At 41.9% G+C, this 121,896-nt stretch overlaps 2 protein-coding genes and 2 long non-coding RNA genes across 9 annotated transcripts; 2 read left to right on the forward strand and 2 right to left on the reverse strand.

Annotated features, from left to right (window-relative positions):
• Positions 1-23,758: 23,758 nt before the first annotated feature.
• CDC23 (cell division cycle 23) lies at positions 23,759-33,583 on the forward strand. Its single transcript, XM_052816503.1, has 16 exons — positions 23,759-23,924; positions 24,040-24,112; positions 25,125-25,262; positions 25,530-25,572; positions 25,933-26,038; positions 26,133-26,265; positions 27,497-27,674; positions 27,770-27,867; positions 28,093-28,174; positions 28,769-28,922; positions 29,075-29,194; positions 29,538-29,613; positions 29,940-30,001; positions 30,879-30,957; positions 31,060-31,179; positions 32,058-33,583. The coding sequence occupies exons 1-16, from the start codon at positions 23,797-23,799 to the stop codon at positions 32,226-32,228; spliced, it is 1,761 nt and encodes a 586-aa protein (XP_052672463.1). The 5' UTR covers positions 23,759-23,796; the 3' UTR covers positions 32,229-33,583.
• Positions 33,584-34,200: 617 nt separating this feature from the next.
• LOC128155037 (uncharacterized) lies at positions 34,201-43,120 on the reverse strand. Its single transcript, XR_008239508.1, has 3 exons — positions 42,507-43,120; positions 36,049-36,191; positions 34,201-34,303 (listed from the first exon to the last, which is right to left on the reverse strand). It is a non-coding gene; the product is annotated as an uncharacterized LOC128155037 (long non-coding RNA).
• Positions 43,121-43,262: 142 nt separating this feature from the next.
• Positions 43,263-117,616, forward strand: JAKMIP2 (janus kinase and microtubule interacting protein 2). 5 transcript variants are annotated; one of them, XM_052816670.1, is made up of 23 exons: positions 43,424-43,514; positions 75,820-75,955; positions 76,800-77,069; positions 82,266-82,763; positions 84,764-84,973; positions 85,889-85,987; positions 87,938-88,084; positions 89,872-90,012; positions 90,955-91,011; positions 92,869-92,988; positions 93,459-93,587; positions 94,582-94,665; positions 94,968-95,030; positions 97,202-97,300; positions 99,949-100,047; positions 100,384-100,437; positions 101,294-101,359; positions 102,216-102,284; positions 103,362-103,439; positions 104,321-104,524; positions 106,160-106,225; positions 107,826-107,898; positions 113,402-117,616. In XM_052816670.1, the coding sequence occupies exons 3-22, from the start codon at positions 76,941-76,943 to the stop codon at positions 107,874-107,876; spliced, it is 2,463 nt and encodes an 820-aa protein (XP_052672630.1). In that variant the 5' UTR covers positions 43,424-43,514; positions 75,820-75,955; positions 76,800-76,940; the 3' UTR covers positions 107,877-107,898; positions 113,402-117,616. The 5 variants fall into 5 exon arrangements, with proteins under 5 accessions (XP_052672627.1, XP_052672628.1, XP_052672629.1 ...); XM_052816671.1 differs by lacking the exon at positions 75,820-75,955 and having other exon boundaries at positions 43,398-43,514; XM_052816667.1 differs by lacking the exons at positions 75,820-75,955; positions 76,800-77,069 and having other exon boundaries at positions 43,263-43,514.
• LOC128155114 (uncharacterized) lies at positions 104,531-114,796 on the reverse strand. 2 transcript variants are annotated; one of them, XR_008239537.1, is made up of 3 exons: positions 114,589-114,796; positions 113,848-113,958; positions 104,531-105,342 (listed from the first exon to the last, which is right to left on the reverse strand). It is a non-coding gene; the product is annotated as an uncharacterized LOC128155114 (long non-coding RNA). The 2 variants fall into 2 exon arrangements; XR_008239536.1 differs by lacking the exon at positions 104,531-105,342 and adding an exon at positions 108,928-109,722.
• Positions 117,617-121,896: the final 4,280 nt, after the last annotated feature.

The following is a 121,896-nucleotide window of genomic DNA, read 5'->3' on the forward strand; positions in this document are numbered from 1 at the left end:
TACAGAAAGGGTGATTCACCCCCGGATTTCTTTTAAAACATCTAGCACTCAACAGTTGTAAGCAGAACATAATAAAATGTGTTTTCTCCTAAGAAAAGGACACTATTAAAACCAAGCTGACTTCAAACCTGCATGCCAGTTTAGAATCCCACATCAGAGATTTCACCATGGGCTCTTCAAAAAAGCACCAAGGACTTTCAAGAACTGTGGGGCATCACTTATAATTCAGTGCTTCCTTTTACCTAGGACTGCAGGAAAATGGCACATGAGTCAGAATAATGGCAAATGTTTCTTCATAATGGGGCATGTTAATATTCCAGATCATGCATGCCAGATAATTCTGTTCTCTGTGCACCTGTTATTGCTGTAGTCTCTTATGTGCTTGCAGATTCACGCACAACTCACTCAAGGAATGTTTTAATAACACGAGCAAAGTGCCACTGTACTCTTCTCCCTTCCACTTTTTTCCCACCAGTCCAGCACTTAAATTACTTTTCCTTCTATTTAAGTTTGCCCATTAGATCCTGTCATTATAGGTCACTGAGCCCCACTGCAAGGAACTGAAATTTCTTTAACCATCTACACACAGTTACTTGTTCTGCAGCTTTCCAGACCAGCACCTTCTTTTTTTTTTCCCTCTCCCTAAAGAATCTTTTGATTAACTGAAGTCAATTTTGCTAAGTGCTAGTGGCTCTCAGAAGCTTGTTGTGTCAGTGATCCCCTGGGCTCCATTATGTTTGCAGGGCTATAAAACAGGAATTGCTCAGTCTTTTTGTAGAAATGTGAGGTTAGCAGCTAATTCTTCCAGCCTCAAGCTCTCTGGATTTCACTCCCAAAATTTCAAATCAAAGCACGTGCATCTTTTATGACAGTTCTAGCAGAAATTAGTTAAGAGATTTCCCATCTTTTTTCTTAATTTCAATCCAGCCTTGTGCAAAATTTTTAATGCACAAGTAGTCCGGGTCCTCAAATACACTATACAACTGATTGCTATTCTACATCCAACTTGGAGTTGCAGTGGTATCACATCAGAAGCACATTTGTATGTAAATGGAACTGCAAATCACAGTGCAAATGCAAGTTTTATATATATTTTCAACACAGAAAGGCCCTTAGGCAGAGAGAGATTATGACTTATGAAGGAGTTTACCAAAAAGTTGGGAGTAAAATCTCCTCGGCTTCAGGATTCAGTACACTGGTCTGCCCAGTATCAGCCAGGAACACAAAGACGGAAACCCCAACTCAGACACTTTCTCTGGCCTGTTCCATTTGCTATTTAATACTGATGTCTGATTTGCTTTTTCTTTTCACCCCCAAATAGAACAGTTAATAAGGGAAAGGCAAAGCAGACTTAGTGAGGCTTTGCTATTTGGAGACCCCAGAGCTGGGACCACCAGAATAACGTTCAAACCCAAAATCTTAAGATGGGTATTTCTCTTCTAACCACTACTATTGCTCACTGAGCAGAAGTCTCTATTGTCTTGGCCACAGTGATACCTGGATCTTTTAAAGTGGTTATAAGCAATATAGAGCCCCATAAGCATGAGTATTCCAATCGTTCCTTCTTGTATGTATCCTCTACCATCTGCCAACACCAAAGTTCATCTGTAATCAAGTTGCCTACTCCTTTAGCTTCATTAGATCCCTTTGATGACCATGGATCTCAAGCACCCTATCTAGTTTTGGGTATTGCTCATGTCCTTGCCCATTACCTTTCTTTTAAAATCGCTGATTGAGTCCCAAAAGGTGGGTTTCTCACGTTAACCTTTTGCCACACTGAAAAATTGTTTACTATTCCTCTATTTTCTGGGTTGTGTTATTTCCTCATTCCTCTGTTTGCTGCTCACAGCTACTGGCTGGAAAGAAACCAGATCATGCAAAAGCAATGCCATGCCCTAGCAGAATATATCATCATTGCTACTACCACGTGTACAGACTTTCTATTAACAGAAGGTGGCAGCACTAATGACACATGCAAGTCTCTGGCAAATCAAAAGTGATGGATCAAGAATTCAGTCAGGACTCGTTGCATTGCTTCAAGTAAAATTAATTACTCAATATATGCCTAAGAGCATAACTAGGAATCAATAGGACTTAAAAAAGAGGTGTAGGCCAGGTGTTAAACACACTTTCCTGAGTTCTACTTGCCAGTGAAATAGAACCATCAGTCTAGGAAATTCACTTCTGCCCTCTCTCTTTCACCAATACTTAGGCACATATTTCATTATTAGTATAATTTAAAAGCTGTCCTAGTTAACCCCTGCACACTGAATAACAACCAGAAATTTCATTGTGTATTTGTTTGTCAGCACTGAAGCAATGTTCCATTAATGCCTCAAGGGAAAAAAAAGTGCCTCCTCTTGGAAAAGAAAATGCCTGCTTTCTAATCAAAGAATTCCAGTTCTCAGACAAGATGGTGACCTTCAGATCCTCAGGAAGTACAAGCCACTCAACTTCTGTTGAGATTTTTCTGGCAGACAAGAAAAACTTCCAGCACTGAAGTTGGAATGCGGTGTTGTTACATCCAGTAATTCTCAGTCTGTGTAAAGTGAAAATACAATAGCAAGACTGATGCATTACATCCTACTTAACCTGAATTTTCTTGGGTTTACATTATCAGTGTACTGAACTTCAGGTACTGATTGTACTTTTGCTCTAGTAACTTTTGTGAAAGGCTATGCGTTGCATGCAGTAAGGTAGTTAATTAAAAAAGAGGAAGTAAAGAGCAAGGAGGGGAGAAGCTTAGAATCTGTAGAGTACTGAGAGAGAGAAAAATTATTACTTTCATCATCTCGTTACCTCTCTAAGTATGTCCTGAGATACACGCTAGGGAAATAATATAAAAATGATTTTGTTAGTTCTTATCAAATACGCTACAATAAGGAAAAAATAAATTCTGTTGCTGAGAATAAATACTTAAATTACCGAAAGCTGTACATTTTCATAGCAGAAACTGGAATGAGAACATAATTTTAGTATAACTAAACCAGCACTAGAATTATTTTGTTACAGATTAGAGTAAGAAATTTTTTTTTAATCATTATATGACTAGAATAACATGGGAAACAACTTGCTCCCTAAGCAAAAGAACTAATGAAACCTGGTTTCACAGATCTATTGTCATCTTCGAAGTAACAGTATATATACTGTTACACACACCCCACAATAAGCCTGTATTCCTAACAATATCCCCATCAGGCAAGAAATGGAAAATGCTGTAAACCCATTCAGGATTATATACATGCTGACCATTAAGTGACATAAGCACCTGCTGACTGAAGAAGCTGGTAACTGCTAGGTGAGTTCTGTCAGAGTTTTCCCTCTCAGCACTAATTTTCATCTCTCCTCATAGCTACTAGCTTCAGAAGTACAGACACAGAAATCTTGAAACAGTTACTAGCTTTCAAATTTGGCTGAACAGCCTCCAAATGAACACTGGAAATGCAATCACACATACTTTTATTTCTTAGGAGATGGTCTAACCCCACAAACAACACAGAAAAACAAGTGGCTCAAACAGTATTGATCGGGAAAAAAAAAAAAAACCAGCAACATTTTATACACAGAACAAGAGAAAACAGCTTACTGCAGTGCCTATCACTGAGTATGAAGCTTCTACAGAGGTAAAAATGTAATAGAATCCTGACTTCACATCATCTTTATTAAATGAGACTCACAACCTTCTCCCAAAGCAAAGGTGTAAACACACACATTGCAACAGCACACATAACAAAACAAAATAGCTGCTTGTGATGAACTTCTGCAAACTAGTGGCTTTAACTAATTAACTGCTGTAAAAACAATTTTGCACTAAAAACATGCATTTTATTTTTCAGACGCTGAAATCAGAATTTCCCAATCTGAGAACTGGCAGTTTGTAGATTTGGTAATGTGGTTTCATAAGCAGATTACCCCTTCCAATCTAGCAATGTTTTTATTTTGATTTAGTCATTTACAGCTGATGGTTGCTTCATGACCTAAGACATACAAAAGGACCCATTTATCCTCAGGTCTTCATATCCCATCTTTACCTAAATTTACACCTTTCTTGGCAGCCTCAAATCAGTCAAAGGGGCAAATAATCCATTGATAAGGACTAGAAAAGCATCCAGTCAGTGAACCAGCTCTGGCCAGGCTCACCAGCAACATAAGCCGTGGACACACAGGCAGGAGTGTAGACAGCAGAAAGACAAACTTGCTTTACAAGATATTTAAAAGAAAAGTCAATCCTTTAGATGATCTACTCTGCACAGACTGAGCTAATCTGGACAAAATCTAACAGAAAAGGAGGACACATTTCATAACACAAACAAGTGGACAGCTTCAAGCAAGGGGCTCTTGTTCAGCCTAATGCAGATGTCAGTTAATTAGAGTAGAAAGTTATATCATTAGCAGCCAAATCGATATAAAAGGAATTAAGAGCTCGGCCAGCAAGCTCCCCTGCTTTCCAGCACAGCACCCGGGGCTGTATTTAGCTAAAATTCAATACACATTAGCGGACAATCAATGTAGTCTTGTATGGGGATGTCTTCTTGAAATACTTTAATTGGACTCTCTAGTGTTATCAGTGCTAAACAAGATGTCAGATTAACGTAGAAGCCTTCCCAAATGGGACTGGCAGCCCACAGTCTGAAGAAGCCGCATTTACTTCTATTAAAACCTCACTGGCTTTCCAACATGTATTAATAGCACTATTTTCACAGTTACCTTAAGAAGGAGTGGCTGAAAAGCATCTTTACATACAGATGCTCCATCCTGTAAGACACAGCCACCTCCATACCGGCAACAGCAGATCCACCCCTTTTTGCAATTTCAGTCCTAGGCTTCATTAATCAAGCACCTGTCAGTCACACTAGACTGACAGTTTTTACCCTGAATTTATAACCTCTGCAGAGAATACAAATCAATATTGAAATCAGCAAGTGTAAAATACTCAGTTGACAACTCCCATAACTGGTATGAAATTTAACATGGCGATCTTTTATGTAGCGGCGACATTTTATGTAGCGGCGACATTTTATGTAGCGGCGACATTTTACGTAGCGGCATACACTTTTCATAACAAAAATTTAAAACACTTTCCATTCTGTATATTCCCTAAGTAAAACTGCAATATCATCCTATCACCTAACCAGGAAGCTATTTTTACTGTATTGAATTTTACCTTTGTTTTAAAGGTAGCACACAACAGCTACATTACAAATTTCCTGCTCAACAGACTGGATGCTACAAAACAAAGCCAAATCTTTCCTCTGAAATGTTTTATCTAACAAGGTCAGAAAAAAGTAGATCTATAAGAGGACAATAGTAAAAGAAACAAGGATCATGTTCACATTACACAGATGTGTACAACCTAGGGCTTTGACATTTCAAACAGAATAGAAGCAAACATTAACTTTATCCAAAATGATGAAGAATATTTAGTTTAAATATTTTCTGACAGAAATTTAAATTCCATAACCGACTAGGAACAGGCAGTACTGTGGCTAGTACTGACTGGCACTATAATCTGACAAGAGTGATTACAACATCCACAATGTGCTAAGGGAGACTAGTATCTGTAAGGCAGAAAACAGCAGTAACGTGGAATTTTCATTACTCCTGTTTAGATGGGTAAGCATGACAGCATGGAACATTATAGCAGACTGAGAAACACGTTATCAGAGATATTACAGAATCCAAAACCCAGAAAATAAAAGTGAACTCAGGAATTTTAACTACACACGAGAAATAGCAAGTGCATTCAAAGCAGAAGTACCCAATGTCCCGCTCAACTTCCAATCATCTCAGAAGCAGACATTCCTTCAGAAAGAAGGGAGTCCTGATAGGTGCCCCTTTCACTATAAAGGGTAAACCTGTTTTGACGCTATGGCTTCTCCAACCCAATTCTAAAAGTTCTGGGGGAGACAAAGACATGAACACAGTTCTGGCGCCCTTCTGTCCATGACACTGCACAACAAGAGGGCAGCTTAGAGTACACTGCTTTGTCTCAGTCATTTGGATACTGCGGGTCTGATTGTAAGAGATTCCAGTGGGGCAGCCCACCCACACACTACCATTTTGTCAAAAGAAGTGATCAAAAAACTTTCTCATGCTCTAGAACTAAATAATAATCTGTCCCCTGACTGAAATTTTCCTTCTGTCTGGATGAAAGTTTCTTTGCTCCATTTTGTGTACCTTGAGAAGCTCAAGTGTCACAAAGGAAATGGATTCTTGACAGCAGACAGTCCTGCAAAGGACTTAAGAATAAATGTAAGCAAACATGACAAATGATTTGAACATGATGTCTTTTGTACAAATACTGCATGTCACAGTATTAAAAAAAGACAGCCTGAATTAATTAAAAGTCTTCATATCCTCCCCTTCGAAACACCCTCCTTCTAAGAACTCTCTAAAGCTTAATGCTTTAACTTTTTATTGTTTAAAGGTTGTTTCAAGACCAATATTCTTAAAATATATGCCTCTTCTTACTTCTCCTACAAACCCCCCATTCCCAGGAGTTTATTGTAGGACCGTATTATATATTTTCTCACATTTCACTTAAGCATAAAAAGGAGGATGATAATTGACATCAATGGATGCATCTGCAAGAAGTTCAACTCTCCCTCCCCTTTTCTCATACTAAGTCTACATTCTTTCGTGCCTAAAATAGGACACAAAGTGTGCCTCTATTTTTCAGTGTCTTCAACCAAAAGCCTTCTTGAAACTGGTATCTGCTTGTGCAAAAGTATTCACACTACAGCACAGGTAAGTATCTGCACGTGGTAAGTTTTAACTTTGGATTACAACTACTATGACACACTTTCAGTTGGTTTAATATACTGCACTCAAAATTTTTGGATACTGCAGTCTATCCAAACTTTACCAAAATCTGTCCTATTGCCCCACCCCTATACAGTTCTTAATAACTTTATTTGTAAAAGACTGTCATCTCAAAATACATGCTCTTTCACAAAGTATCATCTTTCACTAGCCTTAATTTTATGTGTGGGGTTACCATAGTAAATGGAAAGAGTGACTTCATGGTCAAAAAACAGCAGAAAGGTTTCATGAGGAAAGCCTGCATACTGGAAAACGGAAAATATGAAGGGTCATTCAAGGTCTGGAGAGAATATATGAATTACTATGTAATGTAAAATAGAAAGAGCTGTTTTCTATTGCACTTTTTGAAGTCAGTGTACGGAACAGCATCTCTTTAAATAAGCAAAATGTTCCTAAAGTAAAGGATCAGCAGTGCTTACTGCACAATGTGACTGTCGGGAGAAGGAGGTTTCAGCTGGAAAAAAATTACAGGCTAGTCTGGGAAGAAAACTGACATTCACTCACTGAACAGCACCCTGTTGTGTGTAAACTTGAAGGTGTTGCTCGATTAACCCCCAGCTAGTGCTGTTTTTAAAAATTATGCCCCTGAATAATGCATTGCAAAGATCAGCTTCCCCTTATGCAACTTCTGTAGAATACAAAGTGCATAATTGCCCAACAAGATAAATACGCAGCACTGTGAATCTCCAGCTGACAAGCAACACATTCACCCCAAAACCCCCCAATTACGGGGCAGGGGGGAGAAAAAGAAAAAAAAAAAAAAAAAAGGAGTGACAAGTCTTTCTAAGGAACCATGAAAGTATTTTAACAGACAACATGCTATGACAGAACAGAGTATATCAAGGAAGTATCACACCTATCAAGAACTAGCTATCAATTCCCAAACACATATTGACACAAGGAATCAGATTACAACCTATTGCTCCACTACTGACTTTTGTAGTATTTGTCAAACGCACTTTTTAAATAACAGTACCCCAAACTCTTCACACGGGCCACCAGAATTTATTGCTTTTGGATGTACAGTCCAAAAACCAACTCAGCATAATAAAAATTCTGAAGGTTATATCAATGTAACCTGTGTAGCTTTCAAATGTTATATAGCACTTCCATACTGTGTCCTGGAAAAACATGAAGCCATTATTTCTCCCCAGTAATAAATCATCTAAGCAATGTAGTACTTTCTATAATGGAAGAGCTACATGCTGTATCTTCCATTACCTTCCAGTTTAATTAAATGTTCCTTGAATAAATCTTGTGCTTACACTCTTGTGACATGCTACCAGCGCCGACTTCTCCATTTATAAACTGACTGGATTCAGTCCAATCATCCCTGCTTATTGTACCTGTCACTCACAGAAAACTCCAGACTCTTAGAATCAGTCCTCTTTAGGTCCTTCTTTGCTAGTTATTAATTTGATATGTCTGTAGAACTGAATTAATTATACGAGCTAGGTACCAACAGACCTCTTTTAGCTCACTTATTTAGAGTGGCCAAGAGGTTGAAGGAGGACAGGACACCAACATTCCTTGAAGTGAAACTACTAGAAAAAATTCAATTTACTAAGCAGGAATACATGCACTTAATTTAGTTTCAATTAGGCAGAAAGCATTGGTTCAGGGAGCATGAAAAGCCTCAAATATAGACTCTTCTCACTTATCTACCCTGACAGCATAATAGCAGTATGGGAAGATGACTTCAGACAAGTTAGAGCAATTATAAAACATGAGCATCCTTCAAATGGCTACACATTTCTCGTCCACTGAAACAACATGATGATTTAAGCTAACCTGTTTTAGTTAGAACAGACGAGAGGAGAATGTATGTTCAACTGTAATCCTTCAGCAGATGAAGGGATAACTTTCAGACCAGATGCAGTAATAGTTTAAATCACTATTAACTTAACCATTAACAGTCATCTGACCAAATGCCACGATGCAACCCGGGAAGAGAAGGCATCAAGTGCCATAAAAGTTCTTCCAGATCGTGTCAGCACCTAATAAAACAGAATGAGGATAAACAGTAAATCACATACCACTGGCAGTAAACCTATATAAAGTGCTATTTTCCTTTCCTGAACCAAGACTGTTACCAGGAATTTTTGTAATGTTGTCTTTTAATATGCACTCCATGATGATTGGGAGTCATCCTAACTTTTCATGATGATAAGAAAAACAAAGTAATCTACTTTCATTAAAAATGTCCCTACAAATTCCCTTATATTGCTTCTCCATTATATTAATCTAGTGGGTTTCGTGGGGGCTTTATATTTCTTGCTCTTAAAAGGGAGAAGAGGCATATTCTGTGTATATGTCTAAAATACTTTAACAATCTGGGCATCTAGATGAAATTCACAAAACTCTCTCAGAAGCAGTTTAAAAGCATGGATTACAGAAATTATTAAATTAAATACTTCAATGGCTCAAGTTAACACTCAACATATCAGTGTTGGAGTTAAACCACCAGTTAAACTGAAGGTCCTTAATACCCCATTTTCTGTTGATCTGTGGAAAATTAACTGGAAACATGCATTGTCATAAAAGTCACTGTTGGGTTTCTTGGACTTTCTAATCCATCATAATGCAGCTAGCACCAGACAATTTAGATGTACTAAATTCTGTTTCAGAACGGCATCACCTTCAATTAAAGAAGATAAAATCAATTACGTGCAGAACATATTTCAGTAATATTTAACTTCATTTTCCTCAGGATGTCTAATATGATACATTGTTACATCAAGGAAATAAATTTTGCATTTGTATCAGATCCAGTGACAGCAGAAACCACTTTTGCAGCAATTCATCAAGATGGTAGGAGTCTACATGTGCACTACTTTATCTTCCATCCAAATCATTACAGCTCGGTGTCGTGGTTTAAGCCCAGCCAGCAACAAAGCACCATGAAGCTGTTTGCTCACTCCTCCCCCCCACCCCGCCCCAGCCCTGGTGGGATGAAGAGGAGAGAATATAGAGGCAGGCTCGTGGGTCGAGACAAGGACTGGGAGGGATCACTCCCCACTCACGGTCACGGGCAGAAGACAGGCTCGACTTGGGGAAGAAACAAGATCCATTTAATCTGCTACCAACCCAATCATAACAAGGATATTAGGAAGTAAAACCCAACCTGAGAACAGCTTCCCCCCAGCCCTCCCGCCTTCCCACCCCAACTCCACTCCCGGTTTCTCCACCTCCTCCCCCCGGCGGCGCAGGGGAACAGGGGCTGGGGGCTGGGGTCCGTTCATCTCACCTTGTCTCTGCCGCTCCTTCCTCCTCAGGGGGAGGACTCCTCACTCGTCCCCTGCTCCGGCATGGGCTCCCCCACAGGAGACAGTTCTCCACGAACTTCTCCAGCATGAGTGCTTTCCGCGGGCTGCAGTCCTTCAGTCACAGACTGCTCCAGCGTGGGCTTTCCTGTGGAGTCACAGCCATCTTGGGGGGCATCCAACTGCTCCGGCGTGGGCTCCTCTACTCCTCTGCTCCCCCACTCCCCTCCATGGGCTGGGGGGGACGGCCTGCCGCCTCACCGCGGGCTGCGGGGGCACCCCCTCCTCCCCTCCTTCTTCACCGGCCTTGGTAGCTGCACGGGGGTTTCTCTCCCATTCCAATCTCCTCCCCTGCTGCAGATTCCCCCCCTTAAATCTGTTCTCCCGCAGGTGTTACCACTGTCACTGATGGGCTCGGCCTGGGCCAGAGGAGGGTCCGGCTTGGAGCCGGGGAAGCTTCGAGCAGCTTCTCACAGGAGCCACCCCTGCAGCCCCTCCCCTGCTACCAAAAAACCCCACCACACAAACCCAAAACACTCAGCTAACAAGCTAGGAATTTTAATCTAATTAGTATGGGTAATAAAAGCCCTGTAATCTACTGTTGCTATTTACCTGCATATTCACAATGTCCTCAGAAATTCTTCACTTGAGTAAGGCTTACAAATCATTAAGTTCCAAAAGAACTGGTGAAATTTGAGGAGTCATCACAACTATACTGAAAAGTTAAAATTTGTTTTATCACCACCACAGTGGAACCTAACCTGCTAAAAACTGTTTTCAATTTCATTCTAAAACCAGGCCTATGAAGCAGAAAGAAAAATACTTTCTTAATGCACACACCAATATATGCTGGGGCGCCCCAGCTGGAAAGCTTCTTTGCAGAAAAGGACCTGGAGGTCCTGGTGGACACCAAGCTGAACATGAGCCAACAGTGTGCCCTTGCCGCACAGAAAGCTAATGGTATCCTGGGCTGCATTAGGAAGAGCGCTGTCAGCAGGTCAAGGGAGGTGATCCTTCCCCTCTACTCAGCACTGGTAAAGCCACACCTGGAGTGCTGTGTCCAGTTCTGGGCTCCCCAGTATAGGAGAGACATGGACATGCTGGAGAGAGTCCCACAAAGGGCCACGAAGATGATGAAGGGACTAGAGCACCTCTCCTATGAGGAAAGGCTGAGAGAACTGGGACTGTTTAGCCTGGAGAAGAGAAGGCAAGAATGGGGATCTTATCAATGTGTACAAATACGCAAAGGGAGGGTGCAAAGAGGATGGAGCCAGACTCTTCTCAGTGGTGCCCAGTGACAGAACAAGAGGCAGTGGGCACAAACTGAAACACAGGAGGTTCCCTCTGAACATCCAGGAAACACTTTTTTACTGTGAGTGTGACTGAGCACTGGCACGGGCTGCCCAGAGAAGTGGTGGAGTCTCCCACCTTGGAGATACTCAAAAGCCATCAGGACACAGTCCTGGGAAAGTGGCTGTAGGTGGACGGACCTGCTTAAGCAGGGAGGTTGGACCAGATGACCTCCAGAAGTCTCTTCCAACCTCAACCAGTCTGTGGGATTCTCTGAATTTTGCGCATCTATAACCGCAGCATAAATTAAGCAACTTACCCAAATCCAAACAAGACGATGCACAGAATCAGTACCTAAACTCATGTTCTGTGTACCAGTCCAGTGCCTGAGCCACAAGAGGGATCACACAGGTTTACCGCTTCCAACTACAAAGACTTGGCTACTAGAAAAAAGTCCCAGACTACTAAAATACCACACCATGACATGTCTTGCACAACTCCTGCTTTGCTCATCAAGCCTGTTATTTGACTTTTTCTGAACCAGAAATATTTCACAAATCAAGAAGGTTTTCCTAGTAGTCTGAACAGCCTTCTAAGGTACCATGTTTTACCCAAGTTTATTCCCGTCACATTTTCTCTATTTTTTTCCTGTAGGGGTAGAGGACAACACACAACCCAAAAGTCCACTTTACAAACTCCTCAACTACTCTCCATTTTCTTACCTGCTCAACTTTTATTTACTCTGGCTATTAAAACAAAACAAAACCAACCAACCAGAAAAAAACCCAAAAACCAAATCCAAACCCAAAACTAACCTAGATGAGTCGTTTCATTCTATCGTCTTGCTCGGACACTACAGTTAAGACTTCTGCTCTTGAGCAGTAATGATGCTCATCAACTCTCACAAGCTGTCCATAGCTGCCAAGACAAGTTATTTTTTCAAGGTAAATTATACAAGGGTATCCAGAGTATTAGCATCTTAGGAACTATCACACCCTTTTGACATCTATCCACCTCTGTTTTGTTCTCTAATACATACATTCTACTTTGCACTATGCCTTCATTAGCCCTGCCGAAACTGTTACGCAGAAAACAGTCACAACATTCTTTTGCTGGAGACAAGTTGGTTTTATAGCAGCTATTTAAAGAACTGTTTCTTTCTTAATGAAGTATGCAGAAAACATTAATCAACACTAAGGTTCAAAAGAATATTAGAGAAATACTGTGTTTTATTTAAAAAGATCCAAGTTGATGATGACTTCCTTCCTATTAAATATATCCTCTCAGTAACACAGTGCAAACCGGAAATGCCACTAAGCGTTCTGATTTTGTGATGTACTGAGCAACCACAAGTCCCTCTTACAATCAGGAGGAGTTGTGGATACCGGTCATTTATTTATTTTGCAAGGTCAAAATTACTGCTCCAATTTGTATAAAATGCTGCTGCCTTAAAACATAGTAATGGATTGCTGATGACCATAAAACACCCTCCTCTTTTCTCAAATGGAGAGTAAGTATAGTGAAAGAGGAAAAAAAAAAAAAAAAGCCTGGACAAACCAAATATAAATAAGGATTTGCAGATTAAAAGTTTCCTGACATTAGAAATCTGCACTGACTTGCTCAGTAACAAAGCTCTGACACATAAGGGAAATACCAGCAGCTTTGACCACCACTATTTTACTTTCATGCTCAGTTCCTACAGGGAGGGGAGAAAAAAAATCATTGCATATCAATAGCTTCTACTTCTTCCAGCATAAACTTTCACCAGTAATGAAAGGGGCAGTTCTGTCTTCCCACATTCACTTTGCTCACTCTTATGTTGACTCCAGTGGCCCCATGAAAAAACAGCAATGAATTTTCAGCCAATTAGTTCTTTCATTACCATCTAGGTGTACAATCATTAGCATCAAAATGAGGATGGAAGGTATAGGACTAACCTTTTCAGCATACAGCACAGACTTAGCACAGACTTATGTCAGATGGCAGTGCTGGTGGAACCACAGGCTGCAGTATCTCAATACTGATTGGACTGCTCATCAGCCACAGATTGCTACTGCTCACCTGCAAGATGAAGACCACCACTCAATATATTGTCTCCAGTCTCTGTTCTCCTCAATGACTTCCAGGAGATGCGTAGCAGCTCAGTAAATGCAATCCAATCAAACTAATCTAGTTCTTACAAATCAGCCTAACCATCATTTTTGAAGACTGGTTAAAAAAATTGTCTTGGTCTCTTGAAAAGGGAGCAAGTCTATCCTCCATTAAGTCAGGAACTGCAATTTAGCAACATGAAGGCTCTTGAATAACAGAATCCTTAAGAACCTGCATGGTTCTTTACAGTTTCACTGTGATATCCAGGGGTCTTAGTGAGCAATGTTCTAGGCAAATGGTGCATGCTGGCTTCCTCAGAGCACTTGGGCTAGTTATGCATGCATAGCTGATACTACATTCAAGCTCATCAGAAGTTGCAACTAAATGAAATCTCTTCAGAACAGAAAATACATGGCATGAGTCAATGGATTTCTCAGATATAAAGAAGTGATTCAGGCACAGTAAACACTTTTGCTGCATGACTCCAGGGTCCTCAGAGGCATTTTATGTCACTTCATCTCAATTAACCTTCCAAGAAAGCGATTCAGATATGAGTAAGAGAGAGGAAAAAAAGACATTACTGACAACACACAAAAGCCTACTCTGATGTCATAACGCTGTATTACTTGAGTCATAGGCAGATTTCCTGGAATTCAGTTTTGAAGCAGGAAAGCAGACAATAAAGAGTATAGAAAGAAGAACAGCTACCTGCTGTGAATCAGAGGAGAAATTATTTCAGATGCCGAGGAAGTTGTTATTATTGCTGAAAGTTAAAGAAGCTTTCCGAACTGCACCTTAACACATTACTCAGCTTCGAAATGTTCCCCATCTCAATTTTGCACATACTACAAATGAAGAATACAATAGTTCTAACTCTCTCACAGTAGCTTCTGGGTCACAAGATGGTTTTCTATCTCCTTACTTCCAAAAAAGACAATTTACTGTAAACTCATAGCTGCCATTACCTGTTCTGACACTGTCGTTCCAGCACCACCCTTTACGTAGCAGCACTGACAGAAATAACCATCAGTACTCTGTTACATTATTTTAAGACACTTTTTTCATTATGCTACACTGCATTCCACACAAGAAAATTCAGTACTTCCTTTGGAGCAGGAATACTTTTGGGTTGCATGAAGTTACCATTCTGTGATTGATACAAGATGCTTTACATCTTGTGTTGTGAGAACAACAGAGTGGCCTTGTTATGCTGACTAGTGGTGGATAAGAAAACCTGTATGTTGCAAAATGTATAAGATACCAGATGAAATTGCTTTTGGTCAACCTTGCAATTCCCTGGGAAGATGAGAACCTTAGGCCTTTTTAGATAACTTAGCTTAAAAGCGTTGATGTGGCTTGTGTTAAAAGAATGAAAATCAAGAAAAGATAAGTATTAGAGTTACTAATGAACATTCTTCAGCATAAGTTGTATCAAACCTTGTAAAGAGTCCCACTGCGCAGAATCACTACAAGAGGGTGAACTAACGGACAAGTGAGGAAGACTATCAAAGACCACTAGAGGACCCCTGAAGACCACCAAAGATCTCGAGTGTGCCTGTGCCAAGGACATTTACGTATACTAATGAGTTCCCAGAATTTAGATGAATATGTTAATTACTTCCAGGAAAAATCATGAAAATGTATATCCATTTTGTATATAATCTCAACTGTTGAAAGAACTGGTGTACACGATAGGTGGAGCGATCCCCCGTGTACCCAGCGCTGCAATAAAGAATGCCTGCTTTCTAAAACTCCAAAATTGAGTCTTAGAGAGTTTTTGAAGTGCCGACTTATCGTAACATGATAAGGGATCAAAAGGACAACTCACTCCACGCAAAGGCCTGTAGGGTTCTAGAAACACTGAGAAATTCTTATCAGTAGAGAGACTACCTTAAACATAAAATACATGAATGATAAAATGAATAACCTTAACAAAACCAGGCATTAATGGCGTTTGGACCAGATACTCAAAATGTCTATAGCAATCCAGCATTATAGCACCAGTGCTTTCAAATAAAATTAAAATAACCCTGATGTGATCAGGATACAAGAGCACAAACATTTCTGCAGTTCTTATGCAGATCTTTACAAATAATAATTGTAGGAGGAAAAATACAGTTTTTCATACCAAATCACTGCGTCAACTCCAGCAGGGAGCTGTTTCAGCTTGACTGCCATCTGGTACCTCTTTTAGTCCGAGCCCCCAGCACAGAGATGTCCACACTACAAAACTCTCTTCACAACTAGCACTGCCTTCTCACTAGCAGATGAAACACGTAGATTCCAGACCACGTGAATGCAAACTAAACCCAAACTGCTGCTGCAAAGGACAGTCCCATCCTTCCCACACACTCTTGTAGCCTTTTTGCCATCCAAGTGAGCAGTCCTATGGTCTCCCCACAAGCTGGACAAGGCAATTCAGCTGAAAGCTGAAGCACTGTTTCACCCAAAATTTGTTTAAAGCCAGATCAGTTTCCCAATCCAGCCAATTCTATGACTGCATAATTGCTACCACTAGCACAACAGAGGCATTAGGATAAAGCAGCCTGGAGTGGGTGAAGAAGGATCAGGAAACTGCGGTCTGAGCAATGTGGCAAAGCAAAAGGTGTTCAGACATTTTTAAGATTTCATTTCAAGATTTTTGCCCAATGACAGTTTAAGAAAGTACTGTACCTCAACTACTCATTTTGCCCTTGCAGAGCAGACAAGGAGAAAAGAACACGCACCCACAACTCATTTTTGCAATATGAAATCTAGCTGCTTGGTCTACCACCAATGGAAGTGTCTGAAGAGGGCAGAGCAGATTTGGCAGACAGCCACATTAAACCCGTTGGCTATCACAGCCCCAAGTTCTCCTCTTGGACACAAAGGTAATCCCTGTAACGCAAAACACGGATGTACAAGTGAGGTATGAAAGCTTGTTGCCTTGCTATGCATGCTATAATTTTGTGGACAAGGACTATGTGCTTTCCAGGACTATCTGCACTGTACCTGTCATTTAAATTCTGATGAAAAAGAGTAAACAACTGTTGCAGTGAATGATATTCTTCTATCATGCCTGTAATGAAGACATGTCTGTTTTCCATCAAGGCAGTTATAAACTTCTGCAGTGTATTCTATCACTGTTTGTCACCTAAGGGCGAAGGGTAGATAGCACTGCATCAAACAGCTGGGAAAAATGATCATACCCTGTGCTCCATTACTCATGTTAACGCGCTCTCTGGACATCAGACATTTTAGATTGTACTGGTCAGTGCTGACTGTGGACTATAATGCAACTTTGTCACACAAGATATCCTGCGGTCAATTCCCCATAATTAATAAATGGCTCCCTGTTTTTGTTATGCAGCATATATGATTTACAGGATTAACAACTGGTATATGCACGAAGAAATAATGTACTGCACAGAGGAACTAGAGATGGGTTAAAGTTTCCTCTTTCTACACTGACTGTTGATAACTTCTAGCCTACACCAGGGCAGACCCACTCTTGCCAGAGAGGCTCCATGCTGCATTTCTTCATCCCAGTACTAAGTCTGAGTTGGGAGGGTGAGGGAGGACAGGGAAGCAGGGGGCGGGGGGGGGAATAACAAAAAATCACACCTTGTTAAATGAAGAAGGTGTACAGATAAATTTGAAGTTGGATCTTGCTTTACAGGTGGTTCTACTTTCTGCAGGGAGTTAAACCTGATGAAAAATAATCTCTTCCAATGTAAATTACTACAATTTTATGCAAAGGAAACATGGAGCTTAAAGGTTAAAGTTCTCAGAATAGGGATTGTGTCCCAGGCTTTGAGACAACTTCCTCATTCTGGACAGAAGTAAAATTGCTTCCATGTGCTTTACTTGTGGTTAAACATACCAAAGATGATGTTACCTGGTTTTGCTACAGCCTCAGGGAAGAAACTCACTTTCACTGGTATGCATACCGCCCAAATCCTTTTCAATGTCACTGCTTTCCAGAATACCTTCCCATTTTACAGGTATGGGCTACATGTATTTGGACATACCATTTTACATTTGGCCATGTTAAAACATTTCATTTGAATGAGCTCAGCTTACCAAGTAAGCCAGGTACCATTCTGATTACCCTGTCCTCAGTACTACAGGTTGGCGAATGATGCATCATTGGCTTGCTTACCTTATACTGTCAATAAAAATGGTGAACTGCATTAGGCTGCTAAACCCAGTAAAGATGTACTTTAAACCATCCTCTTGAATAACTAATGCCCTTCAACAGCTATGAAACAGGCCTGACCACTTGGGGTTTCTTTAACCACAGAAGCTGGCTAAAGAAAGGTGGTTAAATTTCATGTTTAACCTAATCCTAAATTCACACACCTTTCAGAATTCTAAGCATATTACTTCTCTAAAGATGATTTTATTGGCTAAATCTGTAATCTCAAAGAATGAAACAGTTTGATAACAACTGTCTTAAAAAAAAAAAATCATTAAAGCATAGAATTATAATGCAGGGATCCTACAATGGATTTTCTTTATGTTATCTGGAAACTACTGCAAGCCTAAGACAGCTGTCAGCTAGGGAAGTTCTCCTGCTTGCCCTTTTTAAAAATTTGTACATCATTAAATTTCTTATTTTTTTTCTTAGTATTTCAACATTTAATTTAAGAAAAATCTAACATATTTGGGACAAAAATCTCTTCAACAAATTATTTTACGATTCTTGGATGCATGTCCTCTCTTCCTGCTTGCTTACAAATATTTATCCCCCAGTTTAGCAACATCCTCTATCAGTAACAGGTTTAAGAGCCTCTCATTCTCAGTTGATATGCACTCGTTTTTTCCATATATTCCTCATTTTGCTCTAGGATTTCCATTCACTAAATTCTACAAATACTAGTACGCTAAGAACAAAACCATGAAGCTAGAGCATACTGAAGTTATATCAAAGTTCCTAAAACCAAGGACAGATAATTTAATACAGATCAGAGAAGCTCATAGAATTAATGCCATTTTTGTTAGCAGACCTGATGCTGCACCTGTGTGGTACCACCTCTAAAGTGAGAATTTTTTTATACATCTATTTGACACACTTCTGCAGAATAAGCAATTACCTATTTAAACATACATCTATTGCATCTTTGATTTCCTTAATAAGAGAGCAAGCAAGAGGGCTGATTGTTATCAGCTGTACGATTACATGATCATTTTGGAACTGAACCACAGTTTTATTTGGTAACAGCTTTGACTTTGATACACAGAATTTAAAACACTTCTGCTTCTCAAGCTGCACTACATGCCCAATAAGGCTGTTTTGAAAAAAAGAAAAAAAAAAAAAAGAAAAACAGGCCAAGTTTTATTCCCAGTGAATTTACTTTGGTCTTAGATATTCCCAACTTACTCTTTCTTCGATTAGGGGGAAAAAACCCAACATTATAAAGGAATAAATGTTTGGTTGCCTACCTGTGGACTTAAGTCTTGCAATTTAGAAAAACCACAAAGGAAAAATAAAATACAGTTTTGGGACAAGTATTTGGCATTTCTGTAACTGATAATCTGACTACAGTTAAATCACAGTAAAAGGCCTCCCACTAACACCAAAGGTTGTATACATCTACTCTACAGGCCAGGAGTGTATCTGCAATTAAGAACATTTTACAAATGCAAAGAGTGAAAGTCAGAATGTAAATAGATATTCCGGTCACTTTCTAATGAAGCTACATACACATATCATTTTATTGCTCTGACTAGCTGATTCTAGTCTACATCTACAGATTGTACCTATTGTGCCATCTCACATGGGGATGATGCAGTTTAAACAGTTCATTGAACAAGCTGTTTAGAATTCATCCTAGAAGGTCAGATCAAACTAACTCTTTCTGAACTCTGCTAAAACAGTTACAAAAGTATAGCAAATACCTACCAGGTTCTCATTTTCTAGCAGAGAACAAATTTTCTTTAAAAACATGCTGTTGTCACACTAAGACCTTCTGAGGTATAATTTTTCAAGAGGCAGAAATTGTTCAAAGATCTTCCATCAGTGTTAGTGGCAGTCTTTGAAATGGTATCACTTGGTAACCTATGCCCTGGTCTTGAAGGATGAGAAATATCTTGACTGCTACATGGACAGAATATTTATATAGATATATATGTATGCATATATGCCGAAGTTTTTAGCTCTAAAGAAGCTACCTTCAAATTTCACTTGAAATAGTACAAGTATACAAAAATAAATTATAGGATAGGATAGCCAGTTTAAGAAGATTCAGACTACTTTTTTTTTTTTTTTAACCAAAGCTCACTTAAAGACATCTAACATAGCACACACATACAGTCCAGACAGAAATATAACTCTCATTTCTGGAAGTAACACCACTGTTAAAAAGAAGAAATATAAAGGATATTGGAAAGAAAAGCTTGTCTCCATGGGATTAAAAGTTTGACAAGAGTCCCCTTAAACAAATAAAAGTAACTGCACACTCAGGAACTCATTAACTGTGTCACAGAGCTGATACAAATTTCTGGGTAACCTTTTTCACTTCTGACAGGCAATGCCCTGCCTTTTGAAACTATCCACAGTTTATGAGAATTTAATCTTCAGTCTTGATGTAAATCAATTATAAATGGTTTCCCTCACATCTTAGGGTCACATGGTTTCCAAGCTCTAACCTTAATGATGTCCTGGCAGACTGTACTACAAGGAAAAGTAAGAGTTGCAGTAACTGTGCTAAACAGAGAATACAACCAATAGTAGAAAAAAAGTTCTTATTACATCAAATTTCTCAGTGTAAAATTATACAAGAACCTGTAATCATAGCTGATTTTTAAACAAGTTAAAAAGCACAGTTTGGTAGCATCATAATAAAGAAGTTGAATTCAGATAATACAGAAGTCTGGATTTTCTCTAACTCTGTCAACAGATGAAATGCCCCGTATTGGCAAGACACTTGACTTGGTAAAGGCCACTTACATTGGATTTCACTGAGCATCAGGTGTACATTTGAAGACTTTAACTTTGGGGGGGGAAAAAAATCCTTTTAAAGTAACTATCTACACAACCCATTTGTATGATGGACTTAATTCCCACCCCACCCCCGACCTTAATTGGTTTTGTTACCGTGTTTCTGCGAGGGACTAGAGGGGGTCTCATCCAGGTAGTTGTGCAATGACATGGTGAACAAACTCCCGCCTTTCCAGCAGCACCCAGTTAGTACAGCTAAATTAATCTGTATCTCCCTAAGATATTATCAGTTTTCATGCACAGATTTAATTAGTCCCCTGCTCTAAAAGCCAGCCCTAGGTGTCACTTAAAAGATGCATCAATTACACAATGGAATGACAGGAAGAATTATGAGTTCTTATTATGATGCAAGACTTGAGCAATTGAATTATTGAACTCTCAGTCACCACTAAGTACCCTTTCATCCTTTTCTTGCTGTTTCAAGAGCGAGCCCAAAGCGCCACCTTTTGCTGAATAGTTGGAACCACAAATAACAATTTCAGCAGCTGGTGAACTATTGCAGTGACAGCTATTCACACACTCAAATCCATCTGGTTGGGTACCAAAAATTAAACATGTGTTCTCACTAAACAGCTCAGTATGTCATAGCTGTCAGAACTGCTGTTCTTCTAGAAGAGCAATCATATGAACAGGTAGAGCATAGCTGCCCAATGGCACACATCAGGAACCTGACATAAAGGGTATTTTGGCTGGATTTCAGCAAGCATCCAAGTAAGTAGCACTTTGTGCATTTTTGCAGAAGGTTCTGTATTTCTTATTGAAATCTCATAGAGCAGCACCTCAACCATATTGTCACAGTTTCCAGCCAGGAAAACAGCAAGCAACACCCAATGGGCCCAAAACTGAAGATAAACAGACTTTGACAAAATTACTTCACAGACTTCACACACACACAAAATTACTCATTGGATTCTTGTAAAAACTGAACATCCTTAAATTAAAACAATGTAATTATCAAACACATATCAAATACAAAATTTAGGAGAAACAGAACAGCCCACTCGAACAGCTGATCCCCAGATATGGAGAACACAAAAGAGACCATAAGGACAACAAAAATTTATCTTCAGAAAAAAAAAAAAAATTAGTCTCTTTTCATCTGTGTTTTGGGGCAGGGAAAGGAGAAAGGGTATGAGAAATGAGTCAGGCATTTTGTGTGTTGACTAGACCCATCTTTGAAAAAACAAGAATAACAAAGAAGTTTTTATTTACATGTTGGATATACGGGCTGGCAGAGTGATAGAAGTATTTTCTGTCAAAGCTACAACTGAACTTGCAACATACTTGGCTAAAATTAAGAGAGGAAAAAAAACATGTAACACTAAAATCAGACTTCAAACAATGGAATAATTTGCTTTGTCTATTTGAAAGACCAAGAAGGACTATAAATAATCCATCATTTCCTGCTTAAACAATAAATTGGGCTATTCCTATTTCTGTCAACCTTTGTAGAACAACCTTGATTTCAGCAGGCTGCTCCAAGTTAAATGATTCTGGATCAACATAATCACAACCTAGAAATTGTCATAGTAATCATCAACAAACTGAAAGCTGGTGAAACTGAAGGCTTTAGAATCTGAGCTGGATTCAGTGTAAGAAGAAATAGTGACATTCAGTGGCTCACCAAAAAAAAAATTAAAAAAAATCTTTCCTTATGATAATAATGAACCAAGTATGGTGAGATCATGCTAATCAATTACACTCCATTAGCAGTGAACTTGCGGCCAATTCAAACACTGGGGCCTCTGATTCAAGTCACTTCTGTAATAAAAGAAGTGATTATGAAGGACACTTTCATGATACAGAGTATATACTGCCCTTGTCGTAAGAAAAAAAATAAAAAGTATAACCTGCAAATTACATACAAAATGAATTTTCACAGTATTCTTTCTTAATTTCTCTTTCAAAAGAGAGAGTTAAAGCTGACATTCTGATACTGGAATGATCACAAAGGCGTATTATTACGTTTCTGGAAAAGCTTAAAAAGTTGTGGAGCACAATGATCCTAAAACAAGCGCTTAAATTTCTGTACTGTTAGAACCAAACACCATAAAGAAGATACAGAGTTAAACTACATTCTAGTGTAATTCCAATGAATTTCCCAGAGCATCACAGGAAGAATGCAACAGGAAAATAAACAGAGGCTGAAAGGAAGAAGAAAATATTGGGTTAAAAGCACAGGCTTGAGAGACCAGTATTAGGGACTGATTCTACTTAATGTTTTTAAATTATGTTTTTTAGCACAGGAAGTAGGAGTATGTGAGTGAAAATTTTCTAATGATACTGTTAGGCCATGTTATCAATACAAAGGCAAATTGAAATACCCCATTAAGAAACAATCAGATGACCTTGAAGACTAGAACCTGAGGGCAAGATAGCACACAGACACTACATAACAAGTATTTCTGCTATCAGCTAGGAACTAATCAAATAGAAACAAGAAAGACTGGTGTTTCTTGATCTCAGAATGATTATGATGCTTCAGTGTTACTGGACTTGAGTCCCCAGCTTCCATCCAACAGCAGGCACTGCCAGTCTAAGATTCAAATTTTAATTACATAAAGGAGAGGGAAAACTCAAAATAAGTGAAACACTTAAGTCAGCAGTGAATGAGATCTTCATGTGCTGCTAACTGGGGGAAGGCTCTCCAAAAAGTCTCCTTACAGTACTTTCTCAGACTTCTCTGAAAGGCCTTTCTTCCAGATTTCTCTAGTCCTTGTTCCTCGTCACTCTGTAGCCTCAAAAACCATTAGCTTCTGCACCTCAGTGCAGACATCTGTTAAAGAAAGATCATTATCTACCTTAGTGGAAAGGCACAAAGCCCAAACCGTTGACAACGTTCTGAGCGCATGCAAAAAGCAGGTGCAAACCACTTAGGCATAAAAAAAGGCAAAGCTCCGGAATGAGGGAGGGAAGGACGGCACTGCCATAAACAGGCCTGCCCCTCCAGAAAGTAAAGGCGCGTTCAGAACCCTTACGTTTAGTCTTTCCCACAGCATCTGCTTTTGTTGTAATTCCCCCTCCCCGCTCCAAAAGGAGACACTTCCCACGAAGGGCCCCGGCCTCAGGCAACCGGGCGGGGAGCAGGGACGAGGGGCCGCTCCTCGGGGCAGGGCCCCGGCCCGGCCCCCCTCCGGTCCCGGCTTCCGCGTGGCGGCCGCTGCGCAGCGCTACGCGGTGACAACGCGACCTGGCGACAACTGGCCAATCGGGCGTCAAGGCTTCAGCGCGCCTCCTCCGATTGGGAGCGAGGCTTCTCCAGCTCACCCAAGGAGAAGGCTGCGTCTACAGAGCGGAAGGGCGCTCAGTGTGGGGGGCCGTGATTGGCTGGTAGGCGCCGCCGGCGGGATGGCGGCCGCGGGGGTGGCGGCGGGGCTGGGGAGCGGTGATTTCTCGGACCTGCGGGAGATCAAGAAGCAGCTGCTGAGCGTGGCGGAGCGGAGCCGCGAGCGCGGCCTGCAGCACAGCGGGAAGTGGTGAGCGCGGCGGGCGGGCGGGCGGGTCCCGGGCGGGCGGGTGGACTGACGGACTGACCGACCGACCGACCGGGCGGCCGGCCGGCCTTGTGCTAACGGGTCTGTCTCTGCGCAGGGCCTCCGAGCTGGCCTTTGCCTTGGACCCGCTGCCGCTGAGTGAGCTGCCGCCGCCCCCTGTGCTCACGGAGGTACGGCCTGGGGAGGGGGAAGGCCCGGCCGAGCGCGGCTCCGGCGCCGGGGTCCACTCGGGGCCTGCTGCCGCGCCGTGAACGCGCACCCGGGTGGGCCTGGGGCCGTTCTGTGCTCGTGGACGCGGTTGTGAGCTCTAGGAGCAAGTGCTGCAGTTCTGGTTGCTGGCGGGGACCGCCGGCTGCTTTTTAATCCCGTCCACAGCTGTTGAGGAAAAAAATGTGATAGCGGTGCGTCTGAAAACACGTGCAGGAGGCTGCTCCGAGGGCTGATTGTTTTATGATGCTGTGAAGTTCCCTTCCCTTATATATTTAATGGGGCAGATGGAGCTGAATATGTTTTCCCAGAGGAAAGTATTCTATTTCATGCGTTGCCGTGCCCTGAATGAGATACTCTGTAAGCAAAATTTGAAATCATGCTGCTCAATTTTTGGTTTTGTTCATCTTTTCTAAAGCTAGAATTTATTGTCATACAAATTATGTTGTGCCATTAAACTTCTGCTCCTTAGGACACAAGAGAAACAAGTTGTAGCTCCATCCCCACCTCCATAGGTGTACAGTAGGACTTTTAGGTATATGCATGTTTTGTTACATTACGGCGGTGTAACGTAAGTGCATTTCAAGGCATAGTTACCACGGAAATGTTTGCATTTAAGTTAGCAGGTTAATATTGTTTGATACGGAATTCCTGAGTAAGTTTCTTATTTGTGGTCGTTCCTACTCGTTGAACAGCTAATTCATGCCTCTGGCAGCTTGCCACAATTTGTTTTCTGGAATCTCTCTGTTTATTTTAAATGTTTCTAACTAGTCTGTACTCATTATTTGAGAACTAGGGACCTGATCATGTGAGGGAATGGAGAGACTTGTCTGATTGTACTCAAACCACCTTTGAGGATGGCTAAACTCTATTTTTAGCTTTCAGAGCAATTTTATTGATATGTTTGTAACTAGATGGTTTTCTTAAAACATGTCAGAGCTTCTAAGGTCTTAAAACTCTTCTCTGTCCCTGCAGGAGGATGCTCGTGATCTGGATGCCTATACATTAGCCAAGTCTTACTTTGATCTAAAGGAATATGACAGGGCTGCCTATTTTCTACGGGGCTGCAAGAGTCAGAAAGCTTACTTCTTGTATATGTACTCTAGATACCTGGTAAGATAGAAGGAAAAGTTGCCTTTTAGCACTGAACTCCTCTGCTTCCCTCCCCTCCCTGGCATACCTTATTTTTTGCCTTTTCTGTTCTGAATGACCAGCTGGAAGTCCAAATTATATGTTTGGGGGGAAGGGAGGTAAGGGTGTTCTTTTTAGAACTGTGATGTTTGTGAAAACTCAGTTTACATGCTGCTGCTGGCATTGCAGCAAACATAAGGAATATGCTATTGTAATGTAATCTTGGTTTTCTTCTCTTTTTTTCCACAGTCAGGGGAAAAGAAGAAGGACGATGAGACAGTGGATAGTTTGGGTAAGTCTCTGGTGTCAAAAAGCACAAGACAGTATAGTGAAGCTTCCAGTAATGCGTTTTCATGTAAATCATCTTGGTTTTATGGCTTTCCCCTCTATTTTTGGATAATAGTGTGCTGTAACATGATTTCTTTCATTCTCTCTCAATTCATTGGGTTAATACAGATTACAGATTTTCATCTATTAGTTCTTCTGTTAAAGCAGGTCATCAGACTAAGTGATTTTCTTTTAAAAAGAGGAAAATAATCACAGGCTGGGAAGCCTTCAGGTCATGTCAGTGATGATTCTGAATATACCCTAGGCTTTTTAATTATGTGGACTCTTGATGGAAAACTAGCTGTTTGACTTTCTCATCATGCAGGACCTCTGGAAAAAGGACAGGTGAAAAATGAAGCTCTACGAGAATTGAGAGTTGAGCTCAGCAAGAAACACAAGGCACGGGAACTGGACGGATTTGGCCTTTATCTGTAAGTGTCTGCATGTATCTTAATGTATTCATGTGTATTTGTGTGGATATGCAGAGTTTTATGATTCTGATTAACTTGATAACTTTCTTTACAGGTATGGTGTCGTGCTGCGGAAGCTGGATCTGGTGAAAGAAGCAATAGATGTGTTTGTTGAAGCTGCCCATGTCTTACCTTTGCACTGGGGAGCCTGGCTGGAACTTTGCAACTTGATTACGGATAAAGAGATGGTAAAACTTGGGAGATATCAAAATGTGGTAACAAATTCCAGAGTTTAACCTGATTCAGTAACCAATGATTCAGTTGCCACAAGATTGATGTCGCCCACTGCTTTATTCTGTGAGACTCGCTATCGGGCAAGGCAATACAAGATTGTAAACTATGTTGTTAAAGCCTCTTTTCTTCAATTGCTTGGCATGCTGTAGCTTGAGAATCTTTATACCAGCAGGGCCAACTTGTTACCATTCACCCATAAGGTGGTTTAAGAAATGGCTAATTCATATATTCTGAAGTAGTTGTCAGCAGGGTTATTGCCTTGTCACATGATGGAGATTCTCCTAAGATGTTTTTTTTTGTTTTGTTTCCTTAATCTAGTTCTAGTTCCACAGTTATTGAGCACTTTTGGTGGCTTGAAAGGATATATAGAATCACGGCCTTTAAACCTAAAACAATAATGTAGGTGTTGCCTTTGTCAAATACAAAGCTGCACATAGGAGATGAACTGTATCAAAGAACTGAGCTTAGATATAAAACCAAAATAGATTATTTTTCTTTATGCATGGGACTTTATGACACCACTCCTGGAATTCTTCAGTCAATTCTGGCTGGTGGAATATTTAAAAAAGTAGAGGTGGCACAGAAGAGAGCCTTACTGATTTGTGGAAAAAGGGAAATGCCGTTTTGATGACATTATTTGGAGTCTGTTCACTTAGCTTATCAAAAATAGTGATATCATATTGATGTTCAAATATAGGAAAAAAGTATAGTCTTTCAAAGGACTTCTGAATTTAATGGAAAAATAAGGCCAGCGGCTGAAGCAGAAGCCAGGTGCTGTCAGATTTGAAGACAATTTCTTCACTGATTGACCAAATGAAATGGCTTCAATTCTCCTGCAATTTCAGCAGTTGTGGAAATGGATTGGGAGTGACTAAATAGAATTATGTGGCCCATATTGTACTGCTTTTTAGACTGGATGTCTTAATGCTCCTTTCCTGTTTCAATATTCTCAATTTATAGGCATTATTTAGTCTCTTCTGTGGAAGAACCTGATATTAATTCTTGGTCCTAATGCTGATCTTTTGTAGCTGGTGTTATGGTTTAAGAAAGCGATTGCAGGAAAACCTCCTACCTCGAGACCATCTGCTAAATCATGGGAGGGAAGATAATGGATTCTTTGCCACAGGTGGCTCTTAGAATACTACTGATTGTCATCTCTTCCTCCTCTTCTTTGGTTCTTGCTAGTTGAAGTTCCTGTCCTTGCCAGATACATGGATGAAAGAGTTCTTTCTTGCACACATTTATACAGAGCTGCAGCTGATAGAGGAGGCTCTGCAGAAGTATCAGAGTCTCATTGATGCAGGATTTTCCAAAAGCACTTACATCATCTCTCAGATTGCAGTTGCCTACCACAACATCCGAGGTCAGTGACACTAACTATAACTAGCAGGAACGAGCCTCTTAATGCAAACTTGGCATTTATAGTTCTTGTTCTCCCATCTGCCGTTCTTTCTTCAGATATTGACAAAGCTTTATCCATCTTTAACGAGCTAAGGAAACAAGATCCTTACAGGATAGAAAACATGGACACTTTCTCCAATTTGCTGTATGTAAGGGTAAGCACTCTTTCTATTGCCTGTCCATAATGATGGTATCTATCAGAGGTACGTTAAACAATAGCAAAGCAGCTGATGCTGTCTAGCCTCTCTGAATATAGGTTTTCAGCTTCTTTCTGCTTCACAACTCCATGAAATAGATGCAATGTATGCATTGCTAACTGCCTAGGTTTTCATTGAAACTGTAACATGCTCCTTTTCACTTTCATTTCTTTGTTTCACTAGAGCATGAAGCCTGAATTGAGCTACCTGGCTCACAATCTCTGTGAGATAGACAAGTATCGTGTTGAGACCTGCTGTGTAATTGGTGAGAGCCAGCTCTTTTCCATGTTCTTATTATGCTGTCCGCAGGCTGTGCGATGAAATCTTAGAAACACTCGTGAAAATGATCAACCAGCAAGGCTATCAAAACCGCTTGGTGGATGTGGATTCAGGCAGCTTAAAAAGCAGACCAAATGACCAAGTACCCTTTTCCCTCATTTCTTTCTGAAAGAGCTGCTGTAATACTATCAGTGCAGAAAGGAGCTGAAGAAATCATTATGAAGATCCATGTAGCTGATAATCCCTTTATAGTCTTGAAACTCCAGTGGAAATAATTGTGTGTCAGGACCAGGAAATTAATTTATTAGATCATGACATAAGTTCTAAGGCCAAGGGGATGGGATCTTAATTGATTGGTCCAACTGGAAAAGGATTGACCAGAACACTGGAGAACAGACTGCTATTATGTCTCTTGAAGTTTGATTCAGATCTCCCTTTAATAGGACTCTTTCTTTTTATAATTTAAGTTAGGAGGTAGTAGATAATACCTCTTCCACCTTTTTTCTGCTTCTCTGCTGGTTTTTTTGTTTATTTGTGGGTTTTTTTTGTATTTATTTAAATATTGTGACTTTTGCTTTAGGGAATTATTATAGCTTGCGATCCCAGCATGAAAAAGCAGCACTGTATTTCCAGAGGGCCTTGAAACTGAATCCTCGTTATTTGGGAGCCTGGACACTTATGGGACATGAATATATGGAAATGAAGAACACATCTGCAGCTATCCAGGCTTATAGGTATCACTCATGTACTGCACAAAATGGTGTTTGAGTCTGTATACATAAGGATTGAAGCAGTATCTCCTATATTTTGTTAGTTTTTTGCTGAACTCTGTCTTGGTTTTAATCCTGACTGCTTTCTGACTAGTTCATCTCCTTTTCTTTGACAGACATGCAATAGAGGTGAACAAAAGGGACTACAGAGCATGGTATGGCTTGGGGCAAACCTATGAAATCCTCAAAATGCCATTTTACTGTCTGTATTACTACCGACGGGCCCACCAGCTCAGGTATAGTTGAGAACGAAGCCATGTTTATTGTTGTTCATTCTGACGTGGTTGCTACTAGCTAAGGAATATACACGCAGGAGCTAAGCTGGGGAAGGGAGAACAACATCAATGCTATGTGATTTGTGTAGTCTCACTACTCCAAATCCTTTTAGTTATATTAGTTAACAAAGGCTTTGTCAGTCAAATGCCCAGGAACGCTGGTCAGGAGTATAAGTGATGTTTTATGCAAGAGAGGATGATGGACACTGCCAGGTGTAGATTTTCCCTCCCTTCATCCCCCCCACCCCACTCTGAGATCAGCAGGCTGTCTGTTAAACTACATTTAGGAATTGCTCTTTTACAGACCAAATGATTCTCGTATGCTGGTTGCTCTAGGAGAATGCTATGAGAAACTCAATCAGTTGGTGGAAGCTAAAAAGGTAAGTGAGAACTGATGCGTGGAGTGAGACATTAGGATGTCTCCCAGGACACTAGGTGGAGTCGCAGCAAAATTGTGTATCCAGTGCTACCAGAAATGCCTATGGCATGTTGTTAGGAGCTTATGGAAACCATTTCTGTGGTGGTTACAATTGGGGAAGTTCTGCTGCAGTGTAATTAGGCCAGCTGATAAATAAAAAGTCATCTACAGATGATACATGCCCCTTTGCTGGAAAGCCACATAGTTTTCTGTTTCTAACTTGCTTGCATGAGTCATGAGCTGGAGTCATTTTTGTGGTGTGCTTGACTGACTTTCCTTCCTCGACAGTGCTATTGGAGAGCTTATGCTGTGGGAGATGTGGAGAAAATGGCACTGGTGAAACTAGCAAAGTGAGTATGTGTTATCACTGAACTGTCAATACTATGTTAAATGCAACTAGCACTTTGATGCCTAATGATAAAATACTAAATTTAAAACAAGTGGAATTGCTGTTAGGCAGTATTACTTTGGGAGCTATGTAATAACTGGTATCTTTAGGTCTGTAGTGACTGCAAATTCTGGTGTCCAGCTTTAGCTTTGTTTCCCTCAGAATAACTAGAGGGAATCATAACATAATGTGGGCTGCAAGGGACCTCTGAACCCTGAGGTGATTTGAGCAGACAGTGCTAGCAACTGTATTTGTTGTACTGAAACTTAAAGCAATCCAGGATGGTAGATGATGTACAAAATTGTAGATTGATTGATTTTTTTTTTTTTAATTATTTTTATATTTCCCCAGTACATGGTTGTGACATTGGGAAAGGGTCTAATGTGAAATAAATGTGAACACTGACACCAGCACTAATTTTTGGTGGGGATCAAGTAATACGAAGTGGAAAAAGTGAAAGGGAAAGAAAAGGACAAGTGAAAGCTGAAGCTGCTGTACAAAGACTTTTGGGATGTAGTGGGGGAAGAAGGAGCGCTGGAGGAAATAGCCAGTTAGAATAGGATGGCAAAGGTCTGTTAAAAGCTTTAAATTTAACACAATAAGGCCCTGCTTTGGTTGTTGCAGTTAGTATCTGACTGGCTCCCTTCCTGGTAATGTAAATGTTCTCAAGCTGGATCATCCCTTTCCATGAAGGGCAGTACATGGTGCATGTCTTCCAAATTCTGAAGGAAAAGATCTGGCTTTAGTCCAGGTCAGGTTGAGTAGGTATTTTCTCATAGGCCAAGAATGTCTTCAACGGTGTAGTCTTGTTCCAGTGGCCCATTTTTCTCCTTTTCTAGGCTGCACGAACAGCTGAATGAATCTGAACAGGCAGCTCAGTGCTATATCAAATACATCCAGGATATCTATTCCTGTGGGGTAAGATGATATATTGGGAATAAAAGGAGAAGTAAACTTGGTGTAGAACTACCTTGGAAGGCAGGAACCAACAGATGATGGTTTTTATCCCCCTCGCTGTAGGAGATAGTGGAGCACCTGGAGGTCAGCACTGCCTTCCGTTACCTGGCCCAATACTACTTCAAGTGTAAGCTCTGGGATGAAGCCTCAGCATGTGCTCAGAAATGCTGTGCATTCAATGATGTGAGTAGTTGTGCAGTCTTCGGTGCAGTCTTTCTTAAGGGATCTATGACCTTGTTCTTGCTTCCCCTCAGAGTAGAAGAAATCCTTTATTGAAGGAATGAGGGCTGTCTGCCATGCAGGTCACATCCCAAATGGTGGTATTGTATACCTGATCACTAAGGCTGCTTATGATTGACTAAAATAATGGAATATGGTTTAGATAGTAAAATTGAACCATGTCTCATTGGTGGTCTCATTAAGTAAAAGAATTTGAGGGTCCACATGGCAGTCTTAAGACTGCTGAAAATCTTGGGGCTGAGGAAGTGGCTAAATGGTCACAGACTCCCCCACATTATGTAATGATGGTACTCATATAACTTCTTTTTTTTCCCTCATCTTCTGTGTGTAGACAGTGCAGAGGATGTAACAGTACTTGGGTTTTATATGTGACTCTGTATTCTGAGATGTCTTGTAAGTGGACAATTTGGATTTTTAACTTCAGCCTAGTGGTAGACACTACCCATGAGTGCAGGGTGTTTGGCCTATCCTTAATAAAGCTGTCTGGAACTCTGGAGAACCTGAATTCAGCTTATTTGAAACTTCTCCCATCTACTTTTTGCCGGAATATTTAGACAGCTTCAGTGGTTGATGGTACCACCGTCTGAAATACCCAAAGTAACATGCAAATCAGGTGAGTTAAAGGTGGAAAGACTAAAAGAAAAGTGACATACCTTAACATTTTTAAGTAGCAGGAGAAAAAAGAAATGGGGATGGTTTTTATAGCTTGCAGCCTTACAGAATGACAAACTACTACAATTTATACTGCTTACAAACTGAATTTGATCCAGAAACCACCCATCCATAGGTGTATTGTTTTGTTTTTTACAAATTGCTTTCAGACTAGAGAAGAAGGAAAGGCCCTGCTGCGGCAGATCTTACAGCTTCGCAACCAAGGAGAAACATCATCCACAGATATTGCTGCTCCCTTTTTCCTCCCTGCGTCATTGTCAGCCAACAACACTCCCACACGTCGTGTCTCCCCACTCAATCTGTCTTCTGTAACACCATGAACAATGCTGATACTTCTAACCTGTGCATTGGATGTGACATTGCAGATGGGGCTTGCAACCACTTACTTCTTTCCAGTGAAATTTCTACATTCGTTGTTGCCTTCACGTGAAGGGTAGAAGTTATTAGAGCCTATAGCTGAAGTAGGATGTGCCCCAACAGGCAAAGGTGCAGCCTATGTGAAAGTGCCTATGCTGAGATGTGAGAACCTGCTTGTACTTCTCACTAAGTCATTCCAGTCAGAGGGCAGATGTGTTCCAATATGCAGGACTACTCCTAACTGAGGGATGGGGAAGAGCTTGTCTGCTTGTTAAAATGTATTTGAAGTTTGATTCTGCGCTGTTACCTCTGGTCTTTACTGAACTTCTTTGGATGACCTCTTAGTGGTACCATTGCTGTCTACATCAGAAACTGTTACCTGCCTGGCTACTTAAGGACTTCTGCTTGTCTTGAACTACACAGATGTTCCACTAAAGCAGTAGATATAGGCACTTAGATATAGGTGCCATGTCTATGTTGAAGGACTGAGAAGTGTCAGAGGCGTTCCAAGTAGCCATATGTAACACCTGTTTGCCATTCTGTCTGTGAATCTGACAGGTACTTTGGCTTTCAGTAGAAAAGCAGCCAGTGGGATAGCACAATTAAAAAACTAATGATTAAGTTACTGTCCTTTGGCTTCTTTTACAGTGCAGCTTTCGCGTGTACTGTAACAAATGAAACGGGATGAACTGAAATGGATCATTTTGTTAAGGATTGCCACATCTTGTGGACAGTATGGTGCAGGGGATTCCTCCCCTGCAGGGCTGCTGCTTCTCCCTGTTCACACATTTGGCCCATAGTAAGTTTTAAGTGTAAATTTCAAAGATGCATGCATATGCCCCCTTACTACAGCCATGACCATTGTCCTGGTTTCAGCTGTGATAGTTAATCATCTTCCTAGTATAGAAATGTCACCACAGTATGTCACCGTAAATGAACAGATTAACATAAACAAGAGAACATTGCCCTTAGGTGCACTTAAAACAGAAACCGTAGAAGTGGCCTGATCCTGTTCTTACTTGCTTAAAGTTTGCTAGTGGAACATATGTATATGCTTTCAGTGACTTGACTCGAGTACATGTTCACATTCTCTGGTCTCTCCAGTCTCTTCAGTATCCATGTCTAGATGTTGGGTATCTTGTTCAGTCTCAACCCTGGACCTAGGGTATCCACAGATTTTGTGTTTTTCCCATTTGCTGGCTAGTCCCAGTTAGGGTTGCTGTTGGAACGCACATGTATGTACACAAACAGAGTAAGGAGCACGATGATACAGAAAACAGGCAGCAATAGTGTTTAATTAATAAAAGTGTAGAACACACTATGGTGATGAGTCGTAAGCCACAGTCAGAAAAAGGTTACTGAGCAGCAGCCTGCTTGTGTGCCGTTGGTAGCTCTTCTGCCTAGCCCTACCCATCAACACTCCCCCTCTCCTGACGTGTGAAGAACGACCAACAGTTTGCGGTATCCGTTTGACCTGTGATCTCAGACAACTCCAGCCAAATGTCTTGGTGCTACTCAGTTACAACCTGTAAGCTTGATACAACCTGGAGGGCTTTTAAAAAGTACTTGAGGTTTGTATATGTTTTGGGTTATGAATTAGGAATAACAAACTATGAATATATTCATGCATTATCAACAAGATGCAGTTATAAGTAATCTGCAGATGTTCATACTAAACAAGCTCCAGCTTCCTCAGGGCTATCCAATAGTGGAATCTCGCATTGAGTTTTGTAATTGTCTGAAGATTTCCTTAGGAGGAAATAGTCCAAGTTTCAACTGAATGTTTTTTAATTAAGATTGTCCCAACTGTGGTGCTTATGAAGGTCCTGCATTAAATCCAGTATCCAGATGTCATTGTGGGAGGCTGGCTGTAATGATTAACTGTATTCACCAGATCTAAACAGTGGAATGGCATTGATCTGATACGATGCACCTTGCTTGCTGGGTTTTGAAGAGGCTTCTATCGGGATGATCAGTGAAATGGTTTCCCTTGATGTGGAGGATACTTCTTACAGATACACCTACTTTAAATACTCATCTGTAAAAGATGCAGTAGGGTTGAGCAATTATGTCTAAATTGAATTGTGAGGACTGTGAGTTCATCATTTTGTCTCCCCTACCCCTAGCTTAGATAACGGCACTTAATACCAAGTTCAGAAAGTTGTGTTTGATGAAAGTTGCTGATTGACATGTCTGCTATGTTATGCCAGCTGTGGAAGTGTGACAGTCCCTATTGGTAATGATATCTATTGCACAAGGTGGCAGTGATTTGTTAAGAATAAGGAGAAAATGACACATAAGTAGAGGTTACCTACTGTCTTAAAACTGAAGATGTAATGGGACCTCCTCCTTTTTTTTAATATGGTCTATTACTATATTTAAAATTACAAGCCAGTCTACTAGCTTTCTAGTATCTTATAATACATAATGTGTCACGTCTTGTTACAAACACTAGTGACCTATAAAAATCAGTAGTTAGTAATGACAATTGATGATCAATTCTTATGCCACATAAACAGCAAGTTCTTATAATGTAACTGAAACAATTTGTGCAGCAAAACAAATCTACTAGTTCTGTCTTTGCCTTCTGATAAAACAAATAAGCTTTATATTTAGGATAAATAATCATTAAACCTATGAGAGCATTCTAATACCTGAGACATTGAAGAAAAACTTTCAAACTCTTCATGTGTTCTAGGAACAGTCAGTCTTACAGAGAACTATTAAGATTAGCTTCTTAATACTTCGTGAGAGTTTGGGGGAAAAAAATCATTCTAATGTTCTATTTTGTTACTATATTGACAGATCTCTTCAAAGCCGATACTGGATTTCACATCAGTCACATTTACTAATTAAAATTGTGCATAATGGAGTTAAATTTTGGAAACAAATTTATTTCTAGACATATGTGTCCTCCAGTACTGAATAACAGTCTTCCTTCTGTCCTGGTTCTGTCTATTTTTATCTTGGTTCAGTCATAGTACTCTACTGTTCATTATTCACCTCTCCTAGAGTCTTTCTGTACTTAACACACTTGCTTGAAGGGACTTTACTGAAATGAACAATACTATTAATAGGTCTAGCTACTTTACTTCTCTTCAAGCTATCATCCTTTGGAGGATCACCCTATAAAACAAACCAAGACAACCTATTTGGTTGTTACATTTTTTGGAACTCTTTTCCAAAGTTTTAACTGCTATTAGTGAAACTGCTTGTTCTGAGATTGTTTTAGTCTTTCTTTTAGTATTTTGACCTGATACACTGCAGGACTTGCTGTTTCCAGAATCACAGCTGGCCCTTGCCATTTCCTGGGCTAGCTACATGGGGTTTCACTGATAACCTTGGCATGTTACGTCATTTTCTGCATTCCATTCTTTGCAGTTTAGGAGCTTTCTAAATCTACTGTTTTGAAGTTGTGGCCTAGATGGCCTAGATGGATAGCTATGTCTTCTGACACTTATTTTATTAGCATATGTAGCCAGTGATCAGTTAATATTTTTCGCTACCATTCAGCTGTCAGAACACCATTGCTGAAGTGTTCTTGTTTCTCAGTCAGTGATTAGTATCATGTGAGGACACAATCTGCAATGAAGGAACAGAACAGAGAATGACCTTGGGATACGCAGGAGCTGAGTCAAGATCTTTCAGCTGTCACAACTTTTGAATGTTCTGCTTGAGTACTGTAGTAGCCAAAGCTTGACTGTTATTTAGGCATTTTTTCCTACATTTTAATACTCTTGGTTGTAAGCCAGTGCACCTTTTTTGCTACTTCTGGGTACTTACTGTCTTTCTGGTTGTAGACATAGACCTGTTCCAGTGATGTGAATGTGAATTTGTCCATATTATGATTCATTTTTTCTCAACATTTCAGTTTGGAATCTGCCTGTCTGTATCCTCCAGATGTTGCTTCAGTGGTGCTTAGACACCTGCAACAGAAGTGTATTGCTGGAATCATCTGTTTCTCTCCTGTACATCCAGGCTGCTGCCAAATATAACCATTTGCTGAATCCAGAGTGAAACTTATTTTTCTTGAAATGCCTTTCTCTTGTTCAGAATTCTGTGCTTATTGAGCACAGTAAATCTCAGGAGTTACCAATTGCACTGTCTGAATAAAGAGCAGTTCTAAAATCTCTTTCTTCTTTATGCCAGGTATATGATGCAGGCTGCATTTGTTTGGTGATTCTGGAGCTCCTCTCCAGGGCCCAGGGCTCTTGCAGTAAACTAATTGAGGCTCTTGTGTCAATAACCATTTTGGGGCAATGTGAATCCCCAACTAAAGCTCTAATTATTGATCACCCCCAGAAATTGGAAACCAGCCTAATCAATAGCCTGTGAGGTTGTTACAGTTGGGCATGCCTGTTGTGCAGAATCAAACATATATCTGTCTGAAACAGTCCCTGGTCCCCTTTAATTTGACTGCTGCTGTTAGTAGTTGTTCTCAAAGGGCATTAGTGTGTGCTCCATTTCAGGCATTCATGTTTTCTGCTCTTCAGCTCATTTAAAATTAGATTCTAGTTCTTAGATTATTGCTTGCCTGATCTATTTCATCCAAGAAACCTCTTGCCTTTTCCTTTATCTTGAGATAGAGGCTTCCCTCGGTTATCCTATTTATTCCAGGCAGCTCGCCTGTTACTAGCAAATGTGATTGCTTGGCCTGGTTCACAGACTTCCCTCTTCCTTTCTCTTCACTGTGAGTCTTTCCCTATACATCTGTACTGTGTAAGTCTGTCCTGCTTGAATGATTTTGCTAACTGATTTTTTCCATCATGATACTTTACTCAGCTGTGTTGTGTAAGTAGGTCAAAAAATGTCATAATGTAGCTGGAATCTAGCTTGTGGCCTGTCTAAACCTATCTTTATGTATGGCTAGGGTCCAGCTATACAGTATGTTAACTGTGACTCCTGTCTTGTAATGGGACTGTATAAGACCTCTGTGTTTATTCAGCTTAGGCATTTGGTATAATATGGTGTGTGTTACTGTGGCTCCTATGTATTTCTTTTCATCTTTAAAAATAATGGAGGGAAAAACCCATATCCACTTGAGGTATTTTTATGATTCTGCTGCTGCTGAGCTTCATGTGGTAAATGAACAGTGGTATTTGCATCTTAATAAAGACATGCTGGATTTTCTTTGAAACGAACCAGAAGCAATGAGGAAAAAAAAAAATTACCTGTGCTGAGTATCATAAACATTCCTTCTTTGGAAATACTGTGGTGTTTCTCAGGGGGGGAGGCATGATCCCTGATTTTTTCCACCAGGACTCCTGCGCACATCTGCTAACATGGGTCAGAGGAAAGAGTGTGCTGGGCTATTTGTCCACCTCATTACACGACCTGCCTCCTGGGAGACCGCTCCTATCAGCCTTGCTGCTGGCAGAGAGCTTGTAGGCACCTTACGTCTGAGGTTGCTGAATAGTGAAAGTGTTACTACAGTGGTGAGCAGAGGGCCATGCAATAGTATGTTGAAGGATGCTAACAAGAGGTGGTTGAAGGCTGCATGTGTGCAGGTGCTGCCTAGCGCAGTCCCTCTTGCACCAGTGCTACCCACCATGCTCCCGCGGCTGCCGTAAGATGGTGACAGTGACTCCTTATCTGGGGAGAGAGGGCAGGAAGTACTAGTTGAGGTATCACTGGTGTCAGTGTTGCAATTAAAACTCCAACAGTAGAGGCAAAAAGATAACTACGCCTTTGTTTCAGAATTAGCATCCTTATTCACCCCTACAAATTTATTACAGCCTTATCCCTATGTCTGTGGCATGATTTTAATTAAGGAAAAAGCATTTTAAAAGCCCTTTCCATTTATCTGTAGCTTCCTGTGCTTTGTAAGACTGATGATACAGGTGGGCACACCAGGAAACCTGCAGGCAAGGCAAGGCAGTACCATCACAGCACTTGGCCCTCTGTACAATGCATTTGCACTGTGTACGTATAGCAGAGGGATGCCATTTTCCTAATTCTGGGCATCTCTAGAAATTTCTGTGTCTTGCTTTATGCTTCTTAGCACCTATTGAACCAGCATTTCTACAGCAGATGGGTTTAAGCAGCAAAATTGGATCTTGACTTTTTTGCAAACACTCCCATAATTACTGCATGCAAACCTGAGGACATGAACAAGACCATTTGTAAAATTTTTGTCAGCCTTTGCTCCTGGCTTGCCTTCCCTTGCCCAGCAGCAAGCCCTTGCTGCTCCCTGACACCCTCTGATCAACTAACTGGATAATTCAGTCACTACAGAGACCATGCAGTTTTGTCCCTCTTGCAAGAGGCTGCAAGTGCTGCAGGTAGAGATGGCAAAAGGTCAGTTGGAAGAAGCAGCCCAAATATACTTAGTGAGGACAAAGTATCCAATGGCTTAACTACCAAAATTAAGGTCTTTACTGGGACAAGGGAACTGTGATTCAACAAAGAATTCTAACTGGTGGAAATACGGGAAAATGTTTATGAGTGATAAACAGAAAAGACCTCAAGAAGGTTGACTGCCAATAATTTTTTTTAAGTCCCAATTAAAAATCCTAGGAATTAGAGGACATACAATGCATAGGCAGTGGAGGCAGGGATGCACATCCTGAGGAGATTATAGGGATATGGCCTGGGAGTGCAGGGAGGGGATCAGGAAAGCCAAGGCACAGCTGGAGCTGAACTTGGCTAGAGACGTAAAAAATAACAAGAAGGGTTTCTTCAGGTGCATACGACAATAAAGGAAGATGAAAGAAACTACAACTGTACAAACCTGGCTACAATTGACATGGAGAAGGCTGAGGTACTGTCTGGGTTTTGGCTGGGATAGAGTTAATTGTCTTCCTAGTAGCTGGTATAGTGCTATGTTTTGGATTTAGTATGAGAATAATGTTGATAACACACTGATGTTTTCAGTTGTTCCTAAGTAGTGTTTAGACTAAAAGTGAAGGATTTTTCAGCTTCTCATGCCCAGCCAGCAAGAAGGCTGGAGGGGGACAAGAAGTTGGGAGGGGACACAGCCAGGGCAGCTGACCCAAACTGGCCAAAGGGGTATTCCATACCCTGTGACATCACTCCCAGTATATAAACTGGGGGGAGTTGGTCGGGGGGGGGGTTGCTGCTCAGGAACTAACTGGGCATCGGTCAGCAAGTGGTGAGCAATTGCATTGTGCATCACTTGTTTTGTACATTCCAATCCTATTGTTATTGTTATTATTAATTTTCTTCCTTTCTCTCCTATTAAACTGTCTTTATCTCAACGCACAAGTTTTACTTTTTTTTTCCCGATTCTCTCCCCCATCCCACTGGGGGTGGGGGGAGTGAGCGAGCAGCTGCATGGTGCTTAGTTGCTGGCTGGGATTAAACCACGACAGGTACTCAAAAACTTCTTTGCCTTGGTCTTCTCTGGCAAGTCCAATAGCCAAGCTGCTGAATTCACAGAATCCAAAGGCAGGGACTGGGAGAATGAAGAACCTCCCACCATTAGAGAAGATCAGGTTTGAGACCATCTAGGGAACCTGAATGTGCACAAGTCTGTGGGACCTGATGAGATGCATCTGAGGGTTCTGAGGAAACTGGCAGATGAAAGTTGCTAGGCCACTACCCATCATATTTGAAAAGTTGTGGCAGACTGGTGAATTTCCCACTGACTGGAAAAGGGGAAACATAACCCCCATTTTTAAAAAGGGAAAAAAGGAAGACCTGGGGAACAGGTCAGTCTCACCTCTGTGCCCAGCAAGATCACAGAGCAGAGCCTCCTGGGAACTATGCTAAGGCACATGGAAAACAGAGAGGTGATTGGTGACAGCCAACATGGCTTCACTAAGGGCAAATCGTGCCTGATGAACTTGGTGGCCTTCTACGATGGGGTTACAGCATTGGTGGATAAGGGAAGAGTGACTGACATCATCTACCTGGACTTGTGCAAAGCATTTGATACTGTCCCGCACAGCATCCTTGTCTCTAAAATGGAGAGACGTGGATTTGATGGGTGGCCCACTTGGTGGATAAGGAATTGGCTGGATGGTTGCACTCAAAGGGTTACGGTCAATGGCTCAATATCCAGGTGGAGCCCAGTGATGAGTGGTGTCCCTCAGGGGTCCATATTGGGACCAGTATTATTTAACATCTTTGTTGGGGACATGGACAGTGGGATTGAGTGCAGCAAGTTTGCGGATGACACCAAGCTGAGTGGGGTGGTTGATAGTCTAGAGGGAAGGGATGCCATCCAGAGGGACCTTGACAAGGCTTGAGAGGTGGGCCCGTGCAAACCTCATGAAGTTCAACAAGGCCAAGTGCAAGGTCCTGCACATGGGTCGGGGCAATCCCAAGCACAAATACAGGCTGGGCAATAAGCAGATTGAGAGCAGCCCTGCAGATAAAGACTTGGGGGTACTGGGATATGAAAAACTGAATATGAGCCAGCAATGTGTGCTTGCAGCCCAGAAAGCCAATTGCATCCTAGGCTGCATCAAAAGCAGTGTGCCCAGCAGGTCGAGGGAGGGGATTCTGCCCCTCTGCTCTGCTTGGGTGAGACCCCACCTGCAGTACTGCGTCCAGCTCTGGGGCCCCCAGCATAAGAAAGACATAGACCTGCTTGAGCGGGTCCAGAGGAGGGCCACACCAATGATCAGGGGGCTGGAGCATCTCCCCTATGAGGACAGGCTGACAGAGTTGAGGTTGTTTAGCCTAAAGAAAAGAAGGCTTCAGGGAGACCTTATAGCAGCCTTCCAGTGCTTAAAGGGGGCCTGCAGGAAAGATGGGGAGGGACTCTATCAGGGCATGTAGTGATAGGATGAGGGGTAATGGTTTTAAACTGAAAGAGGGTAGATTTAGATTAGATATTAGGAAGAAGTTCTTTACTGTGAGGGTGGTGAGACATTAGAACAGGTTGCCCAGAGAGCCCCATCCCTGGAAGTGTTCAAGGCCAGGCTGGATGGGGCTTTGAGCAATCTGGTCTAGTGGAAGGTGTCCCTGCCCATGGCAGGGGGGTTGGAATGAGATGATCTGTAAGGTCCCTTCCAACCCAAACCATTCTACGATTCTGTGACACCACAGCCTTGCCTCCCAGGGAGCTTGCCAACAGAGGAAGGGGCCTACAAGCTATTTTGCTGACTCTTTGCCACAGGATCCTTCCGTCATCAGGACACTGAACTGACCCTGCCAGAACCTGTTAGGTTAATTTTACAGTTTACAGTGCCTGCAGTCCCAGAGAAGTCATGCCATGTAATATGCTTTAGTATTCTTCACAGTTGTTTTTTCCCTTTTTTATATACTTCAGACCTTCCATTTATCTTGTGCAGCCACCGTACTGGTCTTTCAGAAGGCCATTTCCAGAGCTATTCAGTCAGTAACCATGACATGAAAAATAAAACATTTAGGCTAGGCATATGCAGACAGCAGCTTTTAAAAAACAGAACTTGGCTTTATTTTGGGCATTGCAGCTTTTTTCAATCACTGAATGTGTTAACTGCCCATGGGATATTTTTTATGAAAACACTGTAATTCTATAAAGCCCACTTACAGCATCTTCCCCTTCAGGCTCTTCGAGCTTGCCATGTAAATGGCAAGTGCTTTTCCTTTTGAGGTGGGTTCAGGTGCGTAAGGACAGAGTACACATGGGGTTGAACAGAGGAACCTATTGCACTCTTTGGTAAGTGTTAGGCTATGTTATATGCGTCTAATGCTCAAGTGGATCCCTTGGCATTATATTACAGATCCTGCCAAACAAAATGAAAAAAAAAAAAAAATTAACTGAATCTCTTACACAACTCTGAGAAAAACTAAATGCCTCCACTTTCCAGGTGAGAAAGCTGAAGCCAGGACAAACTGGTCAGCCATGAGTCAGGTATATGGTGCCAGACTCTTTACTCTGAGACCTCTGCTTCTAGTGCCAGGTTTCCTTCTCGTTTTCAGAAAGATTTCATGGTAGAAGTTTGAAACACTGGCACTTAATGTGAGGCCTAAGAACTAGATATTACGGAGGACTCTGACGGAATTTGGTGTTCAGGCTGGAGGACTCAAAATTTAGCCTTTGTCACTAGTTTTGTTCTGATATTGCCACTGACTAGGGAACCACTTTACAGAACGGAGATAACCTGCAAATCCAGTACCCAACTAAACTATCTTTTCGTTTCCATGAATGTTTTTTCCTGCACTTTGCTATGATTAGAAAAAAGACCCCAAAAATGCAACAGTTGTCTTCCCTTTGCCCACAGAAAGAAGAGTCTATTTTTGCAGAAAAACAAACACCTTATCTGAGCAGGTCTAACAGCAATACATACCTTCTCTGTAAAGTGCCAGAAGGATAACGATTGGAATTCTTGGTGTGTTTATTATTGTCAGTCTACCGACCTCTTCCAGGGACCTCTCTGTCAGTCTCCAGAAGGATGGAGATGAGGAAGCTTCTGAAGAACCTGAAGAGCAGGGGCTTCTGTGGTCATTGTTTGCACGAGTGCCTCACTGACGTTTGGGCTACGCAGGAGCATGACTGCTTCTGCAGTTTATTGGCATACATGAACAGTCCCGATGGACTCAGCCTGGGCTGAAGCTCGCTCCCCAGAACGTGATGGGCCGCCTTTCCGTCGGGGAACACCGACCTGACACCTGCCTCGCTGGCGGCTCCCTGCTTCGGGAAGGCGCTTTTTGGGCCCGAGGTGCGATTCCGGCTGCGGGGACGTTAGGCCCTCTCTCGCCCCCGGCCTACGCCAGTCTTCTACTTCGGGGGAGCTCCCGAGCGCCGTGGGCCCCCCCCGCCCCAGGCTCCGGACGCTTCGTGCCGCCCCAGCTCTAGCCGGAGGGCGAAGGCCCCTCAACCTCAGCGACCGCCCGGCCGGCGTCGCCGGGCCCGCCCCGAGCGGGTCCCACACCGCCCCGCCGGGGCTAGGATGCGCTCGGCGCCCTGACAGACACTCCCCCCCTCCCCCCCCCGCCGGTGGCCGCGGGGGCGCCTGGCGGTCCCGCCGGAGCCCCTCCGCGGGCGCTGCCGCCGCCTCCCGCCGGCCAAGCTCGCCCCGCGGCTCCCCTCGCCGCCGCCGCTCCGCCGCGGCGTTGCCATGGCGGCCGGTCGCGCGGCGCTGCGGCGGCGGGTGGGGCGGGGCCTGCCGCAGACCCCGGCCCGGCAGCGCAGGCCTCCGCCGCGGGGAGGCGGCGGGGCGGGCGTCCGCCCTCAGCGTCGGCGCGCAGGAGGCCGGCGGGGCCGGTGCTGGGCGCTGGAGCCGCCGCGGCGGCGGGAATATGGATGCGCCGTGCTCGTCCCTCGCCGCTCGGCATCCTCTCCTGGCCGCGGCACGGTGAGCGGCGGCGGCGGAGGGGGGTCCCCCGGTCCCCGCGGCGGCGGCGGCGGTGGCGGTGGAACAATGACCTCGGCCGGCTGTGGGGGGGCCGGGGCGAGGGCGGCGGCGGCGGCGTGGCGGGGGAGAGGGAGCGATGGAGGTGGGCAGGAGGCGGAGGTGATGGAGCCGGTGATGGAGCCAGAGGTGTGGCAGGGCGCAGCCCGCAGCGCCGTGCCCGCAGCCACCTCGGCTCTCTCCGGTCCCGCACTATTGTGTTCCAGGTCGGTCATTATCCTGCCTTCCCCGCGCTGAGCGCGGTGCACTGGGTGCGATTGCTGGTTACAAAGGAAGGGGCTTTTCCAGGGCTGAGCGCGGTGTGCGGAGGCTGCAGCCGGCGGAGCCGGGCTGGGCCTCGGTGAGATGGCATCTGGGGGGGGTAGTCAGCGCAGCTGAGCGGGGAGCAGCTGTGAAGGCACTCCCCTGGTTTATTTTTACTCGCGGTGCGTCTTTGCCCGTTCCATGATCCGCATAGCATTGCACAGGGTTTCTTGCCGAGCATGTCTTTTTAGAAACGCGCCTGTGTGCGTCTTGGGGTGTCAGGGTTGGTGTATTTGTGGCTGTGTGTGTGAAGACATTCTCTCTTGCAAACGCAGACCCTGCAAGATGCATCTCTTTGTACGTGCAACACATGCCTTTTTTTCACAGCCGTTAACTGATGAAACATGCCACTTGGGCTGATGTGCAGTTTATTCTTAAATTAGCGGATTGCCGTCCCTCAATTTCATTATGGCTACTTAGGACAGATCTAGATCATGCATTTGGGCTATCTTATGGCACTGAATACTCATTTGTAGTTGGTTTCTATTTTTTGCTGTGAATGCAAATATATAAAAGATGCTAAGTATACCTTATAGGCTGGGAACATAGAGAAATATATATTTTAAAAGTTTAATTTGAACTGTTGTAAGGAAAAAATGAATGAGATGTATTTGTTTTAAACATTTGCATTCTGATACTGTCCTATGCATCACTGTAAGGTGACATGTTGGAGTCTCCCATTCTCAATGTCTCTTATTTGCTGGGTCAAATTCTGCACTGGTGCACATATCATGCCTGGTCTAGCAGTCTGGGTGGCCCATCAGGAGAATGTTTTGTCTCTTTTCAGGCAACAACATGAGGTTTATTGGTTCTGCTCTGACTCAGGTTTTGTTTCTATTGATCTGGCCTGCTGCTCTACATATGAATTTCAAATCCAGGCCTGCTGTGCTGTAAATGCTAGCATTGCTGGCACTTGACCAGGTTCAGATTGGTGCTTGAGTGAGGTGAATATCTGTTGATTCTAAGAGGTTCTCCGGGAATGGTTATGATATTGGTGAAGTCTGAGAGTGGTTAGCTGGTAATTGTTGAAGAAGGTGTAAGACACAAGTGCCCTATAAGTAGTTCTGTAGCAATCAAAAGCCACCATAGGTGCCTCAATACAAGGAGGACATCAAACTATTAGAGTGTGTCTAGAGCAGGGTGACCAAGATGGTGAAAGGTCTTGAGGACAAGACTTATGAGGAGCAGCTGAGGTCACTTGGCTTGTTCAGCTTGGAGAATAGAAGGTTGAGGGGGGACCTCATTGCAGTCTACACCTTCCTCAAGGTGGGCAGCGGAAGGGAAGGTGCTGGTCTCCCCTCTCTGGTGACCAGCGACAGGACACGAGGGAATGGAATGAAGCTGCGTCAGGTCAAGTTCAGGTTGGACGTTAGGAAAAGGTTTTTCACCGAGAGGGTGGTCGGTCACTGGAACAGGCTCCACAGGGAAGTGGTCACGGCACCAAGCCGGTCAGAGTTCAAGGAGCGTCTGGACGATGGTCTTAGTCGTATGGTTTAGTTTTAGCTAGTCCTGTGAGGAGCAGGGAGTTGAACTCCATGATCCTTATGGGTGCCTTCCAACTTGAGATATTCTGTGATTCTAATCAGGTTAACAGGGTTGCAGCCAGTTCCACCTTTGCTTCTACAGTGAGCAAAATCCCAAGCAGGAGCCTCAGGGAGGAAAGGCTGGAAAGTTTCTGATGGGATTTCCATAGGAGTTGCCTGGTGGAGGTGGCTACCAGGAGCTGTTGATGTAATTGCGCCTTTGGCCATGTCCCTTTCCCAGAACTGTGGCGATGTGGTTGACTGCTGGGATTCTCTGGTTGTCAGCAGAGCTCCTAGCTGAAAGGACCAGACTGCCAGTGACAGATGCTGCAACCTTTCTGACTTGCTGATCTTGGACTGACTGTTCTGTTAGTGCGTAAGGTAGAGAAACATGATCCTCACCTTGGAGATGAATTCGAGCCAGGTATTTCCACAGTGTCCACCCCAAGCTTAACTTCAGGCTCTGTGATACTGCAAATGCTAATGCATTGCCTCAGCCTCCCTTCTGATAATCTTGTCCCTGTCACCTTCCAGTGGCTTCTGATAATCCCTCTGTTTCCAGAGGCCATTCCCAGCTAAATAATCTTCTGAATAAGAACTTCTGTATCCTACTTATTAGCAATTGAACGTAAGGTACAGCTAAAACATGGTTGTGTGGTAAGGAGGTGATTGGCTATCGTAATTTGTAAATGTATGCTGGGCTCTGGTAGACCTTTTATTATCAAGACCTTAATGTAGCTGGAAAGGTGCTGCATAATTTCTCTGTTGTTACAAAGGATAAGTGACCTCAGGGTATTCAAGTCAGGAAAATGCTGTGAAACATAACTGGCAAAATGATGCCCAGAATAATTTTCAATTTTTGTTTCTGTTCATCCATTTGATAGACAGTTGATACTGTGGTTAAAAAGTGTATAAAAATAGCCTTCCAACCATAAAAAAAGGTATGGTGATGGATTCTACTATCATAAGGCTGGTATAACTCAGGTGTAACTTGAGCAGTTGAAATCCAAGTAGTTTGTTAATTATAACTTCTTTTTTTTTTTCCCCTCTTCTTTTTAACCAAACTATGGGAGACTGAAGATGCTTACAACTTGGCTTTCATTAGTGAGTCATGGTTATGCTTCATTGTGGTTCATATTTGTGCTTTCTATTTGCTTTGTGAAGTTGTGAGGCAGCAAAATATACCTTACCAGATACCTGACTTTTGGATCACTTTCTAGTCGGTCATTCTTTGTATTTTCTGGGTTGCATCAGATTTCTCTTTAATCTTTGAGCATGGCAATGCAATATTTGGGTTACAAGACTGCAAAACAAATGTTTTTGCTTTAAAAAACAACTATTTTACTTGAATTTACAATGGCATCTTTGTGTTATGTGTTTCTAAATCAATAGCTTGCTCAAATTCCCAGCAGGTAACCTCTTCGAAGTTCCTCTATAAATCTATATTACTTGAAGATCTGGTCTTTACCAGATTGTAGCAAATTTATCTTCCCATCCTCAGAGATGGATTCTCTGCTGCCTTCTCTTTAGTAATCATCTATATCTGTGCAAAGCATCTGTGCAATTCTCTGTGTCATCAGCTCTCAATATCCAGAATCCATGAAGGTAGAAAAATGTAATTTTTGTAGTACTTCTAGTTTCTGTATCTTTTAAGGTCTATTTGAATTTCTCCTTTAAAATATGAGGACTAGAAATCTTTGCTTCAGGAGGTGGGACTCTAAATAGAAAATTCAACAGCAAGTTGGAAGAGTCATGAAAAAGCTCTATGGTCTAGCCATACTGAATGCTGTCAGGTTAAATGAGCATAAATACAGCTTCTTTGTAAATGACAGAAAAACAGTGTGGATCACAGTCTGCAGTTTCGATTCTAAAACAACCAATGAACTTTAAAGGAAAAATAATGACATGCAAGCACTTTCAGGAATGCAGGCTTTCAGTTCATCTCACTAAAATTTATGGTGCTCTATGATTTGCTTGCCATGCATTTGGATCACTGGTGGGTAGCTGAGAAACTGTCACACATCCTGGAAACTTTGGCCTGTGTTTTATCTGGAAGATCACATGTAGATATCACAACCAGTTCCCTATGTTAAATAGTCTGAACCAGCTATTGTCAGAAGAGAAGCAAAGTGAACTGATATATGTGACCATCCACATCACATAGTTAAACAAGAAAGAGGCAAATGAATGCAGCAAACATTTTACTACACAGCTGTGTAATGAATCCTCTTAGTTAACAGTTTAACAAACACCAGTAAATAAGGAATACAAATGAAGACTGGATAGACCACAATTGCATTTCTAACTTTAGATGAAATGTAACTTTGTGATGAATAATAAAGTAAACTGATGTACCTAAGAAAATTGTTTAGATAGAAGAGCTGCTATGGTATGCCAGGTCATCTTTTACGTTAAAAATGATAATGCAAAGTATAACATTATCTCAGATTATGTTATCAAAAATAACAAAATGAATTATTTTAATTAATTGAGAACAGTTGATGCTAAAATGCATGTTGTCTCCCATTGTCACTTTATGCATTCCTCCCATCTCCACCTAGGAGAACATCTCTCTCAGTTACCATTTAACACCTGTACTCCATTTGTCAAGCTATTTGTTGAATTTTGTTGAAATTGTTTATTATAATATTCTTTTAACTGTTTAGGGGAAAGACTTGTTAAACCTTACATTGCATGAACTATAAACAAAAGGTCTAAGTAACATGGAAATTAAAACTGAAAAGAAGAAGAAACAGCTGTTGAAAATTGCATTGAGGTCCCAGGTGGTTTAGGGTAATCAATAATGAGTGAGCAAATAAAGTTGGGAGAAATGGTAGAGTCAGCGTTTCTGGATTTTTTTTTTTTCTTTTTGCTGCATGTGTGCTGGTTTGCTAAAATTTACTAAGTTGATTTTCTTTTAAAATGGATGCAGAAATATTTTTCATTATTCATTTTTATGGTGTATGCAAAATCCTTAGAACTCTTAATGTTACAGGTGATAGAAATTACTGTTTTGCAGGTATTTGGGGTAGGCTTGGTGTACAGATATTTTAGTGACGAATTTTAGAAAGACTTAAAATTGTACGAATACATAATATACACTTATATTTTTCATGAACATGAATGTTATTTTTGTTCTTGAAGTTCTGTTATCTGTAGATAAGTCCATGGGTTTTTTACGCTGTGTTTATTTGTACTTAATAGTTAAGGTTCTGCAAGCTGTTCTGTTCTGTCTCTGTGTGTTGGTGAGGAACAAAACGAGATGCAGTCATTTTTGGGAATCAGCTAGGAGAATCTGCTTTAATTTAATAAAACCCATAGTAATATCCCCTTCTCATCTCCCCTTTCTGATGGGAAATTATAATCAGTTATAGTCAGTCTTACACAAACAAAGCGTATATGGGGACTGTTGCACTTGAAGAACATCGAGTAATTTACAGCTGAAAGAACAATTGTGTTGGTTACTATGTGGTAGCTTATAACTAAGCAAAAGGTTGCATTAATTAATTTGGAAATGCTTTTAAGAATGAACCTGTAAGTTTAGAGTGTGTCCAGTAGGTGTTTCAGAGGCACAACTGATACCTAATAAACATCCATGCATATCCAGTGGTATTACTGACCTAGTGGTATTCAGCCTGTGTTTGCAAGGTTCTGTGTTAGCAGATCCTTTTTGAATCGCATCACGTATTTTTGTAGGTCACAGCATGACCTACATGTTGCTGTTTTCTTGGAATATGCAGTCAGTGTCGGTGATCTCTGTGGTAGCCTGTGTTAGGTGAACTCAATGAAGATGTAAGCATTGTCCTTGGGAATTGATTTGAAATGATATACAATTGCTTATTGCCTAGTAAAATCTCTCTGAAATCACCATATTTTTCTGGTTTCAGATGCAGCCTTAATGGAAATCTGTGTGTTCAAGAGAGCATCCTGAATGTCTTACAAGTGAAACCTTTTAATATTTTTGTACTTAGCCATGTCATGTATGAACCGCCATTTCAGCTGGGTTTAATGGGTGGTATTTCATGCTTACATCTTTGCCAGCTGAGATGGCGGTTCATACATGACCCATCACCTGCTTTCGTGGGAGGAGAATGCTGCTCCCCTGATCAATACTAGATGATGCTTCCGTTTTTAAAGCAGCACGGTTCAGCTAAAAATCATCCTGTAGATTTCAGGGGTAGTTTTAAAGTAGTAAACTGTAAGAATAAATTCTACATTTAACATGAGTTTCACTTTATCCTGGTTGTTTATTTGTTGAGTCCTATTCTTTCCATAATGAGTAGAGCTACCCAAGTCAGCATGTAAGGTGTTAGGGGGTATGTTTTCATTTGATTTGTTTTGTTGAGAGGACAGGGAATGATAGTTACTTGTCCCTCAGCTGATCAATGCCATTGATGGAAAAGATTATTTCTAGTGTTATCCGGTGAAAGTCCTGTTTTGGACCATTGTTAAAGAGCTCACAGACTCTCGGTGACGTGCGGAAAACAGACTCCACAGTCAGTGAGATTGTAAAGTAGGTATGTTCATTCAGTGCTGGGCAGCACGGGGGGTAGTCCCACCAAAGTCGTGCGCGCCCGACTCGGCAGTTTGTCTCAAGTTTATACAGTCAAGTGTTACATATTCACAATACGCCTATACATATGCATGACCTATCCCCGCTTCCTATTAAAATTAGCTCCGAGAGGTCATTTCCATAGTCTCCTCTCAACTGCGCTTGCGCAGTGCCTCTTTATGGTGGTCGTCTGGTGGTCGCAGAGATGAAGAGAGATGACTCCTCTTCGTCACCACTAGTAACCTTTTTTCTTGCGCAGGCTCAGTGATTTCTTGGTATTCACCCAAGCCGCAAGACCGGTCTTAGCTGGCTCTTGGGGCCTGCTCCTGCTTCTTATCAGGAACTGTCTCTGCCTCATTGGCTGGTTCTTGGGACCAGCAATTCTTATCAAAGACTGTCTCTGCCTCAGCTAATTTCAACAATTTAAGCGCTAAACATCATCTCTCATCCCCCTTTATTATGTCTGCTGAGATTCTTTTGACTCCCCTTGTCTCATTGGGATGTTGAAGGAACCTATCTTTCAACGTATGATAGAAGGGTAAGAATCACAACAATTCAGAAATGAAGACAACCAGCTCTGGTCACAGTGTATTTGGAAGTGAATAATCTTGAGTGTTTCTAGTGAATGTTGCTTGTAAAGTTTTTATTTGTAAAGGTATTTTTAAAGGTATTTTGACTCTAAAAGATGGATAGAAATGGCTGATGGGATATTCATATACATGTTTACATTTCTGCTGAAAAGCTGATGTGAAGAGACAAGCTGTAATTCATGTTGGCTTAGTTTTTGCTGAGCTTCCCTGGTAATGGGAATGTTCAGATTCTTTTCCCAGACAACAGAAGGAAAGGGCAAGAGGGATACAGGACATGGGAAATCAGAGCAACGTGTACATGAACTTCTGCAAGGCAGGGTGGGAGAAGAAAATACATGTTTTGAAGTGATATTGTACTGCAAACTGATAAGAAACTGCAAGAAGGTAGTAATCTGGTTGTAAGTAAGGTGTCCAGAAAAGAAAACAATTCATCGTAGAGATCTATATTGTTAAAAGTGAACGTGGGAGGTCAGAACGCAGATTTTTCTTATTTGTTCTGACATCAATATCTACCTTTATTGGCTGTAGCAAGAGCTGAGCTAAAAATGGCATAAACTTTCACAAGTTAACCCTCTTACTTTAAATAGAAAAATTACTTAAATATCTGACAGTCTTTAGTAGTGAATGTAAAATATCCTCCTCTGATATCTGTAAGACAATAGATAATCACGGTTATGGCCTTAGAAAGAAAGAAAAGGAAGGGTTTCCAGGAGAAAGATATGGGGCATGAACTTGCCCTCACTTTGTTGTTTTCTTGCTTACATGCATTTCAACTAAATAAAAGATGGTTTTGCTGTCTTGTTAAAATCAAAATCAAAGAAAGGAGAGCCTGATACTATAAACTCTGGGAATTGCAGTGTTTCTCTTTAAGCTGTATATGTTGTCTCTGGCAGAGGTTGAGTGTGGCCCTACTTGTGTAAAATACATTTACAAAACCATCTTTTTAGTAAACTAAAAATAGGCCTTGAATAATGCTTAGAGTACAAAACCAGTGAAATGTTTTCTTAGACTGCCATCGTGCAATGAGCTGGGCAGGTTGATAGAGTTCATCCTTTTCCTGACATTCCTGCCATTCTTAAATAGTGTGTCTAATCTGTGTCCATGTAAATCTCATGCTGAAAAATATTGATTCCAAAAAATTTCTGTTTCCTTTCAGGTTAGTGCAGGATTTCATGTTTTCACTGGTAGTGTTCTTCTCAGTGTGCATTGTGTTATGGCAACTTCTAGGGAAATAATTGTATGAAAAAGAGACAGATGGTATTTTAGCCACAGAATACTAGAATATTGGTTTAACAAATCTCCTCAGCTTCGCTGCAGCTAACAATAATGCTTCTGTCCCCTTTTGACTGTTTCCATGGAGTTGCCAGCAACTTGGATAGAGTTTTTTGGTTCATGTTTTAGAGCAAAGGCCAATGGTAATTTTAGCATGAGCAGCCTAGCAGCACCAGATTCATCCTGTATTCCTTGTGCGGAGCCCCGAATCCGAGGGATATTGTGAGTTGGTTCTGAAGGTTTTTTAATATTCCTGAAAATTATTGTGGTATTGATTAAAAATCTAACTACAATACTATGATTTTTGTGCAGTCAAAAGCAGGGGGTTGTTAGGATTTGTTCTGAAGAGCTGTTTATCACCATTTGAGGGAATAAAACACATATAAACTGCTAGCATGTGAAACCTGCCGTGTTCTCACTATCAAAAGAAATACAGAACAGACTTGTATAAATGCTGCAAATATTTGCAGCAAGTCTGAGCTGAGTTTTTGGGTTCATCTTGGGATGCTGAATTATGACATCATACTAAAATCATGTACATCATGCTTTAATCACAGTTTTCATGAATCATGTATTCTGTTATGTGACATAACACACACAGCATGGCATGCAATAGTTAGGGCTTGATTTTTATTCTGAAACGATGCAAAGCTTAGATGAAACCTGGTAAATAAAAGCCAAAGCAAAGACTGAATTTTGAATTTATTCAAATCCCACTAGCAAAATGAGACAGGCTTTGGAGAGACAGGGAATTTTGTATGGCCAGTGTTCCCCTTGTAGCTAACAGAATTGTTGCAGTGATGGGAATTGGCTTACGTGGAAATGTTATTTCCTTAAAATATTGCTTAAGACCAGATCAGTGAACAAGCATGAATCCAATCTAGCTACTGGGATGAAATTTCCAGCAGGTAAGCACTGGAAGTACTCCTCTAGTTCCAAGGGAGTGTCACCATTTTGTGGGAGTAGAAAATGTCTATCTCAAAATTGTTGCAGATTGTTGGCAGAGATGGTGAAGTGAACAAAGGCCACAAGGACTTGCTGAGGATGAAAAACCTTCACAGTGGTATTTGCACTAGTTTTCTTAATTTGCATTAAGGACCTGCAAACCCAGGGAAGAACTACTAAAGGCCACAGAGTTTTGTTTGATGAAAACATGCAGAAGAAGTTGTCTTTTTGTCTGACACAGGGGTGGATATCAGTTTGTATCCCTGAACTGCCATCAAACTTCTCTAACTGGCATAATGGCTTGATTTGGGATTTTGACTTGCCGTGTTCTGAAGCTCTGGTTCTAGAGTCAGCACTGGGATCTAGAGCCAGGGTGCTTAGATCAGCACTCTTGATTGGAAAAATCAGGGTTTACCTAACCTGAATCCCAGCACCCTTTTCTGGTGGAGAGTTGGGTCAGCAGAGTTCCGAATTAGCATGTTAATCATTATCTTGGCAAGAGTTGAAATGCTGGCTCTGGGCCCCAAAGAAAACAAGTTTAGAGTAGAGTTTCTGCTTGTTCACATAGCTAAATCCACTTCACAGTGGAACCAATGTCACCCTCTCCTTGAGCAGAGTCAAGTGTCTGACGGCAGGGCTTTGGGAGGAGCGTGTATATGACTTGTGGTCCCTATCTGCTCTTATGCTCAGAAAGCAGAAAATTAAAGTATAACTGAAACTGAAATATGACCCTTAGAGCGAGCTCAGGTGGGTTTAGACCCTTTCTATGGGCAAGAAAAATAAAAGCCCCTTTCTTTTAATTGCAATTTCAGATATAAGTGACTTGCTCAGTAGTGACAAAATAACTTGCCCATGTGACAAGTTCCTTTTTAGTAGAACATAGATGATTACACAAATGAGACAGTTCAAGAATTCCTGATAGTCCCTCCCTGATATTATAGGTGCTATGTTATCCCCAGAAACTTTCTCCTGAGACTTTGCAGATTTCGGAGGATTCAGTCAGAGAATGGAAAGTGGATTGATCTGCTTTGTTACAGATGATTAGTTGATCCCTTGAAATGGACAGAAGATATGAGCTAGTGCTTGTACCAACATCCTTGCTGAAGTATTTTTTTCCTTTGTGGTAGGGAATTCTGAGAAAGGTGAATATCACTCTGAAATATGGGGAGTAAGTAAGCATACTTGGTCGCATATGCCCCGTTTCTCATTGTTGATGGAACAGGTTAGTATTAACAGTTCACTGAGCTATTAACTTTTAAATACTGTTGAGTAGCGATTGTCAGTTGTGCTGAACTGCACAGTGTTTGCTCACGTTTCTGTTGTCCTCTCATGCACAAAGGAGCTGAAACTGACCCCCCCACCCCCCCACCCCCCCCGTGCTGGAAATCCTGAGTCCATTGACACGTCTTCCTTTTTGATAAGCCTCACAGAATCAAGTATACTAGTATGAATAGTGAGCAGATTTGCATTAAGCGCCTTACTGTTGCTACAAGGAGAACATCAGCACTTAGACGGGGAACATCAGCACTTAGACAAATGCCGCTGAGGTTCTCAAGCGCAGCCTAGATTCAGTGAGACCACAAAATCCAAACTTGGCAAGAGACTGGCCTGACAAAAACTTATGGAGGCAGAGTCCTTTCCAGAATTAGCATGCAATGATGATTTGGTTATCAAATGTATGTTTGGTGATACTGCACATTAGAATCCAATCTGACAAGTGTTTGCAGCTTCTTCAGTCTGCTTTCCTTAATGTGTGATGGAAGAAGCAAGTCTTTCTTGCAACTCTCTAGATCAGCTTGAGAATGTAAGTTGGGGAAGAGTGGCTGCTCTCTATTAGGATTTTTTTCTTTATGCTGTAAAAGCTGTTCTGCCAAACAACTAATTGATGTCAGATTTGGTAAATAAATCTTCACAAAACTCACAGGTGTTGTAAACTGAAGCAACTTGGTTTGATGGAGTTGCTTGATTTTGACACAGCTGTTTCATTTTTAAGTGTGACAGTATATAGATCAAAATAGCATTCTCAACAATGATGCATTGATTTCACAATAGCAGGGCAATTTAATAAGGCAGTTTCAATATTTCCAAGAGAGAAGTATCAAAGTTTCCATTTCTTTTCTGTTAGGGAGGGAAATTCTTAATTTTCAGAATTTTCCATACTACATAAACTATGAATTTGTTTTAAACCAGCTATAGATTTTGAGACTATATTGAAATCGACTTAGATTTGACCCCTTTTCTTCCCTCCCCCCATCCTGCAGGACTTTCTAATTTTTTTAATGCTGAGAAGGGGAGAGATTTAGAAATTACACAGAGTGGATTTGTCTTACAGTATTAATCGTGATCTGGTCTAGAATTTCATGCCTTCAGACTCAATAGGGTCAGTACAATTTTAGGGACAGATGCAGCCCTTTGGTTAATAGGGTCGTATTGTGAACTTATGGGGCTCTGAAGATCTTGATCTATTGTGCAGATAATTGTATTTTCTTTATTGATGATGCTGGGGTCTTCGGGGGGACAAATAAGTAAATAATGTTTACCAAGAAAATAAAGCACAGTGCTTAGGTTTGGAAACAAAAATACAAGCCAAGTGTTTCTCATTACTTTTAGCAATATGACAAAATATTACACTTTTTCTACTGCATGTCAGTAAATATTCTTATGACGGTGGACTTCCATGTGGCTTTTTAATGCATAAATACATGCTCATCTCTTGGTCAACATTTTGTATTCCTAATTCTAGCCTAATCTATGCTTAGGATGACTTGTCTCTTTGTTTATTGTACCAATGCCATTGCCCATATCTAAACTCTTGCTTCCAAAAGTGACTAAGAATACCTCCTACCTAAAAGGAGCTATCATATATTGAAGAACTGCTCAATTTTTCTGACATGTGTGAAAGTACACAGATGTCTAATCCTCTTTTGCCCTCATGGTAGCTGGGTGCACTTTCTCATCAATTGGGAATACATTTCTATTTCCCATGAACACACAGGCCTCTGAGAAGTCTTAGGAGAAGGGCATTTGCCATCAAGTCATTTATGTTATGCTTGTATTTGAGATATATTAACCGTTGAGAGATGCCAAGGAAGCACGGTTAGTGGCTGCTGAAGCTACTTATTTTTGATTTCTATACAGGCACATGTGTTTTTAAAAACAGCATATGCACTTAGAGCTCCTGGAGGACACAGCTTGCCAAAAGCGCAATAAATTTTCCTTTGGGTCTTTAGAAGTGGATGCCTGAAGAGAATGTTTACTGGCAAATGGAGGCCATCTATTTCACAACTGTATAAACAGTACATATGAGATGTCAAATAAGTCTCTTAGATGGCTAATAATCAAAATTTCCTCCATGAAGTGCAATTTTATATTTCTTAGTGAAGATTCTGATCACTTAAAAGAACTTCAAATCTTAACCAGAATAATTCATTAGGGATGTGCATAGCCTTAAGGTGGAGATGCCATTTGGGAAAAAAAAATAAATCTTCTGTGACATCCTTTGCAGGTAGGAGAGACAGAAAGTAAAATAATAGTTTTTAATGTGTTCATTATTAAAATATCTTTTATCAAGGACCTGGAAAAAGGAGGTATGGATGGCAGGGAACAGTCAAGGTATTAGCAAGTAACTGAAACATTTCATCCAGTTCTAGTAAAACATTGTCCTCTGTCGCTTAAGACCTGACACAAATAATCTCTGTAGTGCTAAAGAAAATGACATCAAATCCCCTATGTATATATGGGAAGTGCCAAACTATTGCCCAAATTAGAATTCTGCAAACTCAGTGATTCTACTAGTGAAAAATGCAGCACTACCAAAGAGTGATCTAGGAAACATGGAAACTTCAGGGAATCTTTTAACATCTAGCCAGGAAAAAGCCACTATCTTCAGGTCATAGAATCATAGAATGGTTTGGGTTGTAGGGGACCTTTAAAGATCATCTAGTTCCAACCTCCCTGCTATGGGCAGGGACATCTTTAACTAGGTCAAGTTGCTTAAAGCTCCATCCCACCTGACCTTAAACAATTCTGATGATGAGGCACCCACAGCTTCTCTGGGCACCCTGTCCCAGAGTCTCACCACTCTCATTGTAAAAAAAAAAAAAAAAAATTTCTTCCTTATGTCCAATCTAAACCAACCCTCTTTCACTTTAAAACCATACACCTTTCCTATCTTATTACTGCAGTTGCATCTTAGCATTGTGGGATATGATAAAATTACATGGGGCACCTCCCTGTGTGGGGCTCAAAGTCCATGAATACCGCTTCCTCACAATTATGCATACACTTCATTTTATCCTTTTAGTAACTGGGAGCAAATATAGTAGCTGGCAATATGGCTAACACTTAACAAAAAACCCCCAATGCTTTATTTTATTACAGAAGTGGTGAAATAATTGGCATGATTTACTTCCTGCATTGGAAAGGCAGAAAACGTATTAAGTATTTGAAATTCCACCATGTGGAATGAGATCATAAAACTATGCCTGAGCACAGTTTATTCTGCAATGTTTTGACTTGCTGCTTCTTGATAAAGCAGTGTTGCGCATACCATGTTTAACTCCAGAAATCTGTACAATATGCCTACAGTAGCTTGATGTGCCTCATAAAACAGAAACCTGGGGTGATACAATTATCCAAAATACTTCACTATATATTTTATGTGTAGATATATGCTTTTATTTAAAACAAATACTTCTTTTAAATGTAAATTGTAATCATGATTGGTTTTCATTTTTTTTCCCTTGATAAACTTCTATCACACAAACAGAAACATAAGATTTCTCAAAAGCAAAGTTCAGCCACTGTGTACCAGCTATAGCCTACACTAGCAATTCAGCCAAAGCTACGCTTAACTTTGTAGGGCAGCATTTGTTTCACTTCTTTTGCTTTCAATGCAAAGATACTTCCTAGATCTCTTAGCTCAGATACCTTTTTCCTATCTGGAACAAGGAATTTCTATTTTGAGAGGAGACTGCTGAGTCTGTTCTTGATTTTCACAATAACCTAAGGTGGTTTAGGACTCCTATGGCTGGGTCTGTTAAATCACCACTTTGAATTGTGTATTCATATCCCTTAGAGAATGCAGCACATGTTAGTGAATATTTTCTATTCTTCTCTCCAGCTTGCCCTGCAGTTTTCTTTACTTTGTTCCAAGTTATTTTCATTTGAATCCCAATCTAGTATGCCAGACACATCTATGATTACAGTATATGTCATCTAGCATTCAAGTCTGTGGTAAAGAAAGTTGCAGTGATACTGAAAAGAGCCCAAGCGTCCATTGGAGAGGTTACTCAGCAGAGACGAGTTGGGTACTTGTGCCCGTCTTCAATATACATCTAGACCAGACAATACCTATATAGCAAAGGGCGCTGTTAAATTATGTTTTACCTTAAACCCAATTTCATGTTTAAACTCGAATTGGGCTAAATGATGCTTCTCTGGATCTCTCTTGGGAGAGGAAATTAAGATATGTTATTATTAATAATCTGAATGCTGGTTAACACTGCTGAAGTGTTCTTAGTCAAACCAGAGCTACGAATTCTCAGCCTCTCATTACCCATCCATCACTACAGCATTCTAGTACGCGTGTGGCATTGTTCAAAGAGCAAGAAAAAACATCAGTACATTAATTTATTCATTTGTCAAGATGAAAGGTGGTATGGCTGATTAAGATTCTAAGAGTAAATAGAATCCGGTTTCATTATTTTTTCCTAAGTCCCAAGGCTCAGCTGTAAGTGCGTCTTACGAATTCATTTACCCTGGCAGACATACTGGTCTACTTTCTACTTCTGTTGCAGTCAATGGCAAAGTTCCCTTTTACTTTAGCACTGTACAGATGTACTGGTAAAGCAGTTTTCAACCGAAGGTGCTTTTTCATATTTCAGGCAAGATTTTTTAACTGCAGTTTCGTAGACAAGTGGGTAACTATTTGATTGGAACTTCTTGTTATAGGGAGAGAAAATGGAGAGCTCAGTCCAACAGTTTTTCAATGGTTCTCTGTAAAGTTATTTCACACAGGTGTTTCTCAGAGTTTTGCTATTTCAGATACCTCTTGTATTTGGTGGCCCTCATATTAGGCAGCTGTTGCATAATTAGCAGAGTCTTTCTTCTTGCTATAAATGTACAGCTATACGTATATTCTTCTGTAATGAGGCCTGCTGGGAGATGCATTAATGACAGACTAAGTGGCCATGATGACTGTTGTAAAGATGCATGCTGTACAGTCAAAGTGGACAGCAGCATCTGGGGTTAGAAAAGGGGTATTTTTTTCTGTCTTTTGAAAAGTACTTTGTTCACAATAATTGCAATAGGATTTTTGAACAAGTTGTAAGATCATTGAGGCACAGACTACATCTTAATTTTTCCTCTTATCCCTATGCTACGTAATAACTAACTGAGGAAGCCTTAATTCTGAGGATTCATTAGTGTGTGAGATTGTTGCTCTGGATTTGAACTGAAGTATTATTTCTGAAATAGGACCTTTTGTTCTGAAACACAGGTTTGAATTCTGTAGGTCATATCCGTCTCCATCCATTAAAAGGAGATTTGTTACTGTAGTTTGCCTGCTTTGCTCTGTGATATTGATGGTGAGTCCCACTTGATTTTCTGGCTAAACAAGGTCTGTGGTTGCTCTCAGGTTATACAAACAGCACTCCACAGCTGGAGCATGCCAGGGAATGTGGTCTACAGTTTGCAGGTGACCTTTCTCTGTCAGCCTTAGTATTAAGCTGCTGTCTTAATGTCCTGATGCTGTCATTGTAGCACTCTAGAGAAGAACAGGGATGAGCAAAAGACCACAAGAAATGCTGTACCTTCAAATGAGGGTTTGGTCAGGTTCACTGAAACAGCCTTGAAATTCCCTCTTGGGTTAAAGCACGGGGAAATGAAGTTCCTTTCTTTCCCTTCTTCCTGCTGATGCATGCAAGTTTTTGTTGAGTTAAACAGACTTTTATATTTGGAGGTCTATTTACTTCTATTTGAGCACAGGTGTCCTAGTTTCAGCTGGGATAGAGTTAACTGTCTTCCTAGTAGCTGGTATGGTGCTATGTTTTGAGTTCAGTATGCGAAGAATGTTGATAACACTGATGTTTTCAGTTGTTGCTAAGTAGTGTTTAGACTAATGTCAAGGATTTTTCAGCTTCTCATGCCCAGCCAGCGAGAAAGCTGGAGGGGCACAAGAAGTTGGCACAGGACACAGCCAGGGCAGCTGACCCAAACTGGCCAACATGGTATTCCATACCATGTGACGTCCCATCCAGTATAGGAACTGGGAGGTGGGGGTGGGGAATCGCTGCTCGGGGACTAGCTGGGTGTTGGTCGGCGGGTGGTGAGCAGTTGCACTGCGCATCATTTGTACATTCCAATCCTTTCATTATTGCTGTTGTCATTTTATTAGTATTATCATTATTAGTTTCTTCTTTTCTGTTCTATTAAACCGTTTTTATCTCAACGCATGAGTTTTGCTTCTTTTTCCCAATTTTCTCCCCCATCCCACTGCTGGGGGGGGGGGAGTGAGTGAGCGACTGCGTGGTACTTAGTTGTTGGCTGGGGTTAAACCACAACAACAGGAGATAGTGATTCTGTTTGTTTTGTAGTTGAAGTAAGCAGAAAATGAAAATTAATGTGCAGCCTGACAATAATACAGGAAAGCTTGCCTGCAATCTAGCATCAGAGCACTGATTGTTGTTCCTGCAAAGCTTCACCACTCTCGCTGCAGTATGGACTACCCCCTTCTTTACAGTCTTCATTTTTCAGCACTTTGCCCATCTCCGAAAAGATAAACTAGATATTTTCCAACATTGAAACCAGATCTTCAAATATTCTCTCTGCTAGCAGCCACAAGTGGGAATAATAATGCTATCAAATGAAAGTGAATACAGGGATGATGATTGTCTAATGTCCAGAATTTTATCTTGTATGGTTAACAACCAGATGTTAATAACCCAGTGGTTATACTATTGTGTGATATTGCCATTCCTTGTGTCATTTGTAAACTAGGATCTTATCCCCCTAAAGGCATAGGCACTCAGTTCTCGCCCTGTGGGAGACTGTAAGATACTACACCCTAAAAATAAATCCTTGATTAACATCTTGCATTGCCTGTTCCTTAGATTTAGTGGCCAGTATCTTGCCTTATTCTGTAGGTAGAAAGCAGAATTTATTTGGAAGCTTGATAGCCTTAGAGGCTTTCTGGAATTATAAATAAAATAGAATAGTTCAGTTGGAAGGGACCTCAACGATCATCTAGTCCAACTGCCTGACCACTTCAGGGCTGACCAAAAGTTAAAGCATGTTATTAAGGGCGCTGTCCAAATGCCTCTTAAACACTGACAGGCATGGGGCATCGACCACCTCTCAAGGAAGCCTGTTCCAGTGTTTGACCACCCTCTCGGTAAAGAAATGCTTCCTAATGTCCAGTCTGAACCTCCCCTGATGCACCTTTGAACCATTCCCATGCGTCCCATCCCTGGATCCCAGGGAGAAGAGATCAGCGCCTCCCTCTCCACGTCCCCTCCTCAGGAAGCTGTAGAGAGCGACGCGGTCGCCCCTCAGCCTCGTTTTCTCCAAACGAGACAAACCCAGAGTCCTCGGCCGCTCCTCAGAGGACATGCCTTCCAGCCCTGTCGCCAGCTTGGTTGCCCTCCTCTGGACACATTCGAGGGCCTCCACATCCTTCTCAAATTGAGGGGCCCAGCACTGCACACAGTACTCGAGGTGAGGCCGCACCAACGCTGAATGCAGCGGGACAGTCCCCTCTCTTGGCCAGCTGGTCATGCCGTGTTTGATGCCCCCCCCAGATGCAGTTTGTCCTCTTGGCTGCCAGGGCACGCTGCTGGCTCCTATGGAGCCTGCTGCCGACCAGCACCCCCAGACCCCTTTCTGCAGGGCTGCTCTCCAGCCACTCCTCTCCCAGTTTGTACCTGTGTGGCATTACTCCGTCCCCGGTGCAGAATCTGGCAGGATAGATGGCACTAGATTGTCAAAAGCAATGCATTTTTGTTACTCGAGCATCCGTCCCATTACTGAGACATCAGCTACTGAAACTATTCTCAGATGTGGACTGGAAAAGAAGCCACCAAACAAGAGGATGTAGTAGTAATCTGTTGCTGCCTAGTTATTTCTAGGACCTCAACTGGAGGTTTCTAGTTCTGAAACTTGAGACATTAAAGTGTAAACCCAGGGATGCAGGACCTAACTATTTATTTTAAAGCTATTTAGACCATTTAGAGTGAAGACAGGACTGGTGCTATTTTTGAAACACGTGAGGTAAGTGTCCCCACTTCACATGGGAGTTAGAGCCCAAGCACTGCTGAGAACCCCTTGTGAATGTTTTGGCACACTATTATCTTTATAAATCTGGTCATGCATTCCCACAGATGGTAGCTTTGGGAGACTTCTGTTCTCTGTGGATCAGGCACAGAGGGGAAAACAAAATATATACTGAACAGTGGGTTATACTCTGTTGCTGCCTGTCAGAGCAAGCAGCGTGCTGATGGATGGGAATTTAAATGTTTTCTATTTTCCCACCACTACTGAGAAAAAAGTTTTTTCAACCAATGATGATTTTATTTCTTTAATGGAAAATATTACAGCTGGAATTTTCAGAAAATGCTAAAAGAGTTATAGGCCCAAACTCCACTGAATATTTGGGCGCAAAAATATGCAGGAGGAGGCATTCTTGGTCTATTTTTGGGTCCATTTCTATTGTGTGTTTGAAGGCCAGATGATGAAAGAGTCATCGGGATGAGCTGATTTCTCTGCCCTTGCAAAAGGCTATCATGAGCATGTGTTTGCTTTTAGTTTAGCCTTTTGTTAGATGCCTGCACTGTGATCTCTACCACTTTGAATGAATGTAGGTTTCCTTGTTCCTCAAGAGGTGCAGTGTGTGTTTTTGTTCACTCATAGTCAAGGTTATTCCTGTGTAGAGATTTACGGATTTTGTGTGTGGAGGCCAAACAGCGCAGTACTTATTCAGGAGTGAGTCGCATTTAGCTCATGAGACGCTTTGCTTTGCTGTAAGGAAGGGTGATGCTTTAGGATATGTTTTAAAGGGATTTTGATTCTCTAAATTCTTTGGAAACTGCCATGTTACTGCTTTTCTGAAAAACTACTGTTCAGGTTTGCATGTGAACCTGCTTGCTAAATACAGCCATAAAACCCTGTGTTCTTTGACCTTTGAGTAAGAATTCCAGCTGGGTTTCAAGGGAGTTCATGGCTACAGCCCTAGATCTAAACAGAAACTTCAGAGTGACCAAAACAAAGACATGGCTTCCAGTGCTAAAGTGGGCCTGAGGAACATGCTCTGCAGGGCCTCCTCTGGGCTCTCTTGGATCCGGAGTCTTCAATTGTTCTTGTTCCCAAATCACCCAGATCAATTCCAGTTTGCTGCATTTTTCTAAGTATGCTGAGGCCTTATTTCTCCTCTGGCTGTGCTGTGTGGAGATGACCTAGAAAGTGCACACAGCTGCAAAAAAACCAACTCGCCTCAGCTCTGCTGGTGGTGTGAACCTGCTGTGCCACAGTGAGGCTGTTGCCTGTGACCCTTCATGTTCCAGTGTGCTTACCTTAAGAGGTGACAAAAGTTTTAGACAAAATCACCTGTTATTTTGAGAACCATCTATTTCTGATACAGGAAAGATGTCTGGAAATAAGTAATTTTTGAAACCTGGCCCCTGCGGTCAGAATATTGCCACAGTCGTTTGTGAGTGCATGCAGCAGCCCTGCACTGTTGGTAGCCTGTGGTACAGCCATGGCTGGCTGCCTCTCTCACACTTAGCAGTGAGCTGGGCTCTCGTGGCAGAAGGTAGGGCTCTGTCAGCATGAGAAACTGCAGAGGTTGTCAGGCAGGCCCAGCATTTTGGAGAGTCAATTAAAGAAGGTAGTGAGGTGGATGGCTGAGAGGAGGCAGCTGAGAAAGAGGCAGGAAACAAAGGGGACTAGATGTGCAGAGGTGTGTCTGTATGGGCTCGTGGATAGTTCTTTCCTTTGGCCTGGTGGGAAGGCTGCAGTGCTCCCAAGTGTGAGCTTTCTTCGTTTGGAAATGCTGAATGCCAGAGCCCATGTTCTCATGGCTGGATGCCTGGGTGTACGCGATTAGCAGTTAACTATCTGCGTGTCTCCCCCCATCCTAAACCAGCTCCCTTGGGGCACTGAGGAGGAGGAAGAGCACATGAGGGTGTAGAAGTGGTTGGGGCAGAGGCATTGCTGGGCCTGGCATCTCTTTTTATGTGAAACTGATTCCCCATAAGGAAACAGGTTTTTCTGGGAATCCCAAGGAATTCCCAAAATACAGCAGCAGGTCTTCAAGTGAGATGAGAAGGAAACTAAGTCCCAGAGGTACCTTGTTTGTTAGTCTCATTTTTTTGTTTCATTCTGTACAAGTGGAAACTTAGCTTTGTACTGATAGATTAAAAATGGGATTGGTTATATTCTTCCATTGTTGTGATTTTTGGCTTCTCTGAGATCATGTTTTGCGGATTGTTTCTCTTGTTTTTCAGAACACTTGTAGGCAAGAGTGATGGGAGTACAACTTTCTTTTTTTTAATGGCTTGTTAGCCTGGTCCAATTCTGCTGAGTCACAAGTTGCCAGTGAAACCCTCCTGTGTTGCCTGTGGATGTGACGGTTTAAACCTGAGGTCAACAGAGAGACTAAAGTACATCCTAGTCCCACAGAGGATAAGGTGTCCCGGAGTATTTCCGTGGGCCTAGAAGGAGCTTGGGACTACTGTTTTAAAGGCTGCTTTGAGTTGATGTAGGTTGCACTGTTGACAATGTTTTGAAATTCACAGACAAAAACTACCAAGTAACTACTACATGGAAAAGGCATATTCTGAAGTTATGTCATTAGATGCGTACACTGGAACGTAGGTCTGTATGTCTAGCCACACATAAAAGGTGTATAACATAGTGTGTTTACTGGGGCAGGAGCAAAATTTACATTACGCATATTATTTTCTAAGTGTGTGACCTTGACCGTCTTTGCACCCACAGCCAACTTATGCCCACCATGTGTAGTATGTTTGTCCCCTACATGAAGTTCATTTTGAATGCTCAATGTGGGTATCCCATTTCAAGTGGATCTTGTATGTAATTCATGGAAAAAGCAAACCCATGGTTCAGAAGACAAAAGTGGTCTGGCTAGATTCCTCTGATGTACTTTATTACAGTAAACCAAGGTAAAATGGCTAAGATTCTTACTACAAATAGGGAGAGTCAAGTGGGGAACTGTTGCAGTGCTGTAAGAGAATGATGGCCTCAGCTATTTTCCTGACAAGGCCCCAGGCAATTTCTGTAATATAAATACAGGCTCGCCTGTCACATGTGCAAACTGGAGCATATATGCCTATGGCTGTTTGATTGGTATGCTCATGCCTCTTCATACTCCGCTGAGCTTCCCCTGCAAATAGTGTGTTTCTCTTGTGTTTGTGCTGTTATTCCAGTGAGACTGGGAAGGCATTTTCTGCAACTTGTCTCATTCATTGCAAACCAAAACAGAGAAAGGAGCCAATTTTGAGCCGTCAACTTTCATGACAAAGGCCTTCCCTGAAGATAGATTGTTTTGAAATAGCCTGACCCCAACTTGTCAAATTAACATTCAGTATGATAATAGGGATTTTTACGTATTTACAGGGGAAGGCAGAAAGAGGGCTTTCTACTGATACTTTCTTAGAAAGCATCTTCCACATAACTATAGAAACCACAGCACAAACACAGAGCATTTCCCCCAGATTCACCTCTGGACTGCCTTGGATATAAGACTCTTGTTCACTGCCCCTTTTTGGGGCTGAGCCTGCCTGGTGGTGATGCTAATAAGGGTGTCCACTGAAACGCGTCTGAGTGCAGTTTGCATGAGCTTCTAGCCTTGAAAAGTACAGTGGGAAGGCTTTCATACAGGCTGTTAAACTCCACCCTGCCCCAAACTTTCAGATATCTTTAGTGGGATTGTTTTGTCCTGGATCCTTTTAGATGAGGGCTGTGACTTACCTTATCCTGATGTGAACAAGCAAGCGTGTCTCTGAACTGACTGCAAAGGCAGCTTCAGGGGACAAGCCCAGGTGGGAAACCTGTGTTACCAGATGAATCCTGCCCCTACTAATCTGTCCTGGTTGGCCTTGCTCCCTCAGAGGCTGAAGACTGTTTAGCTGAAGATCATGCTAGCCTTTTAGTGTGAGCTTGGGGGAAGCAGCCTGCAGTATGTTCAGGTCCTGCTCAGACTTGGAGTAGCAGAGGCAAGTCTGGGGTCTGACTGCGGCCATGAGCATGGGTGGCTGCCTGAGGTGGATTTGGGTTCTCTTGGTCGAACTCGGCAGAGTTCAGCTCTCAGCAGCCATACCAGTGCCACCTCTTCACCTGCCAAGAATTCTGGTTGACTACCTGTGTGCTGACAGGGCATGTCTGTGTCTTGTATTAAGGAATTGCTCACTCAGAGGGCGGTTAACTGGGCTTTCCTGGGAAAGGATGCCTGGCTTAAAAAGAAGCTTGAAATGGAGCAATCATTCCCAAGGCCTCAGTGGCAGGATACACACTACAAGAAGGAGAAAAAAGAGTGTTCGAAGCCAGCCGTGTTCCGCTGTTTTTTCACCTTCAGCCTGAAATTTGGGTTTAGGGTGTAATCAACAGGGGAATGAGTGATAGGAGAGGGATTGGACTGTCCTTTGTATTCTTTGCTTCTGAGACCTAGGTGTAACCTGTGGAGGCTTTGTGTGTCCGTACAGAGACCCATATACTTTATAGTGAAGGTGCTAGACATCCTTGACTGTTCTGCTCTGGACAATATCGTGCAGGGACAATTTAGCAGAGAAAAAAAGTGTGAAAGCTACTGATGAAAATGATTAACTGATCTTGAACATCCCTGAAGCAGAGGCACAGGGCTTTGTAATGCTTTGGTATCTCCACTTACCTGAGGGCCCAGAACACTGTGATTCAATAGGGTAGAGGCTGTGGTGGTGAAGCGCTTGTTTCTTCTTTCTGAGGTGTTTCTATTGCTAGGTCTCTTGTAAAGACAGAGAAAGGTATTTTTCCACTTCTATAATATGCAAAGCCTGTTTTTGTCAATAAACTGTTAGTTGGCTTGGAGAAAACAAAGCAGCCAGGAGAAAGGAATAAAAATGGACTAGCCATGATTATCATTGGGAGCAATGTTCAGAGCAGATTCCTTTGCCACTTCAGATAAAGGATAACAGTATTATATGGGAGCACGTGTAGGTGTACTTTTCCTCTATACTTTTGCTAGCATACTACCAAACCCAGGTATTAATGAGAAGGTAACCTAGAATGCCATGGAAAAGAAAGAACTAGAGCAAACAGCAAATAAAAGAAAAAAAGAATTTAAGAAGGAAAGCATGGAAACCAAAAGAAAAGTAATAGCAATGGGTGAAATTTGTAGGAAGGAAGGAAGACAGAAGACTAAAGAGACTAGGTAGGAAGAAACTTCTAGTGGAATTGCGCATCCAGTTGTACTTGTCTTTTTACATTCAGTCTTAAAGATTACGGAGTGCTTTCCTTGAGGCATTTATGGGTTTTATGGCTTGTTTTGCCACGGGAAGCAGCACATCCGCACACTCAATGATTGTCATGCTATGAGACTAATATTTGCTTCAGACCTCTGGGAGTGTGAATATAAATAAACTTCTTCTACCTGCTTATATCATGCAGCTAAGCTTGAGTTGATCTTAAAAACAAAACAAATGAAACAAAAAGCAAACTAACAAACAAACCTTGAGATTCAAATGTGCCTTTTCATACAGTAGCAGTTCTAATTAAGTTTAAGTGTAGCCATGATCTCTTGCTGATAGTCCACAGCCTATAGCAATGTGTTACTACTTCTCATAAAAAGTGTGACAAATTCTTCAGTGAATTCATTTAGATTTTTCATTCAAGATGCATCTCAAAAGAAACGTGTGCAGCTGTTACTTCAGAATTTACTGGATGGATTTTCTGGGGAGAGGGGCAAAATAGAATTTTTGTGAGCTCCAGGCTGAATTTATTATGCTTTAGGAATGGGTTTAATCCTGCCATCTTGGATGGAAATCCACACGTGGGATTTTTAAAATTTTTTTTTAAGCGCTTTTTTGCTTAACCAGAGGTTTTCGTGGCTCCAAGGGCTCCAACAATAATTCCTATAGGTTATACTGACACATGCTGGTAGAGGGCAAAGCTGATAGGAGACACTCCGGCTGCTATTGTACTTGGCAGTCATTCATCGTAAATAATTCTGACGGTCTTTTTGCTTACAGACATCTGACAGATGCTTCTTGCAATCTCTAAGTAGTTGAATTGCCAAATAGACTACCAGCTTTTGAAACAGTTATTAGGGTTGTGTTATTCCCAGAATCTGGGAATGCTATGGTGTTTTTAATTTCCTTGAGTTGATATAGAATCATAGAATCATTTCGGTTGGAAAAGACCTTCAAGATCATCGAGTCCAACCATTAACCATGCCCCCTAAACCATGCCCTGGAGTACCCTGTCCACTCGCTTTTTTAATACCTCCAGGGATGGTGACTCAACCACTTCCCTGGGCAGCCCATTCCAATGTTTGACAACCCTCTCAGTAAAAAAATTTTTCCTAATATCTAACCTAAACCTCCCTTGCCTCAACTTGAGGCCATTTCCTCTTGTCCTATCTCCAGCCACCTGACAGAAGAGACCAGCACCCACCTCACTACAACCCCCTTCCAGGTAGTTGTAGAGAGCGATAAGATCTCCCCTCAGCCTCCTCTTTTCTAGACTGAACAACCCCAGATCCCTCAGCCGCTCCTCATAAGACTTGTGCTCAAGGCCCCTCACCAACTTGGTTGCCCTTCTCTGGACACGCTCCAGCACCTCCATGTCTTTCCTGCAGTGAGGGGCCCAAAACTGAACACAGGACTCGAGGTGCGGCCTCACCAGTGCCGAGTACAGGGGAACAACCACCTCCCTGTTCCTGCTGGCCACACTGTTCCTGATACAGGCTAGGATGTTACTGGCCTTCTTGGCCACCTGGGCACACTGCTGGCTCATATTCAGCCGGCTGTCAACCAGCACACCCAGGTCTTTCTCTGCCAGGCAGCTTTCCAGCCACTCTTCCCCAAGCCTGTAGCGCTGCATGGGGTTGCCGTGACCGAAGTGCAGGACCTGGCACTTGGCCTTGTTGAACTTCATACAATTGGCCTCAGCCCATCGATCCAGCCTGTCCAGATCTCTCTGTAGAGCCTCCCTACCCTCAAGCAGATCGACCCTGCCTCCCAACTTGGTGTCATCTGCAAACTTGCTGAGGGTGCACTCAATCCCCTCATCCAAATCATCAATAAAGATATTAAACAGAACAGGGCCCAACACCGAGCCCTGGGGAACACCACTTGTGACCCGCCGCCAGCTGGATTTCACCCCATTCACCACAACCCTCTGGGCTCGGCCATCCAGCCAGTTTTTCACCCAGTGAATAGTGCACTTATCCAGGCCACGAGATGCCAGCTTCTCAAGGAGTATGCCATGAGAGACAGTGTCAAAGGCCTTGCTGAAGTCTAGGAAAATAACATCGACAGCCTTTCCCTCATCCACTAGGTGGGTCACCTGGTCATAGAAGGAGATCAGGTTGGTCAAGCAGGACCTGCCTTTCGTAAACCCATGCTGACTGGGCCTGATCCCCCTCTTATCCTGGACTTGCCATGTGAGTGCTTTCAAAACAAACCATTCCATAATCTTTCCCGGTACCGAGGTCAGGCTGACAGGCCTGTAGTTCCCCGGATCTTCCCTCCGACCCTTCTTATAAATGGGAGTCACATTGGCAAGCCTCCAGTCCTCTGGGACCTCCCCTGTTGACCAGGAACGCTGATAGATGATGGAGAGTGGCTTGGCAAGGACCTCTGCCAGTTCCCTCAGTACTCTTGGATGGATCCCATCAGGTCCCATAGATTTGTGAGTGTCCAGATGGCGTAGCAGGTCCCTAACTAATTCCTCCTGGATTAAGGGGGGTATGTTATGCTATGTATATGTCTAATGGCATCAGCACTGTGCCCTATGTACTTCATAGAGAGGTCTATATACTGAAGGCTACATCCCACTGAAATCAAGGGAACTTATTTATCTAGGGAACTAAACTGCTTCTTCTCAGACTTAAAATCTAGGATTTGATCATGTGTACTGCTGAGTATCAGTACATCTCGTTGGCTCCCTTCCCTCCTTTCGAATTGAGAGTGCTCAGTGTAGTAAGGACATGGCAGCTGGTGAAATTAGCCTCCTAACTTGCCTAGATTTCCACAGCAGACTGCAGGGACAGTGCTCTTCAGTAATATAATTAGCACCTTGTGGGGAGTATGTGGTACTGCAAGATACCAGGGATTTGTATGAAAGGTTATTCCCCCACTGTGGTCTGCAAGCAAGCATTGGTAAAGCAGATATTTAGAAATGCTTTGGCATAAAATTCAAGCTTTATGCATTAAAAGCAGTATGATGGGGAACTGACAAACTCACCGGGCCCTTCCCTCTGAAAGAATGGTAGGCTGCCTTGACAGGTGAAAAGATGCAACTTTGGGCATCTGAATATTGCAACGGTCTTTCAGTGAAAAAGGATTCCACAGAAAGAAGGTAATTGCCTAAAATATTAATTTACTCAAATTAAATGGAAGTTCCAGTGAAAAAGCAGTTTCAGGGTACATGTTTTGACTGACCTCACTCTACCTTAGAGCTGCTCTACATAAAATAGAGTAATAACATATCTTTACAATTACATATCTCCCCATGTCTCAATGGAATACTCATTCAAATCAATAGACTAAATTTGCAAGGTTGGTCTAGTCTCTTATCCTTTGTGTTAGAATAGAATAGACTATTTCAGTTGGAAGGGACCTACAATGATCATCTAGTCCAACTGCCTGACCTCTTCAGGGCTGACCAAAAGTTAAAGCATGTTATTAAGGGTACTATCCAAATGCCTCTTAAACACTGACAGGCATGGGGCATCGACCACCTCTCAAGGAAGTCTGTTTCAGTGTTTGACCACCTTCTTTCTAAAGAAATGCTTCCTAATGTCCAGTCTGAACTTCCCTCATGCAGCTTTGTTTGGTCTCTTGCTGTGGATATGGGTACCATTGTGTTGATGTAAGACAGGTGAATTCCTGGGAGCAGTATTTCACCAGTTTTCAAGAGAAGGAGGAAGAGCTTATGCCTCTGTGACTCATCTCTTCTTTTTGCATTAAAACCAGTGTCAATCCTTGGTCCAATTATAACTGGTGTAACCAAACCCAATTTTACTGTGATTTGGGAAGGAGAGAAGGTTTGTCTACCTACCAGACAGAGGTGAAAATTCAGCAATGTAAGAAATGTTTTTGTGTACTGTGCACCTGTCCCAAGATTTTCCATCAGTAAAACTTGTTCCACACATCACTTATACTGGGTGGTGTAAGAAAATGGCTGAAAATCACCATCACCATTGTACTTCTTGGTTTGGTTGTGGAGCAGTACCCTAAATAACAGAGTAAATCTCTTGTTGGATCTAAGGGTAAAATTTTAATGTAGGACATAATTTTTTTTCTCTAATTTCTATGATATAACTGGCACCTCTCCCATGACTTCAGGGCAATTATTCTGTAGCTACACCAGTGCAAATCATCTTGGCATTATCAGAGGCATTTTGAGACAGCTGCCAAATGCTTTTATTAAAGCAAAAATTGGAAAAAATCTTAAAGCTCTGGTATTGGGCACTGAAAACCACAGTCAGACTGCAGAGCAAATGTGCCCCATAGCTTGCTGTGAAGTCTGTTTCCAGCCTGCTGTCCAGATCAAGAGACACAGTAGGAATATGCTGTTGTTCTCTTCCAAACTATGCACGTTTCCTTCCAATGGAAGCTAAGTTGGGGAATGTGACCTGTGGCTGTTATACTTCCTGTGCAGTCATTCCCATTACTAGATAATTTCTGAACAGAACTGCAGTCGGTCCCATGAGCTGGGACTTCTTGAAATTAATTGCCATTAATACCTGAAGTGCTTTGTTCAGCTCTGGTAACCCAGCTCAAATTCTCCACTGTTAAGTAAACTTATATGGGGTGGTGGATGTGCTGTAACTGAAGGACTTGCCATCTGGTATCTTCCAAGGTGTGCAGGAGCTTCGGAGGTGTTTAGGGCCTCCCTGCTGTTACATCAAGACTCAGGGAGTCATCTGCTTCTAGTTTCAATTTAAGAAGCTATCGGAAGATTGAGGGGGACAGTACTGCTCCTGGGCTTATTCCTGTTTCCGAGCTCCATTTAACTTGGACAAAAGGAAAGATTTTCTTTGTCTGTTTCTCAGAGATAGTTCAGAAAAGGCAGATGGCAGTCTGCAGTGATTTCAGAAGGAATAAGATTATGGCCCTTTAGGATGCACTGTTTACACTGACTGCTGAAGAGCAGTTGTACATTCATCAATCGTTCTGCCATCCTTGACATCTGCTTCGTCCTTATGCCATACAGATTTTCTTTTCATTCACCAGCAAAGTTGCACACAACACTGAACTCCTGGTGACATTATTCCCAGCTCTATCACATTCATTCTTTGCAGGCCAGGTAGAGTGCATACTTATACTTGTCATTGACTTATTTATGGTTCTGGTGCCTCCTGGTTCTCAGTATTTTGCATGTCAAAAGACTATCATGCCAGCTGTAGTTATTAAATGATGCCTTTTGCTTCCCAGAGCAAATCTATATATTTTGACCAAATATCAGTTGTATCAAAGGGCAAATTGCATGCAAAATAACAGAACTCTTGAAGTTGTTATTTATTTACTGTTAGCAGCATGTCTGTGGGAGCTGGACTTTGCTGGAAGAGCCTGCAGGGTAATACTAAACCTGTCAGTGCTAGTGGAAGCAATGAACCACGTAGGCTTGCAGTAAGGAAGGAAGGGGAGTCATAAGCAAAAAAAACCACCTTCAGTTTCTAAACCATTGAGTTGCTGGTGTTTTGTCACAGGAGAATGAGAGTAATTTCATGCTTTATATCCCACTTTTCCTTTCACAGAAGTAGAAAATGTTCTGCTTTGTTTGTCCTTTCCTACTTTCCTTGAAGCCTTGTTTGCTGAGCTCATGATCAGCAGCTCAGCAGTGCCCTGATTGTTGTCAATCCCGGGTTCCCAAACTCAGTGGTCTCAGGGATTGCCTGGAAGACTCCTCAAACGGTTTGGAAAAGAAGGGAATGGGATGGGCACTGGGATCCAGAGAGAGCTGAGGAGAGCAATGAGAACAAAGGCAAAGACTATCTAAACCCTCATATTTGGCCATTAGGTGCTTGAATTACAAATAAGAAGGATACTTGTTACCGTTCATGCAGCAACAAGTCTATGTTTAATTCAGAACACAGTGCACTGTAAAGGCAGGTTTATGGAATGCTCCCAGCTTCATGCTTGTGGGTTTATTCCCCAGCTTCTGATTTTAAAATCCGACATTCACAACTTCAGGATATTCTTCCAGTGGGGAGAAGTTGCAGGGCATTTTGTTGTTGTTCAACTGTCCCTACATTTTAAAATAGCAAATATACCCACTTTCTTTCCTTTCTTTCCACTTTCTTTCCCTTATCTTTTCTGGATGCAACCCATATTTCCTGTAATGAATCTTCATTCTCTATCCTTGAGGCTTCCAGCTGTGTGTGTAGGGCTTTATCAGTTGGTCGCCTTCAGTGCATGCACAGAGAAAGGCAGGAATGGCTGTTAGATAAGCCGGTCACTCTAGTGACAGTAAGGCAATCCTAGAGGTACAGCGTGGTCCTCTGTTTGACCACAGTGTGCATGATATTGATGTGCAGGCTTTATAAGTGACAGAACATCCAAGGGCTCACATGAGAGCAGGGCTACACCCTTAGTGCCCAGTGAGGGCATCTCGGCCCCGTGCCGAGAGGAGCCCTGTAGGACACTGATCTTCAAAAACGTCTTTGGAGAGGTGAAAGCTGGAGAAATGAGGGAATTTAACACAGAAGTGCAAAGCCCTTCTCAGAAGGGAAATATAGATAAGGAAGCAAAAATGAAGTTAACTGACAGCATTCTAAGTTTTATAGATATGTTTTGGTCAATGTTGGAGGCTGCAACTCCCACATTCATTGCTGACAGGGTAAAGCTCTGCAAATAGTGGTTTTTTTCCAAGTAACTGCAGGGTTACCTCTTCTGGGGGTTATTCTGGAAGAGGAGATAAAAATGAAGCAGCCTGCTCTTTCTGCTCAATGGAGTATGTATGTGTGTGTGTAGCTTCATATATGTGTTGTATCTGCTGTAACATCAGCTCTATTAATGTATTCCAGTACTAATATCATCCCGCTGGCATCCTGGGACGTAGTTACTTTATTTCAGTAATCAAAGAAAAATAGCGCTAAAAGATGGAAGTGACCAATTAGGCCCCCCTCACTTCTTTTTCCTCTGTGGTACTGTGCCTTTCCTAGGCTCAGAAATACTTCTCTGTTTATGTTAAATCATCTTCCACTGTCTGGAATGTTTCCTGGAGCCCATCTTGCAGGTAACAGAAATTTTGCCTCAGTTCCTTTTTCTTTTTTCATTGGATGTTTTTCCCCTAATCCATCCCTTCTTGATGACCTTCCTAAATTTCTCTCAGGGAAAACTGGAAAAGCCTGGCAACACTAGAGCTGTGGCTGACTGCTGACTCCATGTCTGGAAAGAGGCAGCGGAAGTAATCTCATGAACTCCCCAGTAAATAGCATCCAAGTCACATTTGGGCTATATGGCCCTGGTGCATTAGTAGAAGTTTCTATTATCTCAGCGCTACAGCAGATCATCGCTGCCTCTAGAATGGCTTTGTATACAAATGCTAAACCTGTGTTTTACATCTGCAGAGAAAAAAAATATAAATGCCTGTTTGATTAGCTGTTAGGGAGTAAATTACCCTTTTGTAGAAGACTGAGAATGTGGTTTTTTGCACCTCATTCTGGATTTTCCCTTTACTGTGTTCTTTTCCTAACTAACTGTGCATGCTCTGTTGCCATTTGACATGAGCTTTTTTGCTGCTGTTCCAGTCTGCACTGTCCATATGCAGTGGCCATTTGGGTAGCACCGCCGCGTTCCATCTGCAGGGTGATGATGTCCGTAATTATCTGTCTTTATTCTTTCAAGCCTAAACATCCAAGGTATCTCATTCCTGAATGAACACATTCACTTTTAATGAACTGCCGCTAGCCTCTGGGAGGCTGACCTGACAGCAGCTTGTTGCGTGATGTGACGCGATGCCGTGTCTGTGACTGTAGGGCCGCCCTTGGTGCTGCCTTGCCAGCTGCAGTGGCCGGTTGCGAGGGCTGCCATGTGTGCTCAAAGGCTCTCCTGCTCGCTGCTGAGGAGGCCTCTGGGCCAGAGGAGTCTCTGAAAGTGCTTTCTGCTTTCAGGGTGGTTGAGGATCTTAAACAACACAGCAAAGCAGCATTTCCCCTATGCAGGAGGTAATATCCTGTGATTATTTTTAATCCATTGTCTTTACTGCTTTGCTTATGTCCTATTTTCTTTCTCAAAAGCCATCCTTTGCATGGTTAATCTGATAAAAGTGTCATCCTTCGCTCAAACCCAACAAGTCATCATATATTAGTATTCATTTGGCATTGACAGCCAATGATTCTGCTTTCTTGACCATTTCTGTCCCATTTGGCCTGATTTTTTTCCAAGCCAGCACTAAATCAGATCTGTATGTGCTGTGTCACATGACACGTGACAAGAACAAGCCATTTTTATTAACTGCTTTCCAAAGCCCATTTTCTTTCTCAATCATCTGCACCTACAGCAGGCTTAGCTCTGATGATGTACTGTTTCAGCCCTCCTGGTGAAAAAGTCTTCATGTAGCTAGCGTGATTAGATCCTATGTTACCAGTACTGAATATGAAGCACTGTGGGAAATACGGATCAGATCCTGCTTTCATTTGTAGCTGTAGGTATACAATGCAATGCCAAGATTTCAGAGGTATTGTAACTGGGAGCAGTGTAGGAAGCCATGGGTGATACAGGAGTGTTTTCAGGATAGGAGGATCAGTATGGCAAGAAGAAGTGAGTTTGCTTTGTTCAGTTTACAATGACGTTCTTTACTGAGGATTCTGCTGTCGTCTCAAAGGATGTGTGTCATTTCTGCAGGTTTCGTGGATGTGATAGGAATGTCAGAGTGACTGTGTGAACATGAACATGGCACCAGCTCAATCCCTGCTCAATGCTGGGACACATGGACACAGAAATTTCTAAGGAGCTTATTAAATCCACGTTTATTTTGCAGGTAGACAGAATACCCCTTTATCCAAGGCTGTCAGTCAGTGCCAATAACCAAGACAAATGCTAAAAAACCCCACCACTGCACTGCCCCCAAAAAACCCAAACCAATAGGTATATGGGACAGAGGGATACGGAAAAACCCCTTGGCTTCCTGATCTGCATATCTTGCTGATGTGCTTGGGTTTAAGCTTACCACATCACTTTGGCTTAGGACAGTATTTTCCCCCCAAAATTCAGTTGATGGAAACCATTGGTGGAATTTTTTTGCATTCCCTTGGAAATGGCAAAGGGGACAATTTCTAGTCTGATACAGGCTTTTGCATGTCGTTAGTTCTCTGCTTCTACAGAGACCCAGAATGCTGGTGAGGACTTCAGCACTTCCCCTTTCCTCCTGTGGCAGATTGTAGGTGTGTTGTGGAAAGTCTCTGAGTTTGACATAGGATCTTGGGGGGGATCAAGGTTTGGGAAGGGTAAGAGGAAGATATTGTTGGTAGATCCTTGAGACTAAACTGCCTGCTTTGTGGTTACCTCAGACTGCAAGGCTTGGATTAAATGACCTGTCCTTTCTAGTCCTGTACTCTCAACAGCACTAATCCTTATGGTAAAAAAACTCCTATCTTCATTGCATGGTGCCCCTTTCTGAGAACAGAAAAAGGGCATATATGGAATCTCCAGTAGTATGCCAGACTTGCATACAGAAGCCTGATTGTGCTGGGATCTCCCTTGCAGGTTTTCAGACAAAGATTGCAGTGTTTGGAGAAGTGAGCTCTCTCTTGTGCTCTGTAACCATGTGAGCTGTCATGCTGCAGTGTCCACTGACAAATAATAGTATGTCTTATTTCTCACAGGGCTTCCAAAGCAGCTGAGTCCAGGACCTTAAGGAATGCCACGCAGTAGGTGCTGAACTAACTGGCACTGAAAGGAACAGAAAAAGATGGCAGCCCATATTTGAAATAATTAAACACGTGGACTCTCGCTGATAAGAAACCATGTCAAAAAAAGGACGTAGCAAGGGCGAAAAGCCTGAGGCACTGATTGTTGCCCTACAGGCTGCCAATGAGGAACTCAGGACCAAGCTAACAGACATTCAAATTGAGCTGCATCAGGAGAAATCTAAGGTGAGTGAGGGTTTGATTTTAAATAACAGTGTCTACACTGAAGGAGAGAAACACATGGTAAAAATAGTATCACAGAAATCAACAGATGCAATGCAACTCATTCCTAGAGCAGTGATCAGGTTCTTTACCCACATACAACATTTTCTTACTGTGGATGTCCTGTTGCTTCTGTGGAAAAGACTCCTTTTTACTGAGGTACAAGTTTAAGAAGCCTCTGGCCCTCAAATGGAGCAATATGTCTTTTGTAACATCTTTGGTCATATTCCAGTTAGTGGGTTTCATCCTATCCACTCAGTGTTTAGAAATTTTGTAGTGTTGCAGTTTTTTGAATGGCTGATATTTCAGCAAGACATGCCCTTATTTCAAAGTTGGGCGAGTATTCCTTAAATGTGTAGCATGACAATCCATTTCAACCCTTGTAATCCGTCTGCAGTGTAGCCGAACTGTATTGTATACACTAGGGTATGTATGCATTGTTTAAAGCTTGAGCAGGTATCAATGGTCTGCCAGAGTTAGTCTCAAATATGTAAAGTTAGTCTAAAGCCAGCTGAGTATCATGCACACAGGGTATAGCCATCGTCCTATAGTATAGATGTACCTGTGAAGGTTTGAGGTGCCTCCCATATACTTTAGAAGCCTTTGGTACAACCTCAGGGCTGTTGCGCTGCAGCTTCAACTCTTGCCTCCATCTTCTGCTGAACTTTTCACTCTTTCCTGCATTGTCTATCGCTAGGGCAGCCCTTGTGAAACACATAATATCTCTTTACACTACTACAGCTTTTGTAACCTATAAAAAGGTAATGGTCTGAGTGTTATCCAAGTATAAAATACTGGCTGTTGTTTTACACCTACTCTGTGCATACTCCGCCCGCATTCTATTAAAATCCTTGCAAGTAGCATCAATGTTCCCACAGGTGACGCTGAAGTGGCTTTGCAAAGAAGTGTACTTTTTGCTCTCCACAGTGTTGTTCCCTCTTCATTTAGAGATGCTTCTAGCAGCAAGCACAATACATCTGTGTTTTATAGTCAGAGTAAAGCTTTTGTGCAATAAACCCTTAAATGGTAAGTGCTAAAGTTCCCTGAGCATGGGTGAGATTAAGGCAGTCTTCAGGTTTAGTAACATGTTCGTTATGAGCTGTGAAGATAACAAATGTCTGTTTAATAACTCCTGGTGAATTCTTCTGAGGTGGACTGGAGGCAGTGCTAACTGCAGCCAGGCATCCCCAACCTGCAGTCTGGTGGCAGCCACATTTTCAAAGGATGATGCCTAACGATACATTCTTTTTCCAACTGGAATATAATTGAAGTTATCAACTGGCTCTTTGATTCCTTTGCAGATAAGCATATATCCTGGGCAAATAAACTAAGAATGACTTGCCTCTAGCTTCCAAACCTGAATAACCACAAATGCTTCAGCGTCTAAGAGGTCTTTTTCATAATTTCTTCCTTTTAGGGTGTCGTGGTTTAACCCCAGCCAGCAACTAAGGACCACGCAGCCACTCACTTGCTTCCCCCACCACCCAGTGGGATGGGGGAGAAAATGGGGGGAAAAAAAAAAGTAAAACTCGTGGGTTGAGATAAGAACAGTTTAATAGGACAGAAAGGAAGAAAATAATAATTATAATAATAACAGTAATAAAATTACAATAATTATAATAAAAGGATTGGAATGTACAAAACAAGTGATGCACAATGCAATTTCTCACCGCTCGCTGACCGATGCCCAGTTAGTTCCTAAGCAGTGATAGCCCCCAGGCCAACTCCCCCCAGTTTATATACTGGGAGTGATGTCACAGGGTATGGAATACCCCTTTGGCCAGTTTGGGTCAGCTGCCCTGGCTGTGTCCCCTCCCAACTTCTTGTGCCCCTCCAGCCTTCTTGCTGGCTGGGCATGAGAAGCTGAAAAATCCTTCACTTTTAGTCTAAACACTACTTAGGAACAAACTGAAAACATCAGTGTGTTATCAACATTATTCTCATACTAAATCCAAAACATAACACTATACTAGCTACTAGGAGGAAACTTAACTCTATCCCAGCCGAAACCAGGACATAGGGACAGATGTTCATGCCAATATATCAAGGTTAATCATACTGGTAACCTCAGACAAATATTAGCTTCCACTATGGATGCTCATTTGTATAATTTAGGAGAAGCTAAATGAAAGCAAGAATAGCCAGTTTGGTGTTATCTGATGTTCTGAGAATCTCTGGGGGCATTCTCCCTTCACCTACCAGTGAGGTTTATAGCCATTAATTTGCAGCCTTTTAAAATAGGAAAGATTTGCAAGCCATAACAAAGCGGACATCATCGTTCTTTCAGACTCATTCTGCATGCTTTTCTTTCGTAGGTGGTTGATGACAGTGTTGGAAAGCAAAAATGTTTTTTGATTCTTTTGTTTTGCCTACAAGCTTTGGCATTCATGTGTTGCACACAGGCAAGGCTCAGTATTCTCTTAAGGAGCCGCAGGCTGGCGGCCAGAAAACTGATGGCTCAGGGAGCTTCTCTAATGCTTTCCACTGTATTCTGAGTCTTGCTGCTTTTGTTATCACTGCAGCTTTGGAATTCCAATACGGAAGTTGCCAGTGCACATTGTTGTTTTTTTGTTACTAGACATCACTTCAAGGATGGCGCAAAATAATGAGAGTTACAAGAGCAGGAAAGTCTTGAAAACAAAACCAAAAAAAGCTTATCTGAAATATATTTAAATGTGCTTGAGTAACACTGGAAAGGAGGGGAGCAGAACATGAAGAAAATAATGAAATTGCTGGCGCGCTTCAGTACCTCTCGGGATGCCCATCCGTAGGTGCTCTTATCCATTCCTGTGACTAAATGGGACCGAGTGCTCAGGGTATTAAAGGAATTGTCATTATGGAGCAGTGGGGGGCTAAAAACTACAGTCTCAGGAAGTAGATCACACTTCTGAATTGTTCTGTGGTTTGGATTGAGAGGAGCAGACACCATTGCAAACTTTATTTTAATCTGGAATTCACATTTTAGCTCTTTCCTCCTTTTTCCCTAGACTTAAGCAGGTTCAGATTGGACATCTTGGCACAACCTCATTTGTAAAATCAGCTTAGAAATAGGATGCCAAACTGGACAGTAACCCACAATGTCAGAAAGAGCCTTAAGAAAGCGTTCATCCCACAAAGGGGTCAAACAAATAGAATCTTTGAACTTTTCCCATCTCTGCTAGCAATAAATTCACTCTGCCAATGAATCCAAAGAGGGTAGAAACCTCTGGGCCATTTATTGAACAGGTCTCTTTTTCATTACTTCAAATGTAATAATCTTTTTCCTGCAAGGCCCTCATTCACTTTCCCTGTCTTCCCATCAGAATGGTACATCTACAAGTCAGCCTAACATCTGATGGTGTTTCAGTTTAATCAGCTAGGCAGCCTGGAAACTAATAGCCGTAAAACCAGGCATGCCAGAGGTTAGCTGGGGTTGTACTCGGGCCCTTGCTGGGTCTGCATTGTGCCATTGTGGATACCCAAACTACTTTGTTGAGAGCTTAGATGTATCTTTCTATGTCATGCCAGAATGGATCACTTCCAATAATTGCACCTTGTTTTGCAGTTCATTCCATTTCCTTTTTAATAAACAGGAAGAGATGTGTTACAAGAAAGAAAGAGGACATCAGGCTCGTTTTTAGTCCTGAGTATTCAAAATCAAAGATGAACCTAGAATGAAAAAGGAGTGAAGGCAAACCAAAAACCTGTCCAAAGGACTTGAGGGTTGAGGGGCTAAGGAGATGTGTGCCTTTCTTCTCAGAAGTGGTCTATGTAGTAAAGGCATTTTAACATCTCATATGAATCGTACAGATGTGATTAAAAGAGACTGCTTTTTAGTCCCTGGCTGCAAAATCTTCTTGTTGCATATGATGTGTATTATTACACGTAGTTACTGCATCAGTAGCCTCTGAAATCCTCCAGAGAAGTCAGTGGCAGTTGCAAGTGCAGACCACCTTTAAAAAACATGTGTATTGAATACTTTGAAAAGTTTTTGTGCATCCTAGCACCCCATGGAGGGAGTTCTAGGAGAATCTTTCAGATTTGTTTTCCATGGAGCCTTCCAAGGAAGATGCCTCTCATTTTTTAGAGTTTTGTAACTTGTCAGAATGACCTTGGTGATTGAAACCAAAGTAAAAGTATGGTTTCAAACTCTTCTGATGGCTTATTTTGGGAATGACCTACTACTATGCTTATTCATATTGACTGTTTTTTTTCCCCCTGGTTTTTCTTTCTGAAAGGTTTGCTCACTCTTCCTCATTCTTTGTCATCTTTACTTAAAAATGAATTAACAAGGAAGTTCTTACAATCTTTGAAACCACATTCTTTCTCACTGTGAATAACAAACCTACTGAGTTTGCTTTGAACTGAAACCATTCCTTATCCGTTGCTTTCCTTTGGTGTAGGGTCACACAGTTTTCTATTGTGGAATCACTCAGGGGTATGAAGTTGCACCTAGAGATACATTAGTGTAAGCGTGCTGAGGACTGGTGGGTTGCTCTGTAACTTTGATTCCAAAGCTATGGACAAAGGAGTTTAAACACTGTTGTTAATGAAGAGTAGCAAAGGATGTATTTTAAGTAAAGCTAGCTGTTCTATAAGCATAATAACTAGTGAAGCATACTTTTCTGTAGATATGCGTTGAAGAAGTGACTGCTAATGCCCGTTAAAGCTCTACGTATGGGTAACAACATCTGTAAAAGGTGAAATGTCTTCTGGACTTTCAGACTTACACCTTACCTCCATTGGGATCATACAGAGGCAAGCACTTGCCTCTCATCTGACTGACTGCCCATGGTCATGGAAGTTGTGGGAACCCTGCTATTTCTGAGCCCTCTAATTTTCTGGTGAATTTGACTGACATTGACAGATGGGTTAAAAAGTTATTAGAGAAATGCATGCATATACACAGAGTCTTATTTCCTAAGGAAGTATTGAAAGTACATGTAATGTCACTGCATGAGGGAAGACACCTGGAGAAGACAGGGTTGTTTCGGCTTGAGTAAAGACAGTGTAAAATCTATGTGAATGCTCCAGGAGTTGGCCCATATTTTGTTGTAGGAGGGTGGAGGATCATCTAGGGTCTGCAGCAGGGTCTTCCTCACTTTGACATGGCTGTGTGTCTGGTGGGCTTGTTTTGAGAACATGTTGGTAGCAGGTGACTTTCATTTTATCTCAATGTAGGTTGCTAAACTTGAAAGAGAGAAGACTCAAGAAACTAAGCGTATCCGCGAGGTGGAGCAACGCAAGCAGACTGTGCAGATCACGGAGCTAAAAGCCAAACTCCATGAGGAGAAAATGAAGGAGCTGCAGGCTGTGAGGGAGAACCTCATCAAGCAGCATGAGCAGGAGATGACGCGGATGGTGAAAGTCCGAGACAGCGAAATCCAGCGCCTCAAGTCAGCGCTGTGTGCGCTGCGGGATGGGAGCAGTGATAAAGTAAGGACAGCGCTAACTATTGAGGCTCGTGAGGAGGCCAGAAAACAGTTTGACTCTGAGCGCCTTAAGCTTCTGCAGGAAATTACTGAACTGAAGTCTGCCAAAAAGCAGGTAGATGAGGCCCTTAATAATATGATCCAAGCTGATAAGATCAAGGCAGGAGATCTTCGGAGTGAGCATCAGTCCCACCAGGAAGCTATTTCCAAGATCAAATGGGAGAGTGAAAGGGATATTCGCCGCCTGGTCAGTAACCAAAACAGTTTGTATGATCTCTTACACTGTAGTGCGTTTGCCTCTTGTGCCTCTTAGCTTTTGTGAATAACAGAACTCTGCAATGTACTTCAGTTTGCAAAAGTATTACAAACTTCTCACCGTCGTTTCTCAGCAGTAAATAGATCACAGTGAGTCAGCTAGAGCTACCACTGTGATGGCAGCTAACACCTTAAAGTAAGAGTGATTGGCTTAATCCATAAGGATTTGGCTTGCTGAGATGCTAATACATGTGCAATGCAAAGTGTTAGAAAAAGAGTGTTTGTATTTGCACTTGCAGTTTGTTAGTTTCTCTAGCCCTCATGATGGTATCCTAAACGCATTAAACCATGGCAGGGTATCTTTTGGTTTGGTCTTGGCATAGCCTTCAGTAATTACTGGGGAAAATGAGAACAAAATGAGGCCCACATCAGCAATGGCGCAAGTTGTCGTGTTTCCCTATCATCTGGGGAGCTGGACCTGCTTGCAACAGTGAAAGGTTTCACTTGAAAACTGGACTTCAAGATTCAACAGTTAAGCAAAAGAAATAGTAATTTAAACTGTCAAGAATGATTTTTTTTTTTTTTTTTTTTTTTTTTGGGGTCTCCCCTCCTCCAATTCAAAGTCTGTGTACTGGAGGTATATTCTTGTGTTGCCAAAATGCTCAATATAGCACAGACTAGTAGTGGTGGATTCTTCCAAATTTTGACCTTTCTTGTTACTTTGATCCCCATTTGCAGTTCTGTGTAGCCATGAGGACAAACTACTTTTCTTTTTTTCTCATCTGAAATTGAGGATTCGTTTTCAGGGTTTTAATATAAAAAGGAACTATAGTGAAATTCAGGATAAAACTGAGCCATTTAGTAACATTAAGATCAACTCAGGTTCCACCTATGTATTGTATGATTTTATCTTTAGCAACTGTTGAAAGGCTTTTTGAAGGCTATTCACTCGCATAAGAACCTTGAACAAGTCCAGAGTTATTTTTATCTGACTTACAATGAATTTGGAAACCACTTGTGTATTGCTATCAGAGTGGAGGAAGTTACATCAGAGTGACATCTAGTTAATGGAGATCAGAATCTATGACATCTAGTTAATGGAGATCAGAATCTAGCCTTACTCATTTGAAAAATACTTTGGGGAGGATTTTAGCAAGCCTAGGAAGCTGCAAGACCAGAAAGTATCTCTGGCAGATTCAGGCAAAATTTAGCGTAGATATTCGTGTTTTCAGGGAATGATTTGTATCGTTCCCAGATAATAGTATTTTTATTTTGCCAGAGTGATTTGCAAATTCTGGTTCACCAATTTTTCTTGAGCTCAATGATGTTAGCAGCTTTGTATCAATTTTTATGGTTGCAGGGCTTATATGGGCTGATGTTATTCTAAGTTTTAATCCAAAATTTTCCTCTCAGCCATCCATCTGTGAGGTGAAATAAGAGGCAGTTCTTTTTGTCTTGTATAGTCCTGGGCAGAAATGTGGTGATAATACAATGAATAGCCTTGAGTTTGCACTCAGCAGATTAGTAACATGGCAATCAGCTTTAAGAAATACTGGGTCTGCACAGATCTTCTGTTTGTGAGAATTGAACTGTCACCTCTACTGTCTCAGCTAATGTAGCTCCATTTACACAAGCAGGAGCTAGTCTCAACTTTTTGGGGGTTGTCAGAGTTTATACTTATTTTTCACTAGTAAAAGTAACTGAATAAAATGCAATGTGAAAGCCTGAACTCTTCATCCAATTATATGTTAACACATCATACTGTGCTCAGTTCCTGGGCTTCACTCTGTGTAAAGCTGGTGAATATGCCAATGTACGGTTATGGCTGAAACCTCAAAGTGTATCATTTTACAAGCCTGGTGCAGTATGATATAGTAGATTTAAGTGGTGAACACTGCTATTAAGTAAATCGTATACTACTAGATTGGAGAAGGCTGAAATGCTGTTACCTTTATGCAGTAATATTGTTGTTCTGGTGTTTCTCTCATTCAGATGGACGAGATCAAGGCTAAAGACAGGATCATATTTTCCTTGGAGAAAGAACTGGAGACACAGACAGGCTATGTGCAGAAGCTGCAGCTGCAGAAGGAAGCTCTGGATGAACAGCTCTTCTTGGTGAAGGAGGCAGAGTGTAACATGAGCAGTCCCAAGAGAGAGATCCCAGGAAGGGCTGGAGATGGTTCAGAGCACTGCAGCAGCCCTGTACGCAGGTTTTACTGGCCCCTGCAAAACAGAAACATGGCAGTGTTTCTCTTGCTTAAATATTTTCTCAGGCCCTGGGGAAACATTTGCACTCTTATTCACTACAGAGAAGCTATGTCCATAGATTCTTCAGTGAGAATGCTAGTGGGACAAACCTTTGTAAGGCTGTTTCCTCAGTTGCTCTATTTACAAATATAAAAGTTCTTAAATAATTAGTGCCCCTTTGAAAGAATCATTCCATGAACATAACTACCTGGATAGCATGCATCCTCAAAAAACAGATAGAATTGGGAAGATGGGCAGAGAGAAGGCTGGGATGGGCAATCTGGGAGATTCTTAGGAGATCCTCCTCTTATTCTAGGATCCTCTGTCTTATTCTCCACATATATAGCCCTTGCTGTCATTCACAAAGCATGCAACTGACTGGTTGTGTGACTAAATATATGATGTTTACAAAACAAATGTGTATATATACACATATCTACACATATACAAATGAGGAATAAGAAAGTAAATGCAATTGATACTGAAAGGGATGTCCTTACTTTTTCACCTGACACTGTGGCTCAGGAAATAGAAGCAATGTATAGGAAAAGGCAATTAAAATTAGAATCTCTTAGCTTTTTGCTTTTCCTTTTCCATCACAAAAAAATATCGACATCTGTTTTGGTTGTTTTCTCTTTATTTTTTTAAACAGTTGAAAATTTTCAATTAAAGTATCCCCCAAACCAGATACTTTCTTCCAAAAATGTATATGTATATTTGCCAGCACGTTCAACACTATAAAAATCCGTAAATGTAACTTGTTGATGATGACAGCCTAAGTTGACTGGTGTGTGGTTTTTGAGGATTCTGTTCCCAAGCATGTATTTTGAAAAGAATCAGTAACTGTATTATGTTGTTGCCAATGAACAGGACTTGCGCAGAAACCAGAAGAGGATAGCAGAGCTGAATGCCACAATCCGGAAGCTGGAAGACAGGAACACGTTGCTTGTTGATGAACGAAACGAACTGGTGTGTGAGCTTTGTGCTATCTGACACAGGAGGTTGGGACCCATAGGGAAAGGCAAAGAGGAGGATCCAAGGATGGTAGCCAGTGATGAATACGCCTTTTCCATTCATCAGGCTAGTCACTGAGGAGGCTGAGGATGATTTTTTTAATCCTAGAATTAAACAGTAATTTCATTGAAGTTATAGGAGTACAAAATCACAATGAAAGTTGAGGCAGAGAGGCTTGTAGGTTTCTATATAAATGCTTATGTTCCCTCCCTGACCTTTAGAGCATACAACAGTGTATGGTGGGACTTACCTTGTAAATGAAATAATGTATGTAGTCCAGTATTTGACCGGGTTGAGAATAGTTAAATATTGGATCTAGGGAGAATGGACAACGGTGAATTGATCCCTTTATCTGATTTACTCCTAGGTGGTGGTAGCTGTGTGTTGAAGTGAGCACCCTGGCTTTTTAACTTGTCCATATTTCTACTTCTTTGATTAAGGATGAGGGTGGTGAAATTCAACTCTTGATATTTTTTATTTTTGTTCTTGAGCTAGGAGACCTAATGCACTCCTTTCATATCAATTTAGCTGGCTTGGGTCTCCTCAATGTTCTTAATGTAATATTTGCAAAATAATGTCTTACCAAGATTGCAAATTACAAATATGTTCATGTGTCTGTCTTCAGATATGAAAAGCTCTCAACCCCCGAGTTTCTGTGATACTGAGTAGCTTGGAGTCTGAAGAGTCAGCTTGATTAGCTGTTCCATGTCGTTAAATGTTCAGCCTACTTCTTCACCAGGAAAAAAACCCAAAAAACATTTTAAAAGGCTTCTAAGCTGTATCTTGCACAATGTGACTACAATGAACACATTTTGTTAAATGTGACCAGGAGTACTGCTGGAAATACCATACACTTTAAGATACATTCAGACTAGCAACAACCAGCTTCATTCTTAGGGTAGGACAAATGGTTGTTTTGCCCACAGCTGTGCTGATCAAAGATGTAACTGCTTCCTAGCTGCTCCCCCCTTTTCTGTTAGCAGAAGGGATCTTCAGGTACTTGCTAACCTGCTTCAGACAAAATCACTGGGTTAGTTTAAATAGCCTAGTAAGATGATGTGATGATGTAAGCAAATGTGGTTAACTGTTCTTAATAGCTACAGAAAACTCTTGCAGTCCTTTCCTCAGCAGAACTGCAGGGGGCAGGAACCTCCCAGTGACAAATAGTAATACAGAACTGGGACAGTGCCTTTGTTACGTAGATCATCCAGGCACAAAGATGACGTCTTTCCACAGCCACAAGTCATCTTCTTTGTCCTCCCTTAGGAAAAGAAATTATATCTATAAAACACTCAGTATTACTGGATGGAACTAATTTTTCAGAGGAAGAGATCTTGGTTAAAACTCTAGTTGTACCAATACTGGAACTTCCAAGCATGCCCTAAGATACCTTCCTATCTTACGGGATTTGTTGTTTAAATGTTATGTGATTTGTTGATTAAAACAAAGTTCATTGTGCATATGCACAAGTATTTCACTGTGTGGCATTAAAGACCAGACTTATAACTATGTTGTTATTGCTGTGATCCAGACTGAGTATGTACCTATGCAAGTCTGTCTTTCAATGAGAAAATCGGTGGGTTTCTTGCAGATAAAGCACAGGTCGTTTTGGACTTTTGTAGCAGCTTTGCAGTTGCCTGACTGTGTGTTGGATTGCTTCATCTCTATGTCTGCGTTTTCCCATAGATAAAGACATCTTTCAGAAACAGATATGCAGAATTATGCTTTGAGATGTATGGAAAAAGTTACAGAAGCTGTAAGCATCAGTTCCATTAGATCACTTTGTCTGGCATTTTACTGGGACAGTAGTCCAACAGGGAAGTAAAAATACTTCTAACAAAGGAGGGAGAAAAAATATCTTTTATTTGGATTATTTACAATTATTAATTGCTATTATCAATCCAGTTGAAGCGTGTCCGAGAAGCTGAGAAACAATGTAAACCTCTTCTGGAAAAGAACAAGTGCCTCACGAAGAGGAACGATGAACTTATGCAGTCTTTGCAGCGCATGGAAGATAAAATCAAAGCAGTCACTAAAGAAAATATAGAAATGGTTGGTACTGATGAGCAAAATGAGGATTACTGTATGATCTATGTCTGTTAATGGTGGCCACATCTGCATAGTGTATGCATGTATATACTTAGAGAAAATGTGTTGTGTATAGCTTGTAATACTATTGATAATATATAGCCATGCCTAGGTCTGTATATAATAGACTTACATACTATAACATTGTGTATTATGCAAACATGTGCAATATATTTAAGTGAATGCATAATCTCAGTCTTTAATACTATCCCCCAAATTAGAATATTGAGTTTCAATTGTTTTTAAAAAGGAAAAAGAAAAAAAATGTTGTATCATTGAGTCATATTCCACTGTGCTATTTTGCATCTGGAACTCAAAAAGGAAGCTAAGAGCAATGTTTTCAGCCAGCATGATGTTCATTTTTGAATGTCCATGTTCTTCTTAGAGCTGATGATGGCAAAGTAAAGTTCTGGTCTGCCACTGAGCACATACAATCTTTCCATAAAACATATGCATAGTAGAAGGATATGGGAAAGGGAGAATAGTGGTGGTGTAAATTTGGCTAGGGTTAGAAATTTCACGTATCGGGGCTACATGAAGCAGGGTCAAAGCAGTTATGTCTGTGTATCGTTCAAATGGAATTGCCCTGAGAATCAGTCAGAATCCAGTCCCTACACATGCACTGATGTTGCTTTGGCATTCATAAAAAAAGGAGGTGGAAGTTCTGGGTTGCCAGATATAAGTTGGCAGGCTGAGAAGACTTCCTCTGCTAACTGTGTTTGTGTGTCTTGTCTCTGGCTTGCAATAGCCACTGTCCTCATCTTGAGCAGGCTGACTGTTCTGCAATGGATGCGGCTTTCCTGCCAATTAGGATGAGATGATCAGATTCACTTTCTTGTCTTGTAGAAAAAAGACTTTAGTGTTACAAGGTTAATCCACTTTAAGACTGCAATTCACCCGTGCCCTGAAGACAGATAAACTTATTGCAGGTGTTGTGGATCAGAATTCTTCTTCCACAGCCGTGGTAGTACAGATCACAGCCCCTTAGGCTCTGCCACAGCAGAGAAGGGACTTGGGAATCTGCATGCATTAGACATCAGTGGGCAGCACCACTGGTGCATATATGCACACACAGCACATATGTTCTAACTTGGCTCCCTCACATCTGATTTTTACATTATAGATGCCCAAATTATGGAAGTTAGCAAGCTTTGGGTGGCTAGAGTAATTCTCATGGGCCGTAGCCATCTCTTCTCCCACATATGCTCAGGAGCAGGCAGGATGTGGACTTCTAGTTAAAATAGATCTGGTACCACATTTTTTGCCTTTCCTCCTCTTCTGACTAGATGCATGTCTTTCACATGACTAAAGCATGTCCATTTCCTCACTGTATATGGTCATATGATGGGTATCAGTAAGGGCATGGGGTTGTAGGGATAGATGCTATTTGCATACCCACTGGACAGGTAGGGGCCTGAACTATATTTGCCACATGTTGGGGCATCTTGATGCATAGCAAAGGAAAAGCTACGGTATATGACCTTTAAGGGCTGCTGTAGAGGCTATATTGCCACACAATAAGTAAACAGATAAAGCTTTGTCATTCTGGTTGAAGAACTCGGCCTTGCTGTGCTGCTTTATTGTTAAGAAGTGCTGATGGCTATTAAAGTTATAAAAATGGTGTAGCTGAAGCATATTTAGAGGGCTGTACAGCTTAAATGAAAGATAAAGTCTAATTTTTAACTGAAAGGTGGTCTTTTTGTCTTTTAATTGCTGGATCTTATTTTGTCTGTTTCTTCTTCTTACCATAGAGAGAAAAGATGACATCACATCCTCCTCTAAAGAAATTAAGATCTCTCAATGACCTGGATCAGGCTAATGAGGAGCAAGAAACTGAATTCTTAAAGCTCCAGGTCATAGAACAACAGAACATAATTGATGAGTTAACAAGGGTATGTCCAGAGCACCCGGAAATTAGGAATGATTCCTGTGTACAGTTCACCACTGATAGTATTTCTTCTTATAACTAGAGGTCCAAGGGTTAATATCTTATTTTACTTTTAACGCCTGCAGATTTTAGGTGTAGGTATGCAAGGGTGCAGTTTAACTGAATTTCTAGTGGGGCATCAGCTACTACAATTCAAAAGCATAACTCTTGTGTGTGAATTGAGCTCTAGAAATGAACACAGACTAAGAACCATGGAGCTTGGGAAGATATCTACATGTTCACAAGGCAGGGCTGTGCCAAGCTGTTTTACCATTATAACTAAGCCACCATTCAAAGTTTCCTTAACAAGAGGCAGGCACACAGCGCGATATCATGTGCTGGAAAAGTGTGTGCTGCTGGACAGTGGTTCACTAGTTCTTCTGTCGTTTAATGCTGACAATCCCTTTTTCAGCTGACTTTGCATTATGACGTTGAGGGGAAGGAGAAAGAGACTCCAAAACAGGCTGTTGCCTCTTCTAAGGCATTATTGCTAGGAGTGGTGAGATCAACACTACCGTCATTTAATGACTTGAGACAGAGGCAGCATCTCCTCTGCAGGGAAGGCAGACAGCCTCTCATACAAAGCCCAGACTAGTCCCCTGCAACAGGCCTCCCATTTTAACAGGAAATCCATCAGTGCATGTCATTTGACAGCCTGTCAAGGCAACTGCACAACAAGGCTGGGGGGCGAGGGGTTCAGGTATCCCATCTTCCCTTCTTCGAGTGGTTTTCAGCTGACACACATACGGATTTGGATACAAGTCCTCCCTTCCACCTGGAATCAGATTCCTGTCTGAATGTATGAAAAGAGAATCAGTGGAAGCCCAATGATTTATTTTCTCTGTGGATTTGGCCTTCTACAGCTGCAAAAAAGAAGAGAGAGTAACTTTTTAATCTTATTTTTCAGGACAGGGAGAAACTTATTCGTCGCAGAAAGCATAAAAGGAGCTCAAAGCCAATTAAGGTAAGAGGAAAAATTGTTTTCGGCTTATAAAAATACTAGTAGGCTCTGTAGGAAAACACACTTTGCAATCTGATTAAAGAGAGCTTTGTGGATTATAACAATCTGCTTTAGTGATCAGGTTTATAAACACCTTAGTTACTTTGGGAGAGCTTTCTAAGTCTACTTTGAAATTCAGTTAAGGGTGTGTAACTATTTTATTTTCAGCAAAATGGGACTTTTCCCCCCGCTCTCTGAAATAGTAATAATCTCCTTTCCATCTGGTTTCTATAAATATTGGTCTCAAGGTCTGTTATGCTGAGATGTATTTACATTTCCAGAGACCTTCCCATCTATCTTCTGCTATTTATTTTTCACAGCACATATAGGCTAAAACAAAATCTTTGTGCATCTTTATTCTTCAGGTGGAAGTTTCTGCCTGACAAATTGTCAGTCTCTCCTGCTCAGTTCCACAGGCCTTTGGCTGCCCCTTGTATTACCCTGAATTGGGTCAAGTCCAAAGTTGGTATATTTTACAACAATTTTAGAGCTGAGTAGTCAGTAGTGGTTCAAATGTCTCCTTTATCAGCTAGATGTGAAGAATGACTTTGCAACAGCCATGTCCCACCTCCAGAAAGCAGAAATACTGTGTAGGAAACAGAGCTTGGTTGCTTTTTGTCCTCCAAGGACATCCCTTGGTATGTCAGTCATGTTCAGCAAAAGTAATGCAACTCTCTCCTACACACAGAGAATTTCAGACCAGTAAATCCTAGGTGTGTCATCACATTGTTTCTATATGGGTTCTGAAGCAATACACAGCAGGCGTAACTGGGAGACAAGGACGAAAAAGTATTTTCATCAGTCAACTTTATTTCTAAACCAGAGATTATAACATGGGACAATATGGCTATTGTCTTCACTTGGAAATATAATGAACAAAAAAAGATAATATATGCAAAAGGTTATTGGCATCTTTGGTACGTGTTTTTCGTGTGATTCAAATTCCAGGTTTAGAAGGTTGTAACCTGTCAGCAAAAGTGAAAAATGTTGCAAAGCAGAAGCGCATCTTAAATGCTCGTCAATCAGTTTCTCTGCAGAATTATTCATAAGCCAAGTATTTAAACGCTTAGATATGTACCCTGAAACTAAGCCTGCAGGGTCAAGAATCTATACCTTCATAGGAAAGGACTCACAGTTTTCATTTCATTTAATTCAGTTACTGAGATTGGAGATAGTGAGGTGTCAGACATACAAACAAACAGTGTAGTGTGAGCAATCTCTTACAACATGTGGCAGTTACTGTAGTACTGGAAAGATGTGTGAGATAAAAGTTCCTTCACACTAGTTTTTTATTAGCATAGCTTTCACTCACTCCAACAGCAATATCAGTGAGAGAAGCACTGAGATATTAAAAATTTCGGTAGTATCCGTGAGACAAGGAGCGTTCCCTATTCTGCACACGTTTCCAGCCCTGTATGGTGTTATCTTTGCACACCAGTCTGCATGTTGATAGATGTCTTCTGAACAGCTTTGGGATTAACAAAACAATTCTCCTGCCTTCCTGCAAGGGCAGAGACTTTTCCTTTGGCATGTTGCTTCTCCCATTATGTTTTCCAAGTCTTAGAGTGAGCCAGATCCTCAGCTTAGAAAAATTAATCAGCAAACTCATTCTCCACCAGCACAAGACCTAATCATCGATATGGTTCCCTTCAGGTTTGTTTGGAGATGGTAATTGCAGGGGTAGCCCATTGCTCTTTTTTCATATGCTGCCTTTTTTAAGTAACTAGCAATGTGATTTTTGAACTAACCTTTCCCTCCCCATCAGAAACTCATGCTGCCTGTTTCCAAGGAGATTCAGAAATCATGTTTTCCCTTCTTTAGAGACATGTGGTAGATACAGTTTTTGGGTACGATGATGATTCTATGGACTCTGAAACATCCTCTGTGGCCTCATATAGAACAGATAGAACACCAGCAACCCCAGATGATGATCTAGATGAGGTAAGATCTGACTCTTTCCATAGGCAAGGACAGGTTTTCAAGAGACTGACTTGCAAAATAAATGGCCAGGCTCTCAAAACCACTTGGGTTTTTATAGTGCATATTGAGTGATAAGTTCTTCATTAAGTTTGGCCTCAAGTTTGGTTACCAATATACTGAAAAGCTGAGAGGTTCTTTCAAAATCTAGTCCGTAGAGTCTACAGCTATGACTTCATTGCAATCTGAGATGATTTTTTTTTCCTCTCCCCTTCAAGGAAATAAACCTATCACATTTCTTTTAGCTTAAAGACATATAAACACTGTATAAATTCCACATTCTTATTACTTCATATCACAGCAAGCTCACCAAAAAAGCTATTTGAATCAAGACCTGTAAACCAGCTATTGTGCTTAACAAATCACACTTGCATTCTTTGCTTTGGCAGTGCTTTACTGTCTGGGGCTTAGACATGTCCTTTCTTATACTTCAGGGTTTAGCAGCAGAAGAATCAGAGCTGCGGTTTCGACAGCTGACAAAGGAATACCAGGCCCTGCAGAGAGCATATGCACTACTGCAGGAGCAGACAGGAGGCATCATAGATGCTGAAAGAGAAGCCAAGGTCAGTAGTTGTTTGAGGGTAAAAGCATTTCATTGCTATCAGGACATGCAAACCCCTCAAAGTGACATACAAGGGAATGGAGTTACACACAACATACAACTGAGAGATGTCCCTTTCACTCATTTGCTGAGTACATTTAAAGAGAGTGACAATTAAGAATGGACACAATCACTCAGTTTACAAGGGGCTGTCCTCCACCTGAACCTGAAAACGCTGTAGTTAGGCAGGCATGCCAAAGCAGGCAATTCTGCAGTTTGGCACAGAATCACAAGGGTTTTCTCATCTTTTGCCCAGGTGTGAAGAGGTTGGGTTTTAAAGGTAAGTGGAGGCCTGTGGGTTTTCACAAAGGCACACATTGCACCAATTTTAAGAATATTCACCTCAATGTTTCTAATGGAGAAATGCAAATTACATTCAAATTTGAACATGATGCAGACTACAGTAAACCTTCCAAGGCTAAAAATGTTGTCCCTCTAATAAAATCATAGAATCATTCAGGCTGGAAGGGACCTTGGGTGGTCTCCAGCCCAAATTCCTGCTCAAAGCAGTGTCAGCTGTGAGATTGCACCAGGTTGTTTAGCACTTTATTGAGTCAGCTCTTGAAGATCCCCTAGGCAGTTATAATTGCTTCTTTCCACTACCTTTTGCCACTCTCATCTACTAAGCACTTTTCTTCAGTTCAGGGACTGCCCCTTACTAGGGTCTTCGAGCAAAGCCTGTCACCCCAAATACCTGAGCTTGTGTTTCACTACTCTAATGCAATACACAGTAATAACAGTCTTGGGTGGGGAGACAGGGCTGATCTACCACTCTGTTCCCTTGTGTCATCTATATGCCAATGGCACAAAACATTGCTGAGCCAGAATCTTTGTAACGATTACTTACTCAGTAGAAGCAACAGCATAAACCTAGACTCTGCTGTGTTTGGTTTCCTTTTAATACCAGTCACATTGCTGTCTTTGTTACTGTTTAACGGTGTGCTTGACTTCAACAGGCTCAGGAGCAGCTCCAAGCTGAAGTCCAGAGATATAAAGCCAAAATAGAAGATCTGGAGAAAACTTTAGCACAGAAGGGGCAGGTAAGCACTTCTTGTGTATTTTCTTTTCCTATTTTGGATCTTACCTGCTCTGCTTACAAAATACGTAGCACAATTTCAGTATAGACTTCCATGAGATATAACGTGGCTGTTCAGTAAACAGGCAGGTCTAGCGAGTTCAGAAGCCGTGCTACAACTTGATAGACTAATATGTTGTTACTCTGTAAATGACAGTTCGTTCCTGCAGGATTTTAAAGCCTGAATATTGTGGCTCCAATTTTCAATAAACATGCCCAGCTTCATGGAGTTTGATTATTCTGTAATAGTACTGCTTCATCCAACAGGACTCGCACTGGGTGGAAGACAAACAGCTTTTCATTAAGAGGAACCAAGAGCTTTTAGACAAGGTATGTTCCCAATTTTTGCGTGTTCACTCTGAATGGTAATCTGGATCCTACAATACACTTTTTGGACATGCAGTTTGGTGCTTATAGGTGTAGTATAAGGATAGAACAGCATAGATTAATATGGACAGGATAACATATGGAAAGACAAGCCCTCTCCAGCTCTGCGTAGGCACTGTTGTTGCTGGCAGTTGCTGATGCACCAGCTCTGCTGGTAAGCTCCAGCCTGAGAGCTGGAAGCTCTACTCATCGTTCTGGCTCTGACATGCAGACCTTTGTGTTCCAGTAGCATTGCAGTGAAGTCTGCTGCTGTACTGGCAGGATGTTTTGAGCTTAGCTTTTATGTGTGAAACAGCAGTAGAAATCCAGTCACCCTCTGATGCTAGGACCCATTCATACTCCCTAGTCCCTGTGTGTTCTGTATATTTTTAAGGGCTTAAAGTTATCCCTAGGTCCAGTGGAACTTGTACTGCTCAGTCCTTTGGTACATTTAGGAATAGCACCTGTTTGTGTGTGTATATATATTTGTATGTATGTATATATATTTTTAACCACGGAATATAAGGATACAAAGGACCTCAACATTGCTTGCATATCACCAACAGTAACAGCAGTGGCCGTACACATGACTGCCATCAGCAAGAGGCCATAACTCCAGCTCTCCTGCTGTCTTTCACCTCCCCAGATGAGGTCTTTTAGCCTGTGTTCCTCCCCTTCCATAAACACACCTAATAAATCTCCGGCTCTGTGCCATCCTTTACCATCCAGACAAACTGACCCATGGGAGCTCCTTTGACCTGAGTCTTACCATGCTCCCTAGCTGTCTTTGTCTGGGCACTACTGAGACAACCTGACTGCAAAATACGTGTCCAGGCACTGGCTGGAGACTTGCAGAAGAGAGCAGGCTGAGGAGCTAGTGGTGGAGTTGTCCAGAACAAGCAAGCAATGGGTGGTATTTAAGTCTATCTGCTAATTGGCAGAGCTGCTTGTATGGAGATGCTTGCCATGCAGTTCACACAAGTGCTTGCATGGCTGGGATGGCTGCTCAGTTAACTGCCTCCACAAAGACAGCTCTCCCTGTGTGCCATTTGTGCTTCATGTTCTGCACACTGGGAATCTCTGGTCTAGCCCAAGCTCTTCTCCAAGGCAGGTGCAGCTGTTTCTGTGTCATTCCTGATAGACGCTTATTTAACCTGTTCCCAGAGTCATCCAACAATAATGTCTCCACATCCCTCCCCAGACAATCTATTCCAGTGCTTTACCATGAGAGCAGTATGTTTAATAGCTAATGCAGACTAATCTAGTAGCTAACCTGACACCTCTGTAGAGTTAACTTCCCTGCTGATCTTCACTAGGATTGGATTCTTTTAGGAAAACCTCCAGCCTAAGCATTTTATGATGTTTAGGAAATTGATCAAGCAGAAGTTCACTTGTAAACTAAAGACTCACTGAGGTAAAACAGCAAGTAGTGAATCATCTCTAGAGTTTGGATTTGTCGTGGTTTAACCCCAGCCAACAACTAAGTACCACGCAGTCGCTCACTCACTCCCCCCCCCCCAGCAGTGGGATGGGGGAGAAAATTGGGAAAAAGAAGCAAAACTCATGCGTTGAGATAAAAACGGTTTAATAGAACAGAAAAGAAGAAACTAATAATGATAATGATAATACTAATAAAATGACAACAGCAATAATGAAAGGATTGGAATGTACAAATGATACGCAGTGCAATTGCTCACCACCCGCCGACCGACACCCAGCCAGTCCCCCGAGCGGCGAATCCCTGCCCCCCACTTCCCCGTTTCTGTACTGGATGGGACGTCACATGGTATGGAATACCATGTTGGCCAGTTTGGGTCAGCTGCCCTGGCTGTGTCCTGTGCCAACTTCTTGTGCCCCTCCAGCTTTCTCGCTGGCTGGGCATGAGAAGCTGAAAAATCCTTGACATTAGTCTAAACACTACTGAGCAACAACTGAAAACATCAGTGTTATCAACATTCTTCGCTCTGAACTCAAAACATAGCACTGTACCAGCTACTAGGAAGACAGTTAACTCTATCCCAGCTGAAACCAGGACAGGATTTTGCACTGCCTATGCTACCTCAACTACTGCTCACCAAATATTCAGTGTTTCTTGTAACAGTCGCACAGATTCTGAATTTACATATTTCTTTTAGATAGAGAAACTGGAAGCAGAAAACAACCGTCTGCAACAGGAGCTGCAGGATGCCCGAGACCAGAATGAGCTGCTGGAGTTCCGTAACCTTGAGCTGGAGGTGATGGATGAACTTGTTATAGTAGAGTTGGTAGCAAATTAAACTAATGCACTTGCACTGGACACCAACTTTAATCAAGTGTTTACACAAGCATTGTAGTGATATAACAGAGTAACAAATCAAGCCCAGCATTTTTAATTGTGAGCTGAAGTATGTCAGCTCTAATATCCTGGAAATAGTAAGCTCCATACTTCACTGGTTCACCTCTCTCTGAGCTAGGTGCCCAGTGTGCATAGATAAGCTTAGCTGATTAATGTCAGCATGGCTTTTAGTTACCACACCTGCGGATATGGTTTTTCTAGTACTTTGGAGCAGTCTGTTGTCAACATGCTTTGTTCTTATTGCTGGCCCAGAGTCTACTGAAATCAACAGAAATTAATTACGTTTAAATTAATCAAATAAGCAAGGCTTAAACCCCATCCTCATGTACTTTGCTCAGGGCTGCATCCTGGTTCACAGCTAAGATCCCTCCTGAGAGTAGGCATCCAGGGTGGTTTGTTTTTGTTTTTGGTTTTTTTTTCATGAACCTGAGCAGGAGGAGAAAGAAATGTTGAGCGTACTTTTATCTTTAATAGCTGAAGAGTAGAGTGTTCCTCTAAGAAGTCAGAGACGCAGGTACAGTTCCCTCTTCAAGGTCTTCAAAGCCCTGTTTCCCCCTATGAAAATCTTACTGCTGATCTGTAAATTATACTGGCTTTGTTCTTTTCCCCTCTTCCAGCAAGGGTGATGAGACGAGAGTTCAAGTTTCATTGAGAGTGCTGCTGTGAGAAGTGCACCTCTCTAGCCCTGTGCTTGAAGGACTGGAACTGTTTGAAGTTTAATTCAGCAATGATCAATGAAATTGCATAAGCAGTTGTAGGAGAAAGTATCAGACCCAGGGCTGTTGTCTTCCAGTACCACACCTATGGGGGTGAAAGGGTTGTACCTTGTCCGTTCTGACCCAGCAAATCTTGAATTCTTTTCTCTGTGGGGACTTGGCTGTGAGAGGAGAGGGGGGCTGTCCTACCCAAACCAATCTGTACTGGGTGATTAGAGCACTCTTCATTACAGAGGAGAAATGTGCACATTGGCTCCTGCGGCAGAGGGAGCTGAAGCCAGGTCCGCCACAGCCCGCAGGGCACTCCGGCTCTGCTGGGAGATGCCTGTGGATCCCCAGGGCTGCTGGTGTGGACTGGGCTGTGCTCGGGGCTGGCGATGCCAGTGCTGCCACCCTGCTGTGAGTACCTGAGGACAGCTAGGGTACAGGGCCAAGGTGCCCAAGAACACAGGCTCCCTGGATATAGGTTTGCAACAGCTTCTGTGCTATTGATTCCTGAGGCACGTTTAATCTCACTGGACCTCAGTTTCCTGCCACTGTGGTGGGGATAAGAGACATTTCATACAGGTGAATGTGGTCTTGCTCCTATAGCCTTTATCATCATTCTTGCCAATGCTGGCACATGTGAAAAGCCAACACTGCCTGCCTATGTGCGTGTAGTGCTTGGCCTGGAGTTGTCCTAATTTGTGTCTTGAGGCTGTGGGCCCTAGCACAATGAATAGCAACAGCCTATCTGCCCATTTGTGAGCACCGTCACTTTTGCAGGCACTGTACATGTTCCCTGTTGAGCAGCTCTCCTCATGACCTGTTTTAAGTAAGAAAGACCCCACAGGCAACACTGGAGATTGATGGAGGAGCTCCAGAAGCCTCTGCAGGTGGCCAGAGGACTGGGTCAGACCTCGATCTCCCTCTTCCCAGACTGCTCCTGGTTACAGGTTCTTGTTATGAGCACCAACTGACAAAAACTTCCACCTGGTCTTTGGTCCAGTATAAGCTGGTTTATTTCTCAGTTGTTCTTTTCAGTTGATGTCCAAGGCCTTATATATTTGACATTCAGAGCTTGTAGGCAACACAGAGCCTTTCCTGGCTCTCATGAATCAGTGCCGTGACAGATTTGTCCCTTATTTACAGAAATTTCCCACAGTTTTACTTGACAGCTGTGTCTCCATATGACATGGAACTGGACTGATCAAGTGAATTATGTGTTCATAAACCAAAAATGTATTTGAAAGTGAAATTTGATCTTCACTTATGTGCTTGCCTGAATACCTGAAAGGGATGAGAAATAACATCTTCAAATTTTTATTTTTGTCTTTGATCCTTTAAAACTGGACAAATATTTATAGATTCTATGCAATGAAGGTGTATAGATAGCTAAATTGATCAACTTTTTGGAACTTACTACTTTCCATAGATATTAGAACATACAACATACTAGGATGAGCACATGTGTAATCTGAGTACCCTAGTAGTCTTAAGTCAAATACCTGTTTCTAAAGGCAGTATTTACAACAATATATAGTTGCTCGACACTTCATTAAGCAAATCACTTGAGTCTTAGCCAGGTGACAGCCTTTCCACAGACAATTTGTGAATTGACATAATTCATCAAATAAATAATCTCCTGTAAAATAATTAGCTTGGGTTTAGGATCCTATCCCACTTGGCACACTGTTTTTCAGACTAGGTCTAAAGGTTTCTTTGACTTGTAAACTGAAGAGCTTGGCTTTGTAAAGCATGATACAAACAGTAGCTGTGGTATTTTAATGAGTTGTGTATGCATCTCCTTCATTCTAATATGTTCTCTGGTATCTTTTCAATTTATTTTCAGGAAAGAGAGAGACGGTCTCCACCATTTAATCTCCAGATTCACCCATTCTCAGATGGTGTGAGTGCTCTACAGATCTACTGCATGAAGGAAGGGGTTAAGGTAGGTCAGTTTTATAAGGCAGCACTTCTAACTACAGGAGTGGTGGGTGCTGCCCATATAACACATTACATTCACCTCTGCTAATAACTCCACTAAACTTTAAGCATTTAAACTCAGTCTAATGTAAGAGTGTGTGATGACTGACACAATTGAATTGGACTCATAATTTTCACCATAATGATAAAACCTGGCTCAAAGGCAACTGAAATGAGTGCGTGATGCATTTCCATGGGATGAAACAAAATGGTCGATTTCAACATGGTTTGTAGGAGGGACGAATATCGCAGCCGTGATAAAATGTGCATGTCATGCCTTTACCTTATTCTCTCTTTGCAGGATGTCAGCATCCCAGACCTCATAAAGCAGTTAGACATCCTAGGTGATAATGGGGTAAGTTAAAGTGGGAGATATTTTCCCTTTACAAGCTGCACTTTGTACAGTAGAGTAAGTGAAATCTATAATTATCATGACTATTTTCTAAGATGCTTGTTAAATTATGTAATATCAGAACAATTCATTTAAGGAGTGTTTATGTCTGTAAGTTAAGGATTTGTGAGACTTCAATAGTCTGAGAACTAGTAATGAAGTAGCAGCTTTAACATCAGGTTTAGCAGACTGGGAAGAATGTCCAAGGCCACTGATACTTGGAACTGGGCCTGACTGCACTCCAGTCACTCAGGAAAGCACGTGAATTAGTTTGGCAGTCTGAGCCAACCACATCTTCATCAGGACTAGGATTCCTCTGCAAACAGTTTCATAAATATGCAAGAATTAAATCCCTTGTGCCTTTCTAAGTGGGCATTGCTGCCCACTTTAGTCGCGCATGTAAAAGAGATCATCCTCTATCTCTGGCCAACATTAGATATGTTTTAAGAAAGTGTATAAGAAATAAAAATGAAGGATCATGATTGTCAATTCACATGCTGGTGTAAATGAGCATTATTTTTACAAAAGCTTTAATGGAAATTCAGCTTTGTAAAACTAGCATGAAGACAAATGGGTCTCAGTTTACATTTCTCATAAGATGTAATGGAATGAAAACATATAGTTAGTCCATATCATGCAGAAAGGCAAAAGCAGTGTTCTTTTTAATATGTTAACAGACTCTGAATGTTTTGATGGGAATAGGATACCCAGTACTACAGGGATCCCCTGAAAACTATAGACTTAGTCTGTAGCCTGGACTATCTTTATTCATGCAGGAAATTGCTGCCAATTTTTTTCTTCCCTTTCTTTTTCTTCACAGAATTTAAGAAATGAAGAACAAGTGGCCATAATTCAGGCTTCCACTGTATTGTCCTTGGCAGAAAAGGTAAATTTGCTTTTCTCATGTGTTATCTAAGGCCTCATTAACACCGGAAATTTTCTGCTCTGTAGTTGTTAATATTGTCAAACTTTCTAGTGTAGGAAGTGATTCCCCAGGTAAAGTAAACTGTGCCAGCACAGTCCCAAACACCTTGCTAAAGCAGGAAAAATACTAAACGCAGCTGGCCCAAGCTGTGAAGTCAAAACAACTGTCAAATGAAACTTGCAACTGTAAACTGAATGAGAAACCATCAGACATTTAAGCCATAATTAGTTATAGCATGGGATTATATATATATATTTTTATATATATATATATATATATATTCCTGAGATTTCCAAAGCTTCCAAAGGGATCTGTATGCGAAATTGCCACTGAAAGTATGTGTCTTAAGTTCCTTGTTTTGGAAATTAAAAAGAAAGTGAGGGTTGGTTAAAATTGCTTTCTGTGGCTCAAATGCAGCACACAATTTTGTCAACGTGACAGCTTCCAAGGATTCTACTCAACAATTCCTCCTCTGCAAAGAGAATTGCTGTCTATCCAGCTAAGCTATTTTTGAGATGCTAGACCCCCATCGTGGGCCCTTGTCCATGGGATGAAATGGGTTCCCTGTCCATTCAAGGAAGTGTGCTTTTCCATCTTCCAGTGATGCGGTAATGGTGGTCCTCTTACTGCTTCTCTGTCAAGTGCTACCTACAGACATTGTGGCTGCCCCGTCACAGGAGAACAGCCTCAAGATGGACCCAGAACTAGCAATAGGTTACTAAAAATAGACGAACAAGATTCTGTAGATGCCCCATTTGCCACTGCCCGTGTGCCTAGAAAACATGGCAGGTTACAGCTCTCGTTGTCTTTCCTCCAGTGGATCCAGCAGATTGAGGGAGCTGAAGCTGCTTTGCATCAGAAGATGATGGAACTGGAAGGTGATATGGTAAGCAAACTTTCTTTAATACACATTTTAGGGGCAAGACACTGCGTGTGTCACATTTACTTGGTGTGCCAAAAGATAACTAAAAGGGTCTTTTGGCAAATTAAGTATGCAGGCTTTCTCTGATTATTGGTGAATTCATAAAATTTTTACTAGTCTGGTTCACGTACAACAGCAGAATAACAGAAACAGAAATAGTGAAAACTTTCCCTCTCTTTCCGTGAGGATGACTGTTTATTAATAACTATGTAGGGCCCATAGCAGTTGCTCGGTGTTTTTCAGAGATGTAAATAACCGCACTCTTTGTCTCATAAGATTCACAGTCTAAACATTAGCTGTTGTATTACATTGTATTCAATACCACTATGTGGGAAACTAAAGAATTATCACACTCTTTTGTTTCATTACATTTTAAGCGCATACCATCCTAAAGGCAAAACATTCACAGCTGAACTGAAGTTCCTGTAGCACCAGTAAAGTTAGTACCTTACTCTGTTCTTATCCTAGTTAATGGAAGTAACATACAAGATGAACAAGCATAACTACAAGAGTTGGATAGCTGTAGTGGTTTACATTTTGTTCCTATGGTGTCGGTACTTGAGTCAATACAGCTTAAGGCAGGCTGAGAAGTTAAGGCACAGCAGCTTCCCGCAAATAATGTGAATGTGAATATGCCTGTTTAGTTCCTGTTTAGTTTATTGCACTTTCACACTTCTTCCAAAACAAGAGAAAGCAGAAAAGTAGTTGTCCATGATGCCAGAGGAGGTAACTTTAGAAAAATCACACAGAAACCCCTAAACTACGCTACTGAAATGCCAAGCAATATCGCTGAAGTCAACAAAGAGATGATGGATTTAGTTCTATGTAGATCAGATGTATTATCATACAAAAGCAATCCACAGCTATTTTCCCTTCCTTCTTTTCTAGCTGAGTCAGATATTAATAACTCTGCGGAGAGCCAGTTTAAGACCAGTCTCCTAGTCCTGCCTGAGTCAGATATCTGTAGTTGATTTAATACAACTTCCCAAAGTACTTTGAGTAACTAATTCATTTTTCTGTCCAAATGATCCTTCATTGTAGGAGCAATTTTGCAAGATAAAAGGTTATTTGGAGGAAGAATTAGACTACAGGAAGCAAGCTCTTGACCAAGCATACATGGTATGTACAAAGGAAATTCTACATCACACATTGGCCAGCATTGTCACAGGACACAGACTCTTGTTGGATCAGGAAGAGAGGTTTTTGCTTTTTTCTTAGTATCTTTTTTATTTCTTTGTTTTTTTCCCATTCTTCTAATGTACTACCATGCAATCTGCAAAGCTTCAACATGACACCTAGGTTTTTCATGTCACAAAAAGGCAGATCTCCTGAAGCCTGAAACTCTTTTGTCAGTTAAAGGCAGATACTGCTCATTAATGTTGGCTTGTCCAACTGGAGTCAGTGCAACCAACTGGAACTCAGATCTGGAATCTTGGCCATTTTGCACATGTCATAGCAAGAAGACAATATGCCACAAAAAGCAAGAGTTCCTGCTCTAAACGCTGCTATATCAAATTCTGATACATAGGTCTGATAACTGGCTGTGCAAGTTCATCATGTTTGTTTTGTCAAGTTAATGAGAATGCTCATTGATTAGCAGGATTAAGAGCAAAGTAGTCTGCCAGTGGCCTTCAATCTTTCCTCTCTTGTTTTTTAGCACAATGGGTCAAAATTTTAGAATTGGTGAAATATTCATCTTTACACTTACAAAATAGGTATGAAAATTTTATCCAACTCCTAATCATGTCTGTAACTGCTTAAAAAGTTGAAGTGAGGGATTTCAGTGAAAATTAAGATTAAAATATTTAAAAAATGAAAGTTCATATCCTTTTGTCAAAACACTGAACCATTTTATGAGTTCTGTTTTTCACATTTTTGCACACTTGAGCACAGGGACCACCTCTCATGCAGGTGCCTGAATCTGCCACCGACCCCCCAGCTCCCACTGTGTTTTAAACAATGTTTCATCTCTAATTGGCTTTTGGTATTGCATCAACCAGAGGATCCAGGAACTTGAAGCCACCTTGTACAATGCTTTGCAGCAAGAAACGGTGATAAAGTTTGGGGAACTACTCACTGAAAAACAGCAGGAAGAGCTAAGGACAGCAGTAGAAAAGCTAAGACGTCAGATGCTGAGGAAAAGCAGAGAATATGATTGCCAGATTCTTCAGGAGAGGATGGAGCTGCTCCAGCAGGCTCATCAGGTAAGAAGAAGGAGCCATGCACATCCATATCTACTCAGCTTTGCTGTATAAGAACATAAGCTGAGGTCAATTGTAGGCAAGCTCCAGGTCGTGAGGGAGCCTGGCATCTAGTTTTTTGAGTTGTTTCATACTTTGCGCCTTTACTGCGTGCACAAACACACGTGATACTACCTTGTGGAGGATTGTTTTGGCATGTTTTGAGTCTTAAAATTCCAAACAAAAGTTTTCATCCAGAATTCTGTATGCATGAATCTAGCTTTGTAATAAAAATGATCATCCTTAGTTATTGGACTGGACACAAGAGGAACTGCATGAATGCTTCTGGCTGGTGTTACACAGGAGAGCTAGCTGTTTTTCCAGACACTTCTGCTCTGTCGTCCCCCCCGCCAAAGTGGGCAGTTGTTACGTTTCACTGCTGAGATATTGTACTACATTTTGCATTCGAAGACCAACGTTTGCTGCTCTGCAAGCTGTGAGGTCCTAGAGCAAAATGGTAAACAGTCGCAGCATGCTGATTAATGTGACAGCTGCACAACGAAACAAAACTTACTCAAATGTTTATGGGAAAAAGACAGAAAGCATATGCCCAGTGGTTGGGGTTTCTGGTTCACAGAAAGACTTAGTTTTCACGGTCCTGCTTGATCCCGAGTTAGAGACTTGAGACTGGTCCACCCTTATTTCTTCTTACCAGGCCTTTGCAGCGTGAGGAGCTGCTTGATTTCAGCCATGACCGCTGCCCTGATTAACACTGCCACAGCCATTCTGGCTTCTTTGAACAACTCTTAGCCAGCCTCAGTTGCAGATGGGCTTGGGAAAGGCTGAGAGGCAAGGAAAGGAAGAGACAGTGTTTGAAAGCTGCCATAAGCTAGTTGTCTCATCTCCAGACAATTAGGAAGATGGTCACAGGGGCACTGTCTGCTCTCCAGCTGCCAGGGCCTCCAGGTGTCTCCTGGTTTGCCTTGCTGGATCTCTGCTGTTTGCTAGCCAGCTGTCTTATGCCCTGACTAAATAGAGGAAAGATACCGAGATTCAAGGCCTCATTTTCTGTTACCCGTTCTGTGGGATCTCTCTTCCCAAGGGGCCAAAAGTTTACCTCATGTTATGTAATTTTCCTAGAAGTACCTAGCTCTGCTAAAAAAAAATACACCTTGTCTATAAGTTACATATATCCCGCTCACTACAAAATCAATGTTTCCATAGTATTGTATACATTTATCATTTCAGATCTAATAATAACACTTTAATCCTCTTTCAACACATCAAACTGTGAGAAATCTTAATGAATCATGATAAAATTCTTAAGAGTATAACCATGATCTTACACCTACCATCTATTTAACACAGGATTAATATAAAATAGATAATATGGAACAGATCCACTATTGATATTAATGTCCAGCATTTGACGATACAGTCAGATATATGCAGTAGCATATTTTGAGCAGTTGTACACATGGTAAAGTTGGGGTTAGGCCAGGTTAGTGGATGGAGTCATGGTATTACACAAGACTATCCCTGCCAAAGAAACGGATTTGTTAATTTGTAGGCTTTTGGCACTTGGAACATTAAATTACTTGTTCAGCGGAGCAAATTTACTGAGAATTTAGTCTAGATGCTTTCTTTTCTGATTTCCAGAGGATCCGAGATTTAGAAGATAAAACTGACATCCAAAAGAGACAAATTAAGGATCTGGAGGAAAAGGTTGGTTCTGTTATGCTTCTGAAGCACCCGATCAACTTTTTTGAAAGTAACGACCTAGTTGTCTTGAACTACGTGACCTTTTTGTTTAGCTGAATCAGGTGGACCTGTTGTTGGTGGTCTACTATGCTTTCTTTTCAATTTGTGTTTCAGTATATACAGACTTTAATCTTAAGAGTCTCCTCCACAACATTTCATTTTAGGAAATAAATGCCAAACACTTTTAATTATGGTAGATGATACTGTACCAAATGAAGAAGCCTTTACTTGACTGTTAAATGCTGTGTTGGTAGACAGGCCATACTTCCACTAAAGGCAAGGTGAGGCTAGCAAGCAGGAAGGACTGAATGAAACTGAGTGAAGATTTGAAGATTGTCCTTATCTGGCAGGACTAGGGAACTCAGGTTCTCATGCTATCGTCTTTATTGAAGCTTGTAATTGACTATGCAGTATAAATACGGTGCCAGAATCTTGCCCTTAAACTGAACTGTCAAAGAACTATACATGCACATTCTTTATATATACTATATATATATATACACACTCTCTCTCTCTCTCTCTAAAAATATGCACTGCATTTTTTTGGTGAATAAGGCCAACTGTCACATCGAGTTTTGCTACTTGTACCTAGGTTAGATAGGATAGTTGAAAAAAGATCATAGCATGGGCACAGTGTACTGCTACCAATAATGTCTTTTCTAGAAGTGCCAGACTGGTGTAAGATGCATCTCCAGTGGTAGCCTTGCCAGTGTACTTACATTCGTAAATATCAATGTCCATGTGTAAACTATAACATGAAATAATGGCTATATTAGTACAGTGACAGTAGTGCTAATGAGCCCTTTCAGTTTGTACATATGTTCCTAAAGTGAAACAAGTGGGCATAATGCAAAACTTGATACACATAATTCTTTCCACTTTTCTTTCAATAGTTTTGTGCTACAAGGACTCAGTGTCTTTCTTTCTAATATATATAACTTGGAAAAATAACAGATGATAATCTGTGGTGAAAATAAAAAAAACAACAAAGCAAAACTTATGCTGTGGTCAAATGAAGACCTTGAATAGGAGACTTCTTAGTGTCAATTTTCAAAAGAGCTTTTGACTCACAAAAATTCTCATCTCTTAGATGTGAATGACAACAACAAAGACAACACATTCATGATTCAAATGAGACATCCAAAAATAGATTCTTAAACATTTAATGGTTAGGGTTTGATATTATGAGAGTGTGTGTGTGTATATATATTTCCAGGCTATTTCCAGCATGGATTGCAGGCACTGTTTTTTAACGCACTTAAAAGTATTACCCATGCTGGTTTTGATATCCAGCTTTGTGACTTCAGTCAACCCGTGGTGGTTCATAGTGACAGTTATACCTCAGGCTTTCAATATGGTGCCGATTGTAATTCATCACCAAAATTAATGAGATCTGTTTTCTAAGCCTAGCAGGTAGTATGGTACTTACAGAAATAACTAGGGAAATACAGTGTTTTCTGAATGCGCAGAGTTATTCTAATTGTCCTACAGAGCGCAAAAATAATCCTGATGCTTACAATGCCATGACCTTTAGTTTTTATGCAATCTTCTTTTTCTTCTGCAGTTTCTATTTCTATTCTTGTTCTTCTCTCTTGCCTTTATTCTTTGGCCTTGATGTCAATGTGCCTCTTGGAAAGGTAAGACTATTTTATTTCTTTCCTCAAAGCTAGCACTTCTTGCACAGAGCTGAGGATCACATCCTTGTGTGTTCTTGTGTATGTCTGGAGTCAGAGAATTCAGCAGGTCGTTGTTAGTTTGGAATAGTTCACAGCAAAGGGTCATCACACTAGTGAGTTGCCACAGGGAGTTGCAGTCAGACCAACACCATCCAATGTACTTGTAAGTGAATTGTCAAAGCTTGCTGGTGATACTGTGCTATTCAGAATTGTAAAAATAAAAGCTAACAAGAATTTCACAGTATCAAACAGCCAAGAGAATTACAGGTGAAACTCAATGGTGATGGTTGCAAAGTGATGCAGAAGGAAAACAGTTGTAAATCTCAACCATATACACACTATGATGGGCTCTGAACTGACACTCAGGAAATAGATCAGGAGGTTATAACAGGTAGAGCTTAGTGCCCAGAAATAGGAGAGATACAGAGGAGGGCAAGGAAGAATGATCAACTGCTGAGAGACAGGAAGAGGGAGACAGAGAGATGGAAGGATTTCTCTTGCTCAGAAAGCGAGACACTGTTAAAAGGCTGTATGAGAGAGGTCTAGAAAATTTGTCATAGAATGGATGGATGGATAGATTGCTATCATTCACTGTCTCCTCCAGTACAAGCAATTATCATGTAATAAGTTTAAAGTAAACAAAAATTGATAGTTAACGATGCAGGATGTAAAGAAGTCTTTGCCACAGCATGCTTAGCAGCTGAAAGTTCAGAGCTCATAAAGCAATGTGAAGATAGGGAAATAAATCAGGGAACTATAATGTGCATGGCCTTCGCATCTTTCCCTCTGTGTCTAGCCACCTTCAGAACCAGGATGCTGGGCTAGGAGGATCTTTCTTTGGATCCAAGATAACAGAAGTAGAACACAGCCTAGATAATGTTATGTTAAAGACTCAAGAACATCTAATGACAGATCAAAATTTTCTGATTTGGGGACAGACCCATGCCATTAAATTTCTCACTGTATGTCTTAGCTCTGGCTTGAGCTATGTCAATGAGTAAATTCTTCTGCCCTGCACTTGAGGCAAGCTGAGAATACAGTTGTGTGTGAAAGATGTTTCGTCATGCCCTTCCACCATTTGTATTAGCTCAGCCTTTGTTTCCAGGTGCAATTCAAGGTATTGATTATAACCAAGTGGTATGGGTCCAGTTTGGTGGGTTTTCCTTTTCCTTCTAAGGGAAGCTTCATTTCAGCTAGATCAAGGATTTCTTTTGCAGTTTCATGCTGATGCAGAGACAGCTCTCAGAATTAGCCACATCAGCTGGAATCCACTGTCTCTTTGGCTGGCCAGACCTCAAAATGAATGTTTTTATGGGCTGAGGCAGCAATATATATGGAGGTTGGGCTGAATAGGGAATGAACCATAGGAAGGAATCAGAGGAATGTAGACAGATCAGTGATAACAGCTTTTGTAAACAATGGCCAATATCATTATAGAGTTGCTGCTATTTAAAACATACTGCCTTGATCCACTGAACATTAAACAGATTAAGTTATGACTGCGTACTTACTAATGCTCCTGCCACAGGATTTCGGGGAACCATGACACAGCACAGCAGCTGTGAGATGTTTTGAATGGCCATGACTGGTGAAAATTTGATTTTACAGTTTCTTGCTTATTCATAGTGGGGAAAAAAATCAGGAAGTCTTCTAAAACAGCCAAATTACATATAGGCTAATTTTAAGAAACCAAAATATTCACAGTACACAGTAGTAGCAAATAATTTTATATGACTCTGTCTTTTGCTGTACCACAGAATCATGAGTCCAGAACAAGCAGCCAACCTAGAGGGAGAGTCAAAAAAAAAAAAAAAAAAAAAGTCTTGGATTTAAGGGGCACCTTGAAAACTCACAGGGAACTGATAGTGACATTTGCAAGAACCTGTCTGCATGAGTTTTTCCCATTTGCCTATACTGTTGTCCTTTTTTCAGTTTCTATCACAGCTACAATAAAGTCCTTGTGAAGTGTATGAGAAAAAACTGGGGCAATAAGAGGTTCAGAATTTTCTGTATGTACAGTTTGCACCTATATTTTCCACCTGTATGGGTAGGGAATGGGTTTTCTACTGAGTATTTGCCTCTTCTGGTACAGCTACAGAATTAGTAAGAAGTTTATACATCCTAGTTTTACTAATGCTGGTATCTGCTATGATGGAATCAAAATAGGAAATGGGGAAGTGGTTCTTATTTCTTTGAAAATGTGCCTCAAAAGATATCCCTTGCTCAGTTTAGGTCACCTTGATTAAAAATGCATTCATGACATTAAACTACTGAACAGATTTCCTAATCCTGTCTCTTAAGATGGAGCACCCAGTAAAGTCTTTGAAGTAGAGCATACATCCTGAGAAATACAAAATAAAATTTTCATTAATATTAGAACTCATCTTCCTGATTTTTTAAATTGTTTTTAGTTTTGAAATGAATTTTTTTCATAAGTTTAAAAAAACTCCTCAGTAGTAGATGCAAATGCCAAGAAGATCCACAAAAATGCATAAAAATAACTTTTGTTTATAGATATGATGTTTTTCCTTAGAAAAGAAAAAGATGATTCACATGAAAAATTTAATCCACCTGTAATTGAACTTAGAGTAGGAAATCCCTAGTCCCAGGACAAAAATGTCAGTGTACACTTCCTGAGGCTGTATGCATGGTTTTGGTATGCCAGCACAGAAGAGAAAGGAAGACGAACTAAGAATTAGAGACATAACATGGATGAGTCACTTGGCTTTTCAGGAATTGCAGGTATATACCTGTATCTTTTGAAATAAGCATTTCCCAAAATAGAAAAAAAAAACCCTATTATTCTGTTACATTGGAATTCCAGCAGTGCTGATTAACTCTTTGTCTTGGAGCCTGTGAAAATATCTCAAGTGCCCTGTAACATTTCAGTCTCTGCACGCTAAGAAAAAATGTGTTTTAACAGCCTCACAATTAACTCTGTAATGTATTCAAAGGCAGACTGAATTTTGCAGAAGAGCCATTCCTTCCCTCTTCTCAAAGCAGGACAGGGAGAACCGCATATATAGAAGGAGAAGAATCAGGACCATCAAAAAAATACAACAAAACCTCCACATTTGCTGATAACACTTATGCCCTTTTGGCCTAATTTGAGGGCAGGTATTGGCTGGTTAGAAAAGCTAATGAGGTGTTTAAGGTCAGAACTCTACATTCCTCCTAAAATTCTAGCAGATTTATTATTATTCACTTGCAGTCATTGTTCTACCTACATGTGGCTGCTGGGTGACATCTAGCACAAGCTATCTGCTAATTTGATGCGCTCTTCACTGGCACATTCATTGAGTAGGACTAATAGTCAAATGAAATGTAAGCATTTTTCTGCCCCTTTTAGGACTAGCAGGACTGTCGCAGCTGCAACAGAACCAGAGCAGCGTTGAGGCCGATTTCATTGCTGGGGTTTTACATAGATCCCTTAGGGATCATGTCAAGACTTCATTTCCACCCCCACCCTCTCCCTGGTCCAATCTCCTTCAGTAGGTTTTCTGCTTGTTTTAAACAACATCTAAGGCTTAGCAGGTGTAAATCCCTTTGGTGTAACTTCACTGAGCCCAGGAAGGCTGCTCTAACTACAGCACCAACATGAGAAGAGTTTCACTCGCTGGATTCACTGTTGCTCCATAGAGGCTGGCCCTGGGAGTGCACAAGGGTCTAGTTCGAATGACTTATGTCTCTACTCCCATTAGAGAGGACAAGAAGCATCAGAGACAGCTGAAATGTGGTTTACAGCCCCAGGGAGCCTGCTGGTGTGTTGTGCCACTCCTAGGACCACCCAGGAGATGAATGGTTCTTTTGCCTTTCCCATCCTGCTTTTGCATATTTGGCTATGAATGTCAGGTAGGGGACAAGAAGATGGATTACTGTGAGCTGAATGGCAGAGGAAGTAGCCATGATAGCAGTGGAGATATAGTGATGTAGGGAATGGGACATTGACTATGAAAATGGAAAAATCTTGAAGGGTGAGGTGTGGGGGGGGGATATATAAACTCGATGCTTTTTCAGAGGATCTGTGTTGCTGTCAACTCCCTTGAACTGTAAAGACAGCTGCAGCAGGCCCAGCATCACAGCAAGCATGATATCTGTAGAGTGTTTTACCAAGGCAAGTCACTCTACAAGTGCAAAGCATCAAGTCTTGTAGCAATTCCTCAAACACAAGGCAGTGGTAAGCAGCTGTTAGCTCCTTATCCCCTGCCTGATCTTAGTCTTCACCCCCTCTATTTCCCTCCGTGGGATCCTCACCCTTCAATGCCTGAGGGGAAATCTTGAGACAGAAGCAATTTGGGAATGGTGTTGGCAAGTCTGAGAGGGATTTTAGCAAGGTCATATTTCTGAGGCTGGAATACATGGAATTAGTGAGAATAACTAACATTGATATGTGTTTCCCATTCACTTTAAAAACCACCTGCCTACCCAGGTGACTTTGACATTTGAATTAACTCAGCAAGGGTGAGCATGGCATGGGGAGTGTGCTATCAGGATTTCTGGTTCTTAGAACTACTGAGATATTTATCATCAGGGGGATCTTTGCAAAATTGCTTTACTTCCACTGGGTGCAAGTTAACTTTGTTAACCGTATCATAAGAGACTTCAAACAGATCCTTGATAAAACAAACAAAAAGCACAGTGCATCCTTGAAATGTACCTAGGAAGCCATTTGATGATGGAAGGTCTTTGGTTTCATTTGTGCCTTGCTGCCATTTATCCTTTACCAACCTTTTAACTGGATGAGAGCAAACCACAATGCAATTGCAGATTATACTTTCTGGTTTCTTTCTCAGAGTGAGCACAGCAGTCACTGCTGTACTTTTCAGATAAGGAAGGACAAGCATGAATGAAAACATGGGCAGCAATTTATAGTATCCAGACCAGAAGCTCTCTAATTCCTGTTTATGTGGGATTTTCCTACTGCATTTTTTCTGTGCTTGTGAATATACACATTCACTTATTTGTGATCACATAAGGAAGTCTGGCCTACATGGATTTTGCACTCAGTGAATTTTACCACATAGGCTTGAATGCTGAGAGAGCAAAGACAAAATATGCCCTTTTTTCCCCTGGTTTTGAACCTGGGAACTGCAATCCTTTTCCATAGGTAGGGTAGGCTTCCTCGGAACAAGAGCAGTCTGTGTTTGCCTCATTGCTGCAGTTTTGGTTCAAGAGTTATTGAAACTGATGCGTAACTATTCATCTGAAGATGCCCATGGGGACTTTCATGGACCAGAGGGCTGTACTTCATAGGGTTAAATGGAGAGGCTTGGCAAAATACCCAGAATTTTCACAAATGCCTTTCATACGGACAAACAGAAACAGTTTAATGCTGATAACTGTAAGAACAGATCTTTTCAACTTTCTGATTGATAGACTGCATCTTGTCAGCTGGGATACGTAGGTAGAGGAACTTCTCACTTATCTGATACAGATGTTCTTCTTTTTTTTCTTTTATCTTTAGAGTGCCCGACCACACAGATAAGTCTTTATAAAGGCAAATGCTTCCACCCCACCGATGAGGAGAACATTGTTTACACCTATTTTTAAAAGTATAAAAAAGAACAACCTGTAGCCAAGACTGCAACCACCTTGTATTTTAAAGCCATCACTCAAGATTTGTTACTTGACAGTTCCTGTCTCAAGCTATGATATATGCTGCATCTAATGAAATTCTATATGTTGAAATTACAAAAGGGGAAGAAAAATAAACTGTGAACCTACATCACTTAGGAAGAACTTAAAGGGAAGGAACCACTTTCAGCTGATCAAGTCAGTGTGTCTTGGGCATGGAACCAAAGTTACAACAGAAAAATCTATCCCTGCTGTGCAGGGCAATCGTTTAAATGTGACACTGTCATCCCACGAATCGATCAAAAGTTAATAGGACAGAGCAGGAGAAACACTTACAAGCTGTGGAGAGATGCTGACAACAAAGCATTCAGTTTGAACTGTCTGGCTTTCTCACTGCAGGGACTCCTCCTCTCCCTCTTTGGTTTTAACCTCAGGAACAAATGACAGCTGCAATGTGGGGGGAAGAAAGGAAAAACGCATTCTGGTTTATTGCAGGATGGGCAAGACAGGGCACCATGTTTTGCGCTTCAGATCGTAACAAAGCATCACCCTACTCAGCAAAGGAAGGGGAGAAGAGGGTGTCTGGCATAAGGAGGATTTCTGACAGTTGTAGCCTTATCTCTCTTCACCCTCCCTCCACGAAGAACAGCCTGTCTATTGTCAGATACTTTTCATACTCTTTAAAGACTGCCATTGAGATAATAATGACTATACTTGGTTTTACTATTTGAATAATACACTGAGGATCACTGGATTGGACCTACAGAGTAGCTTCTGAGAAAGAAAAGAAATACGTTGGAGGACAGAGGGGGAAAAAGCCAACCCCCTTGTCCATGTGGTATGTTCCACAAAGCATCAGCTTCCAACTGTTTTGTCCCAGCTTGGAACAAATGTTTTGGTTTGGCTTGTCAAACTGACTTTGTTAGCTGGCTTCCTGATCAATGACACATAAACCAAAAATGGGGAAAAGCTGTGTGAACACATCCTTATTAGAAGTAAGAAGTATTGTTAGCCTGTTTAGATTTTTCCACACTTAAGAATAACTAGAAGTAGTTTGCATTTCAAAGCATTACTTACCTCTCTAATCACCAAGCCTGGAACCCAGTCCTGGTGCCTCCCTGAGGCATCACAGGTCCATGCCCCCTGTAGTCAGTAAGACTATAGTAAGTCAGTAAGAACCCTGAGGAGTGCCACACCTGCAGCAAACATTGTGAAGGTCCTGTGCCTGCTGGGGGCAAAGCAGCCGAGCTGCACCCATCTTCCCTTTTCTCACCGACGTGCTGTATGAGCTGGGCATGACAATGCACTTCTCTGTGCCTCTGTTTTCATCTCCCTGGAAATGGAGTCATGCCTGTTTAGACTTCGGGTTCCTGTGGCAAGGCTCCTTATTTGAGCTGTGTCTTCCCCAACGGAGCCTTAATTTTAACTGGGAGAAATGGATGTCTGTATTACAAAATAGAAAACTAAGGGCCAGAATACAGCCTGTGCATTACTTAAACCTTCAAAACAGGGCTCGTGTACCAACATCTTACGCACACAGACTCTGCCCATCAGAAGCTTTAAAAGTGCTTTACAAAGAGTCTTTCCTTTGTTTGCTTGTTTATTTTTACAGATGAAGCAACTGAGGCACAAAGCAATTAAGTAACTTGCCACAGCAACTCAGCAGGTCAAAAGCAGTTCCTCAGCCATAGCAGGGATGAAGTTCCTCAAGTATCAAGGATGCCTGCCCCTCACAGATGTTTTTTGGCCAGAATAGCTTTTAATCATTAATGTCCATTCACCCAACTGGATTGCAATGCTGGGCTCCATTTCTCCACAAAGGCTCCTAACATCCTCATTTCTTGCATGCCCTGAGATTGTGTTAAGCCTTCCATCAAAGGTTAGAAGCTATTAGCAAGTGATTTTTTTTTTTTCCTGCTCCTTAAAATTAATTTAAATTACAGAATGACCACATCTTCTTGAAGCAGTCTGTTTTAGTCAAGGGGTTTACTGAATTCTGCACCAACTGTATGTTTGTTGGTTCATTTTTTAAAAAACAGGTCTGTAGGCAGATATGTTAAATGAATGCAGGTACGTTGCATGCTCTTTGTTCAAATTCTTATTCCCCCGCAGAAGAATCTGTGGATAAGGTTGGCCCAAACCTACGTGTGCTTTCCAGGAGTGCTGCTAGCAGTTCAGTCCTGAAGCTCTGGAGTCAGGCCCTTTGAGAGTCTCATCCCACACCTGTGACATCTGTAGATCACTAAGCAACTTTACAACATCTTGTTAGCTACAAAAAGGGGGGTTTCCTCCCTGGTTATTCCCTCTTCCTCCTCTCACTGTTTTTTCCCCTGTTACAGCACCAGTTCATTTCATACCACTTGGCTGCAGTGTCCTGCAAGTAAATACCATCTGGAAACTGTTTTCCCTAGCATTAGGGCCAGCTATTAAAACATTGAGCTCTTCTTGCAAAAGAATGAGCAGCACCTGTTTTCTGTGATGGTGCAGTAACTTCTGCCTCTGCTTTGGTTAAAAAAAAAAAAAAAAAGAGGACTAGAAATGTTTGTTTCAGGCAATCATAGGGAAGGTTCACGGACAGATAGAAATACCTAGTTTCAGAACATACCTGACCTTGTGGCAGGCTTCATCATTTAGGCCCCCTGAGCCATGGTATGCACATCTTATTTGTCATTTTTGCCTCATTTCCCCTCCCTTACTCTTACTGAATACATACGCATGCAGGTGCTCCATTTCCAAGGCTCAGGGTGGGGCGGAGGGTGGTAGACAATCCACAGCTCATCTTGGTCTGCAAACTTTTAAAAGATTGCAGAGAGCTGAACAACAGCTGCTTTACTCCCCTTGCAGCATAAGTCATGCCTAAAACACACTTGCTGACATAATACAAACTTTCTGCTGTCAGCTAGATCAAAATAAGTTTGATGTTTGTGCGTATATATAAATACACATGTATCTATATATGTATATGTACATATATATACATATATACACATATATATATTCCCTATTGTATATAGTAAATCGTTGCTATAGTTTATGAAAGTATACTTCCAATCTAGGTATGGGGAACTGAATCTAGACTTTTTTTAGCTGCCACAACTGGTACACTCCTCATGATTTAGTTTTACATCTCATGGGCAACTAGTTTTTGGATCTGTTTTTCTGGGGTCTCCCTCCCCTTCTCTGTCCTGAAGCTGTTTATCCAGGCTTTCTGCTGTTCCTGACATTCACTGAGGCAAAGTATTGAAAATCCTCTCTCAAATTAGTCACTGCAGCCAACCCCCCCCCCCCCCCAAACCAACCAGCAAAATAAAAGTCAATTTATTGCAGCCTTTGAGGACAGCAAATGTAGCCCTGGATTCCTCCCCTCCTTTCCATCCTAGGCCATAGCAGGAGTACCAGCACTCCAGGCTATCCATACCATCAAAGCAGTAGATGAGCCACATAACGTAGTGCAAGTCAGCTTGACCAAAATCTGACTTGCTGCTTTTTCTCCACTGACCCAAGTCAGGAGATTTTGAAGACTATTCTTTCAATTTAAGCACTTCAGATGGGGGCCGAGTTAGGTGAGATGAATTTAGGCAGTTGGGGTTGTGCAAGGAAATAGGGCTTCTTGCAGGATTATCAGCCTGGCTCACAGCTCCATCCTCCCTTGTTGATGTGCCTGGAGGACCATGGAGACTTTTTTGTAGACATGCTTCATTTTCCAACTCCCTGCCCTCATCTCGGTGGGAAACATCCTCTGAACCCCCGAAGCTTTCCATTCCATGGCATGCCATGAAGACTGAATAGGCCAGGCTCTCCTTCTCACTAGGGCAAGGTTCAATGAACAGCCACACAGTTGCTGGGGATTCAAAGGGTTTTTTCTTTTCCCCTGCCCACCTTCACATCAGCACCTGTGTGTTTTTATATATACTTTTTGTTCCCAATTTTTTTGATGTCTATTCCAGAACAGAATTGTACATGACTTGGCAGAATGACCCTTTGATAAACACTGGACATGTATCTGTACTATATGTATTAACGTGTAGAAGAGAATCCTTATTGTATGTAAAGTTTTATGAATGGTTATTTTTTAATTTATGTATTTAATATAGGATTCAATGACCTCTGGTGTTTTAGTTTGTATAAAAAATAAAACAGCAGCATTTTTAAAAAAAAAAAAATCTCACTTTACATTCATGGAGATATTCGGCGTCTGTCTGGAATCTGTTTGGAGGAATCATGTTAAAGCTGAGCAACAGAGACACGCCTTCCTTGCCTGTTCTCTCCCTCTGACGTGCCCACCACCCAAGGAGAGGATGGCTGGAGAGGTTGGGCCATAACACAGCACACTCTGGAACGTAAATCTATTAAAATGCTTTAGTGGACATCCTGAAGTACTTTGTTGATAAGGGGAAGGCAGGCAGCTTTCTCAGCATGGGCCCAAGTTGGAATTTATTGGGTTTTTTGCTAGGCCTGTGCAGAAAAAAAAAAAAAAGCAGCTGCCTTCTTTTTGCTAGAGTTAGGGGAGAAAGAAGAGTATATGGGGGGACCCTCATTCGACTCTTGCCCCAGTTCGGGGAAAAAAAAAAAAAAAAAAGGAAAGGCCTCAATCTCCCTTTCTCTGCTCACAGTCTCGCGATGCTCTGCAGTGCCGATACCTGCCTTTATGCGTCTCTCCCTGTGAAACAAGGATCAGGCTCGGTTAGCCGTTCGCTGCAGAGAAGCTGCACAAGCGCAGCCACAAGCAACTGTCCGCAACACGGCCTTACGCTGTCTTCCCGCCCCAAAGCGCTGCGCTCCCCGTGTCACCAAGCAGCGCCTGCGGTGTGAATTGGGAGGGCGGGACCCGCCGCAACCCGGCGGGCTCGGCGCCCCGACAGCTGTCACTCACCCGCAGGCCCCGCCCCCCCCGGCACGCTCGAGGAGCCGAGGTCAGCGCCGGCCGCGCGCCCCTCAGAGGCCACGGGCGGGCGCCGGCGGCCGCGGCCTGCTGAGAGCCCCGGCGCCCGGCCGGGGCCGCTCCCGGGCCCGCCTGCGCTCACCGCGGCAGCTCCGCTTTACCCCCGGGGCCGCAGCTAGAGCTTGAGCCGCCCGTTCCACCGAGGCCGCGGCAGCAAACGCGCTTTTCCGCGCGGGAAGGACGACGACGGTTCCGGCCCGCAGCCACGCGGCCCGGCCGCGCCCGGCCCCCGCAGAGCCCGCCTCCCCGCGCTCCGCCCGGCGGGCCCGCCGGCCGGCAGGGGGCAGTGTCGCCATCTGCCTCCGCCCGGCGGTCACGTGCCGCACCAACGGCTTCTCGCCCGCAGCCGCCGTGCCGCCCGGAGGCCGCTGAACCCGGTGGCCGTCGGTCCCTTCGCCGCCCCGGCGGCTGCGTGCGCCTGGCCGGGCCGGGCCGGGCCGAAGCCGGGGTCGTCCCTGGGAGCTGGGGCTGCTGCTCGGGCGGAGGGCTGCGCAGGAACCGCGGTCGTTACCGGCGGGGAGCTGCGGGCGGGTCGGTGCAGACTGGCACAGACAAGAGCTGGGGGGGCGGTTTGCGTAAAGTAGAAGCACACCGCTTTGGAAAAACACTTGGTAGAAGCTCAGCGGGGTAAAAAAGAAACCCAAACCAGTAACGGCAGTGAAGGAAAACAGAAACGTGTCTCTTTTTTTTGCCAGACTTTGCCATCCTCGGGTGCTGGTAATATTTTCCAGTGTCATTCCCGAGCACTAAATATAGTTTACATTTTAGGTCATGCTCTTTGACAGTCTTTAGACCCTTTGGAATTCCCCCCCTCCCCCCAAATCTGTGCAATTTCTCACTTAAAATGAACTTTAAATGGTCATCAATTACAGTATGACTCCTGTATGTGAAAGAGAATGAAGTTGGTGTTACAGTCTCCTGTAAGCACTGGGTGAAGCGACGATAACTAGCCACCTAAGCAAAACTCCTGAAAATACGAGCCAGGTATGTCAGGAGGAAAGATAACAACTCTCAAATTCAGGCTTCTGCTCCTGCTTTGTGGATTAAAACTTCCACTCAAAATGCATACTGAGCTGTTTTCTGTTGTTGCCTGCAAGGCTAATGAAAAGTGACCTTCTCTGGGAGACAGAAGAAACAGAGTAGAAAACTAAATTTCCTTCCATTACATTTTAACCCTCGTAAGGGTTATGATTTGGGAAATAAGGTTTATGCTTTTTCATGAGTACTTACTTCCAGAGGAAATGGATGACCTGTAGTTGCTGAACTCTTAGGAGCTTCTGAAACATTACCTTCCATTTTTGCACATCAACAGAGCATCCAGGAGGAGCAAGAAATGTCTCCTCTGCCATTTCCAGGGGGTGCTGGGGTCAAGTTCTTCTGTTGTCTTCTTCAGAGCAAACATTTGCTGTTTGTAAAACCTAGTCTGCACAATCAGACCAGACACCTCAGCAAGGAAAAAAATCTTTCCTAGACAATTTTACTTCAGCTTTGCCAGCAGGAACATGAAGAAAAAGAGAAGTGGTCAAAGCCCAAGCTACAACAAGCACTGGGAACCCCAAGTTTACATTGCCACACTAGGGCCCCTTCTAACACCCACCATTCCCAGCCCCTACCAGGTCCCTACTTTTACAGTATCCCTATTCTGAACGACTAGCTTCTTGCCTTTTCAGCATGTGGGGACTTCACCTCACTGCTTAAGCCTTGTCCACTTCACGAGATGTGCATTGTAAAGAATGCAGTGCCTTAGGGCAGGCATACCAATTGCCACACATCAATACAGCCACTTAGCTCCTCTCTGAAATAAGCCACCCAAGGTGTCAAAGGCTAGCTTCCTCTGAAATGTCTCTTTTTGCAGATGTTGATGGCCCACCAGCCACATAAAGGGGCTGAACTGCTGTGGTGAAGGTATCCTGCAGCTGGTCACGGTACAGCTGTGCCAGCACGCACCAGGAGCAAGAATTCATGGGAGGAATTTTAAGGATAAATCCTGGGTGCACCATGCTCGTGGGTTTTCACAGCCTTCTCTTGTTCAGGAGAACAGACTGGACTTGTCCCATCTCTGCTGAGGTTTTCGTTTTGAAGAATCTTCATGATCGGAATTGGGGCAGCAGTGAACAGCAGTGCTTTTATTGCATTTGTTGTCAGAGAGACAAAATATTATGCAGCCCTGCTCAGGAAGCCCATAATCCCAGAGGTGAAAGGCAGCACAGTTCTTGGAAGCTGTGTGCACTACAAAAAAAGAGTCCTTTTGGAGGGAAATTGCCAAGGAAAGTCTTAGAGAGGAAATGGAAAGCACATTTTGAAAGTGCAAAGTTGTAGCCAGGTATTTACACCTAGCCCATCTTTTTACACTCAAATCCCCAACAAATCTGAGCTAAAGAATATTATATTGCCACAGAATAGCCCAGTACATGAATGTACTCTTTATTTTTTAAAAAAAACAAACACATTAATTATCTTTCCCAAGATCCACTGCAGCTCGTATCTTTAAAGTGTTCTTAGAATACTGAAACACATTAAATGGGTCCAAGACACAGAAATTTGGATCTAGATTTAGATCTCTACTATTATAGAGTTCAAAAGTGTTCATCTCCAACACCCTTGCACAATAATCTTCAAATAATGGATGAAGCAAAGAACGTGAGCCAAGCAGTCTCATTTCCTTTGGCTAGAAAAAATGGAAAGGGCATTTAATATTAAAATGCACTAATTCAGATTAAATCAAAGGGAACAGGTATGCATATAAAATAGATGTGTGCTACAGGACCTGTGGAATAAGCTTAGCTTTTTTGGTTTAGTGAAACCAACATGGTGAGGGCGTGGGTCTGCATTGTAAATACATCAAGGTAGATAAACACTGACAGAGAGAGGGACTTCTTAGCTAAAGGACAAAGTTGACAGAAGAAAGAATGTGTACAATCTGTGGTTGGTTAGAAATTAGAAAAATTTTCCTGGCTGTACTGTTCTACTGCGCACTACTCTAGCTAGTGAAGTAAGATCCTGGAGAGTCCTCGAGGGGGTACTGCAAGTCGTAGAACTGGAAGTCAGAGAAATGCTAACTGTGTCTACAGTCTAAGTGTTGCTCTACAGTGTAAGTGTTGCTCTAGCAATCGCTTTTCTGGAGACTCTCCTGTGCCCAGAATGTCATTACTGAAACAAACTGTGATGCATTTGGGAAAGAATGGGCCATATTTGATGTCCTACTGCTCACACACAAGGGCAACAGTGTTTCATCCACTAGAAGGCAGTTGCTCCGATGTCAACAAGAGTAGATGGGTTCCAACTAGTTGCCTGCATATGGTCTACTTGGGCTTTGCTGTTCCTAATGCATGTATGCATATGACAAATATCCTCATCACTACCACTATCGCTATCTACAGTTCTGACAACTGTGTGTAGGTTAATGGTTGAAGCTATATAGAAAATGAATTCATTTGTAAGAC

Source organism: Harpia harpyja, chromosome 20 (assembly GCF_026419915.1).
Source record: "Harpia harpyja isolate bHarHar1 chromosome 20, bHarHar1 primary haplotype, whole genome shotgun sequence".
Classification (NCBI taxonomy): Eukaryota; Metazoa; Chordata; class Aves; order Accipitriformes; family Accipitridae; genus Harpia; species Harpia harpyja.

Excerpts from the sequence above, each read along its gene's own strand:
- CDC23 (XM_052816503.1), top strand. The coding sequence starts at position 23,797 with ATGGCGGCCGCGGGGGTGGCGGCGGGGCTGGGGAGCGGTGATTTCTCG. Across the intron at positions 24,113-25,124 it reads CGCCCCCTGTGCTCACGGAG|GAGGATGCTCGTGATCTGGA; the intron begins GTACGGCCTGGG and ends CTGTCCCTGCAG. Across the intron at positions 26,039-26,132 it reads GACGGATTTGGCCTTTATCT|GTATGGTGTCGTGCTGCGGA; the intron begins GTAAGTGTCTGC and ends CTTTCTTTACAG.
- JAKMIP2 (XM_052816667.1), top strand. The coding sequence starts at position 43,278 with ATGGCGGCCGGTCGCGCGGCGCTGCGGCGGCGGGTGGGGCGGGGCCTG. Across the intron at positions 82,764-84,763 it reads AAAGGGATATTCGCCGCCTG|ATGGACGAGATCAAGGCTAA; the intron begins GTCAGTAACCAA and ends TCTCTCATTCAG. Across the intron at positions 91,012-92,868 it reads GGAGCTCAAAGCCAATTAAG|AGACATGTGGTAGATACAGT; the intron begins GTAAGAGGAAAA and ends TCCCTTCTTTAG.